This window comes from Hemicordylus capensis, chromosome 3, assembly GCF_027244095.1.
Source record: "Hemicordylus capensis ecotype Gifberg chromosome 3, rHemCap1.1.pri, whole genome shotgun sequence".
Classification (NCBI taxonomy): Eukaryota; Metazoa; Chordata; class Lepidosauria; order Squamata; family Cordylidae; genus Hemicordylus; species Hemicordylus capensis.
Window position 1 is genome coordinate 152,143,416 of NC_069659.1, and position 105,874 is coordinate 152,249,289.

Below are 105,874 nucleotides of genomic sequence, written 5' to 3' on the forward strand. Positions count from 1 at the left end.
GGGAAGAGCAGAAGATCCAAGTTTCCCTCCCTGGCTTCTCCAAGATAGGACAAGATTATTATTTTTTTAATAAGACAAGATTTTTTTATTGAACCAACAAACTACCAAAGCATACAGTACGTTTCCAAAGCACAATTATATACAAAGTGGTTGTTTGTACATGATATATCTACAAAGATTTACACACAAGGATTTGGAAACCCACAGGGTTATGAGGTATATGCAGGTAGTACTGTAACTTGGGGGTGGGGGATTACAAGGCACATCAGGTAATATGGGGGGGGGGGTTACGTCCGACGGCTATTTCCATAATTTGTCCTATTTCCATAATTTCTCCAGGATAGGGCTGAGAGAGATTCCTGCCTGCAACCTTGGAGAAGCTGCTGCTAGTCTGTGTAGACCAGTGCTTCTCAACGTTTTTGGAGTCATGGACCGGTATATTATTCATGCACAGTTTCCTGGACCAGCCGTTAGTAAGGGGGTTGCCCCCCTCGCCTCCACCCCCAGGCACCCCCCCCAAAAAAATTGTGGGCAGCTCTCCGGAGCTCATTTCCAGGCAGTCCTCGCTCTGGATAATGTTCATTTTGAGAAAGTGAAATGAATGTTATCCAGCAGCAAGGGCTGCCTGGAAATGAGCTCTGGAGAGCCCCCAGTGGCCCCCTCCGGCCCAAAATTGGTTTTTTTGGGGTGGGGGTATTTTTTATTAGTGATGCCTCATAGACCGGTACCCAACGCTTCGCGGACAGGCACTGGTCCACAGACCGGTGGTTGAGAAACACTGGTGTAGACAATACTGAGCTAGATAGACCCATGGTCTGACTCAGTATATGGCAACTTCCTATGTCCCTATGTAACAGACTTTGAACTATTAGGATTTGTGCCTTTGAGATGCATATACATCTCTAAATCAGAAGTTATTTTTCAGCCCAGCACTTCTTTCTTCGAGTATCCTACCATGCTCAGTCGCATCTTAAAATGGTGCAGCCCACCGAACCCCCTAAAGATTAGGTGACAGTTGCAAAGGGAAAGAAGTAAAAAGACGGGAGAGACATTGACAAAGAAACTAGGGACATAACATCGCAGTCAAAGCCTGAGCCGCGGAAAAACAAGTTCATTGGGACTTGCTCCCCGGTGAGCGCACAGGCGGCCACTGGCCTTGGGATCGCCCAGTAATATGCTGACGAGAGAGACCTTTCCAAAGGGCGGGCCACCCAGGTGTGTGGCAAACGGTGTGTTAAAACCGTCGTCCTGGGATCCGCCCAGAGCCAGCCCCGCCTCAGAATCTTTGCTCTGTCATTTCTCTTCCCGTCCACTTGCTCGCCGGAGGCGGCCTGGAGGAGGAAGAGGAGGAGGCGGCGGCGGCGCGGGGAGGGAGGGAGGGAGGGAGGGAGGAGCGGAGGCTCTCCGAGTGAGGAAGAAAGGAAAGAAGAAGGCAGAGGAAGGAGCGACTGAGGCGGTTGCGAGGAAGAAGGCAGCGAGAGACCACCGAGCTGAGGGAGGGCGGCGGGGAGGCCACCAGGCCGGAGTCGGCGGCTGTTGTTGTTGTTGTTGCTGCCGCCGCCGAGATGGAGCATCACCATCACCAGCCGGCCAGTCGGTACCAAGTGGTGAGTGCGAACGGAGCCCCTCGGCGGGGCAGCGGGACGGGGGACGGCAGGCAGGGCGCAGCGCAGGCCCCGAGTTGCCGAGGCCTCCCTGCCGCCGAGTTGACGAAGGGCAAGGAGGAGAAGGGAGGGCGCCCCGACGGTGTCTCCCAGCCTCCCCTCGGTGGCATTGGCGCGACTCGGGCCTTCCACGGGAATGGAGGCCTGGGTGCAGATGGAAAGCGCCGGTGTTTTATGTAACAATGGACCTACGAAGGCGAGGAGGAGGAGTGGTGTCGGGCTGCTGGCCTAACGTGTCCTACTCGCTGTGATAATCCTGTCCTCAGATCGCTAGAGGCGAGCGATCTACTGCTTTCGTCTAAGTAATATCTCTCTCTGTACTACTAGTCTTCATGGAATAGTCTTCCTGGAGGTGCACTACCGTCATGTAAAACGCTGTGGCTCTGAAATTAGGGACATGTTTCTATATAGTGGAGCATTTATATTTTGTAATGAGGGATATTCCAACGTTGTGATGGTGTTTTTATTTGGATCACTTTACTGCGAATGATCGTGGTGGTTTTTAGAAGCCACCTAAAGAGCAGCTTGAAGTTTTTTGTTTTTTTAAAAGTCATTAATTTTTAAATAGAATTCTCTTAAAAGGCTTTTGGCAACTTGTACTTTGGACATGGTTATTATATTACTCATTTTTTAAAAAATATATTTTCTTCTTCTACCGGATCCATAGATGTATGTGTCTCCGGAAATATGGCTGGTCATAAAACATTTTGAGGAGGACTTCAGCACACACATCTGAATTGCTATGTATCAAAAAATGCCTAAGACAGATCCTTCATAAAATTTCTCCCAACCCACTGTTTTCTGTACAGAAAGAGTAAATCTCATGTGTTCTCAAACATTTCTTTTCGCTCCTAGTGAAGCTCTCCTGTGAGCACATAATAGCATTTGCTTGTGCTGGGAATCTGTAGGTTCTTGATTCAGCTAAGGGCAGCTGTAGTTACATCACAGGTGCCTCTAAGGACTGGATGCTTACATAGCTTAAGGAAATAACCATAGAGCACTTAGCTTGATCCTTGCTTGCTTGCTTGCTTGCTTACTCAAGTGACTGACATTTTTGATATTGAGTAATGCTTAAAATGAACTCATCACCCTCACTGCTGCTGCGTGTTTGTGTGTGTGTTTGGTGAGTGAGAAGGAAGGGGGTTGACTTATTAACACACACACCCCATGGAACTTTACCATATTTTTAACTGGACACGAGTTTAGTTATAAAAAATGGAGAAAAGGAATCTGGCTTGCAGTCAACACTTCGGGCAATGCAGAAAGAGAGTGTGATAATTTCCCCATGCCCGTGACGTGTGTCATATTTCCTTTCTGTGTGCTTATCTCTGGAACAAAGTTCAGTGAAGACAGATTGCTGAAGTGATTATGCTGCATTCCTCTAAATTGCATTCCTCATGTATAGTATATCAAATAGAAGACTTTGATATACTGTAGATTCATGGGAGGGTGAGTATATTGTATCTCGGGGTGTGTATAGGTGTATATAGTTGGGGTGAGTCCACTGTGGATCTGTTCTTATTCCTTTTCAGCCAGATGTACAATCTGTTTCAGAAGATCCAGTTCAGGAGCAACTGATTTTTTTCCTGTTTTCAGGAGAAGTTGGCTGTACAGAGTGCTGATTGGTCTCTGTGATAATAATTAAGCCATTTGCCACACACCCACCCCTATCTACCTACTTACCTCTTGGCCTGGAGCAATACTCTTAAAATACATTGTCTTAAAAACTTTAAAATACATTGTCTTAAAAAGGCACTGCATAAAAGTTTAATGAGACATGTCAAACACTGGGGGTGGGGTATGTGTGTGAAGGATAGACAAGTTGTCTGGGGTTTAATGGGAGTTTGTATTAAGACTTACAGAGTTTTCAACAAGCATTGGATTAAAAATAGGTATATGTGTCCTGCACCACTTTGAACAGTTCCTCCATTGATAGAGGGTAATAAACATGCACAAGATGCTCTCATATGAAACAAAACAACTTTGAAATATACACAGAGGGCTTCTGGTGGAAGGAGAGGGTGTCAAAAATTGTTGCTTCCCTATTGCACCAGTGCAGTTAGTTGAGAAATTCTGTTAAGACTGCGCTCTCACTGTACCACTACATCCTTGCTCTATTTGTCAGTCACTGCTTATATATTTGCCACATTCTGCTTTTTTATCCATGAAGGGCTTCCTTTAAAATACCCCACCCCACTTAAAGAAGATACTGGACAGATCATGAAATGGAAAGTAAATGCCCTTGTTCTTTGATAGATTAATTATATATAATATATAAAACTTAAGTTGAAGACAGACTCAGCCATTTTTTAAAGATCAGATAGTTACAAAGAATAACGTGAGTAAAAAATCACTCAGATGTATTGGTGGATGATACCTGTGGTGAGTTGGCAGTTCCAGGTCCCCAGTATCAAGGACATGGACTGTGGTGCTGTATAATGACTGACAGGTTGCCCGCAGTTCGTTCTTTCAAAGGAAGCAACCTTTCACAAGAGGGTAAACATTCTGTATTAGAGATAATAAATTTCCATTAAGTTCAGACTTCATGTTAAACTTGGTTATTTAAAATATATATAGTTGATAAATTGATTTCAAGTTTTAAAAATTGGACTGATTTGATTCTGTGTTTTAAAAATAAGTTTGTATACTCTATTGGTACCCTGTTTCCCCGAAAGTAAGACCTACCCCGAAAGTAAGACCTAGCAGTAATTTCTGATGTACGGCTAATTGCCCTAGTGCATTTTTTTGGGCTAAAATTAATATAAGCCACTGTCTTATTTTCGGGGAAACACGGTACATACAGTGAGAGAACCTAGGGTAGTTGATAAGGGGGTAGGAGATATTACATCTATATAATTCAACAATCCCCTTATTCAGAATTTATAACTACTTAAATGTGTCTGTCTGAAGGTTAGTATCTAGACTTTAGAATTATTGTGATTTTTTTGCACTGGGGAGGTATGTGGCTAAAGGCAATAAGTAGTTGTTTGGGAAGTCTCTACTGGGTCACTGGAAAGTACTGTAGTTCTCGAACAGCATACATTCTCAAGGTGTCGTTTGGAAATAGCTAGTATATTTTTGCCCTAATCCTCAACGTGCTTTTCTTGGAACTAAGTTGTGATGCATTTACAAAAGCTTGCTGCTCCATAAGTGTACTAACGTTCTGATCTTACAGATTAGATTAAATTGCAGTGGTGCAATTAGTGTTTGATGCTGTGTCTTGCTGCCTAAGAAATCCTGATCCCTCCCCTTGCTGTCACTTACATTGTTCAAAACATTGTGCCAGCCTCCATGGCTATATTGGGCCAGAATATCTATTTAGTGCCTGAAAAGGAAGTATTCTCATGTTCTCTCCCCTTACCAGAACAAACCAGGTGTTCTATATTGAAGAGGGGAAAAGTGCAGTTGTCTAGCTTCTGAGAACCACTGCTTGAGTGCTCTGTCCATATGTTATCCTGTTAAGTCATATAATCATATTTCTACTGCCTGACAATTTATTAGCTGGATTTTCACCCACCTACTTGAGCATTGTAATACCCCTAAAGCAGTGGTGCACAACTGCTATTACAAGAATTTATATACTGCTTTTCTACTCAAATGTCCCAGTGGGCTGGAACTAACCATGACTTGGTGTGCAGGGGCCGAGGTCCATTTTCAGCACATTAATTACATTAAAATTATTAAAAATATTAATGCAAGTGAGGGAGCAGAGGGTTGGGGGTGGGAGAAGGTGAGGGGAAAGAGGGCAGGGGTTTCAGGTGGCTAGCTGCATTGAGCTATTGCTTCTCGTGAGCAGGACAGGCCAGGCCCAGAGCTCTTCTTGGCTCCTGCTGTTGCTGCAGAATATTCTTACCTGCAGGCTAGCAAAAAGGCTCCACGGGCTGGATCTGGCCCCTGGGTCTTAGGTTGTACAGGCCTGCATTAAAGAATGGAGCAAGCAAAGGGACTGTAGTAAATCTGACGTGTAGCTGAGTGATGCGTTAGTGCAATGATGGCTTGTGGTTCTTAGGACTTTGATGGGGGAATAATAATAATAACTAGTGGGCCCGGGCACAGAGCATCTGTGCCTCTAGTGCGGCCGGGCCCACCACCGCCTGCACTGCGGCCGGGCCTGCCGCCTTACCTCTGCGGCCGGGCCCGGGGGTGCCGCCGCCGCTGCCGGGCCCGGGGGTGCCGCCGCCGCCCCTCCGCGGCCGGGCCCGGCCAGGCCCGCCGCCGCGCCTCCGCAGCCGGGCTCACCTGGCTCTCCGGCCATGGCCGCTGCCGCCATTCTCCTGGGTGCGCCAGGACCAATCAGGCGCCCCAGCAGCCCAGCCAATCAGCTGGGCTGCCGGGACGCATTTCTCCTGGGCACACCCAGGAGAAATATATATATAGATAATAATAATAATTATTATTATTATACATTTATATCCCGCTCTTCCTCCAAGGAGCCCAGAGCGGTGTACTACATACTTCAGTTTCTCTCTACATACAATCCTGTGAAGTAGGTTAGGCTGAGAGAGAAGTGACTGGCCCAGAGTCACCCAGCTAGTTTCATGGCTGAATGGGGATTTGAACTTGGGTCTCCTCGGTCCTAGTCCAGCACTCTAACCACTACACCACACTGGCTCTCCTTAGGCAGGGCAGATGATGGATGGAGCCACAGGTAGTGAGAGACGGAGCCAATTGTGGGCAGCTGCAGAAGAGGAGGACTAGGCGGGTGCCTTAGCAATAACTGGCAAAGTGCTGATTTGTAGCTGTGGAATCAAAATACAGAGAAATACAAAATCGGAGAAATCAAAACAGATTCAGAGAAATATGGAAAGCCTCAGTTGCTTTATAGTGCTTAACAGAGCTACAGTAGTGTTTAGATTTGTCTGTAACACAGCAGGATCAAAACACAAGCGCCCCCACACATGAAAAGAATTGTGCAAGTCACAAGTAAGCACAGACCAGCTACAAAAGGCTGCTTCTGTGGAGACATTCTGAAGTCACCAGGGCAGCTCTGTCTGCCTGATTATTTCAAAAATAAATACTAATAATAAATAAATAACAAGAAGAATTTTGAGTCAGAGTGGTACAGTGGTTAGTGTGCTGGACTAGACTGGGGAAATTGAGATTCAAATCCCCATTCAGCCATGAAACTCACTGGGTGACTCTGGGACAGTCACCTTTCAGCATAACCTTCCTCATAGGGCTGTTGAGAGGATAAATGCCACCATGTGCACCACTCTGGGTTTCTTGGAGGATGCACAGGTTATACATGTCAAAGTAAATAAATCTATATAAGCCACAGGTAAAGCAGAGACCAGCTACAAAAGTGGAGAACAAACGCATTCTAAAGTTACAAGGGCAGCTCTGCCTGCCTATTTCAAAAATGCATACATAAATGGAAAAATCACAAGGTTTTCAATGATGTTTGCTGCAGTGATGAACCATCTCTAGTATCTTAGAGAATATCATGGGAAGCAGAAATGCACGATGACAGCCTCTCCATGCCTGCTGAACAGCTGAGTGCCTCTCTGCCAGCCTTGGGTGCCCACCACTTAGCCTGAGTGTCCATCCTAGTAAGCAACAAATGTTTTCTCCCTTGAAGTAGGAGGTCACGGCTTACACAGGGTTATCTTCCACTCATTTGCTCCCGATAGACAGGAAGTCTCAGGTCTTTCAGGTGTCACAGGTCCGTCCCCTTCTCCCAGCATGCTCAGGTGTGTTCCCTCAGTTCCTTCCGGTCTATGCTCCTGATCAGACATACACCTGGGCTCCTGCCCAACTCTATCTTCTAGATACATCTGTCTTTGGTGAGTCTTTTCTCCTTTCTTGTCCCTGGGGATGGACCTTTTGCAGGCTGGGGACACCCTAGCTGGTTCCTTGTCCGAGAGCATGGTGGGGGGCGGGGAGAGAAGTAAAGCGGCTAAGAAAAAGACCGCTAAGTGGCATCGCCATCATTCACCTGACCCACATAGCAAAGGGAAAAGAAAGAAGCCCCCTCAACAAAAAGGGGACAAGGGAAAGCAAGACACCTCATCCCCTGCTCTGAGGCAAAGCGAAAGGATTCTCATCCAGGCTGTCTGCAGCGATTCTCTGCAGCAGCCCAGGAATCCTGGGACGCACATGGCCGGCGGGCAGGCAGTAGGGAGCGAAGCTCCGCTCCTCCTGGCTCCCCCTGATTCCGCCCACTCTGGAGATGGGGGCGCATGTGGCCAGCGGATCTCCTGGAGAAGGCGTGGACCTAGTAACTCCAGATCCTCCGACCTTGCCCCTCTCAAGGGAGGCAGTTGCCTGGCCGTGTGGGCTCTTGGCTGGTGGGGACACCGCTCCCCCCGCGGGCTCAGCTCCTGCCGCGGTGGCGGCTGCAGCAATGACTGGAGATCAGACTCTGGCTCAGCCCTTTGGCACCGCAGCAACTCACTCCTCCCTGACCCTCGGCAGTGGGCCGATCAGCTGGCCGGTGGGGAGCAGCTACTCAGAAGCGCATCTGGAGCACAACGCACTGTTTTCTGCCCCAGCCCTCAGCTCTGCGCCGGGGACCAGTGATGGGGCAACGCGCGCCTGGCCTAACACGGAGGGGGGCATAACTCACCCCACTCCAACCAGCGGCCCTGTGGGGGCCTCGGTTCAGGAAGCCGTGAGTCCTGTAAACCCGCCACCTCTCCCCACAAGCGCGATGCTGCCAAGGCCGCAGGCGGATCCCCCCCCCCCGCGGGCCAGAACACAGGCAATGGGCATGGCACCAATGGGGATGGTTCCAGGTGCCACCGGGGGGCTGGCAACCTCCCCACAAGCAATGTAACCAGAGGGTTGGGCGAAGCCTCGGAGCCTCTCACCCACGCAAACCTCTCACATGCGCATGCCAGGCTGGGTGAAGCCGCTGCGCCTCTCACCCATGCCTCTACTGTCCTAGCGCCTGACAGAATGGGCGAAGCCTCGGGGCCCCTCTCCCTCTCCCTCTCCCTGGGAGGCCTGGGGCACAACAGAACCCACGAGGAGACAAGGCAAGAGTTGGCATGGCGCCTTCTCAATGACTGTTTGGACACACTGCCTTGCTTGGCGGCCGAGGAGCAGGCGGCCAGGCTGCACCCACAAAGGGAGACGCCAGAGACCATAGATGGCAACCCATGCGCTGTACTCAGAATGGAGGCCACTGGGCGAATGCATCAGCATGCAGACACCACCCTGGATCGTCCATGGAAAAGATTCAAGGTGTAAGAAAAACAACTTGGATGTTTCCCTAGAAAAGCCATATTAAGACAAGTCTTGCTTTATATGACATCCTTAAAAATAAAGGGGTTGGCAAATGTGTGTGTCAAGGTACATTTGGCAGCTATTTCTTCAGAACACAGGGAATGGGATTGTGCAACAGTATTATCCCACCCAGTTTGTGAGAAGTTCTTAAAGGGACTATACAACTTGTATCCACTAATTTTAAAAAATTGGAATAATGTAGTTTATCGCTAGTATTGTCACCACTAACAGAGTACCCATTTGGACCGTTGAAAGATGCATCTTTGTAATTGAAAACTTTGAAAACAGTATTCTTAATTGCAATTACTACTGCAAGGTGTGTGAGTGAACTGACTGTGCTGAGAGCAGACAGGCCATACACTCTGTTTTATCCACATAAAGTAGTAATGCACATGGATCTACAATTCCAACCTAAAGTACTAATGGAATACCATTTAAATGAAGATATAATGCTATCTACCTTCTTTCAAAACCGAAAAATGCCTTTAGAAGTGGCTCTGCATTCCTTGGATGTAAGGCGCACATTGCTGTATTATCTGGAAGTCACAAGACATTAGAGAAACAGATAGATTATTTATTGCATACAAAGGAAAAGCCAAAATGCAGCCAATATCAAGACAAAGGCTTGGCCGATGGTTAGTATAACTGATTGTGTAGGCATATAAGCAACAAGGAAAGGATCTCCCATGTAACATTCGGGCTCATTCCACAAGGGTTTATGCATCTTCTGCAGCTCATCTGTCAGGAATATCAGTGGCTGATATCTGTAAAGCTACTACATGGTCATTTTAGCAACCAAACATAAAGCATTACACCATTAACCTATGATTGACAAAGGAAGCAAGCTTTGGGACAAGGGTACTGCCATAGCTTCAGGGGCTACTGTGCCCACCACCATTTGGGAAGCTGGCTAATCACCCATTCATTATGAATGCAACAGATCCTGTAACTGATGATCTGGTAGTGATCCGTTGTATTCATAAGACCCACACTAACCTCCCCGCAACAGTAGCTTAAAACAAACATACTTACCTTACGGAGACACTAAAAGATTGTCAACAGATGGCAGTCTGCAAGAAACTTAAGTTAGAGGACACCCCAACTGCCGAAAATAACAGAAGCATGGAGCATGTGCAGGGCAGAGGGGGCATCATGAGGAGCTAGGTTCCTGTACAGGCACATAATCCATTCATTATGAATTGAAAGTTACAGGTTTTTTGTTCATAAATGCAATACTTAAAAACAAAACAGGATAAACTCTCGTGAACTGCATCAACCAGGCACTGCTATGGATTTATCAACTGCTTTCTTAAGACTTCTGCACAGTTAGAAGAATCTCAAGTGAGTGATTTTATTTATTTGTTGTATTTCTATACTGCTTTTCATTAAAATAATCCCAAAACAGGGTGAATATAAGCAGTTGGAAATGTATATTTTGCCTTTTGCAGGTTTGGCACTTAAAAGTTGATGCTGATATAACTGAAGGGGATGGAATTCACTAATAATTTAAGGAACTGAAAACAAAAATGACTTCAAAAGCATCCTCCAAGGGGGAAAATATTTATTATACAATTTAAATAAATGGAGAAAAGTTGTTCCAGAGCAGATGCCACATTATAGAGTGAGGCTAACCCAAAAGGACTTAAGTCGGTGATAAAGTATCCACATCTACAGTTCAAAGTTGTTCTCCCCCCCCCCCCCGTTTTGCCTTGAATGTTCCTGAACTCTGTTGTTAAAAAGAAATTGTAGGTACTTAGAATTCCAAGAGTCTCAGCACCTCTTTAACAATTTCAGTATTTCACTTCCTGTGACAGAATCAAAAAAATGTAAAAGAAATTCTGTCATAGTATATGAGTTTTACTAACTATACTAAGGTAAACTTTTCTTATCCTAACACGTATTTAGGAGTTTCTGATAATGTTTGTTTTTAATTTTGTTCTGGATTATACAGGAGCTAGTTAACAAAGTGGTACTAGTCTTCTCTGTCTATCAGCAAAACTATCTGAGGAACCTGCCACTGTGTTCGCTGGCCTATCTTTTGAGTGTAGGTAACACTTTTTGGCTAGGTGTGGTTATTCTGCATGGATACACTTTCACAGAAACGCACAGTTTTTTGGCCTAAATTGTGAAAGGAGCATTAGCTTCCCGCACTGCACCCCCTATGTGTCACACTATATCTAGAAATTAGAAGTACTTCTGCATTCCTAATCTCTTCTGTATTCTTGTTATCATATTACACTTCCAGGTGATATCATTTCATTGTTGTATCCTATCTTCTTTTACCCTTTCCTTCTCCTTTACTAGGCAACTCAATCCCAGCCATATTTTTAATAGCAAAGAACTCTTTATTTAGATTTAATGGTCTCACCTTCTCATTTGTCTGTTTATTTGTTCTTAAAACAATTTGCACAACACTGATATATCTTATTGATTGTTAGCCTTAATCGACTTCAGTAATCTCAGCAGGGAATTGAGATTTGAGACATACTTCACTTGCCCGTGGCAAGGAGTTAACTGCATTGTTGCCTTTGTCACATTGGTTGAACTAGATGGTTTCTGAGTTCTGTTTTGACTATAGGTCGGTGCTGAAATACTATGAGTATTTATGTACCACTTTTCAAAGTTCTTAAAGTAGTTTACCTACAAAGAATAGTAAATAAGCAGCATGTCTATTTTCTGTGAAAGAGCAACTACAAGATTCAGCACTCGTGAGCCTCTTGTTCTAGAGTAGTTTGTCACCCCTTGTGTAGTTTCCCTCGTAATTAAACATGTGCAATACATGAACATAGGCAATCATATATCATCACCAGGTCCTGCAGTGATTATTTGCATTCCTCTCCTCAATCTACATCTGCCCTGTAGTGTGAAAGAGAGCAGGAGATGCAACACAATCTACTTGGTGAGCATGAGCACAGACATTAAAAAAGTACTAGACTTACAATCAACCAAACAATCTTTATTACAGTCATAGGCCAGCATAAAGTATAAGGGTGATTACATGTTAAAAGTGAGAATAGATAAAAAGTGATTACATATAAAACTGTACATATTAATACTAAAAGGACTAAAAATAGTAGATAATACACCGAAAGCATGAGGGCCTAAAGCCTGAGAAATAGTAAAAGTCATAAAAATGCCTGAAAGTCATAAAAAGGGATGGGGGCGTTATAATGCATGTAAAAAGGTTAAAAGACATGAGAAGACATGTATTATTACTCAGGCATATAAAAGCCTGTGTAATAAAACTGGAAAACAGCCAGATTAAAGGTTATAAGGAACAGTTAAAAAGGTAGGCACGTTAGCATTGTAGGGTCAGATTAAGCCTAATGGGAATCACTGCCTATCATCTGCTGACAAATGCTTATCGCAGCCGCACAGCACCTGGTGACACTGTATGTGATGGAAGGCTTAAAGTCAGAGAGTATCAAGGAGCTGTAGAATTGGCTTGGACGACCTGGATACTTGCTTAGCAGTGGAAGGATGAGGGAGGCATGACTGTTCTCTCCAGTAGAGGAGAACATGCTCAGTAGTTTGGATCTGCCCTAGGCCACGGGGCATAGTCACTCTGCAAATGGGGTCCTTCTATAATAGCCTTCTAGCACTGCTGAAGGGAGGCCTTGACCGCGAGCTAAAGTGAATGCCCTTCTGTGCTTTGGAACCTGCAGTTTGGTGAGGTATTCTGCTAGAGAAGCAGAATATCTAAGCCCATCACTGACATGACATTTTGGGACCCTGCTGAGATCGGTTTGGCACTCAATGTCTATAATGTGCTACTTGATGGTTGCTTTTGCCTGGTCATAGTCCATGCTGAGCAAAGTCAAGGGGGAAAGGGTCAGGTAGCTTTTTTTGTTTTAACTGTCCAAATCCAGCTAGATTGGTAATCATCGTGTAGGATTGTGGGGGCAAGACCACATGAGCAAAAGAATAGTCTGAGCCAATAACAGAAGATGGCCATCCACACCCTATCCTCCAGCTTGCTTGATCAGGCCTGTCTTCAGGCGCAATGGCATTGGAGACACATCTCGATCCTTGGACACTGCCCACAGGAATTTAGATTGTATGAGTTCCAGAGGTAAAATGTTGGGGAAGGGGCCCATTTGAGCACCATAGAGGAGCTGAGCTAGTGACTAGGCTGTGAACAGTTCAAGAGCTATGAGCACATAATGGCCTCCTCTTGTCTGCAGGAATTTGAGAAGGGCATAGGAGCTTCTCTGGGCATTTAAAGCCACGTGTTCCCCATGAGCTTTACTAGAGCCGCCAGAATGAAAAACTACTCCCAAGTATTTGAAGTTTGCAACTTGCTCGATTCTATGCCCTTCAATCCACCAAGAGTGAATTTTGGGCCTCCTGGCGAAGGCCATAATTTTAGTTTTGTGATAGTTGATTTCCAGTGAGTTCTCCCTGCAGTGCAGCATCAGGGCCCTCAGTGCTCTTCTAAGGCCAGTGGGAGTCCTTGAGAGGATGGCTGCATCACCCACATATAACAAGATGGCAATGTGTTTCCTAGCGAGCTTTGGAGGGTGGAAATCTGGGTTGCTGAACTGGCCCACCATGGAGTTAATGTAGAAGTTGAAGAAGAGTGGGGCCAAAATGCATCCTTGTTTGATACCCTTCTGAGTTGTAACAGCTCTTGTGAGGTGGCCTTGGGGGCTACATCTCACCTTGAGTGATGTGACTATATGCAGGGTGTGAAGAAGATATAGCAGGCACCGGTCAATAGAGGAGGCTTCCAGCTTCTCCCATAGTTTGACATGTGAGATGGAATTGAATGCTGCCTTGAAATCAATGAAGGCGGCATGAAGAGAGGGCACCCTGCAGGAGGAGTATTTCCCAATGAGGTGCTATAGAACTAGGCACTGATCTATAGTGGAGCACCCTTCCCTGAAGCCCGCTTGTTCCTCAGCAAGAAGATATTCCTGTTCCCAGCCAATCCCTAAGTTTCCTGTACAGGTATCTTGCATAAAGTTTACTAGTGGTATTGAGCAAACTGATGGGTCTGTAATTGGCAGGGTCATCCTTCTTGCCCTTTTTAAATATAGGAACATGGATCGCTATCCACCAGTCCTTGGGAATTTGGCCATTCATGTCAATATAAGTGAAGAGCGATGCTAGGATAGGGGCCCAACATTCTAGATTATTTTTAACGGCCCCAGGTGGAATAAGGCCCTCCCCTAGAGCCTTCCCTGGTCTTAATTGGGCAAACTAGACTGTGGATCTCTGAAGTTGACACTGAAGCCCGGGGAGACGCAGGGTCTTTGTATAGGTCATGAAAGTATTTCTCCCAGATCCCTGGGTGAATGTGACAATCCAAGTAGTTTGGACCATAGCTGGGAGAGTGCTTTGTAAGATGCCCAAACATGGCAGTATCTTTGTATCTAACAGCCTGAATGAGACCCATTCAGGCATCTTTCGTAGCATCCCTTTTCTCACGAACCAGCAGAGGTTTGTACTGTCTTTTCTAGTGAAGGAGATTCCATGCGGCCAACAGTCCAGAACTAGATTTATAGACTTGATAGGTAGTGGCAAGGGCTTTTTTTGGTGTTAACTAAGTCCTTCTCACACCACTGCTTGGAGGCCTGCTGACACTGTACATGTGGTTCACAGTTCTTACAAGAGAGGAGCTGCTGTAATTCCTGGACTAGGGCATTGTAGGACTCCAAAGGCGCACAAGTAGGGTCATTAGTAGTGATGCTTGAATACACTGCAGGTGGTCAGAGTCAGGTAACCCACTTAGCGCTTGATCCAGAGACCATTTAGCATGGCAATATGCTCCTACCGCCAAGGATATGGGGGGGGATTATAATGGTTTCCGTGTGGGACTGATGAATGAAAGGCTTTAAAAGGAGCAACATTGGGAGATGATCACTGTCAAATTTGGGGGTAACCTCAAATCTTTCCACCAGAGAAAACAGGTTCCCTGAGGTGATAAAGTAATGGATCAGGCTCATTCTGGAGCCGGCTAGATAGGTGAACTCAGCAGGATGGTCATTTTCAAATGAGCCGTTCAAAATGAAGAGGTTAAGTCTGGTGGTCATTAGGCAGAGACCCGCATAATTTGACCTTTGGTCCTTTGAAAGGTGGGTAAGAGGGAACCTGTCTGCCTCAGGTCTGGGTGGATAAGTCCTCTGTTGAGTGTATAAAGTGCGGTCATCAGGACCCAGCCTAGTGCTTAAATCGCCACCCATCACCGCATATGCATTAAGAATGGAGAGGAGGAGGTCTGCTGTGTAGTTTTCAAGTTCAGCCCCATTGTGGAGGGAGAGAAATATTAAATATCAACAGTTTGCAGTGGCTGAGTTGAATCAAAACTGCCACAGCATTTTGCTTGAGTGATGGAAGCAGTTTCGAGGATGCTCATAGAGACGTAGCCACAAGCACACCCAGGCCGCCTTTGCATCTGCCATGGCCTGCCCCAGGTACAGCTCCAACTGTATATGAGTGAAATCCATTGAGTAATAACTCCCCGGTTGTCCAGAATTCATGGATCAGAATAATATCGTGGCAAGTGAGATAGTCTTTGAAAGAGGGGTCTGTGACAGGAATCGCACCCAGCAACCTTCCACGATAAAAGGCCGACTCTACACTGGTCTACTTGGTGTCTTTGTGTAGAGCTGTAAAGTAGAGGCTGTCTGAGGGGATCCTGCCATGTCAACGGATCTGCACAGGATTGATGTGGCAAGTATAAGTCCTGAAGGGAGATAGCAGATGGAGCACTTAAAAGTTCCTGGGTACCCATCTCTATGGATGTTGGTCCTCCCTAGCAAGGAATCTCTGCAGGATGAGTTTAGGTCCCTATGACCACCCTCAAGCACTCAAGCTATCTGGAGAGGTTAGCGTGGTAAAGGTGTCGGAGAGGAGGCTACTGTCAAGGAGAGTTCTTGGACCCATGCCTTGTATATTGGTGTCCTCTCCAGTTACAGAGAGGGCCCGGATCAATGGGGGCAATGCAGGGGCCCCTACCTCTGTCAGTCAGCCTACTTCCAGAGATGTATGCACCTGTTGTTGCTTCTGAGGTGATGACTCAAATAGGGTCAAACCGAGCTGGGGGAGCGACAGACTCTCTGGGACATACAAGGTAGACTGTAGCTCATCAAGTTGTGGAGATGATGGCGGGGAGGGGGGCATGGAGACCCTCCCCTAAAGTGGCTGTCACATATAGGCTGCCTGAGACCTGCAGCACAGTGACCTTGACAGAATGTGGGTCACTGGCAAATAGTATTCCAGGGTACAGTTCTTGCAAGGCAGTGGTCTCTGGAAAAGGTCCTTTGCCTGCTTCATGACTTGGGAGGATTGCAGGTGTGAGAGAAGGTTCTTGGAAGCTGTTTAGGGGCTTGGGCACCTGCGGGGGCAAGACTGCTATATGAGGGGACGATTTCATGTTACCTGTGATGGAAGGTGTCTGCAGGACCAACCCACAAGATCTAGCAGGCCTGTCAGTCTACTTGATGATGGGCTTGTTGGTGGGAAGGGCCCTGCATCATCTGTTTCACTACTACTTTCAGAACTTGAACATAGGTCTGCCGAATATTCCGACAATTTTCTTTTACTCTGATTGTGAGTAGCAGAAGTGTGGTGTGATTTTGGGGTTGAGTAGCTGGAATGGTTTGAGAATGCTTTTGAGAGTTGAATATCCATGTCGGAGACTGAATCTGTAAGTGTGACATTTCCCCATGTCCTGATTGCGAAGTTAAAGCCAACAGGGGTTTAGTATTGTTTTTTGCTTTAAGCAATTGATTTTTTAGATTTAGTTCATTCTGAATGGCTTTATGCAGTTGGGATTCCCCAGTCAGATTGGTGGTAGCTTGCTTGGCTTTGCTACAGCTAGGAGATTTATTGTCCTTGAAGCTAATGAGTTTAATGGTAGGTCTATTGATCTCTTGACCAGAGATAAGATCTCTAATTAAGGGGTCTGCAAAAAGATGAATAAGTTCGTAGCCATAAAAAAGCAAGCAGGCTGGCATGTCATTTTTGTCACCAGTGCTGCATTTTGAAAAGTTAGAAATTGCCTTTTGAAGTGTAAATGAGCAGGCAGAAAGAAGTACAAGATTAAGCCAATGTTTTCTGATTGTGTGTTTGAAAAGTAGGACAGAGAGTGAGTAATCTCCTTGTGGTTTGTCCATCTATGACAAGCACTATGAGGAATTCCTAGGGGACACTGACTGTTTTGAAGCACATAGCGAAAGTTTGTTTGGCTATTATTTTCAAAGAAGCCTAGTGACATCTTATGTGAAGAAGTGGAGACAGAAGTGAAGGGAGGGGCTGGTCGGGGATTATTGACAACATGCTCAGATGAGTTTTTAACCCCTTGATGTTCCTGGGCTATAAATTGGTCAAAAGCCTGCCTCAGACTGTCCAGTTTTTCAGTGATTATGTTTATCCATCCAAGAATGGCTATCAGGGATTCTGCTGAGATAATGCAAATGTGTCTGAGTTGCTGAGTGATTAAATCAGATGAGGGGCAGGATGCATGGCTGGAAAGTGTTGCGTCACTATCTCTCCGATCTGAGGAGCTACTAAGAGCAGTCCTCTGAGACAGCTTGGGTGCACTTTGTTTACTAGCTGGCTTGCATGAAAAAGTCTCCTTGCCTGAGGGGGATGGGTCCTCCTTGCCCAGAGCCGTAAATCTATTCTTGGTACTCGCAGCATATGCATCTCCCACTGTCGCCTTTGATAAGGGGAGGAACCAGTCGATCTTAATTTGTTTCTTCTTTCCAGTATCGTTGCATGGACTCTTACTGGCAGGGCTGTTACAAGATCTTTTCTTCCCCCTGGGCGGGGAGGCAAGCCCCTGGAAGGCATACTCAGGAGAGGGGGGAAGCCCAGGTTGGGGCAGGAGATCCTCTGAGTCAAGCTGTTAACCGGTCACCAGCTTGGTTCCGCCTCACTAGACTTACAGCTCTTTTGTGACTTCCTGGTTGCTTTGAAGCTGTAATTTACTGTCATGTAAAAAGTGACAGCTGCTCATAGGATACAATGCAGAAATCTAGACATTACAAAGGACCCATGTGTTCTGAATTACTCCTGGGTTTTTTATGTTTTCGAAGGGAGAATAGCCTCTCTGCCTCCACCATCCTAATAGCTCTTGATACAACTTGAAACTTGTTTTGCAACTGTTATGCTCCAGCCCAATTAAATCTGATTAAAACCTCCTGCACTCCATGTTAATCTACAAACTTAAACTTTTTTCTGTAATTCTTGTTTCCCTAATCCCACTCCTTTTTATAACTGAAAACGTAGTCTGAAGAAGAATTTTGGAGAACTTGAAATCTTACTCATGACTGTGGGGTGTTGGTGGGGTGTGTGTGCGGCAGTATTAGTCCTAATAAAGGTATTACTCATGGTGATTTTGGATAACTGTGGTGTGGCAGCATTGTATTGTGCTATCGTCTTCCCCTGCCAAGAAAAAAGTTGGAGCAAAGGTATGGGGAGAAAACCATGTTGCATGGTTGCAGGGCTAAGAGAAAATAAGCATATTTCCAAGCTTCTGTATGAAATATTTAATGAAACTTGCTTCTATAAGATCTGTTGATGGCCATATATTTAAATGGCTTTATTTATTACATTTCTGTACTGCTCTATCCACCCAAAGGCTCTGGGTGGGGTTAAAATGGAGTTAGACAAATCCATGGAGGATAGGTGATAGCCATGACAATTAAATGATCAGTTTAGCTCTAAGTTCAGATTCAATATTGCTTGGAATATCAGTTGTTAATTGTAAAGGTGGGGTAAATGGGAGGACTGTTGCTTCACAGCCTGCTGTGGGCTTCACAGAAGCACCCGGCTGGTTATTGCTGGAAACAGGATGCTGGGCTAGCTTAACCCTTGGTCTAATCCAGGGATTCTGAACGTTGGGTCCCCAGATGTTCTTGGACTTGAACTCCCATAATCCCCAACCAAAGGCTACTGAGGATAGGGATTATGGGAATTGAAGTCTTATTTTATCTGGGGACCCAATGTTAAGAATCCCTGGTCTAATCCAGCAAGCCTATTTTTATGTAATCCAATGTTGTTGTTTTCATATTTAAGTTGAGAAAAGACTGAGCTGAGTGTAATTCTTTTTAAACACCAATCTGGTCCACTGTTTATGTTTTCATATTGTGGGTGGCTGAGTGGCAAAGATGAAAGGTGGAAAATTCTCTGTGGGGAAAATTCCCAAACTTGATTTTTCTGGTGAGATTTTTTTCTAAAATTTTATTGGCCGATCTCCAGACTAGCATTATGCACGTGCAGCAGGGCCAGTTCCAGATGACTGCTGTGCTGTCATTAGGAGAAGGGTGAGTTTTGCCAGTCATTCCTTTCATCTCAAGTCCACTGTATCCTATATCATAAAAGGCTAAAGTGTGCGGCCGTGCTGCCCGTGTCTTTTGGGGCCGTTCTGGGCATGCGCAGAGCACATGCCCAGATCAGCCCAAAAAGATACAGCCGCCCAGACACGGGTGGCCATGTTGGCCCGAACAGCCCATGCAAGTGCTGCCGAGGCCGCCCGATTCCTCCTTCCCCGCCAAAAAAGATATGGCCGCCCAGGCACGGGTGGCCATGCTGGAAAGAGCGGCAGAGAAAGAACGGGCAGAGGAGAAGGCAGAGACGGCAGCGTGGAGAACGGCTGGGAGAGGCGGCTGCAAGGGGACCGGGAGGGCAGCGGGAGCAACGGAAAACAGCCGCCAAGACTTAGAGAGCGGCGGGCGCAGAACAGACAACTGAGAAGCCAGAGACGGCAGCAGGGGGATCGGGAGGGCAGAGACGGCCACGAGGGGACCAGAAAAACAAAAAAGCAAAAAATACAAACAGCAGCGGCAGAGAGATCAAAAAGAGGAGACAAGAAGCGGCGGAAACAAAAAAAGCTAAAAATTCAAGCAGCAGCATTGGAGAGATTTAAAAGAGGAGACGAGACCGAGGAACACAAAATGGCGGCCATAGCGGGTCAGAGATAGAGAGCAGCAACGAGACCGGACCCGACCCGGCGGGCAGAAAAGCGGCAGAAGAAGGGACCAGCCCTGACAAAGGAAACACCAGCTTAGAAAAAAGAGCCCAGAAGAATTAAAGTAAAACGGTGCCTTGAACAGTCGCTTGCACTACCAGACGTTTGCAGTAAGCACAATACCCCCTGCCCGCCAAAACACCCATAAGACAACAGCAACAACCCCCCCCCCGCAAGCCCAAATCCATACCATAAGACTGAGGAGAATGTCCCAGATCAAACCAGCACCAGCAAATTCAGTCTGACGGGAGGAGGGAGTGTCCAAAAGAACTCTATCCCCTTACCTCTCAACTGAGGCTTTTGTGGAACAGTCTGATAGAATCAAAGAAAAATGGTGCCTTGAGCACACAAAAAAACCCCAGACGTTTGCACTAAGCACAAAACCCCCCGCCCGGCCAAACACCCGTAAGACAACACAAACACAATTAATTAAAATTAAAGCACCCAGAGGAGCAGCAACCCCCCCCAAGCCCAAATCCATACCATAAATAAGTACATCCCCCTCTATCAGTCTCGAGCGGACCCGACCCGGCGGGGAGAAAAGCAGCAGGAAAAGGGACCAGCCCTGACAAAGGAAACACCAGCTAAGAAAAAACAGCCCAAAAGACTTAAAGAAAAACGGTACCTTGAACACAGAAGAAAGGAGTTAAAGTCCAACAATAGTTGGAGGACTGAAGTTGCGTAGGATATCTGTTTTTAAGGGAACCTTGGATTAGATGACCCATCGGTCGCATGCATTAGTCTGCTGCTTAATGGTGCTCTTGCCTGCTTTGCCACATTTACCCCTTATGCAGCACTAATGATTGTTTCAGTAGAAAAGCCAAAGACCCTCTCACTGATCCTGTGCAGCTAGGCAGGCAGATTTCTCAACTCGGTCTGACTCATATCACTCAGGGAAGCATTCCTCTGTCCCAGTTGCTCACGACAGAAAAGAAGGAGTGAGGGAGGGAGACAGGACAATAGAGAGATGAAAAGAAAGAAAGAAAGAAAGAAGGACAGAAAAGAGAGAGAAAGGGAAAGAAAAGAGAAAGAGAAACAAGGAGGGAGAAGGGCAAATAGGAAAGAGAGAAGTGAAGAAAGAAGAAAGAGTGAGGGAGAAGGACAAAAAAATGACAGAAGGGAGGGAGGAGCCGCCAGCCCCAAAGAGCGCGCCCGTTAAAGAAAGAATAGAGGAAAAGAGAAAGAAAACAGAAAGAAAGAAGTGAGAAAAGGTGGAAGAAAGGAAGGAAAAGAGAGTGAGGGAGAGGGAGAGAGAGGAAAGGAAGGAAAGGAAAAAGAGGGAAAGGGAGAGAAAAAGAAGGAAAGAAAGAGAGAAAGAAAAAAAAGGAGGGCAAGAGAAAAGGAGAAGGAATAAAGGACAACAAAATAAAAAAAATAAGGTACTAGTGCCCGTTATTTAAACGGGCTTAAAAATACTAGTGTTACCATATGTCCCTAAAAGTTGCATGACCCTCAGAGACTTAATTTGGTGATGCACAGTGGAAGTCAGAGGAAAGAAAAATGGTGAAAATTGCCCCATATGCTACTCAAGTGACAGTGCAGCAGTAGTCTGGAACTCACACTGCTGTATATGAGCAATGCTAGTCTGGGTGCTCAGCATTGTTTCATAAAATTAGTAACAATGAATGGATGTCAGTACAATCTTAGGCAATCTATAATTTCAAAGTTGTAATTAATGTTTTTCAGGATATTATACCTATGTTTTACTGATTTATTGAGTATTCCAGTAAAAATCCTTTCCACATAAAGCTTTGAATTTGATTTATTTTGGTATAACAGTTAAATCCCTGAAGCATCTTTATTGATTCTCACCCCCACCTCCATCAGTTTATTCAGTTGAACTACTTGGTGGTGGTGGTATTATTATTATTTACATTTTGTATCTCATATCTCGCTCTTCCTTCAAGGAGCCCAGAGCGGTATACTACATACTTAAGTTTCTCCTCACAACAACACTGTGAAGTAGGTTAGGCTGAGAGAGAAGTGACAGGCCCAGAGTCAGTACTTGAAAAATGTTTGAGATACAGTCTGGGAAATTAATATGGTGGAGATATTTTTTCTTTTTTAATTGTAGGTCAAATAACATGCCAAATTGGATCTATTGAGGACATCAAGAAAATGTGTATACTAGGGTCGGCCTTTTTGAGGAAAATTAATGCAAATTTTATGCAAATACATGGGGAATTGCATGGGAAAACTTTTTTGAAATATTTCCAGTTTGAAATTTTCCAGAAAACTCACATCTAAGTGGGTTATACACAATACTATGGATGATCTTGAAATTTCAGATGGAAGTTGAACTTGATAGTGGTTTACAACAACTCTCCACCAAGCAGGGGTGTCACAAGGTTGGAGTGGGCCCAGAGACAAGATTTTAAAAGCGCCCCCCCCCCCGAAACTAAGCTCATGAAGTAAAGAAATCTTAAATGTGGCTGAATAGTGGTAACAAAAAGCATAGTAAAGTGTGTGTGTGTGTGTGTGTGTGTGCGTGTGCATATACAACCTATGTGCCACAATAGAACATAATCCTAAATTATTTTTTAAAAGGTTTTGTAAATTTTGGACGATGCAAGTCATTTAATGGTACTAGAGAAAGACATGCTGTTCTGGTACCTCCAGGTCTTAACACTCACATCAGTTTTGGAGGATGAATACAACTGAAGGAAGCCCTGGCAGGTTCGTGGCTGGGGGAGTCCGTCATGTGACTTGTCTCTGGGGGGCCTCCCAAGGCAGTGGACCCCCAGACAACTGTCTCCCCTTGCCCTATTATAGTTACGCCCCTGCCACTAAGCTTTAAGAACTGTCATCTATTCTGTCTTTATTAACTAAATGCAACATCAGAGGTATAGGTCTCCGTTTCAGTACTACACAATTGTTAAGAAGAAGACAGGTGATAGAACAATGTTATAACAGGATGTACAGATATTTCATTTCATTTCATTCATTCCATTTCTATACCACCCTTCCAAAAATGGCTCAGGGCAGTTTACACAGAGAAATAATAAATAAGATGGATCCCTGTCCCCAAAGGACTCACAATCTAAAAAGAAACACAATTTAGACACCAGCAACAGTCACTGGAAGTACTGTGCTGGGGGTGGATAGGGTCAGTTACTCTCCCCCTGCTAAATAAAGAGAATCGCCATGTTAAAAGGTGCCTCTTTGCCAAGTTAGCAGGGGTTCTTATGAACAATAGCACAATATTTCTCATGAACAATAGCCATATGTCTAAATCATGTGATGTTTTCACACATTCATGTTGAAAACAGGCAGTATACAAAAGATGTTCCATTAAAAACATACTTGCAGGTTAAAGTAGATGTACATCTATATACATTGCTACCTCAGTCACCGCTTCAGACCCACCCACCCCCCGCCGCCAGCCCAACACTGGCACCAGTTGAATGTAATCCCATTGTATCCATTTTCTTCTGTTCAGATATCTGCTTTTAGTACTGTAAAATGTAGATCCCAAATAAAACAGAAAACTAGGTGTAAGGCTATCCTTCCTATCACTGACACCATAGACTGATGGATTAAGTGCTGTCAAGTTGGTGTTGACTCTTAGTGACCTTATAGATAGATTTTCTCCAGGATGATCTGTCCTCAGCTTGGCCTTTTAAGGTCTCTCAGTGGTACATTCATTGCTGTTGTAATAGAGTCTTTCCACCTTGACGCAGGTCGTTCCCTTCTCCTATTTCCTTCAACTTTTCCCAGCGTTATGGACTTCTCAAGGGAGCTGGGTCTTTGCATAATGTGTTTGAAGTATAATAGTTTGAGCCTGGTCATTTGTGCCTCAAGTGAAAATTCTGGATTGATTTGTCCTATGAACCATTTGTTTGTTTTCCTGGCTATTCATGGTATCCTCAAACGTCTTCTCCAGCATCGAAGTTCAAAAGCATCCGTACTTTTTCTGTCTTGCTTCTTCAAAGTACAGCTTTTGCATTCATAGAGTGTCACAGGAGAAACCATTGTCCGAACTGTTCTGATCTTTGTAAGTATATAGATACATAATGGCATCTAAATATCCTTTCCAAGGCCTTCATTGCAACCCTACCAAGTGTTAGTCTGTGGCGTATTTCTTAACTGCTGGATCCTTTACTGTTTATGGTCGATCCTAAAAGGCAGAAGCTATCCACCACTTCAATGTCTTCATTATTAGTTCTGAGGCTGGTTGCAGTACCCATTGTCATTAATTTAGTCTTTACATTTAGTCGTAATCCCATTTTTTTCACTGTGCTTCTTGAGTTTTATTACTAGAGCTTGCAGATCATCTACATTCTCAGCTATTAGAGTGGTGTCATCAGCATAGCACAGGTTATTGATGTTTCTTCCTCCAACTTTAAAACCATGCTCATTTTCTTCCAATCCAGCTTCTATCAGTATCAGTTTAGCATATAAATTGAATAAATAAGGAGAAAGTAGACAGCTTTGTCTTACTCAAGCCGTGTCTTACCTTTGCCGATCTGGAACCAGTCTGTTTCACCATGTTCCATCTAGACTATGGCTTCCTGTCCTGTGTATAGGTTTCTCATGAGAGCATTGAGATGTTCTGAGATGCCCATTTTCCTAAGGATTTTCCACAATTTGACATGGACGCAGTCAAAGGCTTTTCTGTAGTCAATAAAGCACATATTGACTTCTTTCTGGTATTCTTTGGCTTTCTCAATTATCCAGCGTGCATCAACAATGATGTCTCTTGTTCCTCGGCCTTTTCTGAAACCAGCTTGGACATCTGGCATTTCTCTTTCCTTGTAGGTCTCTAATCTGCGTTGGATGATCCTGAGCATTATTTTGCTAGCATGTGAAATTAAGGATATTGTGCGATGGTTTGCGCAATCTGTTAAGTCTCCTTTCTTTGGTATGGGTATGTAGACTGACCTCTTCCAATCTGTTGGCCACTGTGTTGTTCTCCAGATTTGCTGGCATACTTTGGTTAGAGCCTTGACTGATTCTTCTTCGGCCTCTTTCCATATTTTTGTAGCTATTTCATAAATTCTTTTAGCCTTCAGCACTCCGGTAATTACCAAGTTGGATCTAACTTCATCTTCCTTACTAGAGATTCTTGCAAGTAGGAAGTATCTTCTAGAGTACCTTGGATGTTGATGTCCCTCCTGTACTGATTTTCAGTATGCTCCTTCCATCTCTATTTTATCTTCTCTGAATTATCATAGACTAAAATTACTCAAATTCCACTGTCTAAAGATGGGGCTCTTGATACCTATTGACGGAGATGTTACTTTTGTTGCCATTTGCCTGTTGGGTAAAAATAACAGCTGTCCATAGGAAACAATGAAGAAATCCAGGACTTGAATATATTTCAACCTTGCATAAAACTGTTCAACTTATTGGAACCCACATGGTCTTCTGATGACACTTAGAAAATATGAAAGTCACTTTTAGCCTACTTTCCAGCAGGCTTATGAGATCACCTGGCATTCTGTATGTGTATGTCTGCCCATGTGTCTTCCCCTCATCAACTTTGCAACGCCTGGACCAATATGAACCAAATCTGGTACAGTTGTAGGGACACAGCAATGGCAGAGTTTGTGATGTCATAAACCCTGATCCAAGATGGTGGACGCGTAAACTTTTGAGGTGCAAGTGGCCTAGCTAACCGATTTGAACCAAATTTGCTACAGCTGTACGAGTATGACAAATACTTATATACTGCTTAGGGACACATAGGGATGCCCTAAACGCATGGTGTGTGATGTCATCCACTCCAATTCAAGATGGCAGACATATAAATATCTGAGGTGCAAGAGGACTAATTTGTGGACTGCCTTACTCAATTGAACCAAATTGGGTACTGTGGCAGTGAGTGACACACAGGGACACATCAACGGCATAGTTTGTGAAAATGACATCCACACCGATTCAAGATGGCGGGCACGTAAACTTTTGAGGCGCAAGTGGGCTAGCTTGTGAACTGCTTAACCGATTTGAACCAAATTTGCTGCAGCTGTAGGGACACATAGGGACACCTCAGTGGTGTAGTTTGTGATATCATCTACCCCAATCCAATATGGCAGACGCATGAATGTTTGAGGTGCAAGTGGTCTAACATGGACAGTCTAACCTATTTGAACCATATTTGGAACAGCTGTAGTGAGTGACATACAGGGACACCTCAATGGTGCAGTTTGTAATGATGACATCAACCCCGATCTGAGATGGCAGACACATGAACATTTGAGGTGCAAGAGATCTAACTCAATTTGCACCAAATTTATTCCAGACGTAGAGATAGTGAAAGGAAAGTAGGCTGATTAGTTCTTACTAGAACAACTTGTTTAATCTGTTAATAATAGTGAAAGTCATAACCACTCTATGATAAGTGATCTAAGAACACATATTGTTTGCATAGCTGTGAGTGGCTGAAAGTGAAAAATCCCCAAGGCCCCTGGAGCCAGTTGCTGGAGATGGGTGGAACTAGGAGTTCAGCCAGCAGAAGATTGTTTTCTTGACTAGTCAAATTCAAGAGGATAGACTCCCAATATTTTTACCTGATCTGGTCAATCCCAAGGCATAATATCTGCTAACAATAGAAGCTAATGTTGCACATCCTAGTGCATTTTGTGCCTGAAGGGGACTCTGAGGCCTGGCATGCACAATCTTGGGTAATTTATTAGGCTTAATCCCAAACTCAGACCATGTTCCTGATTCAAACCCAATCATTGACAGAAACAAATGTCCTGCACCCTTTCACTTGTTGCTTCTTGCTCTTATTTCCATTTTCAAGAAAGGAATTTGAGACCAGGAGGAAATAATTTTGTCAACCCACTTTTGGATTTTTTTGCTGGGATTTTAGTGCACCAGATTAAGCTGTAATATTTTGGGCACATAATCACTGATTGATTTTAAACATGTAAAGATAAATGGAGTTTTTATTATTTCTAAGCCTCAGGTTGTTGGAACATGACTTTGCTAAATAACTGTAACATTGCTTTTCCTCTTAGTTGTTCATTGTTTTTGTTAAATGAGCTTGAAGAATGTCTCGGCCTTCTGTACGTTAACCACACCAGCAATTTTCCTCTTAGATTTCTCCTTGCCTAGTTAGAAGGCTTTTATACAAATGCTAAAATATTATGAATTTTCTGTAATACTTTGACCATGACTAGAGAGTATTGGTAACTATCCACAAGTATTTGGCAATGCCGATGAATTATGATAGGCTAACAAATTTAGGTAACAGTTTTGGCAATTAATAGTTCAGGACACAAAGAGATCTGTTTTTTCACCTTTGTGTATTTTAACAGAGACTCATGGTAAATGACATCAAGCGTTTTGTTTTTTCAGAGAAGTGGGGCCTCTTAAAGTGTTTTAAAATTTTGTCATGCATAAAAGGAGTTATCCACACTCCACAATACTTTTTTCTTGCTTAAGAGACAACTAGAGTTGATCATAATGGAATGGCAGGCTAACAGAGAACAATTTCTCCTTCAGGACCTTTGTTTATTGTGTAAAAAAAAAGAAAAGACAAATATCAGTCCGTTGTAAAAACAAATGTTTCAACGTCTATACGTCGCCCTCGGTGTTCCCTCAGAAAAGCTGAGGGAATGTACTGTTCACCCATACTTACATTTTTCCTTGGTTTACCTCCTTCCACACTTTGCATAAATATTAGGACTTCTCTTTAAAAGTTGCAAAAGGAGATATTTTCAAGTTAGGAACTGAGTTTAATTTGCACACAACTAGGTTTGCCATAGTACAGGAAACTGAGGGGTGCTTTATAATGAATTCAGTAGTTTTCTTTAACTTGAGAAATTATTCTGATACACATCTGTTACCTGAACTAAACATTGCTGAAAATAACTAAACTGAATGAGTAACTAAGGAAGGGCCAACTCTCTCCACATGAGCCTTTTTGTGCTCTGCAGTTATCTGTGGAGTCCCTTCTATGTGTTCCAGCATTGTCAGATGATGTTTGGCAAGCACATGTGTCTGCTCTGTGGTGGTGCCAAGGTTATGGAGCTCCTTGCCTCAGGAAGCTCACCTTCTACCTCCTTTTCTCTGCTTCTGCTGTCAGGTGAAAACCCATTTTTCAAAGGTGGCTTTTAATTTTTATTCTGTACCATTTTAGTGAATGCTGCCTCCTGTCTTCTTATTGGTTTTAGATCTAGTTTTTAATCTTTGATTTTATTGGGTTTCATTTTATATTTTCATAAGCCACTCTGTGTGTTACTTGAAAAGTTGAGAGAGAAATGTTTTAAATAAACAATTGAATTAAACAGTTCCAGCCTGCGTGTTTAATAAAATGGAAATGTGGGTGGAAATCTGAAATAAAACAAGAAAAAATGAATTGCTTTGTAAACACAGTAAAATCCCTAAGGTAGAGAAAAGTGCAATTTCTGCAAATATGTAAAAAAAACCTGGACCATTCAGAGCTACAGTAGATATGAGAGACCCTGTGAATTAATAAGTGATAGCTGATTTTATGGAGCTATGTTCTTCTGGAGATAAGAACATCCTCTTCTAGGAGGACCTGAAGAACTGGACAGTGTCTCACTGCAAAGCAATCCTTTTTTTTATTGCAGGAATAAACCCCTTAAACTGCAGCCCCAACTCATTTGAAGACAGACAGCTCTTCTTCAGGGGGACTAAAGCAATGCATATGAAATGCATAATTAATGGGTAGCATCCAGACTGTGTCTCATTAAAGTTGAAGCTTAATTGGGGCTTAAGCTGGTCAAATCTCATTTATTTCAATAGTGCTAGTCATGACAAACTTCATCTGGATCATGCTCATTATCGATTATGTATTGATGAACATAAAATACAATAATGTACAGAATAAACTATTTATATGCCAATAAAATGTCTTCTAAACAACCAAAGCATAAAATATGCAGAAGTACTCACTGAAATGGCAGTGATGTGTTAACAAGAACAGGGCTGAGTCTGCTTGCCCCACAGCTCTGCAAAGTATAGCATAGCAAACCTGCTATTGCTGTAGTCATCTCCAAATAGGAATGCACACATTCATCATTGGCAGAGTTTCTGCCTAGGACTGCCCATGACTTCATGAATCCTGCAGCAAGCAGGATGGAGTAGTTGGTTTATGGTGACAGTACAACAAAATGCTAATAAAAATTATGTACATGAGAGATGAGTCTCAAAAGTCCCTTTTGCTGTTGTTTTATGGCTTGAGAGCCAGTGCAGCATGACTCCTTCCCATACTGTTTGAGTAACTTCAGAAGCCCTGAGCCTTATGGGAGGAGCCCACATTGTGGTTCTTTACAACACCATGGTTGCCACTGTTTGGGGAAAAGGTAGAGGAAGCAGTGGCCAGTGCTGTTCCTAGCGGGGTGCGGGGCTGGGGGCGAGTCAGCATGTGTGGGGCCTCCTTAACAATTCATATCATTACTCATACTGATTGATGACATACAGTGTAAATAGTGAGAGTGAGGTTTCTGGACATGTCCAACCAGCTTGGACATATAGTGCATTTCTAAAGAAATTTTAAAAAGCACAACATGTGAATGCTTCACAGTTCTCATTCAGACCTTCTGGGCTGCAAATCAACTTGAGCATTGTGCATTTATAAATATATATCCTCTATAATAAAGTGCCTGGGTGTGCACCCGTGTCCTCCGGTGTCTGCGGCCGAGGGAGAAACGGCCGCAGGCACCAGGTGGCCATGTTGGCTGGTTGGTCGGCCCGGTCGAGGGGAGGCCGGAGGCAGCCACGGGGAGGGCAGAGGCGGCGGGTCCAGCCTGGCCGCGGGGAGAGGAGAGGCGGTGGCGGCAGGTCTGGCCCGCCCGCCGAAAAGGACAGAGGCGGCGGCGGCGGGTTGGCAGGCGGCACTCTTGGCGGCGGCGGAGGAACTCACCGCCCGCCCAGAAGGCCAAAGGCGGCGGCGGGGGGCGGCACCACCGCGGAGGCCCCCCCCACCCAAAACCACAGCGGAAGGAGGAAGGCCCAGCCAGGAGGAGGCGGCAGGGGAGGGCGGAGAAGGCAACTAGCGCCCGTTATTTCAATGGACTGAAAAATACTAGTTATATTTTTTTTTTCAAGAAGTCTTTGTAATTTTCTGCCATGAAACAAGCCACTTAAAGGATTTTTGATGGGTTTTTTTTAATTAAAAAAGAAATAAAAAACCTACAATTTGTCCAGTCCACTTCAGTTTAAATGTACATGTTCTTCCCACCCTGCCCTACACCTCGGCTCAATACCAAAGCCCTGTGGCAAGCCAATCCCTAAATATTCAAGGCGGGGGGATAACCACAAAAAGGAAATCACATTCTATCTCCACTACTAAGAAGGCAAAGGCTGGGCTGCGCAGAGGGTCTGCAGAGAGCTGTGGTGGGCAAGGGCAGCCAGCGCTGGACACCCTGCCTCTCTGCCTGCCTCCCTTCCTGCCTCCCTTCCTTCCTGAGCTTCAGGTTTCAGCAAGGCCTTCATGGAGGCCTCTCTGGAAGCTGCGCCCATCTGCCGAACAGCTGTGAGGCGGAGAGAGAAGGCGCTCTAGCAGCTTGCCAGGGAGCCTTTCAAGCCTGTGCTGCAAATTCATACAAAAGATCAGCTCCAGCTGGGCTGCACTCAGGGAAGGATAAGTGGCTGGGACTGGGGGAGAGAGGAAGGCAGGCCCTGCTGCAGTGTGCCCAGAGCAGGGCCTGTGCTGGCTCGGGGCAATCTCCCAGTCGCCCCACCCTAAGGACAGCCCTGGCAGTGGCATGGGTTGGCAGTATCTCCCAAGATAAAAATTGTCTTCTGGGTGGTGGATGGGGAGAATCTGCAATGGTATTCCAAAGGGAGACTCGACTCCAGTTGGTGTTCTTAAATAATGGATTTTGTATTCTTTTTTTAACCAACTCTAGCACAAATTGCAAATATTTTTTTGAGATGTTCTGTGTACTTTTAATCATAAGACAATTTGACTTGCATATAGCGATCTATCTTTTTTTAAAATATTGGGTGGTAAACAATGCGAGTAGGGCTGGGGGTGTAGTTGTTATGAATAACTTTTAAAAATGAATTTCTGACCTCTTTATGTACATATGTACATGTGTGTAGCATGGAAGAGAAAGAAAGAGAAAATCCCATTTGATATGAACAGAATTACATGTGAAATCCTGGAGCATCTCGTTATTTTTTACTACTCTGATATTGACAGAATATGTCTCTTTCAAATATCCAGTAAAGATTTAGTAAGTGTGCTGTCAAGTCCTGCCGCCCTTTTCAACTCCTGGCGCCCACAGAGCCCTGTGGTTTTCTTTGGTAGAATACAGGAGGGGTTTCCCATTGCCTCCTCCCGCACAGTATGAGAAGATGCCTTTCAGGATCTTCCTATATTGCTGCTGCCCGATATAGCACCAGCAGGAATTTGAACTAGCAACCTTCTGCTTGTTAGTCAAGCATTTGTAGATGCAATCCAACTCTAGAAGGATATTCTTGAAGGACGGTAAACAGTTATCTGAATGTGTGTGTTCCTCTTCTTCAAAGCTTCATAATGAAGACGATCCTCCAGAATCATCAGTGGTTGAACAGCCAAGCACCTCCACAGAAATTGCACCAGCTCCTCAAATAGAAGCATCTTTACCTGAAGCAGATACTTCACCTCCACCTTATTGTACTATTGTTGCAGAAGCAACAGCAATAGCAGGTAATTCTTTTCAATTACATAAGCTTCTCTGATATTTTTAGTGTTCATAGAGAATGAAATATGGATTCAGTCACCTTCTCATTCAGAAGCGTATGAAGTCATTTCCTGCTTGTTATCACTGTTTAAAGATGATTTGCTCAAATATTTTGTACAGAAGCTCATATGGCTTCTAAAATTGTGCTTAACATATCAAGTAGCTATATTACAGTGGTGGTGTTTGATCCCGATTTATCCAATATGCCTTTCTTGCTATGGATGATAGGATTAGCATACCTTATTTGGTAGTGGCTAGTCCTGACTGCCACTCAGTTAAAGAAATCTTAGTTTTACTCAATTAATAGATTAAATTTTGCATAGGTGTAAAGGCAAGAGTTCTGAAGGGCAAAAAGCGCTTTGAGCTGAGGTGAAGAATGTATATGTCACAGCAGGCACCATTTTTAAAATGGAATTTCTTCCTGTGGGAGAGAGATTGCAGTGCCTCTTCTAAGATGGAAGGAGAAGAAGCTAAGTCAGTAGTTCCCAACTTGAGTTCCTCCAGGGCACTTTCCAGACTAGACCCTACAACAGGGTCAGGACATATTTTGGAAGTGTGCTTCCACACTTCCTGCATCGTGACACTGCTGTCCCTTTGCGGACAGCAGGGTGCCGTTCACATTTCCATTGCCCTGTTGCGGATTTAATTGCTGCAGTATAGAGCAAGGACATCATCTATTCGGAGTGAAAAAGTTGCTGTTTTGTCAGGTTGTTAGTTGCTGCGAGACTGCTCCCCCTGCTGTTTACGTTCCGAATGCAACTTGCCCGAACGGATGCATTTTGCTGATGATGAGCAGCTAGTCTGGAAAGTGCCCAGGTGTTGCTGAACTACAACTCGCATCATCCTCAGCCACAATAAATTGTAGCTGGGAATGATCGGAGTTGTAGTTCAGCAACATCCACACACACACACCTTAGAGGGAACACTGAACCCAGATTGGGAACCACTGGGTTAAGTCAATAGGTGCCAGAGGATTTATTTACAAATTGGTTTTTGCTGCCAGAAATGTCCCTAGACTTGAAAAGCGTTTTTGCAGGAGGGGAGAGTGGCTAAAATACCCTGCGCACAGGGCTGTGGAAAAAGTTTGAGTCGCAGTTAGAGCCACAGTTAGGTTCTCTGCGAGGGCAGAACAAAGATAATAACTTAGTTAAGCTTTTAAACATTTCCTTCCAAACACAAATCCGTTATAACAAACATGAGGAATCTTAGATCTTAGTGACCTAAAACTGTGAGCTGCTATAGTTGATAAAAATGTAATGTGCATAAAAGTTTCCAGTATAAGAAATAGCATAGTATTTGTACCTAAATATCTGGTATAGCTTTCTTAAAAGTGTTACGGTTCTTTTATGATTCTAGCTGATGATTATTTGGCTGAAAAATATTAATTTCTGTGTTTTCTGTTACAGAAATAGAATCACCTAATGAGTTTTACCCAGTGCCACCTCCCTACAGTGTAGCTACCTCTCTTCCCACCTACGATGAAGCAGAAAAAGCCAAAGCTGCAGCAATGGCAGCTGCTGCAGCAGAAGCAGCAGCAATCCAAAGAGTGAGTGAAGAATTTGTGCAACATTAAAATATAGAATTAAAACTACCTTTAATATATAATCTCCCTTAATATTTGTGTAAAGATATATTAGTTATCCTCATTTAGAAGACTGAGTTGGTTTAGTTCTCTCTAGGTGGAAAGCACTTTGCAGTTGGAGAGTGTATAGCTCTTTATATCAGCTAAAAGGGGCCCAGTCAAATTGCCTCATGGTTGTGCATATTAATTAGCCCAGGCCTGCAAAAACTGTGAGTGACCAAGCCATGGGTTGCAGCATGCCAGCTGTGTATTGTTGCCAACGAAGGGTTCAGTAAACTTGTCCACTTTTGCAGTTCCTTGTGGCTCATCATGCAGAGTGGGTTTGCTTTTGGACTGATGCATCGCAAGTCATAATGCCAATCAGCAAACACATATCACAGTGCAAAGTTGCTAGTACCTGCTGCTTGTGCACAAAATCACTTATGCTGGCAAAATAATTTGTCTTGGTGTGTGTGTAGCCTTTTCTGAGGCTGGCACTCAAAAATACAAATGCAAATTCCTGGGCATGTTTACCCAGCTTTGCTGATAGCTTGTATTGGTCCTGAGGCAAGAAAATTCTAGTGGCATGGATTTTTTCAGTTTTGGGGGATTCCCATGCTGTAAAATAAGAAGATAGTGCTTTCGTCTGAATGAAAAGCCACTTATATATGGTACTAGAGTCCTGTTGAATACTACTCTCCCCGCCCCCATCGTATAAATTTGATTTAAAAATGCATATTTAATTATGTGTGGAACTTTGTAATTATTATAAAAATGTGATGGATTATCTTAGATGTTTTCATCCATCTAACAAGAACTAGGACAATTTAGTGATGTAGAATATCAAATAACAGCTGAGGTATGGCCTCACTGGGTATCTTTTTTTCAGGTCGCTATCTTTCAACCTCAGGTTCCCATCTATAAAATAGCTGTTACATATTGTGTAGTAACATTAAGACTAAACTGAGGTGAATATGTATTTTGGAATTTCTCTGTTTAAAATCACATGGGTGATATTAGAATGATATTGTAATTCTGTCAAGTAAATAGCATAACAACTTGGCTGAAAAAGATTAGATAAAATTATTATTTCAAGCTTCTCATATATTTGCCAGCCAGTTACAGAACAACAAAATGGTGGAAGCATTTTTGTGATTTTGGAGGGTGAGTGTTGAAACCTACTGATGCTCTTTTGGGCAGCCCCCAGCTGGCTGCTGCTACCCCCGCCCCCATATGTTCCAGAAATTATACTTTGTCATTATGCAGCATCCTTCATGGGGCATTCTGAGAAAAAAATAATGTAGTTACTGGGCTGAAAACTGGTGGGACGACCACCAATATACTATTGTTATGCTCATTGTCTAATATTGGATCATTGGATTTTTCAGTTTTGAGCTATCTTTTCTATTCACTGACATTAAATTACCTTTAAAATACTCAGTTGAGTGAAAACAATGCTTGTATGTTTGACTTGTGCTGATTGGCTTAACACTCCTTTTTAGTTCTTCTGTCTTATTTTCTTTACATGCTTAGCACGGCCAATTTAGGGAGTCTAGGAGTCTGTTTGATGAAATATTCCTGAGCCCACCAGAGGTATGGTATAGTTCTACTGAGTTTAGATTCTATAGAATTTTCCTGGCAAGCAAAAACAGATGATACTTTATCCCGTTTTCCTTTTTCTTCTGTGCTCAATGACTGTGCCACTTTTCAAAACTCAGAATTATTGAAGTTTTACTACTTTCCTAAAAGGCAGGAAACCTCTTTTTAGTCCTCATAGTTGTGGAGATATGGTTCAGATACAATGTCATTCCTTTCCCCCCACCAAAAACAAAAACAAAACCAGGCACCACTCATCTGGTAAGGTGGTCTTTCCTTATGCTCGAGTACCAGTACATATCTGTAAAACTTATTCAAATTATTGTTCACTTGCTCCCCTTATTTTAAGAGTGGTCCTCATTGAACAGGCTTTTACTTTTTAATATTAATGTCATTTTCTAGTTTGGAAATTAAAAAAAGGTATCTCTTGAACTATGTCCATGGTGGACATGATGAATGGAGATTTTATTGGACTACACTTGCTTTCAGTTCAGTAATCTAAGTGAAATCAGTAATTCAATTCTGTTCACACAGTATCCTCTTTAAGGCTGAACTGCATTTTACTGCTCTAACAAAAAGAAACATTAAACTCGCCTCTTATGTATGAGTATCATTTATATTTGAGTTGCATTATATTGTAAAGCATCAGATCAGGTAGTGTTCAGGGTTCAAAATGTGGCACTGGCATCTGTTAAATAGAGACAGTAATTATATGCACTTTGTCATTATTAATAGCAGTGGCATCCTAAAATATTGAAGTAGACGCCTTTAGGCTAACTTATGACAAATATTCACGCTGCAATCTCCAAATGCTACCCATGGCTATGTGCAACCAAAACATACGTTGCAATGTGTAATATAATCAAATCTATATAATTTAACTGTCATATAAAATAGTCAAAGTGGCCAACATCCTAATAAACAAAGCACTGGTGCTCCATGAGATGTGCTAGTGCTACAGACAGAATTGATGAACTTGGCACTGGCACTTGCTTCGGCATAAGAAGTGAATTTCAACCCCAGATGCCCTCTGTGTCGCAGGAAAATATGTGACTGAGGGTTGCACAGGCTTTGGGACATATTTTTGGGCAGCATGGGGACTTCTGGGGAAGAGGAGGTTGTCAAAATTCCCCATTCCCACCTTCGATTGCCAGTGCTATATTGTTCTGGAACTCATCCTTGTGCATTTTACAGAGCACAGGCACTTCATTAATTAGGATGTCTGCCAATATGTGACTATTGCATAATTGACTATTGGATAAGTTGACTATTGCATAATTTTAAACTGATGATAAATGAAGATGATATTCATGTTGAACATGTAAATATGTCATATTTTAACTGTAGTTAACAGAGTACAGCCCTGTATTTCTCATTCTTTGATTATTCTGCAATGTTGCTAGCACAAGTTGAATTACACACAGGGCTGTGTGTGTGATGCAATTCTACCACATGTTGTGGTGAACACAGCATTCAGTTTCTGGAGTTGAATCTCAGCTTTCATTTTACAAATAAGTCAAGTTTCTAACTCTTATAGATGTGAAGATATGTTTTAGAGTGTGTGTGTGTTAGTTATATGCCTGCTGAAATCCCAGAAGCCAGAGAGGTGGTTTTAAAAAAAAAATCAGTCTTGTGTGTAGTGTGTGCTTGCCCTTCTCATAATTTTTGGAAGCAGAATAAATTACATAAAATAGAAGTAACTGTGCACATTACTCAATTTGCATAATTCATACAGTTTCATAGAATTGGTTTTTCTTGGTAAAATATTTTGATTGCCTGTGCACAGACTTCTAGACTGTTTTAGCACAGAGTTTCATAGCCCTGATTGTACACTCCTGAATATTTCTATTCAGATAAGTCTAGAATTGCACCACATTATAATTATAATTCAGCTACCCAGTGCAATCAGTGGTCACTGTGTGCCACATTGGCTAACTGAATCCCATTTTGCTGGTAACTACTCTGGTTTAACAGACTTGTGGATGACCCTTAATTGCATACATACATGGGGTCAAGTGACACAGTTGCATTAAATTAAAAAGACAGAAGGCTGATTTATTTATTTTTTACATGTAACTGTTCTAAAATGAATGTAGATATAAAACAGAGTATAACGAGAACACCTGTTCTCCAGACAAGAAGTATGTTCTCTGGAGTAGTTTGCAGAATTTTGCTGAACATTTGTCCGCTTTGTGGGACCTGTGTTAATATGCACACTTGTATTTTAAAATAAAATGAAAAACAGCCTTGAGATAATTGTGGGAAGAGTGATGACTTTCCATGGTGTGTTGCAAACTTTAGCCATTTGGAATTATTTGTAGGTACAGTAGTTTGCTGTATGTGGCTTGAAATACTCACTGCGCAAAAAACCCCAAAAAACCCAAAACTTTGGGGCCTTAACTCAGTAACATTATGTGCTAAGAGTTTTTAGGATGCTAGCACCCTCTGGTGTCTGAGTAGCAGCAAAGCACCTGATTTGGAATGTACCTTAGTCCCTCATGGAAATGATTCAGTGGTGATCTTGTTGCATGATATGTTTTGCATGTCTTGATAATAGAGCTAAAAGTTTCCACAATGCAGAAGGTGGCAAATGTCAGATGTTTTAAGAGTAAGGCTCAATTCAAATTATCCACTGGGACTTTAATACTAGAACTGTATGTCAATACTTAAGGGTGGAAAATGTCTGTCCAAGGTACAATCTTACTAAGCTGCCATTTAACCTTCAGTTGCTTCAATGAAATAACTGTTGTCGTCATGGTGTAATTTTGTATCTCATAGCACCACAGTGTTGCTATCATGGGGTAACTTAAGTCTCCCACCCATATGCCTAACAAGAAAGCAGTGATAGTATTATTAATTGAAAGCCCATATTTACTAAATGTTAACATTTCTGCTTGAAAGAGTATTTATGGAGAGTATTCATCTTGAAACAGAAAGGTCACCAGAAGGCTATTGTTGAGAGATATTGCAAATCCAGGATGTGGTGTTTGTGGTCATGGCTCCCGGATCCATTAGTTACTAAGGATACCAGAAAAAGTGTGAATGAACTTTTCCTAAAGGCAAGGGTGAGGGAGTTTTGTATCCTACAAATGGGTTACTTTGCAGAAATTTTGCTGAATGTAGATGACCAATTAGTTTCCAAGCATACCAGAACTGGTATGAACAGTTTGAATGCACCCCAACCCATAAGCCATCTCAACAAAATATGGTTAAACATGTCAAAACAAATCAAATTCTATAAGCAGAAATTGCACCGTGATAATAGACTTTGGGTCAGTGACTCTGGGGAAAATCCATTCACTTCTGGATTTTCAAAAACTTATTCAAGTTAGTTTTTCATCCACAGAGACCAAATCATCTATTGTAACTCTCTGTCCTTTGCTGTTTTTTTTGTGCTGAGTTGCTAGTGACAATGTCCTAAAAAGATAACATGATAGAACCACAAACTAACAATATGTGCATCTTGGGGTATGAAGTTACCCCCATGCATCTAATTAAGGGTTTAATACTGCTCCCATGTTGCCCAGTATGCATTGATATATTTTTTTTAATGTTCTCTTTAACTTCTTTAGGGCAAGCCCTTCCAACTATGCAAAAATAATGCTCAGGGCTTCCAAAGAGCTACTAAGACAACAGAAAAACAGTGTTTTTGTCCTAGAAGACACCAAATGCAGACAACGGATGCAGAAGTGTCTCAGCTGTAATCCTATGGTTCATGGGTTTCAATCTGCTTTGTCAGCATGCCAGTTGGCTACCTGCTGTACTGATCACATTATTTTTTAAATCAAGTTTAATGTTGCAAGTGATGTATAGAGGGCCACTGTCTTCTCTTGTGTGCTGTTGGCTCTGGCCTCCAGTATGTCAAGTAAATGGAACATATTGTTTATTTATTTATTCATCAAATTTATTTATTAAATGTTTGATTCAGAGGGCTCATTTCTTTTTAGTTACCTTGTGAATATCTCTCTGTAACAGTTTGTATCAAATATACCTAGCTCTTTTTCTGGTGGTGGGCTGCGGGGGGGGGGGGGGGAGGGATATTTTGAAATACCACGTGCCTGCATGATATTGTATTGTGAATATAATATCTCAAGGTTGTTCTGCTTTAAGCACTATAAGCATTTTTCACAATTAGGAAATAATTTTCCTGGTGGAGAAAATTGCTGTGACCAGGGTCTGGTATGTGCAATGGACTCCCATAGTAGGCAGCAGCAGACAGATCTCTAGAGCAACATGGAGCCCTTCCCTCAGTACTACTGACAATGGGAGGCTGCAAATAAATGAAGTATTAACCCAGGAGTCACACCAACTTTTTTCTCTAGTACAATGAGCTCCACTTCTCTCTGTCCCAGCTTTACAAAGTAATTGACAGATGTACTTAACAAATCAAACACTGATTCTGTCACCTTGTATATTTAAAAAGCACAATCGGTTACAGAAAGGTTTGCAAATAGCTCCAAGAGGGGGCAATAACCTCTAATCAGCAGGTGCCTGCTGATTAGTATTGTGCACAGGTGGCTTCTGATGCAAATCCACAGCAGCAATTTTTCCTCAAGTTGATCCTGGAGAGAATGTTGTTTGTGTGCATGGCAGACCCACCACTCAAATGAGAGCGCTAGAGAGCCATCCTTGCTCCTAGAGATGCATCATTAATTCATGTCCACATTACTTTGATCAAAGTTTTTTTGGGTTGTTTTTAAGTTTTAAGTTAAGGATATTTACATGCTGCTTTACATTTACAGGTGGCTCAGAGTGGTTTACATAGAAAAATAAAGATGCTTTCCTGTATCAAATGGGCTCACAGTCTAAAAAGAAATATAAGGTAGACACCAGCAGCAACCATTGGATGGATGCTCTGCTAGAGCTGGACACTTGTTCTTCCCCTTCTAAATATAAGAGAATCACCACTTTAAAAGGTGTCTCTTTGCTCACTTAGGAGAGGGAGATTCTCTCTCTTTCTCGCAAATAATTTTTTAAATCCATGTTTTTCATGTTCAAGCAATTGAAGTCTTATGAAACTTAATCCCTAGTTGTTGTTGTTGTTTTTAAACATGAACATAGGAAGCTGCCCTATACAGAGTCAGGATATCTAGCCCAGCTCTAGATACCAACCGCTCTCCAGTGTTTCAGGAAATGATTTTTCTCAGCCCTGAAATCTTTTTAACTGATGTCATAGATTGGACCTTGGACTTTTTGGATGCAAAGCATGTGCTTTACCACTAAGATAGATCTCCTCCTTGGGATACATTAACATAGCAAAATCTGAAAGCTTACTTTTAACAAGAAACACAGTGTCGCATTTTGATTTGCTTTTATTTTCAGACAAAAGCATTTTGCATTCTTTGGACCTTGTGTTAGCTATCCAAAGATGTGCCAATGGCCACTTCATGCATTATGGAAAACACGCATGCGTGTGTGTTCTAACAAAGTGTGTATGTGAGGGAACCTCAGCAATGTACTGCTTTTTGGTTTTTTGTATGTGTCTTTACAAAAACTCATTTAACATGAAATGGGTGTAAATTCATTTAACATGAAATGGGTGTGCGTGTGCCAAAAGTTTGATATGTGACAGGTAAAGTCTCTGGAATGGGCTATCTCATGCAGTGGATGGATGCACTTGACAGATAATAAGATGTGCCCCAGCAATGGTTTGATTACTAGCGTATCGGTGTTCTGAACATTTTTCATCACCTCCACATGCCAGGGAGAAAAAAATCTCCAGCCACCCCAAATTTAATTGCACAAAACCAAAATGAAACTGGTTGGTGCCCTTTGCTTTTCCAGGACTAGGGGCTGGCATAGCATAAGTATAGAAGAGGGAATGAAGAGGGTCATAGACTCTTGCTGTAGTGTAAAGTTCCTGAGGGGAGCATCCTTAGGTGGCAAAAATATGCAAAAATAGAAAGTTGCCACTCTGTATTTCCCTCTTTGTATGGAGTCTGTGAGAGCGGGCATAATTTTCACCCCGCCTTGCCTTCTGTGCCAGGTGAAGCACACACACAGACAGAGTGAGAAGTGGCTCAGAAGAAACTTCTGCTATCCCAAATAACTACCCATAGATCCTCAAATTTGGATATGCATTCTAATCAAGATCCTAAATATTTTGCAGGACCAAGACATATCCAAAGATAACCGACAGCAGCAAGTTTTCTGCTGTTCATTTGGTCTAGTCTGATTATTGTCTGAGTGAAAGACCACTTGAGGACTCTGTGTAAACACCCTGAGCTCCTCAGGAAAAAAAAAAGATGAGAGATAAGTATAATGCATAAATACAGAAAATTGCCATTATTTTCAGCAGTGTGCTGCTGTGTGAGATGAGTACTCATCTTCAGTACTAGGTGAATTTTAATTGTTGTCATGTTATTCACTTCATGTACTTCTTAGCCCATTGAAAGATGCCAAGTAAATTATTTTTAAGCACTATTCATTCCAGCATTGACAGGTTTTACTTCAGAATAGATTGTTGCCAGCAAACGTTCATGGCTCGACTTCAAATACTTTTAATACAATTTTGCATTAACATCACAAGCTTTTACAGAACTTTGTTGATGGGTACCAATTGTTAACAAGCTTTATCATGATCAAGCAGTTCAAGGAACTGAAGTGTAAGTGTGTGTGTGTGTGTGTGTGTGGTAACTTGGCATATATAGATATCTGCTGCTTCTTGCGCTTGTAGGTTGCAAATTCTTTAATTCTATACTACGTGTGTTAAAGAAATTGTTATCTTAAAGGAAGAAGAATATCCTCCAAGGGATGACTTCAGTGATGCAGACCAGCTCCGTGTAGGCAATGATGGTATCTTCATGTTGGCCTTTTTTAGTAAGTAGCACTTTGAATTCAATCTTTGTAAGTTGTACTGGTTAATAGGAAACACACCAAGATGCTCTTGTAACTATTACAAATGATATTGTTGTCCTTCAATAGTATATGAAACACTTAATGCTAGAAAAGAAGATGACATTAAAATTTGGTTAAACGTTGCTGTCACACACTATATAGTGGCAAACCATGGTCTGGCACGAAGTTGATGCTTAACAGACAATACACAACCATTTTTGTGTCTCTGGGGAGTTTCTCTTGATATTCCTGTTGTCAAGCACCAGTGCTTGCATGCACACTTTCCATTTTTCAGCATGCATTTTTCATTTTTTTAAAAATTAAGTGTACACCTAAAAAATGTCATGATAAAGCAGCACTGGCGGGGTCTATGTTCATAATAAAGTTGGTCAGTCATGAATAAATCTGACTGTACTAAATATGTTTTCAGTTTACCCTGGTTCTTCTAAGTGGTCTCTGTCGATCACACAGATGGGCTTCTAAGCAGCTCCAGAAGCATCCAGAACCTCACAAGCTAATCTTCCTTTTCCCCCAATATCTGCCTATGATAGGTCGCTAGGCTCCACCCCTGTACACCTTGGTCACATGACCCTCATCCTCCTCCTCAGTTCCTTTTTGTCCGCCAAAAGAGAAACATCTTAAATTACCTCACAGGTTACTCTATTAGGGTTTATAATTTTTGTTTTATTTTTTCTGCCTTCTTAACATATTGCTCTCTTTATCATTTTGTGCTTTGCTTTTATTTGTGTTTAGTATTCCTTTTTAAATTCATCCCTCATTCTGAGGTGAATGCTGTGGTGATTTTATTCACTGCATGGCCTGCATTCTGGCCTTTAAACATTGTTTGAAATGCAAATCTGCCTTTCCCTCTGCCTTTCCCTCTTCAGACGGGCATAGTTTATGCTTATTCTGTCTGGGTGAAACCCACAGTACTGTATCCTGCACACACTGCCAGAAATTCTCAAGGCAGGCACAACAAAACAGGCAGTCTCAACTACACCTTCATTTGTGGGAAAGAGCCTTATCGGCTGAAATTATGGAGCTATCTGGCAATGGTTCTACAGATGGCCAACCAGACCGGGCTGTGTTATCTGAGGTGGTTGCGCTGCCACCAGGAGGGCCTGGGACTCCTTCGGGGACTCGCTCTGCCTCCAATTTACCGGTGTCCTTAACGGTGCTACAGAAAGCCCCCACGGTGACGCCGACGCCTGGAGCTGCCCCAGCTACTTCCTCAACCCCTGTGGGCTCCTCGATCGTTTCGGCAGGTCAAAAAAAGCACAAGAAATGGAAAGATAAGACCGCAGCCAGCTCAATACCGAAAACAAAATCAAAACTGAGTGTTCAGAGTCGAGTGTCGTCGGCACCGGCAGCCGCACATACACAAGACATGCCTGCCCTGAAGCACTCAGAGCCGTCCACGGAGCCTGCTAAATGCAAGGCAAAGAAGAAACACAGCAAACCCTGTTGGGACCGACAGAAATCGGGGCAGCAGCAGCCCACTGAGCCACTAAGAGTCTCTCCACACTCCCCGAGCGGAGTACTGACTGAAATGCAGGTGGCGAAACAGATGACCCCTGGACAGTCTAGAATGAGAATTTCCCGCTGTGAAGGGAATGCTCCCGTAAGTGTTGCAACTGCCTTTGAATCTGATCTGTCGGGGTTGGAGTCAGGGTGTTGGCAGTCTGCATTCTCTGGTGAAGATAGTGGTCCTGACGGTTATGTGCCCAGAACAAGCACTCTCCCCCCACATCACTCTATTAAATACTACCCAACATAGGATGACGATCTGTCAGATGAGAGTGATCCCAGAGGGTCTGAATACATGGGCCATTATCACTCCTCTTATAGAGTCTGGGACTATCTTAAGAGGGGCTATTGGGAGCAATCTGTGATGCCCAGAAGGGATTATTGCTCAACCTCCGGTTCTCCCTATCAGCGTGGGGAGAGAGCGGCTGACCATTTCAGAAGGGGTTCCCCTCCTTACAAGAAATATCGCTACCCCTCCCATGATGGCGCGAATACAGTAGCCTCACAGGTTCACTTACCCGAATCATCAAACCATGCCTGTTGCCTGTTCTCAGGCGGATCCGGCTACTCCTACTCATTGTAATGATTCGTCTAGTATAGTACCGAGCATAGGCAAAGGCGCTGAACTCCCTTTACTTTCCACATAGCCTATAGGGAATGTTCTACAATCGTCCTTGGATCCGGTCTGCCCGGTCCTACCCGAAAATATTTTGGAATCATCAGACTCCTCTAGTAACTCTGAACCAGATTCTACCGCTTCCTCCTCAAGCAAGGATGCTCCTGACTTAAAGCATGCTCGTCAGCAGGGAACGACTGATCCCTCATCTCCATCTGGGGACTACAAAGTGTTTCCTTCTTATATGTCTAAGCTGGCCGGTGCCCTAGGTATCCAATCACAAGAGATACCTAAACCGTCAGCAAATCCGTTGTTTGACGTTTTGGAGCCTGGTTTGTCTCAGTGTGTGGTAATTCCAATGAATCAGGCTCTCTTAGACATCGCTCAAAGTTATTGGGAAAAACCATCTTCTGTCAAGGCAGTTTCCAGAAAAATAGAAAACTTGTATAAAATTCGAGCAGAATACTCCACTTTCTTGCTTAAACATCCTGCATTGAACTCTATTCTAGTAGAGGCAGCACAGACTAAGTCTAAAAATAAACTCCTCTCCACTGCAGTAGATAGGGAAGGATGCAGGCTGGAAGCTATGGGCAAGCGAATATATTCCAGTTCTGCAATGCAGATGAAGATCGTGAACTACCAAGCCTGCATGTCCAGGTACAACCATCTCTTATGGGGAAAACTGTCGGAGCATCTAGAGTCCCTCCAACCACCACAACGAGAGGCTATCCTCTCCCTTCAGAAGGAGGGTTACAAGCTGAGTAAGCAGCTCCTTCATACTTCCAAACATTCGACCGATTTGGCAGCCAGGCCTCTGACTACATCTATCTCCTTGCGCCGTTATGCCTGGCTTTGATCCTCCAGCCTACATACTGAAGCAAGGACCAGAATTGAGGACTTTCTTTGATGGTTTGGCATTGTTTGGAACTCAAACGGATGAGATGATGGAACGTGTGCAGAAGCTGCAAAAGACAGCAAAGTTCATTAGCTTCATCCTTGCATCTTTGGCACCTAGATATAATAGGTCCTTTCATTCACAGCGTCCGTACCAACACTGTCTGGCTGCACCCAATACTTATGACCACTCCTTTCGGCAGCACCATTACCCTCAGTACAACCAGCAGTACAGAAAGCGACAGTACCAGAACGCCAAGCCGGGCCACCAGAAGTCCAAGCCTGTGCCCTTCCAGAAAAGGGCATGACTACCCTTTTCTTGGATCCCGACTGAAACCATTCCAGAGCCAATGGGAAAGCAGAACTATGGACCCTTGGGTCCTCACCATCATCAGGCTGGGTTACGCAATAGAGTTCTTACAGCTTCCTCCAGACTCAGGCATAATGTCTACCCCTACGAACCCCATACTCAAAGAGGAGATATGTACCCTCCTTCTCAAGGGAGCAATCAAGCGTGTATCAGCTCATCGGCTGGACAGCCACTTCTCCCGGTATTTTACCGTACCAAAGAAAGACGGAGGCCTAAGGCCTATTTTAAATCTTTGTCTTCTAAATACTTATGTGCTTCAGAATGCTTACAATTTCAGACATTATGACTTTCCTGTCGGAAGGAATGTGGTTTGTGTCCATTGACCTCAAAGACTCCTACTACCACATTTCCATCCACCTGCAACACTGGAAATACCTTTTGATTTCAAATAGAAGACATCTACCAATTCAGGGCCATGGCTTTTGGACTTTCCTCGGCACCGAGAGTGTATACGAAATGCATGGTGGTTGTCATGGGTTATCTGCAAGAAAGAGGGGTTCAAATATTTCTGTACCTTGATGATTGGCTGCTGGCAGCTTGCTCTCTGGACCGCCTCCGCAAGGACCTCCACATGACTATAGAACTACTGACAGATCTGGGTCTATCAGTCAATTACAAGAAATTGCAACTACACCCCACACGATGCATCAGGTTCCTGGGGGTCATGTTAGACTCTGTGTCCGTGACAGCGCATCTGCCGGAAGACCGTATTCTGAATATTCAGCAGTTGGCATGTTATGTTTACAGTCAGGCTCTTCACCCAGCAAGGACATTGCAAAGAATGCTAGGTTTCATGGCCTCCACGACGGCTACTCTGCCAACAGCCAGGCTCCATATGAGACCTCTGCAGCGATGGTTCCTCGATACCTTCAGACTGGCGAGAGACCACAAATCCAAATTGCTGAAGGTCCCGACTCAGATTCGCTGTTCTCTGAAATGGTGGATGACTGTACGGAATTTGAAACAATCAACTCCGTTCCACAAGCCATCTCCCCAAGCTCAAGTGATGACAGATGCTTCAGAAGACGGTTGAGGAGCGCATCTGCGAGACCTTTGCATAAATGGTCATTGGACCAAAGAAGAATCCAACCATCATATAAATTACTTAGAGCTCTTGGCCGTATACAAGGCCTTTAAAGGTTTTTTGCCAGAGGTACGAGACTGTCATGTACAAATCATAACAGACAATACAACAAACAAGGCCTACATCAACAGGCAAGGAGAGATGGGATTTCATGCTCTTTTGATGCTAACACTCAAACTCTGGCATTGGGCCCTAGAACACCACATGGTCCTTTCCTCCGTGCACGTCAAGGGACTGAACAATTCCTTGGCAGACTCACTGAGCCATTCGAGTCACACATCTTATGAATGAAAATTGGACCCGGACGTGTTGCATACCATCTTCAGTCTCTCGGGCTCCCCGGTAGTCAACTTGTTCGCAAGCGAGGCCAATCGCCAGTACCCTCTCTACCACTCCAGGGGAGGAATCAGGAAAGGTTCGAGGGGCGATGCATTTGCGACCAACTGGTCGGGGAAATTTCTATATCTGTTTTCTCCAATTCCCCTTCTGCCTCGAGTTCTCAAAAGTTGGACCTGGACTTGGCAGACTGCATTCTGATAGCCCCTTGGTGGCCACATCGGCCGTGGTTCCCTCATCTCCTGCACCTTTCGGGGAGCCGGTTCATCCGACTGCCTCTCCAACCATCGCTTCTGTCAATGCAGGACGGCTGCATTCTTCATCCCGACATACAGATGTTATGTTTGACGGCGTGGAGAATCCAGCTGCGTGGTCATCTAAGTTGAAAGAGGTTTTGGCGGCCAGTAGAAAGCCATCTACAATGAGGTCTTATGCAGCAAAGTGGCGACGTTTTTCAGAGTTCACGGCCTTGAAACATTTTCATGACCCGACCCGCACGACACTTGCAGCAATTCTTGCTTATCTATTGGATTTAAAGAAGTCGCCTCTCTATGTCATCTGTCAGAGTACATTTGGCCGCCATCTCGGCATTTTGGGAGGATGTTGCCTGTAAACCGTCCTTGTTCATATTAAGAGGTTAAGCAGTTTTTAAAGGGTCTCGCCCAATTACACCCAGATATGCCCTCTATAGCTCCTTCCTGGGATTTACAATGTGTGCTCACGGCACTTATGGGTGAACCATTCGAACCACTAGCAGCCTGTGACGTAAGGTTGCTGACTTTAAAAACTATTTTCCTTGTCGCAGTCACGTCAGCCAGGAGGGTAGGAGAGCTGAGGGCCCTGTGCTGTGACCCCCCGTTCCTGTTGTTTCAAAGAGAGAAAGTGGTGTTTCGAGTTGATGTTTCTTTTCTCCCTAAAGTAGTATCATCCTTTCATAGGTCCCAGCCTAGTTCATTGCCTGTATTCTTTCCCAATCCCACCACTGCCTTAGAGTGTAGGTGGCACACACTAGATGTCAGGAGAGCCCTGGCCTTTTATATTGATAGAACTAAGGCTTTCAGGGCCGCCCCATCCTTGTTCGTGGCTTATGGTGGGCCCCATAAAGGCAATAGAGCTTCCTCACAGTCCATCTCCTCTTGGATTGTGCACGCCATCAAGCTAGCGTACCAGGTGGCTGAACCGTTTCCCCCGAGTTCGCTATACGCTCATTCCACCAGAGCAATAGCTACATCCACTGCATTTGACAGGGGTCTACCTTTGGCTTCGATCTGCCAGGCAGCTACGTGGACGTCACCTTCATCCTTCATAAAGCATTATGCCTTGGATGTCAGAGCTCGGAAGGATGCTTCTTTTGGGAAATCGGGTTTGCAAGCTGTATTCAATTAACTGCTCCACTATTGCTCCAGTATTGCTGATGATTTCTATATGGTCTCTCTGCAGCTTCTTTTGCTGTTAGGTTCAATAAAGTTGTGTTTGTTCTACGTTGGCCTTGTCTTCCTGGCTCTGTACGTTGTATTTAGGGAAAAGCCTTGTGTCATGGGCTCTGCCCCTCCTCCGTAGTTCTGGAGCTTGCTATGCGCCCATCTGTGTGATGGACAGAGACCACTGCACTTGCAAATACATGAAAGTGCGCTTTATGTTCCTGTGCATAAGTAATAGGGGAATTAGGATTACCAGCTCTTGACCCCAGTAGCTTCATGGTTTCTGTCCTCCATTAAATTGCCCTTTCACTGTGCTGTGATGCTGTACACTTTCATTCAGCTTTTAAGGGCACCCTCCATGTTCATGGAATAGTAGCTTCTTAATCCTAAATTATCAGTGCAGAAAATGTTGATGCAGATGTATTCCACAATACTGCATTAGCTCACTAGAAACAGCTCACTTTTTTGTATGTCACTTTGCTATTTTTAAAAATGAAAAGTGGAATATAACTTGAATAAATTGTGAACAAATGCTGATGATGGCTCTGGATACAGCTTCTAATCCACAAGTTCTTTAGGGCATCAGTATGATTAAAATGTGTCAGTTTATCAAAATCTATGATCATTTTCATGTCTGACAAAGTGGTATGTTTTCTGAATGCTAAGAATGACATTTATGCAAGTTATGAGACCTGAATGGCAAAATCTTGAACTTTGAAATGCCATGGAAAGGCTTGAGTCCTAAACAAAATACACAATCTTTACTTGCTTGAAGTTTATATGTCTTCCTTGGTTTTGCCATGAAGCTTAACAACCACAGCACAAATTCAGTTCCACATAAGAGTTCTCCCCGCCCACCCCCAAATAGCGAGTTCCATGTTATGCAAATTTCACTTTGGATCTTTTGATTTAAATAATTAGATACTTCATTAATTGTGTGTATTGGTGAGATATCTTATTGCAGACTACTTGTAACATTCAGGAGTCCCTACCTGTCAATCCCTGCCTGTCACTTATAATCAGTTTGCAGCAATCCTCCGACTCCTCCAACCAATGCAGATGATACCGGAAGGAGACATAGCTTCTTAGATGAAAGGAGAGATTTGTAGGGAAATAGCTTAAAATAAAAGAACAATCTCTGAAAGGCAGTTTGAAGCATTATGTGGAGAGTTGAGGGTGGGGGAGAAACGTGTTAGAAAGTGTGTCAGAAGTGTGTTAGAAAGCATGTGCTGAATGATCTTGGGTTATTTGGAGTAGGCTGGACTCTAGCATCTCCTCTCGTCCAGATTAATAGATGACTTCATCATTTTGGCAGATGATGAAGGGTGCTCAGTCTTGATGCCAGTCTCCCTCTGTAGATCTGTTAATAAGAACGTCTAGTTTTGCATTTACTGTAGTGAAACCAGTATGATTCCAAATTCAACATTTCCTGTTTACATGCTTTTCAACACTACAGGAAGCATGTATTCATTATTTCCAAGTTGTTTGTTTGTTTTATTCATTCATTCAGTTTCTATACCGCCCTTCCAAAAATGGCTCAGGGCGGTTTACACATAGAAATAATAAATAAATAAGATGGATCCCTGTCCCCAAAGGGCTCACAATCTAAAAAGCAATATCAGATAGACACCAGCAACAGTCACTGGAGGTAATGTGCTGGGGGGTGGATAGGGCCAGTTACTCTCTGCCTGCTAAATAAAGAGAATCACCACATTAAAAGATGCCTCTTTGCCAAGTTAGCAGGGCTTGCTGAATATATGTTTGCACTTGGAATGCAAATTTCTGCTAGAGTGAATTGCTATCCATTCGTGATGAATGGCTGCCACCTTGTGACAAATCTTTTTATTGCAACAGTTAATGTTAAAATTATATGGCACTAGTGGCATTTTGCAGCTATCTGGTGATGCTTGAGATGGCTCGTAACATATGATAAACTCAATATATAGAGATTATGGGTTGTTTTTTTAAATTGAACACTACTGATATGCTATGCTGGGTATTCTTTCTGGGTATATGCTATATCTGGGTATTCTTTGTCAGACAAGAATGCATGGGAAGCTAAAACAAAATAATGGAAGAGTGGCTTCTTTTAGCCTTGTGTAAACCTGCCAGGCACAACTTCTAATCCACCAAGTCGAACATAATCTACCAACCACACTGCCAAGTGCTATCTGTTTTCCTCTGGCTGCTTAAAACCTTTGAGCATAATGGTTTTAAATCCCATTGAATTCAGTGGGAGAGTAAAGCATATTCATGAAGTGGTTTTTCATGGATGTTTTATTTTTGAGATTTGTTTTGATTGGGGGCTGCTTTTCTGTCTTACCAGTGAGCTAAAATGAAGCACTTGGAAATTCTATGGATTTTGTGTGAACATTCAAAGCTCTGTTTTAAATTTTTCAATTTCTCGATTGAAATCTGGGACATAGAAGTGCTTGCTTAACTTTGGCTCAAGTTCATAAGTGTGTAAGGGCTGGTGCAATTTTGAATATTTATGGGTTAGAGGAATGGAAGTAACTGCAGTATGCAAAAAACAAAGGTTTTTGCATCCAGCTTTTTCCTGTATATTGAACGATTCCTATGTTGAGCTTCTTAGTCATTGCAGGTTTGTCTACTCTGTACATATATCAAGCGTGACTTCTAGGCTTTAGAACTCTCATACTTTCACCCTATGCTTCACTTCCATCAGTATTTTTCAAGGGTGGTGAATTACCCACCGTAATGATGATCCTTCATTTTGAGTGGTTTCATTTTTATTGCTTCCTGATGGAAGACTTTTGAATACTCCGGATGCTGAAAGGCATCATCTCATATTGTGCAGGAGATGGCAGTGGTAAACCCCTCCTGTATGCTACCAAAGACAACCAAGGGACTCTGTGGTCACCAGGAGTAGACACTGACTTGGCAGCACACTTTACCTTATAAATATACGGATACCATCAGATTTAATAGGAAGGAAAGCATTGCTTGTGGATACATGATAGTTGATGCTGGGGGTGGTGGTATTGAAAACTGGTGGCACAATGTGTGTGAACTCTTTTTGTTGAAAAGTGGTATAAATATTCTAAATATTTTTATTAAATAAATATTAAGACCACAGCTTAGAAACGCCCCAGACATACCTCTGGAAAGACCTGGAGAATTTTCCTGCTCCTCAGTGCTGCTGATTCCCAGCCTTGTGAGACTGATCCACCATAGTGGGCTGCTGCAGAATCCTTGGAATGCTTGTGGATTTGTGAGATCCATGAGGCGCTTGAAGCATTGTTGTACTACCTATTGTGCCTTTATTATGGTACATGGTGGTAATTAATTCATTTTAAATGTTAGTTCACTGGCACAGTGGGTTGTGAATTGGTTGGTAAGTTTGCAGTTATAGAAATGCTTACTAGGAGATAAGCCTTATTGAATCTAGTAGGACTTACTTCTTAGTAAGCATGTATAGGAATGCACTGTGACTTTGAAAATGAAATCTCCTATAAAAGTGATGACAATTACAGTTTAAGTTGTGTGAAGGAAATATTGTTGTGGTGCCTATGCATCATTCCCAACACTGGGCTCTGTGACTGCACAGCAGCCACCACAGAAGAATTTGTGAGATCCATGAGGCGCTTGAAGCCCCACCCTTCATGCTCAGTGCCTATTGGTGGCAAGCGCCTCTTCTCCTCACTTCCTTTCTGTCTGCTGTGCTGTGCGTTTTCCTTTTGGATTCACTCTGCATCTCCATTCTTGAAAGAGACAAAAGTTTTTTTGTCATTCTCTTATCCTTACTCTGACTCTTGCATTGTTTGTTTTTCTCTGACTATCCGTTTGCCTAATGTTTTGGACTTGGTTTTATCTTCTTTTTTCTGGACTTGACCTTGGACTGTTCATTGGCTACCCTTCGATTTTGATGTGGCTTCTCTGTTTTCGTGGCTTGACCTCGGACTCCTTTGACCTTTCTTTTTTTTTTTTAGCTCAGCTTTGTGAGTGACATCTGGTTTTCTTTCATGAGCTCTAAAAAAACCTTCCAAACACTGCACCTTGTGCTGTGGCAGTTTGCCATCCTTCGGCCATGAGCTCTGCCTATTGTGTCTTGGAGAGGACCATAATGTTAGAATTTGTAGAATCTGCTTGTCCTTCTCCAATCAGACCCGCGCTTTATGAAATGGCCCTTGGTCTGCTGACACAGATGGTGACATCAGCATCTATCTCAAAGCCAGCCTTGACACTGAACCCCGCTTCCAACTCCAGTTTGACCTCCTTTAAAAAGCCAAAGGACAGACTGAAGGAGTCTTGTAGGGAGTCTCATAAGGAAAAGTAAAAGCATAAGCATTCTGACTCCTCTCTTTCATCCTCAAAATGACTGAGGACATCAGATTCACCTATGGAGTAACACTCTAAGCCATCTTCCAAATTGACACAGAGGTCGTCGGCGTTGGAGGCATTATCAGGCCATATGGCTGTCTCAGTGTCGTCGATGACCACTGCTCCTCCCTCTACGTTATAGCCTGCTGGGCACCCTTCAGGATCAACATTCAAGATACCTCTTTGCACTCAATCTTCATCTCTTCCTTTGACATCGATGCCACAGATGGTCCAAGTCATTCACTCATCATCATCTGCTTCAGAATTTGCCATCAGTTATTATCTTCCACCCCTGACTTCTGTCACTGTCCAATCTTTTATGTCGAAGCTGCGTCACACAGTGCCTTCAACTATCTCAACTGCACACCCCTCGCCCAGAACTGTTCCATTTATGTAGATGGTTGCTCTTCTGCAACAGTCTCCAGCACCACTGATACAGACCTTTTGACCTTGGAATATATTTGATGTCGAGACATGTTCCTGATTTTGAATCATTGTTAGAGTTGCTTCTTATGACAGTGGGATTGACATTTAAGGGCTTTGGCCTTCATGGGGCTCAATGTCAATGATGTCATCACCTGGAATCCCCAAGGTCCCCACAGGGCTGTCCTTAGAGAGCCCTCGTGGGGTGCGGGGCCCGGGACAAATCAGCCAGTGCACGGCCCCATTCCAGTTAATTCTAAGGGGGTTTAAAAAGCGGGACCCAGGGCACTTGCCCTGCTTGCCATGCCCTAAAGACAACCCTGGGTCCCCATGACCCCATCTCCCTGATAGAGATTCTACCAGTCTCTCTGGTCAGAACCATTCCAGTGAGCCCTATGGTTACAACTACTCCAGTGACTTCACCAGCATGCATTCCTCCAGTTGAGCTTCCCTCTGCCAGCTCGTCTCCCTTTCGATGCAGGCTGGATTATTGGAGTTGCTCAGGTGCATTGGACTATGGCTATATGTGGAAATGGATTATTTCTGTGATTCTATGTTGGTCGATGTCCTCGTTCCCCTATGATTCTGAGGAGTTTTGCCATTGGAAGCTAAACAAGCTTAAGTCTTCACTCACTCCTCAAACCCAACCATTTGACCCCTTCAAATGTCCAGTTAACCCTATGCCATTGAACCCTTCACCAGTCACTCCTGCTCTACCTATAACTCCTAACACTCTTGCTCCCATGTCCCTGCCACAGCTTCCTGCCCATAGATTCTCTAACACCACCTCAAGCACCAGTTCCACCAGAGAAACCTCCCCCGGATGGGAATCCCTCCTCTTCTTCTGATTCTGACACTGACTCTGATGCAGCTGAGATGCCATCTGGCCCTTCACCAGATGTCTACATCCCTAATCATCCTCCAGTTTCTCCAACAGAGGAAACGAAGTCATCTGAGATGGCAAAGGCTCTAGACCTTGAGCTAAAATCTCCAGCTAAGACTGTGAGTGACTCAGTCTATGATTTTGTGGCCACTTCAATAACAGCAACACTGGCAGCTCTCCCCATGCTACCCATTTTGGTGAACTCCACTAAGGCTGCTTGGGAAGCTCCATCTTCTGCAGTCTCAACCTCATGCAGGCTTGAGAATTTTTATCCTGTTCAATAACAAGACTGCCAATTTCTATGTAAGCATCCTCAATCCTATTCACTAGTAGTGGATTGCACTCTGGGTTCTAAGTCAGGGAAACGTCGCTCTGCCCCTGTGGGCAAGGGAGACAGAAAATTTGATTCAATGGGATGTAAAATATATTCTTCCTCATTACTTGGTATGAAGGTCTCAAATTACTTGGCCTGTATGGCCAAGTTTAATTCTATCTGGAAGGGCTTTCAGGAGGACATGCAAGAGGCTCCTACACACTTATAAGCCCGTTTTTAAGGCTCTTAATGCCAGGTTAGGGCATGTTACCCCATGGGTCCCTCAGGACTGTGAAGCATCTGACAGTAACCAAGTAATGCACCATGGCCAGTGCAGTTACACTTTGCAGGCAGCTTAGGTCCTCGTCACTGCAACAAGACGTGACAAAATCAGAAGACCTTGCTTTCGATGGTGAAGGTCTTTTTAGCAAAGAGACCAATGATTTCATGGGGGAAAGGATGAAGTCCTAACTCACCACACACACCTTGCTGACTTCTTCTGCTTCTACCACCTGCTATTTTGGCCAGAAATTCCACCATCCTGACAAATCGAGGTACTCCTATACGCATTCCGGTCACAGAGATTTCAGGCGCACTTACCCTCAAAATCAAAAGTGTCCTTTCTCCCAACATGGAAAACACCAAAAGACAAGGAGTCAAGAGGCCTCAAAACAAAATCTTTGACTCCTTAGAACCCTTGCCCATTACTCCCATTCTTTTTGGTATCTGGCTTTCCCCTGCTTAGCACATTGGCAACTCATCACCTCCGACACCTAGGTGCTAAGTATTGTTTCCACCAGCTACACCATCAAGTTCTTGTCCATTCTTCCCTTTATGGGAATAAAATCTGTCCTACGCTTCTTGCGGAGGTACAAGAACTCGTATCCAAAGGGGTAATAGTGCCAGTCTCCTCAGAGCACCAATGGGTAGGGTTCTGCGCTCAATACTTTCAGATAAAAAAGAAAGATGGTGGCCTATACCCATCCTAGACCGCCATCTGCTAAACTACTTTATTCTTGCCAGAAAATTCTGCATGCTCAAACTTCAGCAACATCTCCCCCTGTTATCTGAGGAGGAATGGTTCACCCCATGATGTAAAAGATGCCTATTTCCATTTGGCAACTACATTGAAAATTCCTGTACTTTGCAGTGGGAGAAAACATCTTCCAATACACTGCTCTTCCATTTGGCCTGTCTATGGCACTGTGTGTGTTTACAAAATGTATGAGTGTCGTTGTTGCCCATTTGAAGTCCCAGGAAATCTCTATCCTCCCATATCTAGATGACTGGTTGATCACGTCCAACAGGTCTCTTCTGCAGAATCATATAGAGGATGTCTTCTTTCTCCTGGGGAGGCTCGGCATTCAGGTGAACTGGAATTAACTAAATCTGGTTCTTCTAGTGATCATCTATCCTTTTACACACCCTCCCATCCACCCTGCTGGATTTACTGAAGGTGGACTCCGTGACTGAGGGGATGTGGAGTGGTGCAGTCACATATAGTGGTTGTGGGTGGGGTTTCCACCTGAATCAGGAGAATTGAGCTTGTTACATTCCAACAAGGTCTCTGCGCAGACGCATAGCCCATTGGTGTAAAAGGACAGATGACCACTAGAAGAAACAAAGTTACAGGTAAGCAACCTGTAGTTCTCCAGCATTCCCTGCAGTACATGGGGGCTATTCTTGATGTATCTGCAAAGAGAGCCTTTGTTGCCCCAGAAAGCCAGCAGTTGATTCGATCCATCCAACACCTTTTAGGCCTCATAGCTTCATGTACTGCCACAATACCTTTTGTGAGACTTCACATGCACCACCTCTAGCTGTGGCTTTTCTCTGTATTCTGGCCCAGTGTGGGCAATTTAGACCTCCACTTGGTGATTCCATCCTCCGTTCTGCATTCCCTCCTGTGGTAGACTCGATCAGAGAGTCTGAATGTGGGCCTTCCTTTCCAACCTCCAGCACCAACTCTTTCACTCACAAGACACCTCCCGGATAGGATGGGGTGCTCACTGCAAAGGCCTGAGTGCCAGAGGCCTCTGGAATCACCAGCAAGTTTCTCTTCACATCAGCTTTCTAGAACTTATGGCAATATTCCTGGCCCTAAAGTCCTTCTTGCTACTCCTTTTAGGGAAGGCTGTTCAAGCGATACTAGAGAACACCTTGGCCATTGCATAACTGAATCACCAAGGTGGAACAATCTCCAAATCGCTTTGCAATCTGTCCACCCAAATATGGGACTGAATTAACCACAGTATTTACCCATTGGCCCTACATATTGCAGGGGTAGTTAACATTCTGGCAGATGAGCAGGCAGACCAATGATACTTTCCAATACAAATGGGAATTTCACCCAGCTACTCTGAACTTCCTTTTCCAGCTGTAGGGAAAAAGAAATTCCCCAAGTAGATTGGTTCTCCACAAGGGACAACAGAAAGTGTCCGGCATATTGCTCCAAAATGAGGATGAGAATGGGATGATTGGGGGATGCTTTCCAGAGCCCTTGGATAGGCAAATTATTTTCTCTTTCCCCCCTTCCTGCTCCTCTCCAGGGTGGTCAGCAGGATCTCAGTACATCAGACAAATTGAATCCTACTCACCCTGTGGTGGCCTCCAGCCCCAGTTCCCTATCCTCTTCCATCTCTCCCACAGGTCACACTGATGTCTTGATCATCTCCCGGACCTCCTTCAGCAGTCCAACAGGCAAATGCGTCTTCACAGCCTGAAGACCTTGAACATAACAGTGTAGAGGCTGACCTAAACAATATTCTTCTCCATGAATGAAAGGCCTCTGTGAGACGTGCCTATTCCTGCAAATGGAAAAGCTTCTTGGTCTATACATGCTTCAGAGGATTTGATTCTGTTAAAGCAACAGTTTATCAAATCTTACTCTACCTGTCTTCATATAAACAGTCTGGTCTATCAGACTCTTCCATTATGGTACATTTATCTGCAATGCACCCAGGATGCGGATCCACACCAGTTTTTTTCACATCCAGAATGCAAAATGTTTTTGAAGGGACTGCACAATCACTTAAAGAGCCCATAGAAGCTTGCACTCACTGGACATCAGAAGGGCTGCGCTGTGCTTTACTACCTGGCATGCACCAAGGACTTTAGATGCAGTTGCAGACTATCAGAATGGTTGGTCCAAGTTATCCTCTTTTGCTATAAGAAGCAAGGAGATTCTCTTCCCATTAACATCCATACCCTTTGCACTAGAACGGTGGCTGCTTCCGCTGTACACCTGGTGGGTATTAACTTCACTGACATCCGTAAAGCTGCTACCTGGTTGTCGGATCAGCATTACACTTTAGACATCCCACTCTGTGGCTGAGGCTGGTTTTGGGTGTTCTGTTCTTAAAAACAAAAACAAACAAACCCCCCACTTTAATTCCCCATCTCCTGCTGTTTGGGAGCTAGCTACTCGCCCAATGTTGGAAATGATGCTTAGCCATCACAAAGATAAACAGGTTGCTCACCTGTAGCTTTTGATTCTGGGGTGGCTTGGCATCATTCACAACACCCACCCAGCCCCCCCTCTCTTCAGATTGACTTAGTGCTTCCATGCTGTCCAGTAGAAGCTGCAACATCATATCGTCCTTCAGGAACTGAGGAGAAGAGGCGCTTGCCACCAATAGACACCGAGCATGCTCTGCACGCGAAGGGGTGGGGCTTCAAGTGCCTTGTGGAGCTCACAAATCCTTCCACAGTGGCTGCTGTGCAGGCGCAGAGCCCAATGTTGTGAATGATGCCAAACTACCCAAGGATCAAAAGTTACATGAGAGCAACCTGTTCATTTTTAGTTCGTTGCAGGCAGCTATAGTTGAACTTTCGGAGGCCCTCCCCTATCTTCCTTTGCTGTTTGAGTTGGCCAAGGAAACTCAATCTTGGAAATCCACAATCTTAATTCTTAATTGACCTTCAGGAGAGCCCTTAAAACCTATCTGTTTGGCCTGGCCTTCCAGGGTTTTAATTAGTTTTAATTGTTTTAATGCTCTAACCTGGTTTTCAGGGTTTTAATTGTTCTGATTGTTTAATTGTTTTGTAAGATGTCTTAATTAATTGGTGTTTATATTTCTGTTTTAATTGTTATTGGTTTTAATGGTTTCTGTTTTAATTGTAAACCACCCTTAATTGTAGTAATCAAGCATGTCATTAAGTTTTAACAAAATGCTTCTTTTTAGTGGCATTTATTTTCAACTGGATTGGATTTTGCTTATCATTCTGCATAACTAACACCATAGCAGGAAGATACGGTGCAATCTGTGGATTTGGACTGTCCCTGATCAAATGGATTCTTATTGTTCGGGTAAGTGTTTTTGATCATGGATTTTAATTTGTTTGCATGTTTGTGTAATATTCCTGAAAATTGTGCTTAATAGTATATTCTTGAATGCTTGAATATATGTACATTAGTTATTGTTGTTCCATTTTGGCCAAGAATTAACTTGTGAGAACACACATTACAGTGGTCTAATGCTTTTAATAGTAACACCAAAAGTCACTTTTTAATCAAATGGGGATCTTGGGCTGTCTCCTAAATAAATGTAAAAGGCTTCTTGCTAGTCTGTCCGGGCAAGTTCCCTATAGGAATTTGCACTATTAATATTTATATACCGCTTTTCATCAACATTTTTTTCCAAAGTGGTTTACGTGGGGGTGGGGGTGTAAATAAATAAATAAATAAGATGGTTCTCTGTCCCCAAAGGACTCGCAGTCTAAACTCCAACAATGGCCGTGGAAAGGATGCTTTGCTGGAGTTAGGCACACAAAGCAGCCTCTCTCAGGCTTGTGAATCCATTGAAGACTGCAGCATTTTATTTATTTATTTATCAATCATATTTCTATACCAACTAATATGTATATCTCTAGGTGGTGTACAAAATTTAAAATATTTAAAAGTTACAAATTAAAATACATAATAAAAACAATAGAATAAAATAGAAATTAAAACAAGTTTTAAAATTATTAAAATTAATCCTAATTAAAAGCCTGTGAAAACAGGAGAGTCTTGAGGTTCTTCCTGAAAACAAACAGAGAAGGAGATGCTCTTATTTCAGTAGGGAGCATATGCCAAAGCCCCAGGGCAGCCACAGAGAAGCCCAGTCATGGGGTCACCACAGGACAAGCCAGTGGCATCCATAACCGGACCCCTCCAAAAGATCGCAACAGGCAGCAGGGTTTATGACAAAGGATGCACTGTCTTAAATAGCCTGGACTGAAGCCGTTAAGGACTTTATAGGTAAGAACCAGTACTTTGTATTTCACCTGGAAACATATCGGCAGCCAGCAGTGGTCCCTCTAATTTTTTTCATCTCTGTGCGGAATGAGTTTTGTTCTGGGCAGCAGTATCAAGGCATTGTGTGCGCAGATGCATTCAGAGTGGAGCCTTCCTAATTCAACCTGAGCGGGATCTAAAATTAACTTAGCAGACATTAGAAAACGTATGAGCGCACAGGGAACAGTGGCAGCCAGTGCAGTTCTTTAAAAACCGGTCTTATATCATCCTTTTGTGTTGTCCCAGAGACCAATCTGGCTGCTGCATTCTGTACCAATTGTGGTTTTCAGACTATGTACAAAGGCAGCCCCACGTAGAATGCATTACAGTAGTCAAGCCTGGAGGTTACCAGCATATGTACCACTGTTTTAAGGTCATTCACTTCTGGAAATAGACATAGCTGATGTATCAGCCGTAAAAAGCACTCCTGGCCACTGCCTCAACCTGAGAAACCAGGGAGAGCTTTGGGTCCAGGAGCACTTCCAAGCTATGTACCTGATCTTTCGGGGGAGTGTAGGCCCACCCAGAATAGGCAGATCTAAACCATCTCTAGGGTCCCGACCCCCCCCCCCCCCGCCCAGTCAGTACTTCTGTCTGATTGGGATTCAACTTCAGTTTGTTATCTCTCATCCAGACCATCACCACCTCCAAGCAGGCATTTAGGGAAGATATGCCATTTAATTGCCAGGTTGCCGGCAGAAAAGTGTGTATAAACTGCAAAAGAGGATTTTTTGCCATGTGCCACAAATGGCATGGAAGATATGCCATTTCCTCATGAGGTTGGCATGGAGAAGTAGGTCTGGGTTTCATTAGCATATTAATAACACCCAGCACCAAACCTCCTGATGATCTCTCCCAGTGGTTTCATGTAGATGTTAAAAAGCATTGGAGACAGTATGGAGCCTTGTGGGACTTCCCACTTCAGTTCTCACTTAGCGGATCAACAGTCTCTAAGCTACATCATCTGGAATCTGCCAGAGAGGTAGGAGTGGAACCACTGTAAAACAGTGCCACCCAATCCCACCTCCCTCAGATGGTCCAGAAGGATTCAATGGTTTATGGTATCGAATGCCAGATCAGCAGAGTCACACTCCCTATGTTAATAGCCAGTTGGAGATCATCCATCAGGCCAACCAAGGCAGTCTCAACCCCATAGCCCACACGAAATCCAGTTTGAAATGGGTCTAGAAAATCTACATCATCCAAAACTGCCTGGAGCTGAGAGGCCACCACCTGCTCAGCCACCTTGCCCAACCATGGAAAATTAGAAACAGGTCTGTAATTAGCTAACTCTGAGGGATTCAGCATAGTTTTCTTCAAAACTGTTCTAATAATAGTCTCCTTAAGACAAGGAGGCATCCTGCCCTCCCTCAGAGAAGCATTGATAATATTTACCAGACCCTCTCTGATAATATGATTATCAGATGAGATAAGCCAATTTGGGCAAGGGTCAAGAGAACAGGTTGTAGGACGTACAGTCCGAAGCATTTTGTCTACTTTTTCAGGAGTCACAAACTGAAAATGATCCAATCTAACCCCATGAAAGGAGTTGCTGGACACCTCCACAAAAGATTCTGCAGTAACTGTGGAATCCAACTTGGCCTGAATCAGAGAGATTTTATCTGCAAAAAAGTCATTAAAAATGTCACACCGAGTGACTGATTGTTCCATATTTCAATTTAAGGAGGAGGGAGTACATACTAGCCCTCTCACAACCCTAGACGACTCAGCTGAACATGAATTTGTGGAAGTAATGCGGGCAGAAAAGAACTGCTTCTTTGCCACTCGCACTGCCAGTGCATAGGTCTTAAAATGTGCTCTGTGTTATGCCCGAGCAAAAACAGAGGGAAAAGACCCCACTCGTGACTAAGGCAAAAATATGTAAAGAGATCATATATTACAATAAAACAACTGAAAATATATGCTAATGAACAATGAGACAATGATAAGAAAATTAATGACTGGACCATAAATGACATCACATAATGAAACATGAATGATAATGGTCAAACATGAATAATGATGGTCAAAGCCATCTAGTGGAGGTACTCCTAAACAAGGCAAATGTGTGGCTGCTAAATAACTGAATGAGGCAGGCAGGCTACCTAACTGGCTACCAAACCAATAACAGCCAGTACTGAGGGACAAAAAGAAAATAATGTCTGAATACGGCTGCCAGATGATATAGATGCTGTCAGTAGCGTAGTCTCAGTAACATCCATGCAGGAGTTAAGAAGTGCAGGTTCCAAAGATGAATCCAGCTATGAGCGTTGCCTCAATAGAATGTAAGTTCCATAGATCTCAGACTCAGCCTCCACATGCCATTGTAGATAAATACGTACTTCATATGTCGAGATATGTATATCCAATCAGGTATACGGCTCTTTCCGGATATTCAAGCAAGCCGTTTCACCATAGCGACAGCATAGATAGGCTCTGGCCAGCCTGAGAAGTGAGTCATTGATGTTAGAGGAGGCTGATGAAGCTATGGCGAAACAGCTTGCTTGAATATCTGGAAAGAGCCGTATACCTGATTGGATATACATATCTCGACATATGAAGTTCGTATTTATCTACAATGGCATGTGGAGGCTGAGTCTGAGATCTATGGAACTTACATTCTATTGAGGCAACGCTCATAGCTGGATTCATCTTTGGAACCTGCACTTCTTAACTCCTGCATGGATGTTACTGAGACCACGCTACTGACAGCATCTATATCATTGTCTCATTGTTCATTAGCATATATTTTCAGTTGTTTTATTGTAATACATGATTTCTTTACATATTTTTGCCTTAGTCACGAGTGGGGTCTTTTCCCTCTGTTTTTGCTCAGTTGTATCCTTGTGACTGCCCTTGCTTTTGACCCTGTGTTAAGCCCAATCAGACTCGCACCGAGTCTTCCTCCACTTGCGCTCTAATCATCTACCTCGCTGCTTCAGCTCCCGTAACTCATCCAAATACCACGGAGCTGTCTTTAAGGCGAGTCGGAGTGGATGATTAGGAGCTACTGTGTCTACTGCTCTAGTAAGTTCATTATTCCATCTTTGTACCAGAGCAGAGCCAGAGCAGATTTTTGTACCAGAGCAGAACTCAAACAAACCCCTGCCCATTTCATGCCATGCTGCTGTCATGTCATGACACAGAGGAGGCAGAGTGTCTTAGGTTGGAATACAGAACATGGCCACAACAAAAGTGTACACTAGTGTTGCAGTTGCGGGAGTGAGGAAAGGAATACATATCCATTGATGGCCTGTGGGGCTAAGGCATATATTTGCCACCCATCACTAAAATGTAGTGGATGTGGTATAATACCAAGAGATGTATCTGATTAATAAGTACACTGATAGCCTTGTGTTTTTGTAAATGTGATAAATAAACTGACATCCATTAAATAATGAGAATGTTCCACAAAGTATTTCAAATTACCAATTTATGCAAACTGTGTTTATGGAGAAGGAATAAAAATATTCTACATCAAACTGGTTTGGTTTGGTCTGGTTTGGCGTCGAACTGAACCACCCCCTGTTCGGTCTGACCCCCGGCCTCTTCGGGGGTCTGTGAGGTTTTTTAAAATAAAAAAACAATTAAATGTTTTTCCTCTGGGGGCGTTCTCCAAGGCGGCAGCCTCCCTTTGGTCCAAAACCATCCTGTTCGGCTGTTCTTCGGCCCAGGCCATGCAGAGGCCTATTGCGCAAGCGTGGTGGCCTCCAAAAGGCTGCTGCACCGGGGGGGAAGGCCTGAATAACGGCCGAACAGCCAGTTTGGGACTGAAGGGAGACAGGCAGGAGGAGGGGGAACCTCCGTGGACCCTCACCGCCATGGAGAACTCCTCCCCAAGCAAAGCTCATGAACCCGCCCCCCCCACCAGACCAAACTGGAGGTGGGTGGTTTGAGGGGGTGCCGGACCAAACTGGTCCAGTCTGGAGTCGAACTGAACCAGACTAGCTGGTTCAGTGCACGCCCCTAGGTCCCACTCACCTGGTGCACTGATTGGTTGCGCCCAGGAGTTCACAAGCCTGTCAGTCAAGACAAGTGTTTAGTTCCTGTTAACTTGTTAGAGGGAGGGGAGACTGGTCACTACAGCCACCTTCAACAAGTAGTTGAAGTTTACAAAGTGAAAATCTGGATGAGTGTTCTTCCCGTAATAGGTCACTGACTAATTTTTAAGCTTGGTTAAAATACGATGAAGGTATAAGAATTGGAAAACCTCTTAAAGTATATAAGAGCCTCTGCATTAAATTCATTTTAACCACATTTATTTTGCCCCAGATACTCAACAGAATCATAGCCCACTGATTTGAAGTCATTTTTCATATGAATCAAAATTTTGGAAAAATTTAAATTTACTAATTGAGAGAATTTCCTAAAGATTACTATACCTGAATAGACAAAAAAAACTCTGGACACCACCTAAAACCCCAAACCCTACACTCATCAGGAACTTCTGTAGAACCTAAAGGCATGAAATCCTATTTGCCCCAATTTATGGAGTAACTGGATTAATTACCAAACTTTTGAACCAAAGAAATAAGGTTAGAAATTGAGACCTCTGGTTTATCAATAAAACACAAATGTTATATAAAAATATAAAATCAACTGCATATAAAATCAACTTGTGTTCAATCCCACCTAGTGCAATACCCTCTATGTTATCCAAATGTCTAATAGCACAGGCCAGGAGTTTGAACACCAAAAAAAAAAAAAAAAAAAAGGAGATCGTGAACAACCTTGACGTGTACCCTGTTCTAGCCTAATTGGAGGGGGAAATAGCCCATTGGTGATGACTTATGCAAGATAAACACTAGGCCCTATGTTGTCTTTTTGTTGTTGTTAGACATACTAGTTATGTGTTGGTATAAGGTAACATTTTGACTACTCTTTATCCTCCTTTCCTGTTGTTTTAGAGGTTATTGTGATTGTATTGTATCTTTATAGTGTATGGCTGTGCATTTGTGGCTTTTAATGAATTCTGTTGTAAGCTGCTATGGTTTTATATACGAAGAATGGTGGCGTATAAATCTTGTAAGTAAATAAATGAGCATGAAGTGGTTGGCTCAACATCTTAGTCATAGTGGTGATGGAAGGGGGAAAGTTGAAGCAACTTCTGCTCATCAATATTGTTGAGTTCTTTTCAGAAGTTGTGAAAGCCGTGTGGTGTTGGAAGTACAAGCCAATAACTGTGGGGAGTTTTTGGAGATATTTGATTAGTCTTTTTTATCAGTGAAGCATGCCATCTGGAGTCAGCCAAAAGCAAGATACCTGTCTCCAAAACCATCACACCCTATCCTCCAGCTGCCTGTTCAGATTCCCACATCAGAGAGGACAAAACCGTCTAACGTGCTCACTAACAGGAACGATTGAATTGGCCCTTCAAGGTTCATTTAGCTGCGTTCAGCTCACTGCTGGGAACTGAATGCAGGAGCATCTAGTTTGAAAATGAAAAGAGTTTAATGAATTGGGGGTCTTTTATGGGACCGGTATTCTTGGCAGCGATTATCAGTAGGGGGTGTACAGAAGGTCAAAAGCTCTCCTTTTGTGGGGTCAGCCAAACATCCCCATCTGATAAGATTAAACTAATGTGACTTTTGATGTTAATATCGAAAGCAGCAGGCTGCTGTAATATGTTTGGGATGGCAAACCCTGGAAAAAAGTGGGGGTGGCGGCTGGGAAGAACCAACACGATTAATTATAATGTTCAATATCTAATAATTCCATTGAATAATGCTCAATATAGTTTTTCACAGGTTGTTTGAGGCTTTTTTTGTTTGGGAGAAATGCCATACAAACCCTTTCCCTCTGTTCTAATGCTGTATAGAATATTTGCTTTCTCAAATGCATCTACTGTGATTTCGTTTATTCTTTCTCCATTTCTTGTAATGTCTTAAATGTGTGCTTGCTTTGGCAGTGATGTTCATATGTTGCTTACTGTATGTGAAGTAAAGCTTGCTTGATTTTATAAAGCTTATATATTACTTTACAATGTTTTCCATCCCTATGTTAGCCATCCTGGGAATAGCAATATTGAAGGTGCAGGATAGAAGTTTCTAAAATCAACTTATTTAGCAGAAACATATATTTTTGTTAAATACATGTTTTCTCTCCCACCCCCATCTCCTCCAGTTTTCAGATTACTTTACTGGCTATTTTAATGGACAGTACTGGCTGTGGTGGATATTTCTTGTACTTGGTAAGTTCTATTCAGAAACTTTAGACTTTGATGTTGAGTAATGTGATGACTGAATAGAAAAAGCCAAATTCTATTTGAGATATTGAGGGTAAATATGTGCATGTGTGCTCATCAAGTGATTATATTGTAATGATGAGAGGACCTTTGCAAAACAAACATCATAGGCAGAATGTTGATTCTTCTGAAACAAAGTAACTTTCACAAATTCAGGTGCAAGTCATTAGCAAAGTACATGAAATCAGTCTTCAAGAAAGCAAAATTTGAGCAACAAAATATTTGTCTACTTAAACTATGGATTATCCCATATTTTTCTTCAAACTTCTGTTGAAAATTTAGATTCTCTCCCCCACCCCCATCTTTCATGGATATTTTACCACTATTCCTTTTGATGTAATGCTCAGAAAAATAATATTTGCTTTTAGAAACTGTGTAGAGGGTAGGTCTTGTACAATTGTTTACAATTGCTAAATCCCTGCTGTTTTTGAATTGATCTTATTATATAAAAAGCACACCATCACAGCTAAATTAAGATTATACAAACTTGTAGTTAGAACGTATAAGATTATTTTTAAAGTGCTTACCATTTGTACAAGGACTAGCTAAAAATTCTTAGACTATGAATGATTTTAAATGCTAGTGTGTCTGTCACTTTGTATTCAATTCATGGAGGCATCCTTTTTGGTCTTAGAAATGCACCATGCATTAATCATTAGTCAGTCAGGCAAGGGGAAGGGCTTTATGCTTAGTGAACACAGTGCTTCTGTTCCCTCAATTTTCCTTTGAAAAGCCCGTCTGCTGAACTTCAGACTTTGGAGGAAAAGGCTTCTAAATATATTCGACTATCTCAGAGTGCCTGGCTTGACTCACTTGCTTGGGTCAACTGGGGATGCTGATGGAACTAACTTTTAATCCCATGAACCTAACATTATTTATAGGCTTATCTCAACCATTATGCTAGTTTTAAAAAAATTCTATACTGCCTTTCCAAAAAGAGATGTCCAAGGTGGTTCATATACTAATTGAAACAATACAAGTGAAAAACAAGCATAAAATTCAACATACATAGTCAACAGTAATACATTTCCAAGAACTTTGAGGCAAATAGATGCCTATACAATTAATATCCTGAATCTAAAAATCAGTACTAAAAATTCAATGCTAAAAAGCAAGCTAAACAAAAACTAAAGCAATAAACTAAATTCTTGAATTGGCTTATCGGTTACAAAGCAGTTCTAACCTGTTAAATTCAAATAAATTTTACATAAACTTACAATTGTCATTTTTAAAGACTGAAGAAAGTGTGAAAAGCTATACATTTTTCCTTCCATATTACAGCAAGGTATCAAAATAGCTTTGAAAGAAAATCAGTGTGTCATTAATGGAGGGCAGTAAGTTAATATTGCCCCCACCAATTATAAACAACTAAAGCAGAGGTATAGCTATAAATGAGCAAATGGTTAAAAGAATCCAGGGGCCCTAGCTCCTGAGGGCCCCCCAACTCCACCCTTGCCTATTTTCTTCATTATCTCCCTCACTCTGAGGGAGAGGGGTGAACCCAGGCCCTCTCTCCCCTAGCTATGCCCCTGAACTAAAGCTGTAGTTGTAAGTGAAAAGGATTAAAGTATGCACCTCTGTTAAAAATGGAAGAACTGAAGGCTGAAAGGTCAATGGCTAAAAAACTGTGAATTTGGGAAGAAAGTGTGAGGTACAGATATCATTTTGTGTGCAGTTACTGTATTACTTTTACTCTGGAGATGACGATCTCGATGTGAGGTTAAATATATGCATCTGTAGGAGGCACTTCTTAATATGTGCTAATTTAGAATGAAAAACTCGGCAAATGGATCTTAAGGACTTTTGTTCTCTCTTCATATCCTTATGATCTGTGAGCGCTGATTATGTGAAAAAATGCCCCCCACCCCGCCTCTTTTTCAGATGATGCACTAGGAGATTATATTTGGATACCTGTTAAGGGAGCAATTCGTACACAACCTTTTGACATAATCTGTTACTCTGTATGAGATACAGCCAAGCTATTGGTGAAATTTAGATATCTGGGTTTGAGCTACTATATTATTGCTATATAAATAGTGTAGTGGTTTTGTTCCCCAACCTCTCAGAGACTTGTATAGTCTTTTGGTTAGCTGTTCATTGAGCAGCCAAGTCTTAACTGAAAAGAAAGGAATGATGCCTATAGCTAATATACTTTGTTTAGAGAATAGATGCCAGAGTAGCAGGGATATGTATTGGAATTAGACAAGAAGGTTGCATCCATATATTACAAGTTTGTTTCTAGCCAGCTATGCTGCTGTCCTTGACATAAAACTGTGTGTGTGTGTGTGTGTGTGTGTGTGTGTGTTCAAATACATGCAGATTTCGAAAAGGAAGAAAAGTGCAAACTGAGTGTGCATGACACAGAGAGCACACTACAGATTTAGGGGCCCTGCCAATAAATTCACAAATACCTTGTCCAGATCTCCGCCGATGTAAATAATTTGTAGCACATTAGATGGCTTAAAGGGTGAGAGGACACTTCTAGTTCAGAAAAGGTTCCCTTCCTGGAGATGAATATTGTTTGCCACAGACTGAGATCATTCACACAGTTAAAAACTGTGTTCTACCTCAGTTTGGGAGCTGTGTGTGCTCCCAATTTTTGGTTGTGTGGAAGTACACTAGGATAGCTTTTCCTCCTAGCTTGTTCCACACAATCACTTCTACCCAGGATTTCCTCTTACCTTGCTTCCACACAACTGAAAATTGGGAGCACACACAGCTCCCTAACCTGGATAGAACCCAGTTTTTGATTGTGTGAATGGCATCATTACCTACGCAGCATAAAAGCCTACAGACACTGGAAATGTGTTTCTCAGCTGAATACGGATGACAGTTTAACAAATAATAAATTACCATGGTGGGCACTTAACAAGTAGTCATGTTGATTGTCTGTTCTGTCCTGCCAAGTAGTAAAGAGAATATTACCTCTTCTTGTTTCTCTGGATTTTTGATCGGCTGTTGAAGGCAGCATGGTAGAATTCTCCTCACAACTTGGCTGTCATATACATATGACTAGCCTACCAAGTAGTTAGGCGCATACTGTGGAAAGTTGTTAGAATTTCCCATTTTACCAAATAGTCATTTGTATTCACTCGCAATGCAGAAAAATGTATGGGAGTTTTAGGTAGGGCTGAGCTGAACTGGCCATCTCTTGATAAATTGGTCCCCATTGAAAAGTGAGTCCCCATTTAGGTGATCCTTGGGAGCAGAAATGCAAATAGCTATTTTTTCCCTTAGATGAACACTGTTTTTTCAGTGAAAACTTTGGTTGACATACAGACTAACACTGCCCTGGTATGGCTAAAGTTGCACTGATGCTGAGGGAGAGAGGCCTGCTGATTTGAGGGCCACACAGCCCTCAGGGCCATAATTTCAGTAGGCAGAGTGGGCATCAGAGCAAAGAGATGGAAAATGAACCTCCCCCCAGTTTTCATCAAAGAATAGTGTTCACTTAAAAATAAAATGGCCATTTGTGTGCTTCCTCCAAAGTCTGGATGTCAGCTACTATGTCTCTAAAATGGCACCTTCTGAAATAGCACCAAAAATGGACCCCACAAAAGTTTGGTATGGCTTAGTTTAGTTTCAAATTTTGTCAGACAATAACCTTGTCCTTGAAGGTTTTAAGGTTGACTGGGCATACTGTGCTGTATAAGAAACGCAAGTTCTTTTTGCAAATTGGCATTTTTAGTTTTTTCCTTATCCTCCTGGCTTGATAAAGAACACATGCTTTTCTACCATTTTTCTAAGGTAAGTTGATGCAGCTGTGACTCCATACCATTTCTTCTACATTCATATGTATGGAATGTCAAATAGTTGAAGATTTTATTTTCTCTTAATGAATTCCAGAGGAGTAGTTGTGTTAGTCTGTTGTCACAATATAAGAAAGAGACTTCATGTACCTGTTAATATGTTTCATATTGTTTATCTGATTTTAGGGCTCCTCCTGTTTTTCCGAGGTTTTGTGAATTATCTGAAAGTCAGAAACATGTCTGAAAGTATGGCAGCTGCTCATAGAACAAGATTTTTCTTCTTGTACTAGAGGTAAGTGCTTTTTTGGAAATAAGTACATGGCCATCTTTGTGGCCTGGGTCATGACTCTGGCCACAAAGATGGCCAGTGCACATATGTAGTGGCCTATAAATGTCATTTATAAATCATTTTGGAAATAAGTACATAACATTTTATTCCTATACTCTTACATTCATATGAAAGTACTAGCTGTTCTAAATAACAGTAGTTTGTCTCCCAGGAGGAGATCTATGTGCTACCATCAGTGTTCATGGTGTCTTCCAGAGTTAAATAGACAATTCAGAAAAGTACCTGCTCCCATGGAACTTACAGCCCAAAGATTTGTATGGCACTCTGAAAAGCATCAACCAAGTAGATATTCTGTGTTGTTGTTTTTAAGTGGGAACAAATCCCACTATTGTAGAATCACCAAGAGTCCTGTTGCTAGTAGTGACTACTTGGATTTCTTATTACAGTGACAATTGCAAAAATGTCTTCCTTTCTGATCTTGACAGTAGGGATATGCAAACCAGCCTGAGTCTGAGCTGGTTCACTATCAAACATGGCCAGTTCAAGGGTTTGCCCCTGGCTCACGCTTGAGCTGAACCAGACCCAGTTTAGCTCGAACTCTAACTGAACCCGCCCTACCCCCACCAGTCTGGGAGTTCTAATGAGGAAAAAACATTTTAAAAAAACAACAAAAAACCTCACTACTTCTGAGGTGGGGGCGCTGCCACAGTCATGGGGAGATCCCCAGTGGTTCCCCCTCCCCCTGCTGGCTCCCCTCCCCAGTCTCAATTCAGCCTGATTTGGGCCATTTTCGGCCATCTTCAGCCCATTCTAGGCCGTTTTGCACTGGCGGTGGCCATTTTGGAGGCTATTGCACATGTACACTGGCCATTTGCCTGGCTGGAGTCATGACCCAGAAGGTCATGACTCGGGCCAGAATGGGCCAAAAATGACCCGAAACAGGCTAAATTGAGACTGGGGGGAGGCCAGAGGGGGAGAGGAACCGCCAGAGGGGACAAACACCCCCGCGGCCATGGCAACACTCCCCAGAGTTGGTAAGTTGCTTAAAAAAAATAAATCCCATTAGAGCCCTTGGACCAGCTTGAATTCAAGCCCAACCAGGGGGTCTGTTGGTGGTAGTGGGGAACTGAACATGCCCAGTTCCATTCGAGTCCAGTTCAGACTCAAACCAAACTGGGCATACCGGTTCCATGCTCACCCCTAATTGACAGTTGGCGAAGTAGATGCTTCCTTGGGTTTTGACTGTAGAAGGCTTTAAAGGCTTAAAGCATCTTGAATTTAGTCCAGTAACTAACTGGTAAATAATCTTCACTGAAATTGCCACAGTAGCTTGAAGGGGTTATAGTTGCACATCATGAAGATGCAGTACTATTGAAGATACTAGATAACTTGGCAAAGAGGCACCTTTTAATGTGGTGATTCTCTTTATTTAGCAGGTGGAGAGTAATTGGCCCTACCCACCCCCAGCACAGTACCTCCAGTGACTGTTGCTGGTGTCTATCTTTTGTTTCTTTTAGATTGTGAGCCCTTTGGGGACAGGGATCCATCTTATTTTTTTTGTTGTTTTTCTGTGTAAACCACCCTGAGCCATTTTTGGAAGGGCAGTATAGAAATTAAATTAATAATAATAATTAATTAATAATAGATTATTGCTTGAATATACGTACTAAATTCAACTCTTTTTTTATTCCCAGAGTGCATCCAACCAGACATTCCTTCTCATACCAATGTGAACTTCCAGCCAATCTGTAACCTTCCAAGTGAATAGGGAAAGACGACTACTAAAAAACAGAAGACACATTTTGAAGCAGGATCTTTTTGCCGCTTAGTGAATGACAGGGTGGTTTATGTTTAAGTGCCATTTCTGTTTGTTCTAGTAAAATATTTATATTAAGCATTGCCTTTTGTCTTGCACATATGCATATGTGCTATAAGTAACAAGAACTTAAAAAGAATAAAGTCCATGCATATAGTCTGCTAAGCAGTTGACTACAACCAGACTTGACTAATTTGTATCTGAAAGATTTTAAGTGGTAATTTGTTTTCACAGTATTATGTATTGCTGACTTGCTGGTCCGAAGTATCATTAAGTACAAATGGTGTGTACTGAACCATTCATATTAAATCATTCAGACTCTGTTACTAGGTAAATTTCACTCATCCAATTATGCACAAAACAGTTTTTGTCACGTAATTTGTAATTCTGTAATGCACATTGGAAAACATTCTCTTGAGGACTGGCCAAGGTTGTCCTGGTGCACTTATCTTATCCTGGTCTCATTGGTGTGACTTTGCTTTTTCCCTACATAAAAATGTGGACAGTACAGGCACTAATAATCACTGCCATGTTTCAGCCCAGTATAGGCAGGTGTGTGAAGTGCTGTAGTTCAACAGCCCCAATCTGTGGGCCATTTCTTATGTTGTGGGAAAGTTGTAGTTGCTGCTTCTATGTGGCCCCATCCCATGTCACACTGTTTCGATAGGAAAGCAGAGACTTCATGGGCGCAGTGGGGAATCTGCACCAGCCTCAGTTGTCATATTTGGGAAGTGTGAAATTGCTGTGATTTCTGTGTCTAAACAGAGCAGCATAGGCTTAAATCATGTTGGAGCAATGGCCATGCTGCTCCCAAAACATTCAAGCCAGCACTTATTCTTGTCTTCTTCCAAGTGTTCCATTCTTACAAATTTTGGCAAAACGTTAGCAGCCACAGTTATTCTTACGTTTTAACAGTTTGAACTGCAAACCAGTCTTTCAGTGGTTAGTTTGATTAGTATGAACCCTAATCTGTAAAGAACCAAAATAATTTAAAATGCATCTGAACAATAGTGTTTTCTAATTGCACGAGTCTGAAGAATTCATTTGGTCCTGTGGAACACTCTTACTCCCAGTAGTCATTCATTCTCATATTCATCATCTCATAAGAAGTTCTAGCATGAAGAATTGCTAGCCTGATCCTGCACTTTTCTAGGTAGGTGGACCTTTGCCCCACACCTCATCCTACCCTGCACTACAACCATTAAGTGTAACTGTAGATCAAGAGTGTATATTCTCCAAGCACTTAAGCTGCACAACCTCCATTCTGCTAGGTGCATGCAAGGGAGCTTGCTCATTTCAGTTGAAACAAATGGAAGTTGCACAGTACCAGTGGATGGGCACTCTAGTTTTTCAGTTTGGAGTATCAGTCTTCATTGCCAAGTTTTCAGTTTGGAGTATCAGTCTTCATTGCCAAGATATTATGCGATGATAATTACATAATCATTTATTATTTAAGGAGTATCCCAAGTGGCTTTCAGGCAATTCACTATGCTTTTTTTCTTTTTTAATTTTTTCAGGAATGAAGCTGAATTTTAATAGGTGCATTTTCATTAAACCCAATAGCAAGAATATAAGCAATGCACTGTTCATAGTATTCATATAATAGTAATGATCTTTTTGAGTAAACAAATACATCTAGGGCTTGGTTGAGGAACCAAGTGTTATCTTGCTCAAGCACATGTATTCCTTCTCCAAACATCTCTGGGACTTAGCACTCTGGCATGGAGGGAGACAAGATCTCTCAAACATCCACAACTCTCATCTCAGTTGCTGCCAGTCACTAATGCACTCTGCATCTTGGGGGTGGGAAATGCACATTTCTTCTTCTTTTAAAATTTGAATTCTTGCATTTTTAATACTAACATATAGAGGAATTATATGTTGTCTCATTTAGTGCTGTATCTAATTTTGTATCTATTATATGCATAAGGTTGGCCGGTTATATTCTTTAATATTTCAGGATTACTTAAAAAAAAAGAAAAAAGAAAGAAATATATATCCAAACAGATTGAGAGCAAATGCCCATTCCTGCTTTTCATGAAAACAAAATTCTCTGTTATGAATCTCATGTGTTTCCTTCTGAATTTATCAGTATTTTTTCTATGCTTTTACTCTCTCCCCACCTTCTTCCTCCCCCCCCCATTATTCTTGAGAGAGAGAAGTGAATAAATCTTTGTTTTGAAACAAAGACTCCTGATTTTTGCATTGTAATTTAAAGACTGCACCTCTTGTTAGGCCAAGTTATTAATCGTTTGATCACTTTCCCCTTCATTCCATATGTACAATTGTATTGACTTCTAAGCCAAACTAGATAAAAACATCAGTCTCAGTGTGCCTAACTTAAACTGAGGAAACAGCATGGAGGAAAGAGGTGTTCTGGGGTGGGGGGGTGCGTGCGGTTAACACATTTCACAACACTTTGGCCTTGATTCATATACTTCTCTCACCATGCTGGAGCCGATTCAGTTTTAAAAACCGCGCTCATATGCACCTTCTTCACAAATCTTTCATCTAGTATGGGCCCTGCTATTTTAGGATACATAGTGTTCAGTCTGAGTTTTCCAAAGGAAAGCTACCAGTGAGAGAGAGGAGAATGGAATATCCTATTTTGATGTGTTATGTTCCATGGAATTCTAAAGTCCTAGCATAATCCTCTTTATCCTCTACTACTCTGTGCCCCAAATTTGAGCATTGTTGCAGAATTGCAGCTGGACCTTGCTCTTTAAGTTACACCAGACTTATACAGTATTTGACTCTTCCATTTTGGGGCAGTATGGTCAAATCTCTTGTATTGTTGAACAGTATAGCTCAATTGTTTACCCTGTTTCTGAAATTTTGGTTTAAGTACGGCAGTTCCTCTCAGCCAGTCAAATAGAACTAGAATGACTTGGACTCTTGTGGATGAATCAAACCAATAAATAAGTCAATAACTAAACCCGGCCATTTTGAGCCAGTTGAAACTATTTCAGCTATCTCAAGGAATAACCACATTAATGGGGGGTGGGGGTGGGAGGCCATCGCTGTCCATTTTGTTACAGGAAAAGATTTTTTACAATTATGGGTGACATCCTGACTGAATTTACACAACACATCCTGTTGAAATCAAAAGGACAAGTCAGACATGCCTAACATTAATTTAGGCAGTAATTTTAATCAGGATATCAGCCTTTTAATCTAAGTTTGAATTTGGTATCACCACTAGAAAACAATGACTCCTGCATAAAAACTGAAATATAACCTTATTTTGCTGTTAATCATTCTGCAGTGGAGCTACCTGTGCATCTTCCATCCATAGATAAGAAATCCAAGGCTGCAAGATTCTATTATGTAAATGTAGTTTGTAGTCCTGAAACTGTAAAAGCATTCTTGCTTCCAAAAAGGAATAGCTTCTGCAACCAGGTGAAGCTATTACATATGTGTGCCTCAAAGACTTCAAGTCCAATATTTTCTATTGCTGTTTTAATCCTGGGTCTGTAATCCCAAGGGGTGTTGGTTAGTTTGTTTGTTTTTGTTTTTGTTTTGGTCACCAAGAAAAGAATCACTTAAAGTTTTATAGTTCTTGCCTCACTAACCCATTGGAGTCGAGAGTGTGAACAGGCATGGGGATAGAGGCAATCCTCTTGACCTCTTGAGTAAACTTAGCAGTCATGGGATAACGGGAGAGGTTTATGTGTGGATTGGTAACTGGTTAAGGACAGGAAATGGGGTAAGAATAAATTGACAGTTTTCACAATGGAAGGAAGAAGTGGGGGCTCCCAGGAATATATACTGGGACCAGTGCTCTTTACCTTATTCATAAACAATCTAGAAGTTGGGGTAACCAGCGAAGTGGCCAAATTTGCAGATGACACTAAACTATTCAGGGTAGTAAAATTCAAAACAGATTGTGAGGAGTTACAAAAGGATCTCTTCAAACTGGGTGAGTGGGTGACAAGATGGCAAATGCGGTTCAATGTAAAGTGATGCATAAAGTGGTGGAGGGGCACTCCACTTCCACATACACTGACGGGCCTGAACTATCAGCAGCTGACCAGGAGAGAAATCTTGGGGTTGCAGTGGACAGCTTGTTGAAAGTGTCAATTCAGTGTGCAGCAGCTGTGAAAAAGGCCAATTCCATACTAGGAATCATTTGGAAGGGAATTAAAAATTAAAATGCTAATTTATAATGTCCTTATACAAATCTATGGCGCGTCCACACTTGGAGTTCTGTGTACAATTTTGGTCGTCATATCTTAACAAGGACATTGTAGAACAGGAAAGGGTGCAGAAGAGGGCAACCAAGATAATCGGGGCCTAGAGTATCTTCCTTATGTGGCAAGGTTATAGCATCTGAGCCTTTTTAGTTTTGAAAAGAAGTGACTGGGGATATGGTAGAGGTTCATAAAATTATGCATGGAGTAGAAAGAGTGGATAGAGTCAAAATTTTCTCCCTCTCTCACAACACTAGAACAAGGGGTCATCCCATGAAACTGGTTGCCAGGAAATGTAGGATCAACAAAAGAAAATACTATTTCATACAGTGCATAATTTATGGAATTCTCTGGCACAGGATGTGGTGATTGGCACTAGTATGGATGGCTTTAAAAGGGGCTTATACAAATTGATGGAGAACAGGTCTATCAATGGCTACTAGTCTGGTAGCTATAGGCCACCTCCAGTCTCAGAGGCAAGATGCCTCTAAGTACTAGTTGCAGGGGAGCAACAGCAAGAGAAAGGGCACACAATCCATGTTTGCCTGTGGGCTTCCCAGAGGTATATGGTGGGCCACTGTGGGAAACAGGATGGGCCTGGGGCCTGATCCAGCAGGGCTGTTCTTGGGTTCTTGTGTCATGGTTCACACATCCAACTGTAAAACAATTTCTCAAGGGCCTTTTGTACATGTCCCTGACTCACCTGTGGTTACACCTTTGTGGGACATTCCCTTTGTTCTAACCCAATTAATGGATCCTCCCTTTAACATTGGAAAAAGTGAGTTTTTGTTTCCAACATGGTGGGATCCAGGTTCTTTGACAGAATGATTGGTGGAACCTAAGATATGCAGGGTTGAGAACCACGGGATTAATATACATGATGGTATATATAACTGCCCTAAAAGTTTACCACCACAATAGCTTAAACTAGAAATAACAGAACAGGATCTTATCCAACATGGCTGAAACTACAGTAAAAAGCCATTAAGAGTGCACAAGATATCATCTTAAGCCTGTTTATTTTATTTTCCTCAAATAACTCTTAAAAGTACAATGTCTACTAATCTCCTGGCTTTGTTATTTGTCTGCAGAAAGCACAAAATGAACTTCAGAGATAAAAACACTGGCATTCTGAGATAGCCACATCTAAAATACAAGAACAAAGCTTTATGAATGGGCTATTTTGGCCATTCTGACTTGGAACCAAGAAGGACATTTGACTCCAAGACCTGAGAGGTAGTTTGACTGGGAACTGGGCCCCAACTCTATAACTATGATTTACAGGCAATTACATAGGTTGGATAAGAACAACTTTTCCCATTTCTTTGTAAAGTTGCAATTATATTAATTGCCCATTTAAACAATGCATGGCTTACATAAAAATCTGAATTTATTATAAACATGCTAAAATCTATACTTCCTTAAAACTGAGTTCAGCCTCTAACACAGTTAAAGTCAATATTCAATGTACTAAAAACAACAAACTATGTAAGAAATGATGAAATCAAGCACTGTGATTAAACAACTAAATACTATGTGGGATGATGGGTTGATTAGGATTTCTGTGAGTGATAAGGCAGGTGATTTTGTTGTTATGAGCCAGCACATGGGTAGGGAATTAACAAGGTTATACATTTGGCTGATGAGACTATGTATAGGAAAGCAGAGAAGGGTTTTTTTTTAAAAAATTAACAACTGCCTAAATGTTAAGACAACTTGACATTCTGTGAAAAACGGAAAATTTGTAAAAGGTTTCAGGAACGTATTGATAATAATCACCTTCAATGTCCAGTATTATACTTGAAAAATTTCCTGGACCAAATGTATAGGCAGAAACGAAGTTAAACCAATAATTTCAGGTTGTAATGGACCTACAGATTGTATTAGTTGGTTGATATATTATCACCACTCCTGACTTGTGTACCTGCACATTTATAAAATACTAAGATTATTATTATTGGAGGCATTACATGGAATTGGGATGGGGGAGGAGCAAATACATCTTGAAAGTTTTGATGTTGAGGCATTGCACACAAATGTGGATAATGAAGAGAGTTTTATATAGTTATTGGAAGAGAATGGTCATGCTATTGACAAGTGTAGTTTTTCAACTAATGGCATCAATGCATTAATTACTGTATGCCTGCAATGTAACACCTTCAGATTTGATGGGAAGTATTATGTACAAAGACGGGCTGACAATGGGAAATAGACTAGCACCTTTGCTGGCCATTTCATATATGAATACCATTGAGAGAATTACATCAATTCTGATGTAATTATGTATAAAAGATACATAGATGACTTGATTACTATTACATCTACTGAAAAGCAGGCAGATGAAATATTTGAAAAATTGAATAAGGAAGGGAATATAAGACATACGAGGGGAAAACCAATGAGGAGGGCTGGCTTCCTTTTCTAGATATAGAAATAAAATTAAGAAATAATCATTTAGAGACCAAATGGTATAGGAAATCAGCCAAAAAGTATATTTTATTTAAAAAATCATTCAGCACACCCTCAAACAATGAAAATACAAACTATGAAAAATGTGACAAAGATGGCAGTGGATGTCTCCACAGCTGAACACCAAAAGGAATCTAGAGAGAAAGCAGAAAACAGGTATAAAATCTGGGGGTGCTTCTGGATCCGAACCTCTCCCTGGTGTCCCATGTTGAGGCGGTGGCCAGAGGCGCTTTTTAGCAGCTTTGGCTGATACGCCAGTTGCATCCATTTCTTGAGATGAATGACTTCAAAATGGTGGTACATATGATAGTAACCTCTAGGCTGGAGTACTGCAATGCACTCTATGTGGGGCTGCCTTATACATAGTCCGGAAACTACAGTTGGTCCAGAATGTAGCAGTCAGGTTGGTCTCTGGGTCATCTAGGAGAGACCATATTACTCCTGTGTTGAAATAACTACACTGGCTGCCGATACGTTTCCGGGCAAAATACAAGGTGCTGGTTATTACCTAGAAAGCCCTAAACAGCTTAGGCCCTGGGTATTTAAGAGAACATCTTCGCACCATGAGCCCCACCACCTTTTGAGGTCATCTGGAGAGGTTCATCTGCAGGAAGGCCTTCTCTGTTGCTGACCCTGGACTTTGGAGTGTGCTCCCTGTTGGAATAAGAGCCTCCCCATCTCTGGCAACTTTTAAAAAGGCACTTAAGACACATTTATTCACCCAAGCTTTTAATTAGATTTATGGTTTTAAATTTTTAATATTGGCTTTAAATGATTTTAATTGTTTAATTCATTTAGTTTTGATTTTAATTCTTTGTTTTTAATTTGATGTAAACTGCCCTGAGCCATTTTTGGAAGGGCAGTATATAGATCAAACAAACAAACAAAATCCTAATCGGGAAGAATGGGTATGAATTGCCTGCTGGAGTTGGAGAAGATCTAGATTCATTAAGGGTTTGCCTGTACTAAAAATACCATTTATTATGGATAGTTTTTTATGGCAAACACAGAGAATCTTGGAAAGACAAGGAATTAAAGTGAATACACAGCACCAATAATATTAAAGCAATAATTAGTTAACTCTGGATTGTATGACAGGAGATGTGATTGATTGATTGATTTAATATACCACCTGACTCCAAAGACTGTATCTCTGTGATGCACTAGATTGTGAAATTTGTGAATGGGGAGGAAATTGTGCAAAGAAGGGTGCAATTATAAAATTCAATGTTTAGATTGCAATTCATTTTATATAGGAGAATCTGGTAGACCCTTGAAAGATAGGTATATAGAACATCTAGCAGATATGAGGTATAGTGCACAAAGCCCTGGTCAATGCATATGAGAAAAAAGCACGAAGGCAAAGTAGTGCCTACTGAAATATCTATTTTGGGGATTCAAAGGAATGTATTTTTAAAAGGAAATTAAAGGAAGCATTATTTATAGAAACGTTAAAACCAAATGTCAATGCTCAAGAAGCATTAGCTGATGTTATAAGATTCATTAACCTCTGAGAAAAACTAGGTAACTCCCCCCACCTTTTCCTTCATTATCTCTCTGCCAGTCATGGAACAGTGTTTTTCTGGTTAAGGAATTTAGCCACTGGAGAACAGAAGAGGTCTTTTCTGTGCTTAATTCTAAACTGATGATGGCGTGTATGCTGAAATGTTTTTAATTGATTTGTACCAACATTTTGTAAAAAAAATTGTGCAATAAAGGGTCTTTGTGAAGAGAACTGAAGTGTTAATATGCACATTGCAGCGCTGACATATCAACTTATAATATGTAGGAAAATATTATATTCAATATTCAAATATTCAAAATGCTTCCTATGTAGGAAAATATTCAACATTATCATTATTTGAGGCCAGGCATTATAAATGTGTCACAATAGGTCATGTTATTGTGGCAGATCATCAATATTTATGGCTCCATCAATCAGAGTAGAAGCATTTATTTACATCTCGTAGACACAATGATTTACCCAATTACAACCATTCCTCTTCTGATAAAGTTCCAATTACTTGGCCTATGAACTTTGATGTCACAAGATGTGATGATATACAGTGCCTTAAATGGTTTTAAAAGGAGACTGGACACATTCATGGATAAGCCTATCAATAACTACCTATCAATAACTTCCCCTGCTAACTGGGCAAAAAGGCAACTTTTACCGCGGTGATTCTCTTTATTTAGCAAGGGGAGAGAAACTGGCCCTATCCACCCCCAGCACAGTACCTCCAGTGACTGTTGCTGGTGTCTATCTTGTGTTTCTTTTTAGAATGTGAGCCCATTGGGGACAGGGAGCCATCTTATTTATTTATTATTTCTCTGTGTAAACCACCCTGAGCCATTTTGGGAAGGGCGGTATAGAAATTGAATTAATAATAATAATAATAATTAATAAATAAATAGCTGAACCCATATAGAGCATCTGCACGGCAATACACTCCCCCGACCTTCTGTCCACCTCCCCCGCGCCTTCTGCCCCAGTCTCCCTCTCCCCCGTGCCTTCTGCCCCAGTCTTCCTCTCCCCCGCGCCCTCTGCCCCAGTCTTCCTCTCCCCCGCGCCCTCTGCCCCAGTCTTCCTCTCCCCCGCGCCCTCTGCCGCAGTCTTCCTCTCCCCTGCCCCTTCTGCCCCAGTCTTCCTCTCCCCCTGCCCCTTCTGCCCCAGTCTTCCTCTCCCCCTGCCCCTTCTGCCCCAGTCTCCTCTCCCCCCGCCCTTTCTGCCCCAATCTTCTGCCTTACACAATTGCAGTATAAGAGAAACTTGACTATTCATGGTTCTTTGTTGAAAGACATCCTTTAATGCAGGCTTGCTCAATTTAGGCCTCCCTAGTTGTTTTGGACTACAACTCCCATAATCCCCAGCCACAGTGGCCAGTAGTCAGGGATTATGGGAGTCGTAGGCCAACATCTGCTGGAGGGCCAAAGTTGGGCAGCCCTGCTTTAATCTTTTCCACATCTCTCTTGCTGTATTTTTGTCTTCTGTATGATAAATTAACTGATCACTTACATCCAGAGATATGTTTCCCATCATGGCTTGCGTGTTTGCAGAATGACATTCTCGTCGTTTCTTTTCATTCTCTGTTGGTCTTTGTTCTTCCATAACATAAGACAGCCCAAGCTTATTCAGCAGCATCTTCACTCTGAAGGACCATCTTCTGTAGTTTGTTTCATTGAGCTGTTCAACAGTGGGATGCCTCCTCATAGATGCAAAAGTAGTCATCTTGTCCAGCTTTCTTGCCTACACTTTGTTATTTCACACCTGGCCCTATCCACCCCCAATAAATATCAAACTCTTTGATATTTATTACTTGCTTACTAAAGAGTTTGATATTTATGACTTACTAAACATAGTCTAAGAAAACAATAAACAAGCTAACAGTCTCTTTTGCAGAGAGAGGGAGAACCTCTCCCTGATCCTGTATTCAGTTTAAATTCAGGACATCAAATAAGAAGGCTAACAGAAACTTAGACTCCACCCCGAACCCTGAACATAGACACAAAACATGCAGACAAGCATCCCCCTAGACATGAGCAAAGACAATGCCAATCCAGCAAATTCCAGCACTAACTGGATAAGAGGCACCTTTTAAAGGTGGAGAGCAACTGTCTCTATTCAGCCCAGCATAGCATCTCTCCAATGGCTGTTCTCAGTGTCATGTGTGTTTGTAAGAGGGAGCATTATTGTAAGCCCTTTTGAGACAAAGAGCCATCTTCTATCTTATTTTGCTGTGTAAACCATTTTTGGGGAGAGGGGCTGGTTGAAATACAGTATATAAATATTCTTAATAATGACGTGTGTGTGTGTTTGAGAGAGAGAGAGAGAAGTTGTCCAGGATGGCTTTCAGCGAAGAACTGGAATAGCAACCATGGAGATTGGGGCTGGATTGGAGCCGTGGCATAGGCAAAAAGGATTAACCATTTTCAACCGCACTGTGGTCTCCATTAAATCCACCCCACCCACCCCCGCACAAGCTGCTACTTGCCCTGGGAAGGAAGCTGTCATTGACACCAATGTCAGCTTCACTCCCAGGACAAATAGTTTGGAGGGGAGGCTTCATGAAAACTACAGTGCTGTTGGAACGAGTTAATCCCCACCATGCCACAATCCAATCCACATTGGGTCCACCCCGTCACATTTTTTTTTAAGGCAAAAGGTAGGAGTAGCAACAGGTGGGTATTTAGAGGAGTATTTTGGACACTCCTGTGAAGTACTGCTTGGTTTAGTGAAACTGTGGAGTGGGACATTAAGAACTGTCCATATTCATCTTTTGAAATAATTGGCAAAAGGTGCTGATCTTGCAAACACAGACACTTGTTTTCTTATTCTAAGTAATTAATTTATCTAGCTCTGCGAAATCTTGATAACCATGACACGGCTGCAGAATGGAGAGCAAACTTTGATTCTGGTGATTCCTTTCCTTGTCACTCCGCTATAATTTTTAGGTAGCATTTTTAGTGATAAGAGAGTGCAATGTTACTTATAGGACTGGTAAGCGACTTTTTGTTTTTGTTGTTGATTGAAGTACAGAACAACATTTAAAAAACCAAAACCCAACTGACTCCAAACATATTTACACAGGCTAAATAATAACCAGTTGCTTACTGAGTACCCAGATGGGGACCTGAAGAGTAATGAGTTTATGAAGCTTTGGTTTCTACTTGACTGTTATGGCCACCCAAGAAGGCTCAATGAACAACTCTCTTCCTTCCATTGTTCTATGGCAAAGTGGCCTTCCTGAATACAGCTATATAAGTATAATGAGTGACCTATTTGTAAAACTGCTTTCCGAATTGGCAAATGAGGGTGGATATGGAATGTCTAAAGCCTTTCCCCTTTATAACCTCATCTTCCTCTATTTCCCCTCCAGTTGGAATGTGACCAAGACAGAAATGGCATAAAGTTCATTTGGCAGTGAAATGCGGTGCTGACACCAGCTGTCCACAGCTTTTCTCACCTGTCTGTCATCTGGCAAAAGGAGAAAAGGGGGAAAAACTTGTTCTATTGATTCCATGTAGAATGCTTTTGGATTTTAGCTTTTAAGAAATCTCCTGGCCTGAATTCAGCACTTTGATATAAATGTTGGGCTTTTTGAGTGCTGATGTAACTTTTAATCTATATACTAAATCAAAGAGGTAACTACAGTATTTAGAACAAATAGGTGGTAATCTCCAAAGGCTTTACAAACTGAGCTATGTTGACTGTGCAGGCTGAGAATCAGAGGGACCAAACAGAAGCAGTACATACATTTAGTTTCTTGATAACTTCATTCTGATTTGAGCTTTAAAGCAGGAATGGGAAACCATATCTGACGGGGGGCCAACTTTTGCCATTTTTCAGAAAGTGGCAGAAAAAGGACAACTCACTTTACGTTCAGGTGATGGTTGCTTCTCCACCAGCCATGAATGTACTGTGATTCCACAGTATTTTCTCAAGGAAGCTCTACTGATGTGGGTAAATCACGCTTTCTCTGCAGTCAAGTCATGTTTTTTAAAATTATGTTGGAACTGTTAGGAAAATACAATGTTTCACCCACTGCACCATTTATTGCTCTAACTGTATGAATTAATGTCATCTTGGGGCACTTTTGTAGCTGGTTCCATCCTCATGAAGAGAGCATGTGAACACCATCTCACCCCACTCCCCAACCAATGCCCAGCTATTTTGAAAATCGATTATTATTATTATTTTTATTATTTTTTGCAGGCTTTGTGTTCCTCATCTTCAGCACGGAAATGCACTGGCTGTAACTTATATATTAAAAAAGCAGAGACTTGTCAGTTTGATTACTTCACTTTCCACGGTAGGGTTGTGCGACTGACAAAGCACCGTAGAAAGGCAGGCCTTATCTTCTGGCCTGTTTGGACTGGATAAAGTGCTGTGGGGAACTTTTGAAAGGATCACACAAAGGACAAAGATGCAGTTATGGCATGTTAGCAGGATTGTGTAGATTAGCACTGTTGAGAAACAAGAGAGCTGTACCAGCCTATGACAAACAGGAGGGAAATTTCCAAGGCTGCTGTATCTTTTTCATTTTTCAACCCTGTTGGAAAGGCAGGCTGCCTTGCTCTCACTTCCTGTCTGACCACTTTACAGAGGGATAAAGAGAACGAAAATCAAAAGCCTACTCTCCCTGGAAATAGCTGAAAAGGGGAAATAGCACTGAAAAAAGGCTGGTTAAACATGAAGCTCACCGGGCCATTTTTGAAAATCAAACTTCTTTTTCTATATTTTCTGCTATCATAGACAAGTGACTGGAAAGGTGCCACACAATACACACCTATTGGTTAATTCAGCCCTACATGGCAGTAATTAAATGTATATTTGTGCAATTCTTCTCCTGTTACCCTTGCCTCCGACTCCTCCCACCTTGTGCTGCTTTGCCCACTGTCAGGATAAGCTCCTCAGGGTAGGGACCTGCCGCTTTTGTTTGTTACTCAGTAAAGTGCCTTGTAAATTGTTGGTGCTGCTGTATAAAAAATAATAATCCCACTTTGCCCTGTCCTTCTAGCAAGGTGCTTTGTGTTTGCTTTTGTCCTAACGGTAACTCTAGAGAGGCTGATGAATGGCACAAAGTAGCCTAGTCTGCTTCATGGATGAGGATGGAGCTAAACCCTGGTCTCCTCATTCTGTCGGCTCCATCAGGCTAATGTAGCCACATCATATGAACACCTACGCCCTCTTCAGATGTTGAAAGTGTCAACTGTCAAGGCTCGTTGAAAGTGTCGACTCAGTGTGCGGCAGCTGTGAAAAAGGCAAATTCCATGCTAGGGATCATTAGAAAGGGGATTGAAAATAAAACAGCTAACATTTTAATGCCCTTATACAAAACTATGGTGCGACCGCACCCGGAGTACTACGTTCAATTCTGGTCACCACATCTTAAAAAGGACATTGTAGAACTGGAAAAGGTACAGAAGAGGGCAAGCAAGATGATCAGGGGCCTAGAGCACCTTTCTTATGAGGCAAGACTACAACACCTGGGGCTTTTTAGTTTAGAAAAAAGACGTCTGCGGGGAGACATGTTAGAGGTCTATAAAATCATACATGGTGTGGAGAAAGTGGAGAGACAGAAATTCTTTTCCCTCTCTCAGAACACTAGAACCAGGGGTCACTCCATGAAATTGATTGCCAGGAGGTCTAGGACCAACAAACAGAAGTACTTTTTCACACAATGCGTGATCCACTTGTGGAACTCTCTGCCACAGGATGTGGTGACAGCCAACAAGCTGGATGGCTTTAAGAGGGGTTTGGATAACTTCATGGAGGAGAGGTCTATCAATGGCTACGAGTCAGAGGGCTGTGGGCCACCTCCAGCCTCAAAGGCAGGATGCCTCTGACTACCAGTTGCAGTGGAATAATGGCAGGAGAGAGGGCACGCCCTCAACTCCTGCCTGTGGCTTCCAGCGGCATCCGGTAGGCCATTGTGCAAAACAGGATGCTGGACTAGATGGGCCTTGGGCCTGATTCAGCAGGGCTGTTCTTATGTTCTTAAAAAGAACAGTGTGCTCATATATGCCATCCAAAATGGGTCCAGAAATCCTGCCCCCTGGCATGTCACCCACTCCCACTTCTGCACTGCTTACAGGTATTCAACTGAAGAGCTTAACACCATAAGTGTTAGGGTGGGCACTTCCATAAGAGGCAATCTGGAATGCCCAGGATAATTAATTAGAGATTAATTAGTCATTACAGGAGATGCATGGCAGTCCCTGGTAGCTGGTCACTAGGCAATTTTTAAAGTGGCTTTCTTATTTTTAGCAATTGTCACTATTCACCCCAGCACAGTGTTTCTTCAGTAGCTATTGCTGATGGCATTTTATTTTTATCTCTGTAAACTGCTTTGGGAACTTTTGTTGAAAAGTGGTATATAAATATTTGTCATCATATTCATCTCCTTTGTGTTTCTTTTTAGACTGTGTTCCCCTTTGGGGCAGGGAGCCATTTTCTTATTCTGTAAAAAAATAACAAAAACACTTTGAGAACCTTTTGTTGTTGAAAGATGGTACAGTATATACATATTTATTCAAATGTTTTTTTAAATTGCTACAGGTAACAAGCATCATCTTAAGAGTACCTTCCTTATGAGGCAAGGCTACAACACTTGGGGTATTTTAGTTTAGAAAAAAGATGACTGCGAGGAGATATGATAGAAGTCGATAAAATCATGCATGTTGTGGAGAAAGCTGATAGAGAGAAATTTCCCCCCCCTCCCATAACACTAGAACCAGGGGTCATCCCATGAAACTGATAGTCAGGAAATCTAGGACCAGCCAACAGAAGTACTTTTCCACACAATGCATAATCAACTTGTGGAATTCTCTGCCACAAGATGTGGTGACAACCAACAACCTGGATGGCTTTAAGAAGGGTTTGGATAACTTCATGGAGGAGAGGTCTATCAACAGCTACTAGTCGGAGGGCTATAGGCCACCTCCAGCCACAAAGGCAGGATGTCTCTGAATACCAGTTGCAGAGGAGTAACAGCAGGAGAGAGGGCATGCCCTCAGCTCTTGCTTGTGGGCTTCCCAGAGACTTCTGGTCGGCCACTCTGTGGAACTGGATGCTAGACTAGACAGGCCTTTGACCTGATCCAGCAGGGCTGTTCTTATGTTATTTGGTTCTTATGAGAGCTGCTTAGGGTCCTTGATGGGCACACTAGAATGTCTGTGTAGCTTGAGGGTAGAATCCTTCCTCCATTTGGTTCAATGGCTGAATTTTCTTTGATTGAACTGGATCAGGGTTGCTTTTCGAGGCGGGCATATAGTGCCTGTACTCTTTGCTCACTATGTGAAACCACTGGCTGTGTAGTCCAGTTTTAGTTGGTAAAAACAAAAAAAGCCAGTAAGCCTTCATGGGTTCAAGGTGCATACAGCATATTCACAAAACTATGGCAACACAACACACTCACTCTCCCCATAGATAAGCTGTATGCACAAATGGGTAAACATGTGTATTATTCTCTCCAAAGGAAAGGAACAACTTAACTTAATATATCAGAAGTCAATGTGGAAGACCAATCATTGCCCTGCTATACGACAATCAAAACCAGGAGGTAAAGGTTTCCCAGACTTCTCCATTTCATGCTAGGTAGACAATGGGTAGACCTGGCTACCCAGCACTGCAGAGGCCAGATCTACTGCCACCACCATGGGCCCTCTCAGAGTAATTGGTAGACCTGGCTTTTAGCACTCCAGTGCCAGGTTCATCACCACTGCCACAAGTGCCTCATTCAAGTCAATTGGTAGACCTGGTCTCCTACTATTTTATTTTATTTTATTTTATTTTATTATTTAAAGTGGTGGGAGGGGTGTCCTAATTTTTCAAGCTGAAAATATGTCACTGCATCCCTCAGAAACAACTCTAGTCATCTCAAGGTCATCTCTCGTTTTGACTACTGCAATTTCCTTCCTTCTGTTGGCCTATTTCAGTCCCGTCTTTTTCATCCAATACTCTGCTGCCAATATCATTTATCTTTCTGGCCAAACTGACCACATCACACCCTTCTTTAAATCCCTTCTCTGACTTCCTGTCCACTCCAGGGTCCAGCATACCTCTCTGTTTTCATTTCCTGTTGAATTTCTATCCATGACCAGTTCTGGCATGGCTGGCTGCCTGTATTGTGAGTTTGGTGTTAGGGGTGACAGCTCTGACTGAAGTTATTCTTAGAGATCCCCCCCCCCGCAACCCCTAATATTTTTAAAAATATTAAACCACTAGTTGCCTTCAATAGTCACCCAGAGACTCCAGGCCAATGCTGGAGGGTTGGCAACCCTAGCTGTTATATATAAAACATTGCATCCAGTTCATATATTAGAACTGTCTGGAGTTAGGTGCTGAAAAATCGCAGAGACTGCATAACATAGTGGTTTAGAGCCTGAGCTCTGTAGCAGAAATACGCCTCAGTCCACAGCTGTGTTCTCATCCAGTAGCCTTAGAGATAGGATTGGTTTCAGGGAACTTGTGACACACAGGCCCCTCCCATTTCAGCTCCTTAATGTTTATGGTGGAGCTTACCTTGGCAGATGAGGCTCCAAGGGAGTGACTTTCTTGACTAAGAGAACCTCTGTAGCACCCAGAGGTGCACCTAGGTAATTTTGGAGCCTGGACCTAAAGGCCTTGGAGCCCTCCACCCCCACTTCAAGTTAATCACTATCCCCCTACGTACTAGTCGTGTGCATGGTTCAGTTCAGAGGCCATTGTCAAGGCCTCCGAACCGGTCTGGAATTCCGGGGGTTCAGTTCGGCACAGGGGGGGAGTGTGTAGCTTTAAGGGGGGGTAGTAGTACTTTCCCCCCCGCCGCCGCTCTTCCCCCCCCCCACCACTCTTCCCCCTCCAGCGCTGGTGGTTTTCCAAATGTTCTTGGGGCGGCAGAGTTCCTCCCTGCTGCCCCTGCCCCCGTCATTGTCCTTGAGAGCTTAAAGGCAGGAAGAGCTGGTGGTGCGCATGCGCCTTTCGTGGCACGCACGCTCATCTCCACCGCTGGCGCGCGTGATCCGCATATGTCATGCTACACGCACGCGCGCAAGCGGTGGAGACAAGCGCGCACGCCACGAAGGGCACATGCGCGCCACCAGCTCTTCCTGCTTTTAAGCTCTCAAGGACGACGACGGGGGCAGGGGCGGCAGGGAGGAACTCTGCCGCCCCAAGAATGTTTGGAAAACCACCAGCGCCGGAGGGGGAAGAGCAGTGTGGGGGGGTAAGTACTACCACCCCCCCTTAAAGCTACACACACACCCTGTGCCGAACCGCCCCGCCGCAGTTCCATGCACATCCCTACTACATACCATGATACACTCAGTGTGTTTTAACATATGGGTTTTTAAGGGCACAAACAACTGAACTCACAAGAATGTAAGAATATAAAGCAGGTTTATTTATGCCAATATGCATTAGCAGAAACATTTCAACACTCAACATTTCCCCATCCCACATATTTCTTTATCCACCTCCCACCCACTCTGTCTCTAAAGCACCCGGTGCAGCTCACAATCACACTCAGCCACCCGGCGCAGTGACCACACTACCCAGGATGGACTAAAGAAGATTTGAGGGGCCATAGGGGGTGTGGATGCCCTGGACTTCACCCCCAAAGCCCAGGGATAAGAGTGCCTCTGGTAGCACCACTGCACAAAAGTTATGGGCAGAGAGGTCATTCTGGGGAACAGCAAAGGGGTCCTGGGCTGTGGGAACTGCCTAACGATGCAGACTGCTGAGGCTGACCCTGCTTGGAGAAACCTCTCACTGCACAAGTACCGGCCCACACATACTATGAGGACTGGGTCATGTTGAGAGCACGCCCACCCTGACATAGTTGCAGGACATCTCAATGCGTCACTGGGTTTCCTTTAATCATGTGTAGGGGACGTTGATCTGAATCACCCCTCTGGATGGGTTTTAAAAGCCTGTTTAAACATATTGGGTCATCTTGTGGTGTCATCAAGGTGGGTGTGCTCTCAGCACAGCCAAGTTTTGATTGCATGGGTTGGTCATGCAAACCGGCCCCCTTTTTAGCTTTGTTCAGATGTTATGCTGCACACCTGTATAGATGCCTGTACTTGTGGAACCAGTTCAGGTTAACAGAGCCCCCAATGGCCACCTTCACAAGCAGGGTTTTGTAGCTTGTGTCGAGGGGCAATTCCTCTCCCATGCAATTACAAGGCATGCTGAGAACATGTCAGAGTGGGTGCATTCTCTGTGTAGCCCTGAATTTATCATGTGCAGGGGGCTGGTGAGGGCCATGTTGATCTGAACCAGCTCATGTTCATGTTTTTGTGTTTATGACTGTACATGCATTCACTTCCAAAGTAAACCTTATACAGGCCCCTCCAGTGCAGAGTACAGATAGGGAGTGTAGTACTGTATGTGAATAACTACTTGTGTGTAGATCTGTACACTGTTCACAGACTGTATGTGTGTTGAACCAGGGGTGTAGCTAGGGGAGATGGGGCCCATGTTCGCCTCTCCCTGGTGGCCCTCGGAGTGAGGGAGATAATGGGGGAAAATAGGGAGGGGTGGAGCTGGGGGGGAGGCCCTCAGGAGCTGGGGGCCCAGGTTCTTTGAACCCATCCACTCAGTTATAGCTACACCCCCGTGTTGAACAGAACATGTGAATAGGACCTTTCTCTCTCAACCTGCAGTTTCTGCACAGCTCTCATGCACATACTTCTGGCAGCGAACAACACTTTTGCAGGGAGGGGAGATAAGTGAAAATTGCTTCCTGATCTCCCTGCCCATGAGCTGCCTTGCCCATCAAGTCTGCAGAGCAACTACTCTGACTGCACTGGTAGATAGGAACATAGGAAGCTGCCATATACTGAATCAGACCACTGGTCCATCTAGCTCAGTATTGTCTACACAGACTGGCAGCAGCTTCTCCAAGGTTGCAGGCAGGAGTGTCTCACAGCCCTATCTTGGAGATGCTAGGGAGGGAACCTTGAACCTTCTGCATATAAGTGTGCAGATACTCTTCCCAGAGTAGGCCCATCCCTTAAGGGGAATATTTTGCAGTGCTTACACATGTCTCCCATTCAAATGCAAACCAGGACAGACCCTGCTTAGCAAAGACCGCAAGACCATCACTGCTTCTCATGCTAGTATCTATCTATCTATCTATCTATCTATCTATCTGATCATCATAATAAAATGATCTTATACCCTTATCTAAGGTTTGGTAATACAGTATAATATTGGCCTACATTACTGAATCCTTGAGCTTTTAGGGAAAACACTTTATATTTTTGAACAGAGAGTGGCACGAAATTTTTCTCAGGACAATCCACTTCAGAAATTAAAGCATTCGATGCGGTTTGAAGCCTTTTCTGTTGTTGTTGTTGTTGTTGTTGTTGTTGTTTTGCAGACTTAGATTGCTAGATTTAAACAAACAAACAAAGCCACTATCTTGTTCAAGCTGACAATGTATGATCCTTGGTTTTGTGAGGTGTCTCTGGCAGGTGACTTACAAGACAGCCCTGAATTAAAAATAACATGGGAATGTTCTTACCTCAAATGCCAACATATTGGTCTTGCCAAGGTTTGCATCGCCTGAAGCTTTTACTTCAAACTGGCTGGAGTGGATGTCCAAAAGAGTTTGATAATTTATTTCAGGGCCTCACAAAACTACTGCATAACTTGGCAGGGGAAAAGGAATGGCAAAGATTTTGCAGGTCAAGAACAAGGTCAGTTGGCAGAACATGGAAGAAAGCTCACACAGTTCCAGACCACAGTCTTCCTAATTCTGCATTGCTTACATGCAACACTAAATGTACCGACCAAGTAAGTAATTCAGAACTGAAACAACTTGGACAAGGTAATTTATAATGGAAGGCTGAATAGCTGAAATATTACTACCACCATTATGTGTGTACACAATAGTTCTATATACACTAAATTAGAAATAAAGTCCATTCAAGATAATAGTGTTTAAAGTGTGCCGTCGAGTCAGTGTCGACTCCTGGTGACCACAGAGCCCTGTGGTTGTCTTTGGTAGAATACAGAAGGGGTTTACCATTGCCTCTTCCTGTGTAATATGAGATGATGCCTTTCAGCATCTTCCTATATAGCTGCTGCCCGATATAGGTGTTTCCCATAGTCTGGGAAACATACCAGTGGGGATTCGAACAACCTCTGGCTTGGTAGGCAAGCCATTTCCCCGCTGCACCATTAGGTAGCTCAATAGTGTTTACTTCCAATAAAAGAGAGCCAGGGTGGTGTAGTGGTTAGATTATTGCTCAAAGAGTGAGGAGACTTGGACTCAAAACTCTAGTCACCCATGAGGCTCATTGGGTGACCATGGGCCAGTCAATCTCTCTGTCAGACTAGCCTACCCCCAGGGTTGTTGTGAGAACAAAAGGAGGTACCGTGGGTATGTTGCACTGAACTTGGAGGAAGAGTGGAATATAATGAGTAAATGGGCATTGGAATGGGTTTGAGTTACCCTCTGTCAGTTGGGATTTGATACACATTATTTCTAGCCTTAGGGCTAGAAACCATTTTTTAAAAAAAACTGAGATTCTCAGGGAGTTGAATCCTGTACTCAATTCTATATCTTTTTCTGCATTTGCAGAGAATAATGCAATGTACACAGAGCTTTGTCCATGGTGTCTCTGTTTCCATTACTGTATGTGTTCACAGCATTTAATTTTATTCAGATCTAACAAAAAGTTTGGAAGCAGAGCATTTCAAAGTCATTTGGGGGTCCTTTGTTAATTCAAAACCTATTTGAATGTGCTTTGAAATGCCATTGTTACATTAGACATCCCTCCTCTTTCGAATTCTGAGCATTTCCCCTCTGTTTCTTTTCACTAAGTGGCTGATTCCTGTTTGCAATATATCCACAAAACAGCTATAACCAGTAGTGAATCATGGCTGTTATCAAATTCTCTGACAGCCTGGTTTCAGCAAGTCAAGCCTCTCTTTAACCTACTATTCTAAGCTGGCTGAATAGAAACCTTAACCTGCCAGAACAAACCCCTTTTGCATGTACTAGGAACAATCTTTTATTGTCTTCAAGGATAACACAGTGTCAATAAGAGGCAAGAATGGCAAGCCAGCAGCGGTGATTCAGAACTTGTAGTATTATTGTATCACCATCCCATGCTGCTGTCTGAATGCAAATGGTGTGCCGTTTTGATCATATTTGTAGGCTGAGTAATAATAATACAGATAATAACAATAATATAACATTTTTATCCAGGGGCAGCCCTTACATGAGGCAGGGTAAGCTATTTGCCTGAGGCATGGGCATGAGAAGGGGCGCAGGGTGCTGGAGGCAAGCATTGGCCTCCTGCCACCATGGGTGCCATATCATACCTTGCTGCCCTTCCTTACCATACTGGGGCATGCGGTTCATTCCCCGCCCCCCTTTGCTCCACAGGGGCATACCTCCTCCCTCTTCTACGTCTCTGCCCACCTGTCCCCAACCCCCCACTGCGACATGACCTAAAAACACCCTTGCCACCACTGCCTCCTTGTCATGCCTTTCTTTGTAGTCAGTCTGTGCGATCTTTTTACAACAGCTGATCAGGTGGTCCACTGTTTCATCTGCTTCTTTACAAAGGCGGCACTTGCTGTTTGTTGTGGATTTTTTGACTTTTGCTCTTATTGCATTTTCTTATTGCCTGTTCTTGTGCAGCCAGTATTAAAACCTCTGTTTCTTTCTTCAAGTTGCCATTCTTAAGACACTGCCAGGTCTTGATGATGTTTGATTTTCCAGTTATATTGTGCAAATATTGACCATGCAGTGGCTTGTTTTTCCATTTTTCTGCTCAGTACTTTACTTGTTCTTTCTTGTAGGCCTGCTTTGTTTCATTGGTGTTGAATAGTTTCTCGTTCTTGACCATTTGAAGTGCATCTTCTTCACTGTCCCTTATATATTCTTCAAGGCCTCTTTTCTCCTCCTCTACTGTTTGATGGACTTGCAGCATTCCTCTTCCACCAGAGCTGTGAGGGAGATATAGCCTATCTACATCACTGCAGGGGTGCAGAGCATGATTGATGGTCATTCTTTTCCTGGTCTTATGATCTAGCGTTTCTAGCTCTGCCTGGGTCCAGTCTATTATTCCTGCAGTGTATCTGATAACAGGTATAGCCCAGGTGTTTATGGCTTGTATGGTGTTCCCGCCATTGAGTTTGGATTTTAGGATTATTCTAACTCTCCTGATGTATTCACTTCCAATTTTTCTTTTAACTTCAGTGTGTGCGATGTTATCAGCCTGGAGAATGCCCAAGTATTGGTAATGTTCTTTCTCTTCCAGGTTCTTGATGTTGCTTCCATTGGGCAGTTCTATTCCTTCTGTTTTTGTTATTTTTCCTCTGTTCATTATTAATGCAGCACACTTGTCTAGTCTGAAGTAGACAAATATTATTATTTTATTTTATTTTATTTTTATTTCTTCTTTTTTATTAATTCTTTTTCTATGTAAACCTCTGAAAACTTTTCCATTGAAAATATGTATATAAATAATTGCAAGTAAGTAAGTACAATGGCATTTTAAAACTACCATTTCCACTCCCCTATGTCACATAATTTCTCAAAATCACTGTGCCAGAGTGCAGCTTATCTAGCTGGCTGGCAATAGCAGATCTGGAGTGTCACTCGTCTTGGTATCATGTCCAGTTCATTAACTTGATTTCCCCCCAGACAACTGAAGGTTATTTGCCATTTTAAATGGTAGCTTGAAGCTGTGTTCCCTGGAGTTTTTGCTCCTACACCATGGCCCTACAAGTTTATGGCAAGGCACATTTTACCCCTAATATGGGTTTCTGCAAAGATATATATAGTAGTCTAATGTTAAAGTATAACTGCTTCTTTTCCTCTGAGTGGTATATATGGTTGCTTGCAAATTTCAAAATATACCTGCCTGCCAGTTGGCTAGTATATAGGAACCTCCAGCACAGTACATATGCAGCCTCCTATACACTGAGGTGGTTTTGCTTCTTGTCTACAAAGTAGGTACCAGTGCAGCATGGGAGAAGCGGACAGGGCAGACTTAATTTTGATTAGGCCATAACCAGTTTGTACACTTTCCCGCAATGGCCGCATTCTCACATAACACGGAATCGCAGGTCCAATGGACCCACGGTTCTGCTCCCCCTCCCTGCACTCTCCCAACTGCATTCAGGCATAATGGAGAGCTCCTTCTCTGCAGTCTGTGAGACTGCAGAGAGGAGAGGAAACTGTGCAGGCCTTCTTCTTCCATGAAGGACAGCCTGCATAGCCAATCATGGCTGGAGTTGAGGGAGGAGCTTCCTCCCTCAACTCTAGTTCCAGGGGATGCAGCCTGCAGTTCTGCATTCAGACACAACACAGGCTGCATCCAACCTTGGGTTGCAATGATGAAACTCACTACAACCCAAGGGCTTAGATTGGAGTCCAAGATCTGAAATCTTGGTTTCTTCACTGCATTCAAAAGACTCCTGGAGCCTCTGGCCCCTTCAACTGTAGTTTCGTGCTATGAATGTGGCCAATTTCTCATTGCCTTCACCACTTGTGGCACCCTTTCCACAGGCCACGTTTGGTCTCATACAAAGTGCCCCAACCCCTTTGCACTGTGAACCCAGACATGTAAAGTAATGCTCCCTGCCAGAGTCTTTGGCAAGTCTGCTGTGTACTGTCTGAAGAAGCAGCATCTATGTTATTTCTGCAACGCAGTTGACCCTGATCTGCCAGAAACGCTCACTTTTTCATCTCTCTCCGGTGCCGAGGTAGGCTTGTCCCACAAGAACAATGGCTCTTTTGTACTACAGAACACATTCCGCCACACCCAACATCCTGAGTTTGATTTCCCTCACACACACACTATCTTTCTCCTTCACCCATAGCTTTACCTGTGTTTGTTGGTCTTTGAGAACATTCCTTTGGCTCGTTTTGGAGGGGCTAAAGGGAGGGGAAGGAAGCACATTCCAAAAGCACTCTCATGAGCAGGGCTGGCCCAAGATTTCTTGCTGCCCTAGCAAATTAAAATCCTCCCCGCAACACCATCTAGTCTTATTGTATGCAGAGCAATGAAACTATAGTACATAAAACCATCAAGCGTTAATGGAGAGATCAATTTTTTGCTTTCATTTTAAATGTCTGCCTCTGCCTTAAAGGTAAAGTGTGCCGTCGAGTCAGTGTTGACTCCTGGCGAACACAGAGCCCTGTGGCTGTTTTTGGTAGAATACAGGAGGGGTTTATCATTGCCATCTCCTGTGCAGTATGAGACGATGTCTTTCAGCACCTTCCTATATCACTGCTTCCCGATATAGGTGTTTCCCATAGTCTGGGAAACATACCAGTGGGGATTCAAACTGGCAACCTCTGGCTGGCTAGTTAAGTCATTTCCCTGCTGCGCCATTAGGTGGTTGCAGGCAGGAGTGTCTCACAATATGTTTTTATTCATACATACACTTTCATTAAATTAGTTCAGTGTTGTCTTACACATTTTGTTCCGATGATCTTCTTCATAGGCAATTCTTGGGTAGCTAAAATTAATTGCAATCTTTGTTTCTCTAGAGAATATTGAATAAATCCATCAGCACCTTGGAAGTTTCCCCCTCCTTTTTCTGTTTTTGAATTATGAGAGGAGCATCCTATAGTGATGATGCAACCCTTAGGAGCCATGGAGACTCTCTGTGTTTGCTGGCAGCATCAATGGGCTTTGCAGTCTCACAGAACCAGTGCACACACCCCACTCTTCCATCAGTGGGATGCTGAGCAGTATAGAAGTCATTGACAATAGCAACGACCTCATGAAATGATGAAATCTGGCAAAGAAAGTCAATAGTGTAGCGGGTGCAAGCCCTAAGATACTCTGCTGGGCTTCATAGGTCCAACATAGCATCTTGAATCAAGCTTAGCAGCAAAATGGCAGCAAGTGGAGCTGAGCTACTCCAGGCCAGATAAGATATGCAGTTAGGGGGCCACATTTAAATATTCAGCCAATATTTTGTGAAACAGCAACAATATGTTAAAGTTCCTGATAAACTACAAACAGCATGCACAATCTAATTGAGCATTCTCCTCCCATTGTATGCTTATTTGTCATTCATATTCTGCATGCTATGCTATTGATTTTCATTACAGTTCATTAAGGATAACTAATTTAAGAGGCTGTTGTGTGTTGAAAGGTTAACACAACCATGAAAAATGACTAAGACAGAAACAATAAGTGATTGAAAGCTTTTGCACACCCAAAAGTACACACACACACGCATGCATACACACACATACATTTCCTGAGTGGGATTACTTAACATGAAAAAGGCAGGAAATTGCCTATCAAATGTTCAATTAGCTATAAAGGTTCTGTACACTTTGGCTTAGAATTTAAATAAGCGCAAATTGCAGGTGATTACTTTTCATTCTAATTTTTTCTGAATGTTTCTTTGTAAGTGTTGTACATTTATATGACTAATGAGAAATCACAGGGTTCACTGCTCCCTGATGTTCTAAAGGTGTACTCATAAAATGGTTTGCAGAGACATCTAAATGTAACAACTTCCAGAAGGGCTGTGTTGCTCTTTTAATGCAAAAACTTGTAAAGGTAAAGTGTGCCAATGAGTGACTTTCGACTCCTGGTGACCACAGAGCCCTGTGGTTGTCTTTGGTAGAATACAGGAGGGGTTTACCATTGCCATCTCCCACGCAGTATGAGATGATGCCTTTCAGTATCTTCCTATACTGTATAAAAATCAAATAAATAATAATAAATAATATACTGCTGCTGCTGCCTGATATAGGTGTTTCCAATAGTCTGGAAAACATACCAGTGGGGATTCGAACTGGCAACCTCTGGCTTGCTAGTCAAATCATTTCCCACTGCACCATTAGGGGTCTTGTAGCACCTTTAAAACTAACAAGTTTATTTCAGCATAAGAGTTCATGGACTATGCTTTACTCCACCAGATCCATAATCTAAACTAACATGCAGGAGTTCTCAAATTTGAGTGCTCAGATGTTGTTGGACACAACTGCCATCATCCTCAGCTACAATGGCCTTTGGCCATTGTGACCGAGGACGACAGTAACTGTAGTCTTGAGACTCAAGTTTGAGAACCCATGTTATAATGCAGATCAGGGAAAAACTGGTGTTTTCCAACCACTGTGTGTCCTAGAGGAACATGGACACACCAGGGAGTTTTGATTGTAGTGATTCACTGCCACACATCAACCCAGTGGCAAATCCACTGTGACATGCTAGCTAGATGACTGGAACAGAGGATCATGGTGCTTGGCAAATTGGAAACTTAATGGCCGACCAAAAATTCCCCTTCAACCCCAGCCCCACTTTCCTCCCACTGACTAAAATTTGGCCTTATCTGTTAGTCAACTAATCAGTTAAATTGCAGTTCTTGACCTATTTCCAAGTACACATGTTTTTGATTGGCTGTAGGTTGAATGAGTAGAAACAGGTTCAGCTTTGGAATTTTTTGCCCATTTTCCCCAATTTGTAATGTTTGGTTTTTGGCAAGCCTAGCTTTCATCTGTGGCCCAAACCTAGAAACACATTGGCTATACTTTCACTAAAGTACACCAGACAATATATACCTATGTGTGTCTATAAGGGTCAATACAGGTGAATGAAATCAGCCTTTCTGTGTGGTTCCATGTCAAGTATTACACAATGTATTTTACTCTCTCCCCCGCTAATCATGTTTTAATTCCTAAAAGATGGACAGAACTTCCACATTATGGATCTTTTCTTCTGTCAGGGAGGCTAATTCATGTTTCCCCTCTTATTCTGCTCACTGAGAGTTATGAATATTCATCATTGGGGAGAGAAGTTGTCCACTTATATTCCTTTAATCTGATTCTCCATTGTTTCCCTGAGCTATGCCTCTCTTTCCTTCATTCCAGCTGTTATTTTTCTCCTATCCTTTATTACCCAATACAGAGCCACTTTTGTGTTCCTGACATCCATAGCAGATGTCTGTCTGACTTGAGTGCTCCTGAGCACCTGTTGGTTTGCGTTCCCCCATGTTCTTAATTAGAGTCCCTCAGAGTAAACACACATCTGGAACCCTGCTGGGCGAAAAGCAGATTAGTGAGTTCTCAGAAGAGAAACAAATCCTTTCTTCCATCCCTAATTGAATTTGTCCCATCTCTATCTGAATCTTTTCCCAAATTTTCTGAGGACTGGTTCACACAGGCGTGTACCACTTACCACTTGATTGCTCTGGTTCTTGATGAATGTGTGAACTGAAATAATTTGAATGTATTTGTGTGGGTTGACAGTGACTGATATGATGGATTCATCTGCATTGCTATATCGGCAACCTCCATTGTAAGTCTTCACTTGGTTTCAAACATCAAATGATGAAGAATGCATGTGTAGGCCAGCCCTAAGTGTGCATTCAAAGAACTGTTCATGCATCAGTGTGATATAATAAGGTGCATACATTTGTGTCAGAAATTGGTTGACCATGATGATGAGTTGCATGTATGAATGAGTCATCACAGATTAATCAATAGACTGAATGAGCAAAACACTGTAAACCTGCTTTCTTCTTGTTGCTTAGTACATCTGTTCAGGGTCTGCAGCTGCATTCATGTTTGTATTATGACATCAAGAATAGCATCAGTACACTACAAAATGTTGACTCTCAGTTAGATTCTTTGTTCTTTGCCATAACCTTTTTGCAAAAATCACTGCAGGAACTTTTTTTTTAAAAAAGAGATTTCTTTGGGCAGATCCTCCTGCTCTGAGATGTCTACGAATAATGTTAGTTTTCTCTTGGCCACAACAGGCTGTTGCCTGAGCCTTCTGCCTGTGCTCCAGCTGACTGTCTCAGCTCCTCTCTCCGCAGCATGTTTCCTTCATCTGTTTGTATATCTGCCAGTCAGACACAAGGCACTTCCTGTTTCATCCTGACTTGACAAGGCTGACTGATGATCTGCAGTTGTGCTCCACTTCTGGTTCCCCCCCTCCTTTTCAGAGATTCTTTCTGAGCAAATGTGAACTCTATGGTATGTGTGAGGAGCTAAAGGAAGGCCAAGTGTTATGTGTTAGCCTCTGTCTTTCCACATTCACTCATCCTCCAAGGAATGAGAATGGAATGACATCTATGAGGGGAAAAGGATGAACGAGACTTATTTCTCCCAGCCTCTCAGTGTCTCCCTTTTGGCCCACAGGAATGAACTTTCAAGCCAAATCAGTCTTACTTATTTAGGTGTTGTTAACACAATTGAGAATCTTGAGCAGATATACAGTAGGTGGAGGGATTGCACAAACCACATGCACATATTATGAGTTTGGTTATCTTGCTTACTCTAAATGGGTCAATCACTAGGCAACGAGACTATTCTCACGTGCAGTGGGAACCGGGCTAAGGGTTCCTGTGCATGAGAACTGCCTGGAGCCACATGGCTTCCGATGGTGGCACAGTGAAAAAACCCTCTTGGGTAGCCCGCCACTTAACCTGGGTTTCGGGCACTGGAGCACCCAAAAAACATATTAACTGCTCATGTGTCGCCACAGTGCGGCTCCATGCTGAAGCGACTCATGAGTACCCCTGACTGGGAGGCTACAACAAGACTCCTGGCATCAGGGGGTTCCCCAGAATGTCCTGTACACCTACGCTGGTCATTCTGGGACTTCTGGGGGCCAGGAGGCCCCCAAACCCCACTACCCAAATCAGTTCTGTGACGGAGCCAGTAATCATCTGGGCGGCCAATTATTATTAAGTCCTTGACCACCACCACCCCTGTCTCCACACAAGCAGTGTGGAGAGCCTGAACGGGGTTTGCGAGGAGAGCAGGCTTGACCTGCTCTTCTCACACACGAGCAGGAAGCCTTCCCTGGGAGCCTTAACTAATTGCAGGAGTGGTGGTGGTCAAGAACTTAACAATCATCATCATCATCATCATCATCCCTAGGTGCAATTCCAAAACACCTTGAAGAGCACCTCAACACCATAGGGGCCACAGAAATAACCATCAGCCAATTACAAAAAGCAACTTTACTGGGAACAGCCTATATTCTGCGACGATATCTATAATAATAACAGCAACAATATTGATAATAAAATTCAGCCATCCCAGGTCCTTGGGAAGGGCTCGATGTCTGGATAAAACAAACTAGTCAATAACCCCTGTCTGACTGTATAAACAACAACAACAACAACAATGGTTCTTGAGGTCTGGAAGCCTCTCTTCCCTTTCTTGGGCTTTTCAACTAATGGAAAGGGCAGAGTGCCAGCTCTAAGTGCAGCTATTGCTGGAGATTTTCCCTTCATATTTCCCCGCCTAACATTTCCCACAATATGAATCCATTAAAATGTCCAGAATTGCTTTCAATAGTCCCCTGGAGGTGAATACAGATTCCTAGAGACTCCAGGCAACCCTGGAAGTTTGGCAACCCTGGCAGAGAATAGTTCAGAGGCAGTTTGATTCTGAACACACTTTGAGCTGATTCAGATATAACCTCTGCGCACTCTCCCTGCTTCCCTCTCCCATGCCCACATGAGCATCTGTATCCAATTAAGGCTAGAAGAAACCAAGATGGGTCATGGTTTTTCAAACCTACTTACTTGAAATGAACTGCAGTCTTTAACTTGCTTCCGACCTTGGGGACAGATCACAGCTTATTTCAAGTAAGTAGATTAGAATTACTGAGATCACTTGGTTCGGATGCAATAGTGGGGCAAGGGCAGTGGAAAATGAGCCACAGCGGCAGCTCGTTCCCACTCTCCTCTGCCTTGCCTTCCCTGCCATGACATCAACCCCAAGTGAGCAGGCTGGTCACTCACTCACCCAAGCTGGAGAACCAGATGAATGACCAGCGTGCATGCCTGGGAGTAACATCATGGCAGGAGAGGCAAGGCAGAGTGAGGCAGCCAGGGTAGGCAGAGGAGAGTGGGAATGAGCTGTTGCAATAGGTTTTCTGCCTCCACCTCCCCACCTGAACAGACCAGGCATTATGACTGATCTAGGTTTATGATCGTGCAGATGTGGGAAGGGGGAAGATGTGTTTCCATGCCTCAGGGACATTGTGTGGAATCAGTGGCACTCTTACCCTTGGACTTTGGGGCCAAAGTCCAGAGTCTCCACACCCTCTGGGGCCCCCCAAATCCTTTTCAGTCTGCCCTGGGTGCAGATGGTTGCTTCTGGCCCACACTGAGCCGGGCAGCCGAGTGTGATTATGACCTGTGCTGGATGCTTTTTCCCCCTTTTTTTGTTTAATTTTTTTATTGATTTTAACAATATCTTAACATTCACATCACATTAAACAAATATTGACTTCCTGCTCAAACCTCCTCGTGAATCACCAACTATAGAATTAGCCCTTGCTATAATAATAATTCAAAACATATATCTTAAACCTTACAAACTCGATTTTGATCTACCCAACCTGCTATATTACTAAATTTCAAACCCTGTTGTAAAATCAATATTAGGAAAATAGTTCTTTAAGTATAATAAGAATGGTTTCCAATCTTCTTTAAAGCATTCCAAATTTTGGCCTCTTATCAGCACTGTAAGTTTTGCCATCTCAGCATATTCAATGTGCCGGATGCTTTATAGACAGAGGGAAGAGTGGAGAAAGAAATATGTGTGATGAGAATAGGGGGAAGCTGCTTATCTTGGGGGAGGGGTGGTGCTCCAGCAAAGGGGGCCCCTACAAAGGCTTTTAGGTCCAGGCTCCAAAATTCCCTAGGTACACTTCTGTGTGGAATCAAGCTTAAGTGTGGTTCTGCTTTACATCTGAACCAGCACTAGGGATGTGCACAAAACTAGCTGGCCCGGTTCGTTTCAAGTCCGAACCGGACCTAAGCAGGACTGGGCTAGTTCAATTTTGCCCCCCATTGACCCCCCCTGGGTTCAGTTCGGGGGGGTTCACTCATCAATTCTTTTTAAAAAGATTTTTTTTAGTACTTATCCCTCCAGGGGGGCTTCTCTGAGGCCATGGGGGGTCCACAGAGGCCCCCCTCCCTCCACTGGCCTTCCTTTTCATAAAAATAGCCCAGTTGGGGCATTATTTGGCCCTCTGGGGGCCTTCTCCCCTCACGGTGGCCATTCTGGAGGCCGCTATGTGTGCACAATGGGCATCTGCATGGCCTGGGTCATGACTTGGCCATGCAGGGGCCCATCGCACATGCAGAGCCTCTTGGGTGGAGGTCTTTTCTAGCATTCCTTACCTGAGAGCAGAAAAAGGGAGGGGAGCTGTTATAGAGAGAGAGAGTATGATGTCAAGCCCTGTCTGCAGTTTATTGCAGTCTCAGGATGATAATGAAAGAAGCTTTTTGCAGATAGGTAGGGTGATCATATGGCCTCACTATGGTGATGGATGTGATTCCAGGGCTGTATAAGATAAGCCCTATTCAGACATTGTGTTGTATGGAACTCTGTATACTCATACACGTTTTTGAGTGAGTGATTATACCTGTGTTCATTGTAAAAGTGAGCCTGGGTGGAATCCCCCTCAAATGCCTAGTACACAAAGGGAGTGTACTGCTGTATCTGTGCCCAACATAACATATGAATACCTGTACTTGGGTACAGATCTGTACCTGTCTATACTGTACACTCACTGTATGAATGTTGAACACAACACCTAAATAGGGCTATTGTTCTCTTTCCACCCAGCAAAGCGGAAAGAACCAAGAGACAATTTAGAAATATCAATGGACACCCCCATAATGTCCCTTGCAACTCTGCTTCCACCCCCCCAACTATGATAGCACACACTGATGCCTGGAAGGCATCAATCAACACAGAACAACAGCAGGTACACCACGATGATGTTGCTTTGCTCCAGTGTTGTGCAAAAACCTCAGGTGATGTAGGAGCACGATGGGAAAGAGAAGCAATGGAAGCTTTCCCCTTGCAAATCCCCAAACCAGCAGTTCTCTGAATCTGGCCCTGTCACGGACCAGAATTCACAAATACCTAGTGAAGTGAAGGAAAGCATGGTAGTAAATATGTCAGCCAACTAGTTAGGAAGCTGCAGAGGTAATTTGGTCCCTGGAGCCAGATGCAACATTTGGTACAGCCAAACTGGCTGCGGACTGTTAATAGCCAGAAATAGAGCCATCATGTCATTCCCCAGGACACATGGCTCCACTAGGCAGGCTGGCGCAGCATTTACTTCTGTGCTTCCATTTGTCATACAGGCTTGTAGGCAGTTTCAAATATAAAGAGGGTTCCAAAGACTTCAGAGGTTGTCTTTGTCTCACTCTATGATTGTTTTTCTAAGCCAACTTCTTGGCAATGTTTCCCCTTATATGAGCACAAAGTTATAGTACTATCCAAAAATCTGTAAGAGACTCCAGCAGTTTGACGAGTGAGACAAAAGTATGCTTGTCCACTGAGCCTGTTCCTGGAAGAATACGAATACCACAACTATTTATATAGTGCTTTTCAACCAAAGTCCTCAAAGCGGCTTACACAGATATACATTAAAAAAATGAATAAAATGGCTCCGGTCCCCCAAAGGCCTCACAATCGAAAAAAGAAATATAAGAAAGACACCAGTAACAGCCCCCGGAGGGATGCTGTGCTGGAGGTGACAATGCCTTGCTCCAGTGTTGTGCAAAAATCTCAAGTGATGCAGGAGCATGATGAGAAAGAGACGCAATCGAGATTGTGACATAACAACCATTATGCAGGTTTTAGTCAGTTCTCGGCTTGACTATTGGTGTGCATTCTTTGTGGGGCTGCCCTTGGATACCTGATACAAATGAAACTTGTTCACACAATGGTTTGAATCTAGGTTTAATGTGAGTTAGCAACATTCACATGAATTTATGAATCCATGCTAAGGTGGTTTATGGCCCAAGATTCTCACCTTAACATGGGTTCACACAATCATGCTAATGTTGGTAGCCCACATTAAACTTAGATTCAAACAATTACATAAACAAGCCTATGTAGCGGCCAGGCTTTTAACCAGAAATTGCCATAGACAATATGGCTATTCACACGAGCAGCCTAACCCAAGCTAGGGCAGACCAGCCTTGGTTAGGCTCTTGGTGTGCAGTGCCGGGATTAGGCTGATCCCAGTGCTACCTGCCTGCCTAACCCTACTTTTAACCCCGGCACCAGGGTTGTGTGGGTCCTCGGGCTGCAATGCAGCCTGAGCATTCAGAGTCAGATGCCTAGAGCACCTGACTCCTCGGGGGGATTCCCCCAATACACTGTGCTTGTTGTGCGCTGCATTTTCGGATATCCGGAGATCCATACTGCCCCAAGCCGCATAGAGCATGTGGGAGCACGATCCGCACATCCCACCAACATGGAAGGATCGTCTGGGGGGAAGGTAAGTTTGGTGCAGCCTTTCCCCCGACCTTCGGTCGTGTGAATAGTCTTAATACATTGCAACTCTGCTGTAGCCAATTTATTAGTTGATTTGTTTATGGGTATATTTCAAGGTGTTGGTTTAAATTTTGAAGTCCTAAATGGCTTGGACCTTGTGTACCCCAGAGAATGCATGTTCCAGTATGAACCATCTGCAAATGGTGATGCATGTTTGCTTTATCTATCATCAGATTGTCAATGTGATATAGCAGGGCCTTTTTTGTGGTTGAACCCTTTTCCCAGGAGAAATTTACTCTCAATATTGACCTTCAGAAAAATATTGATGACTAAAGATTAAGATTTCTGACAAAGCTGTTACTGCCTTTTACTGAGTTTTCAGATTTTGTTAAGATTTATTCCTGTTATCTAATGCAGATAAATAAATAAAAAAACGTTAATAAATATTGACTGGCATACTGCATAATGGTACATCAGCCTAGTAATGTTGCATGCATGCATGCAAGTTGTGCAAATGATATTACATGAGAGTAAATACATTGAAAATAATGGGCTTTCTCATGTGTAATGCCATTTGCACAGATCAGACATTCACCTAACTTGTGGGCATGCATCATTACTAGGCTGATGTACCATTGTACAGAATGTCAGCCAAATTTTAAAAAGAGATAAATATGTCACTGTTGGATGTTTTTTATTGGGCTCTGTGGCATATAAGATCTGATATAATTTTTTTCAGTCAGTGCTAGTTAGGGATGTGCAGAACTGGATTGTCTGGTTGCTGACCCCTGCTGATGGAGGCGGAGCACCAGCATGGTCTATGGGAGCCTCTGCTGACCCACACTGCCGCCGTCATGCCACCACCATGCCGCCACCGTGGTGCTAAGGTGACCTCCCCACCCACCCATTTTCAAGCCCATAGGGTTCCCCATTTACTTGTAACAGGGAATCCTTACCAGATTCCCCTTTGCAAGCGTGCACAAACCAGTATTGGTTCCTTCTCAGCACATTAACTTAGAAGAGAACAGTAAATAATTCCTAAGAAATCATTCTTGACTCTACTTATATCACTTTTGGGTCACTTTCACAAGAGACAGGATTTCCCCCTTACTATTTTATGTATGTGTAATGAGGCGACACGATCCTGCTCAGTGCACACAAAGTTTTTGAAAGTTTTCGTGCTCTTAGAAGTAACACCCTGCCCTTGTTTTCTAGCCATGGAGAGGTTAATGTACCAACAGTGGAAGTTGATGACCCAAAACACACATCTTTAAGATGGTCTCTGCTCACAGGAATTGGAAATCATGTGTTCACCAGCTTATTTGAACCAAATAGCTATATTTCTGGAGGGTGTTCATTCAATGAAGATTTCTCATGCTTCACAC

General features: G+C 43.0%; 1 protein-coding gene across 2 annotated transcripts; it reads left to right on the top strand.

Moving 5' to 3' along the window:
- The first annotated feature begins 1,306 nt into the window (after positions 1–1,306).
- On the top strand, positions 1,307–73,277 carry NDFIP2 (Nedd4 family interacting protein 2). Of its 2 annotated transcripts, XM_053306017.1 has the most exons (9): positions 1,307–1,607; positions 31,318–31,477; positions 32,918–33,057; positions 34,606–34,665; positions 41,400–41,487; positions 57,898–58,022; positions 65,115–65,181; positions 69,171–69,276; positions 70,968–73,277. In XM_053306017.1, the coding sequence occupies exons 1-8, from the start codon at positions 1,566–1,568 to the stop codon at positions 69,272–69,274; spliced, it is 786 nt and encodes a 261-aa protein (XP_053161992.1). In that variant the 5' UTR covers positions 1,307–1,565; the 3' UTR covers positions 69,275–69,276; positions 70,968–73,277. The 2 variants fall into 2 exon arrangements, with proteins under 2 accessions (XP_053161992.1, XP_053161994.1); XM_053306019.1 differs by lacking the exon at positions 34,606–34,665 and having other exon boundaries at positions 1,322–1,607.
- Positions 73,278–105,874: the final 32,597 nt, after the last annotated feature.

Excerpts from the sequence above, each read along its gene's own strand:
- NDFIP2 (XM_053306017.1), top strand. The coding sequence starts at position 1,566 with ATGGAGCATCACCATCACCAGCCGGCCAGTCGGTACCAAGTG. Across the intron at positions 41,488-57,897 it reads CTTCATGTTGGCCTTTTTTA|TGGCATTTATTTTCAACTGG; the intron begins GTAAGTAGCACT and ends GCTTCTTTTTAG. Across the intron at positions 65,182-69,170 it reads GTGGATATTTCTTGTACTTG|GGCTCCTCCTGTTTTTCCGA; the intron begins GTAAGTTCTATT and ends ATCTGATTTTAG.